At 36.5% G+C, this 144,179-nt stretch overlaps 6 protein-coding genes, 4 non-coding genes and 1 pseudogene across 13 annotated transcripts; 7 read left to right on the forward strand and 4 right to left on the reverse strand.

Moving 5' to 3' along the window:
- The window catches only part of LOC107633525 (iron-sulfur assembly protein IscA, chloroplastic-like), a 17,805-nt pseudogene extending 8,263 nt beyond the window's left edge, over positions 1-9,542 (forward strand).
- Positions 9,543-36,789: 27,247 nt separating this feature from the next.
- CHLM (magnesium-protoporphyrin IX methyltransferase) lies at positions 36,790-41,784 on the forward strand. Of its 3 annotated transcripts, none has more exons than XM_088509332.1 (3): positions 36,790-37,509; positions 37,732-38,152; positions 38,251-38,320. In XM_088509332.1, exons 1-2 carry the CDS (start codon positions 36,928-36,930, stop codon positions 38,137-38,139), a joined length of 990 nt encoding a protein of 329 aa, XP_088365458.1. In that variant the 5' UTR covers positions 36,790-36,927; the 3' UTR covers positions 38,140-38,152; positions 38,251-38,320. The 3 variants fall into 3 exon arrangements, with proteins under 3 accessions (XP_088365458.1, XP_088365459.1, XP_088365460.1); XM_088509333.1 differs by lacking the exon at positions 38,251-38,320 and adding an exon at positions 41,488-41,784 and having other exon boundaries at positions 36,811-37,509; XM_088509334.1 differs by lacking the exon at positions 38,251-38,320 and adding an exon at positions 39,891-40,316 and having other exon boundaries at positions 36,811-37,509.
- On the reverse strand, positions 39,111-43,202 carry LOC107630867 (trihelix transcription factor ASR3-like). Of its 2 annotated transcripts, none has more exons than XM_016334139.3 (3): positions 42,207-43,202; positions 40,020-40,070; positions 39,111-39,637 (listed from the first exon to the last, which is right to left on the reverse strand). In XM_016334139.3, exons 1-3 carry the CDS (start codon positions 43,174-43,176, stop codon positions 39,378-39,380), a joined length of 1,281 nt encoding a protein of 426 aa, XP_016189625.1. In that variant the 5' UTR covers positions 43,177-43,202; the 3' UTR covers positions 39,111-39,377. The 2 variants fall into 2 exon arrangements, with proteins under 2 accessions (XP_016189625.1, XP_016189623.1); XM_016334137.3 differs by having other exon boundaries at positions 40,020-40,073.
- Positions 43,203-46,277: 3,075 nt separating this feature from the next.
- On the reverse strand, positions 46,278-71,671 carry LOC107633526 (tubulin alpha-5 chain-like). Its single transcript, XM_016337141.3, has 6 exons — positions 71,383-71,671; positions 66,626-66,664; positions 63,932-63,961; positions 63,690-63,836; positions 46,551-46,804; positions 46,278-46,424 (listed from the first exon to the last, which is right to left on the reverse strand). The coding sequence occupies exons 1-6, from the start codon at positions 71,669-71,671 to the stop codon at positions 46,278-46,280; spliced, it is 906 nt and encodes a 301-aa protein (XP_016192627.2).
- A 19,676-nt stretch (positions 71,672-91,347) lies between these two features.
- LOC148572277 (uncharacterized) lies at positions 91,348-92,274 on the forward strand. The gene has a single exon (XM_088507435.1). The coding sequence runs from the start codon at positions 91,348-91,350 to the stop codon at positions 92,272-92,274; it is 927 nt and encodes a 308-aa protein (XP_088363561.1).
- Positions 92,275-92,477: 203 nt separating this feature from the next.
- LOC148572278 (uncharacterized) lies at positions 92,478-93,200 on the forward strand. The gene has a single exon (XM_088507436.1). It carries the CDS (start codon positions 92,478-92,480, stop codon positions 93,198-93,200), a length of 723 nt encoding a protein of 240 aa, XP_088363562.1.
- Positions 93,201-97,727: 4,527 nt separating this feature from the next.
- Positions 97,728-97,835, reverse strand: LOC148572279 (small nucleolar RNA R71). The gene has a single exon (XR_015908001.1). It is a non-coding gene; the product is annotated as a small nucleolar RNA R71 (small nucleolar RNA).
- An 8,535-nt stretch (positions 97,836-106,370) lies between these two features.
- On the reverse strand, positions 106,371-106,478 carry LOC148572280 (small nucleolar RNA R71). Its single transcript, XR_015908629.1, has one exon. It is a non-coding gene; the product is annotated as a small nucleolar RNA R71 (small nucleolar RNA).
- An 8,881-nt stretch (positions 106,479-115,359) lies between these two features.
- On the forward strand, positions 115,360-115,470 carry LOC148572281 (small nucleolar RNA snoR2/U65). The gene has a single exon (XR_015908977.1). It is a non-coding gene; the product is annotated as a small nucleolar RNA snoR2/U65 (small nucleolar RNA).
- Positions 115,471-127,314: 11,844 nt separating this feature from the next.
- LOC148572282 (small nucleolar RNA R71) lies at positions 127,315-127,422 on the forward strand. Its single transcript, XR_015908385.1, has one exon. It is a non-coding gene; the product is annotated as a small nucleolar RNA R71 (small nucleolar RNA).
- Positions 127,423-140,367: 12,945 nt separating this feature from the next.
- LOC107633527 (protein FAR1-RELATED SEQUENCE 5-like) lies at positions 140,368-143,608 on the forward strand. The gene is made up of 4 exons (XM_016337142.2): positions 140,368-140,685; positions 140,778-142,015; positions 142,103-142,610; positions 143,261-143,608. Exons 1-4 carry the CDS (start codon positions 140,368-140,370, stop codon positions 143,606-143,608), a joined length of 2,412 nt encoding a protein of 803 aa, XP_016192628.2.
- The last annotated feature ends 571 nt before the right edge of the window (positions 143,609-144,179 follow it).

Consider the following 144,179-nt stretch of genomic DNA (forward strand, 5'->3'; position numbering starts at 1 on the left):
GATTGGGGCACACATCTTCTAATTACCTGATCAGCACCACACCTCAATAAGTATGGGTCATCCCATATATAATATTTAGATTTGCTTTTCAGCTTGTCTCTTTGATGCTTAGTAAAATTGGGAGGAAAAGTATGGCTAACTAGATAATTAGCTACAGGTGCATACCAAGGAACTACTTCAGATAATGCTTGCAAGCTATCAAATGGAAAAGTATCATTGATAGGAGTGGAGTCATCTTTAATGTGTTCAAGGTGACTCAAGTGGTCTGTCACTGAATTCTGGTTACCACTCCTATCCTTAATTTCTAAATCAAATTCTTGCAGCAACAATATCCAACATATCAATCTTGGTTTAGACTCTTTTTTAGCTAATAAATATTTTAGAGCTGCATGGTCTGAGTATACTACTACCTTAGTACCAAGTAAATAGGCTCAGAATTTATCCAGAGCAAAAACAATAGCAAGAAGCTCTTTTTCAGTAGTAGTGTAATTAGACTGAGCAGCATCTAAGGTTTTAGATGCATAAGCAATTATGAAAGAATCCTTACCTTCGCGCTGGGCCAACGCCGCTCCTACTACATGGTTGGATGCATCACACATAATTTCAAATTGCTGGCTCCAGTTTGGTCCTCTCACAATCGGAGCTTGAGTCAGGGCAATTTTTAGCTTATCAAACGCTTTCATGCAATCTTCACTGAATTCGAACTCAATATCTTTCTGTAACAGTCTGGATAAAGGTAATGCTACCTTACTGAAGTCCTTAATGAATCTCCTGTAAAAACCTGCATGGCCAAAGAACGAACGGACTTCCCTCACGGAGGAGGGGTAAGGTAAACTAGAAATGACATCTACCTTTGCTGGATCTACAGAAATACCAGTATTAGAAACAACATGTCCTAGAACAATCCCTTGTTTTACCATAAAGTGACATTTTTCAAAATTCAATACAAGGTTTGAACTGACACATCTGTCTAATACTCTAGCTAAACTATCCAAGAAGAGGTTAAATGAATCACCATATACTCTAAAATCATCCATAAATACTTCCATACAGTTCTCAATAAGATTTGAAAAGATACTCATCATGCATCTTTGGAAAGTAGCTGGTGCATTACATAAGCCAAAAGGCATCCTTTTGTACGCATACTGGTGCACGAAATTGTGATCTCAATGGCGCCAAAAACTTGGTACGCACGATTGTAATCTCAACTCCTTTTCACAACTCCACACAACTAACCAGCAAGTGCACTGGGTCGTCCAAGTAATAAACCTTACGTGAGTAAGGGTCGATCCCACGGAGATTGTCGGCTTGAAGCAAGCTATGGTCATCTTGTAAATCTCAGTCAGGCAGATTCAAATGGTTTTGGGATTTAAGATAATTAAAATATAAATAAAATAGAAAATAAGATAAAAATACTTATGTAATTCATTGGTGAGAATTTCAGATAAGTGTATGGAGATGCTTTTCTCCTTCTGAATATCTGCTTTCCTACCGCCTTCATTCAATCATTCATACTCCTTTCCATGGCAAGCTTTATATTGGGGGATCACCATTGTCAATGGCTACCGTCTGTCCTCTCAGTGAAAATGGTCCAAATGCGCTGTCACCGCACGGCTAATCATCTGTCGGTTCTCGATCATGTTGGAATAGGATCCATTGATCCTTTTGCGTCTGTCACTATGCCCAACACTCGCGAGTTTGAAGCTCGTCACAGTCATCCCTTTCCAGATCCTACTCGGAATACCACAGACAAGGTTTAGACTTTCCGGATCTCAGGAATGGCCGCCAATAATTTTAGCCTATACCACGAAGACTCTGATCGTGAACCAAGAGGCTAAGAGATATGCATTCAAGCTTGTTTTCATGTAGAATGGAAGTGTTTGTCAGGCACGCGTTCATAAGTGAGAATGGCGATGAGTGTCACATAATCATCACATTCATCATGTTCTTGTGTGCGAATGAATATCTTAGAATGAGAATAAGCTTGAGTTGAATAGAAAAACAATAGTACTTTGTATTAATTCATGAGGAACAGCAGAGCTCCACACCTTAATCTATGGGGTGTAGAAACTCCACCGTTGAAAATATATAAGTGAAAGGTCTAGGGATGGCCGAATGGCCAGCCTCCAAATGTGTACAACAGCATAAAGGTCTAAGGACTAAGCGTCCAAAGATGTGAAATAAGTTTCTAAAAGTAGTTTTTATACTAAACTAGTAGCTAGGGTTACAGAAAATAAGTAACTAAGTGCCGATAGTGCAGAAATCCACTTCTAGGGCCCACTTGGTGTGTACTTGGGCTGAGCATTGAAGCTTTCATGTGTAGAGACTCTTCTTGGAGTTAAACGCCAGGTTGCAGCCTGTTTGTGGCGTTTAACTCTGGTTTGTAACCTATTTCTGGCGTTTAACTTCAGAATAGGGCAGGAAGTTGGCGTTTGAACGCCAGTTTGCATCGTCAAAACTCGGGCAAAGTATAGACTATTATATATTGCTGGAAAGCCCTGGATGTCTACTTTCCAACGCAATTGGGTTTTTTTAGCTCCAAAAAATTCATTTTGAGTGCAGGGAGGTCAGAATCCAACAGCATCTGCAGTCCTTTTTCAGCCTCTGAATAAGATTTTTGCTCAGGTCCCTCAATTTCAGCCAGAAAATACCTGAAATCACAGAAAAATACACAAACTCATAGTAAAGTCCAGAAATATGAATTTTGCTTGAAAAATAATAAAAACATAGTAAAAACTAACTAAATTATATTAAAAACTACCTAAAAACAATGCCAAAAAGCGTATAAATTATCCGCTCATCACATACGTTCCAAAGGGACATGTAAAAGTGGTCTTCTCCTGATCCTCAGGAGCTATATGAATTTGAAAGTAGCCTGTATAGCCGTCTAAAAAGCAATAATGGGATTTACCTGACAGGCGATCAAGCATTTGATCAATAAATGGCAAGGGGTAATGATCCTTGCGAGTAGCTTGGTTGAGACGTCTATAGTCAATGCAAACCCTCCATGAATTCTGTACTCTAGTTGTTAGGAGCTCTCCATGCTCATTCTTTACTGTTGTGACTCCAGACTTCTTGGGCACCACTTGTACTGGACTGACCCATTCACTGTCTGAGATGGGGTAAATGATATTTGCTTCAAGTAGCCTAGTTACTTCTTTCTTGACAACTTCTAAGATGGTTGGATTCAATCTTCTTTGGGGTTGACAGACAGGTTTTGATTCCTCTTCTAAATATATTCTGTGCTCACAAACTTGAGGACTGATGCCTACTATATCCGCCAAGCTCCACCCAAGTGCTTTTTTATGCTTTCTTAGTACACTAAGCAGTTGTTCCTCTTGTTGAGAAGTGAGTTCCCTTGCAATGATAACTGGAAACTTCTGATTATCCTCAAGGTAAGCATACTTGAGGTGTGGAGGAATGGGCTTCAATTCTAGTTTCTGCTCATGACTAGGTTCTGGATCCTCCGGGGCTAGTGATAATGGTAAAGTGTCTTCATTATGTTCAGAGGGTGTCCCCACACTTGGACTTTGCTCTATGTGCTTCTCTTCTAATTCTTCTCGGTAAACTTCAGCTATAGTTTCATCAATGATGTCACACTGGAAGATAGAATGATCTTTCAGAGGGTGCTTTATAGCTTCATTTAAACTGAAACTTACTGTTCTGCCATCTATCTCAAAGGAGTATGTTCCTAAGAATGCATCCATCTTGAACTTCGAGGTTTTCAGGAATGGTCTTCCAAGCAGGATTGATGATGGTCTTCCTGAGTCATTAGGGGGCATTTCCAGGATATAGAAGTCAATGGAAAATGTGATCCCTTAATGCTCACTAATACATCTTCAGCAATTCCAACTACTGTAATAATGTTTTTATCTGCTAACACAAAACAAGCTGCCGACCTTTTTAAAGGAGGGAGCCTTAGAGTATCATATATACACAATGGCATTATACTAACACACGCTCCTAAGTCACACATGCAATCAGAAAATATTACACCTCCAATGGTAACCATGCATGGACCTGGATCACTACATTTTTCAGGTATACCTCCCATTAAAGCAAATATAGAACTACCTAAAGGAATAGTTTCTAATTCATTAATTTTCTCTTTATGAATGCATAAATATTTCAGAAACTTTGCATATTTAGGTACTTGCTGAATAACATCAAAAAGGGGAACAGTTACCTCAACCTTTTTAAAAATTTCTACCATTTTGGGATCAAGTTCCATCTACTTTTTGGACTTCCTTGCAAGATGTGGGAATGGGATTGGAATGGCACCACTTGCAGCTTCTGTATCCTTTGGTGCTCCATTCCTTGGCTGAGTTAATTCTTCTTCAACCTTGTCTTGTACTTTATCTTCCTCTTCAGCATCTTCCATTTCAACATCTTATACTTCTATCACATCCTCCGCTGGGGTGTATACTATTGGGCTTGGCTCCTCTTGATTCCTCTCTGGCAGTGTGGTTCCGGACCTTAAAGTGATGGCATTGATGCCACCCTTGGGGTTAGGTAAGGGTTGAGAAGGAATTCCACTGGAGCTTAAATGTTGCTTAGTGGAAGTAGGTAATGAATCTATCCGGACGGCGAGAGCTTGTAAAGTGGCATTCAAACCATTTAGAGTAGAGTTTAGTGTAGTCTGCATGTCTTGTTGTCCTTGTGCAAGAGAACGAAGCATCTCATCATTTGATGAGGAATGGGATAAGTGATCTGAGGGACCTGTTGTTGGTTGTAAGGTTGGTTCTGATTCTGCTGTCTGTTGTTGTTATTCCACCTCTGGTTTCCATTGTTGTCTCTGCCTCCTCTGTTATAGTTGTCCCTCCAGCCATGGTTGGAGTTATCTCTCCAACTTTAGTTTGAGTTGTCTTGCCATCCTTGGTTATAGTTTCTACCTTGGTTGTAGTTGCCGCCTTGTTGATTGTATCCTTGATTCGGGCGGTCATAGAAGTTATGAGTAGCTGCCACACTGTTGTCTTCTTGTTGGAGTTGCGGGCATTCATCAGTATAATGACTATAATCAGCACATATTCCGCATACTCTTTGTGGAACTAACTTTTGGCTTTGTTGTGGTAGGGAAGGCTGAGTTTGTTGTTGATTTAACTGCATTTGCTTTAGTAGGTTGGTCATTTCACATATACTCTGTGTAAGAGTAGAGGTCTCAGTGCTAGAGGAAATTTCTGCAACAGCTTTTGAGTGGCTATTCCTGTGCCTGTGATTCCTGGTGGACTTAGCTAAGTCACTGATTAGTTGCCATGCTTCATCTGCAATCTTGTACTTTTTCAGAGAACCATTACTAGCACCATCTAGTGTAGTTTTATCCCGAGGCTTCATGCCTTGAGTGAAATAGCTGATCAACACTAGCCTGTCAATCATGTGATGGGGGCATGCGTCTAGAAGGTTCTTAAAATGCTTCCAATACTCATAAAGAGTTTCTGATTCTTCTTAAACAATGCAGGAGATCTCTTTCCTTAGTATGTCTGTAACTTCAGCTGGAAAGTATTTCTCCAAAAATTCTCTCCTGAGAGTATCCCAGTTGATAACAGTCGCTTCAGGTTGGGAGTAGTACCACTCCCTTGCCTTTCCCTCAAGAGAAAATGGGAAGGCAGTTAACAGAATAGAAGTTTCATTCGCACCCTGACGCCTAACAGTAGAACAGGCTGTTTGAAAATTCTTGAGGTGCTTGATGGGCTCCTGAGCAGATAAACCATGAAACTTGGGCATTAAGTTGATTAGTGCAGTCTTCAGCTCAAAATCTGCAGCCAGAGTTGGATGATGCACTTGATACGGCTGCATTGCAAAATATGGGGCTCCAGCTTCCTGGAGAGTAATCCTCCTAGGTTCTGCCATTCTATCTGCACGTGAATTAATTGAATCAGTAGTAAAGGAGCTTGTTTCGCTCTCAGATGGCGGTTTAGATTCGCCCTCAGATGAGACTGGTGAATCGATAACAATCACTTCACTACCCTCAGAGGCTAACCGACGTCGAGCTCGCCTAATACGTGAAATAGTTCTTTCAATTTCAAGATTAAACGCGGCTAAGCTCGGATCAGGCAGTGAACACGTCATTCAATGAAAGAAACATATAGCTCATGGTAATAAAATAAAAATAAAATATGCATATAAAAAAATATGTACACTAATTAATAATTTAGCACACAATTGCAACTCCCCGGCAACGGCGCCAAAAACTGGTGCGTGGTAGAAGTTAGGCCAATTAAGAGATTTTTAATAAGAGAACAGCGTTGCAAGTATAACTCTTAACCAGCTAAAATCTGCTTCACCAATTTAAAAAGGTGTCACAAAAATTTAGAATAAAATACTGGGAGTATGAGTCCCAGGTCGTCTCCCAACGAGTTGCAAGGAAGGGTGCTAATTTATTAATTAGGAATTTTCCGAGAGAGTTTGAGTTTGGTTGATAAGCAATTAAATAATTGTAAATTAAAGCAATAAAAACTAAGAATGATTATTAATATTCTAACTAAAAAGCCTTGACTGGGGAAATGATTAATTGGAAGTTCTATCCTTGTTGGGATCTCTTAAGTGTAGTATTAAAAAGGTTGTTGTTTTCACTTAGTTAACCCTTACTAAATAAAGGAAAGTCAAGTGATTAAGCTAACTCTTATTCGCAAATCCTAGTCCTCTCCCTTGGGAAGGTCTAGCATTAGTAAATACAGAACTAGCCAACAACTTCCAGTTAATCAGCACTTAAGCCTTCTAACTCAAGTGTCTCCTTTTAATCAACCCCCATGTCAAGTATGGAGTCTACTCCATTGACATGAATATAACGCTCATAAAAATATAAGAAGAAGACATGATAAATTGAATAAAATAAAGCTTCGAAATTTAAAAGTAAAAGTAATCCTCTTCACTAACAATTCATGTAAATAATCCAATTACCATTCTAAACAAGAATTAAGAATATGAAATAAATAAATAAATAAAAGAGTAAGTAAGGAAACAAACTAGAATAGTATCTTTAACGGAGGTAATGACTCTTCAATATCCAAAAGCAAAAGCAATGATCTGGGAATGTAAAGAGAAACTAGAGGGAGAGTAATTCCTCTCTAGATTCAGATCTAAAAACCTAAAACTATCCTAATGTGTGTATGTAAAGTCGTGTCTCTGTGTCGTGTTGAGTCTCTGCATGTTTCCTGGCTTTATTCTGTGTTTCTAGGCCGAAAACTGGGTCAAAACGCGGCCCGAAATCGCCCCCAGCATTTTCTGTTAATTCTGCAGATCACGCAGGTCATGCGTACGCGTCGTCCATGCGTCTGCGTCATTTGTGCAGATTCTAATCCACGCGTGTGCGTCGTCCACGCGCACGCGTCGCTGCAATTTTCTCCATTCCGCGCGCTCGCGTGAGCCATGCGCGCGCGTCGGTGTTCGATGGTCATCTTCTTAGTTTCTTGTGTTCCTTCCATTTTTGCAAGCTTCCTCTCCATTTCCTAAGCTATTCCTGCCCTATAAAGCTTGAAACACTTAACACACGGATCACGGTATCGAATGGTATAAAGGAGAATTAAAATACATAAATTAAAGTTTTCTAGGAAGCAAGTTTTCAATCATAAAATAATACTAGGAAGGAAAATGTAAAATCATGCAATTAGTATGAATAAGTGGGTGATGACTTGATGAAACCACTCAATTAAACACAAGATAAACCATGAAATAGTGGTTTATCAGTTGCTAACCTGACCTAGTTAAGAGGAACCAAGTGCATTCTAAGTTCTAACCCAACATATTTTTGAAAATCAAAACACGCAAATAAAGATTAAATGGCTTTTGTATGCACTAGTCTCTTTACCTTTTGTATTTCTCAAAATAAGCTTGAATCTAGGCAAAATAAAAATAAAAACACACTCAAATAACAAGGAAACTAGGTTGTGTATATATTCTGACTTAAGCTCGAACTGCCGTCTTCTTTTTTGGATGAAATTTTTTTATAGAGCTTGAAATCTCTTCTTCAATATTAGAATAATTTCCTTTTTCATCAACTAGTCGTTGCACACATCAATGCACTTAGCCGTTGGCTTTGAATGAGAATCTTTTCCTTGTTTAGTTTGATTATAATATGCAGCAATTATCTAATCACTCATGAATTTGATTCTTGGACTGTATCACTTGCTTGTTTTGATGGTGCAACATTTTTCCAAAATAGGATTGATATCATCTTAATGATATTTTCACTAATATTGCTGTTTTGCACAATTCTTGCTTGCTTGATTGGTTATCTTTAATTGATTCCTACATTGCTCATCATAATAGTTAGTTATAATAGAAAATAATCAAATATGTTTGTCATCACAAGGTAATTAATCAATACTTAACTTAACAGCTTTAATCACAGAATTGGCATCAGAGTCAGTGAATCAGAGTTGAATCCAAATAATAAAACCATAGAAATAATATGCATATAATAGATTTAGGGGATGGATAATGGACTATATGAATTATCCGATGCGTTACTTTGTGTTCCTCCAACTCACTCCTTGAATAAGCTTGAGTTTTTCTGCTGTTGTCATGTACTTTGAATTTTGTATGCAGTGGCATGTGTGTTATACCTTTTCTCGATGTCTACATGTTGTCCTAATCCAATCTTTTACTTTCATTCTCAAACCCCTTTTGAAACCTGCATCTGGGGCTGTGGCACCTGCAATATCACTTAGGGATAATGCACTGAAGCACTTGAATAAGATGAGGTCTGAGCGAAGTGAGGATTTATGTTTAAGAATAGGTGTCAAACAGGGTGGGTGCTCTGGTATGTCATACACTATGGATTTTGAGGACAAGACTAATACAAGGCCAGATGACTCCATTATTGAGTACATTGGTTTTATAATTGGTATGATTTCATCTTCTAGTTCTTATTAATGTTGTGTTTATAATCTCCTAATTGAGCTGTTTGACCAGCATAATATGATCTATGTGGGTTTAGGGTTTAGGCAATTGGTATGAATTCTTAATGAGTTAAGAATTTGTGAAAATCCTGATATATAATGCTGTTTATGGAGCAGTTTATGGCCATTTTTTTGTGCAACATGTATCGGCTAGTTGTAGTTATTTCTAATATTATTATTTTGAAGGATTGCAGCTAATTATCTGCTAGCTCTATGTTGCTCTGGTAGGCATGAATTTTAATCTTAGAATGGATTAAAATCTTGGTGTTTAACATGAACTTCTGTTTAAGCTTTGTTTGCTAGAATTTTGTCAGCTCATTTCAAACAGCAGTTAGCACTGCATTTCTTTATTTATTTACTCTTTGAACGAATGTACTTTTCATTGCTTAGAAATTAGAATATTATTACTTTCTTACTTAATGAAGATTGAAATGAACTGCATCCATACGGTTGTATATAAGTCACCACTTGACATTTTTGGCTTCTCCATCTGTATTTGCAATTTGCGATCCTAAGAGCCTACTCTTCATATTTGGCATGTAGTTGGATTATAATGATGCCTTGATTGGGGGAGATTTCTCTTTCAAGAATCCTAATGCGACACAAACTTGTGGTTGTGGCAAATCCTTCGCTGCGGAAATGTAAAATCATGTTTATAGACAACAGTTGCAATATCTGATGTTTCTTCGAAGGATACTTTAGACTATGTATACTTCTTTAACGTTGAACCACTTGAACTAGCCAATGTAATTTGTTTAGGCTATTCATAATCGCAGACACACATAATACAAAATTACAAATAGGTGAAATTTTGCCTCATGTATTAGGCTCGTGTCGCCTCTACAGGAATGTGACGTCTCAACTTACCATTTCCCATATACTTTTAGACATCGGTATACAATACATATTGAAATACAAAATATAAATTAAAAATGAGTTAAATAATACATATATTTATACATAAATATACTTATGTAGTAATTATTTTTTTGTATATATATATTTTTGCTCTTTTTTATTATGTTTCTCAACACATGTGAAAGCACTTGATTGGCCGATACACTTAATAGATTATGTTGTTCGGTAGTTGGTAATTCCGATCATCCATTTATTGTAAAAAAAAAAAAAGAAAAGAGATTTTGTGAAAAGAAAAAAAATATAAAAATTCCTTTGAGTGGTTATTGACCTTTCCAATCAAGTGATGCAAGGTAATACACATAAATTCGACAAAATATTTTTGACAACAATCATGTTAGATGCAAGTTGAAATTAGTTACTATATAAATTATATATTAGAATATAAAATATATATTAGAAATAAATTAAATAATACATATATTTATATATAAATTCATAATAACTAATTTTAGTATATGAATAACATTTTTATTTTGATCATCTATGGTATATAATATTTATTGGTGTAATATTTGTTCTTTTGAGTGATTTTTGCCCCCTTTCAATTAGAGGTTGATTGGTTTAACCTAGAAAAATAAAGTTTGAATATAAATAGGGATAGTTTTGGAAAAATGTCAAATAAACAAAAAATTAATAGAACCTTCAATTTTATGCTAGATTATTTAAATTTTGGACTGATCTTTGTTACTACTGATAGAGTCATCATACTGTCTCAAATAAAATTTGGGTTATCATCACATCCTCTTGGATATTAATATTTTCTCATAAAGTCTAATAAGGGCATAAGACATCAATAATTTATCACCAAAATCTTACAAAAACTATTTATATATAAATTATAGTAGGGAGAAGAGTTAATGCTATTATTTACACTCTTATTATATTTTTTAAATATATATATTTTTTTATTTAAGATTTATCATAGTATAATGTATAGTTAGTGGATTAGGTTAGTATAGTTGGTACAATAGAAAATTAGTGCAGTACGTGAAGGTTTAGTGGAGTTGTTAGTAATTATTGTAGTTGTAATTATCAGTATATATATTTGTATACATTTTCTTTAATCTTTGTGTCTCTAACTTGGTATCAGAACATTAGAAATATTATTTAAGAAGGAGATAAATTGTTTAATAAAAGACACAATATCAGATAAAAAATAGGAGATAAACTATATAGAATAGATGAGATAGACACATCAGCAATAACAACAATCACAGGCATGGACTTAAAATCAATTGCTTAAGGAATTTCACATTCTTAAAGCAAGAACTTGGTCAGGCTATTTATGATTTTCTAGCGTAGATTGAACGCATTTGGGATCAATTTACCTCTTATGAATCTATTTTTAATGATGCTACTAATGATGTCTCTAGATCATCAACTCTTGATAGTCTATGTCCTGTTTCTCCATCCGATATTAAAATCTCTTTATGGATCTTCTTCTTCGTCATAAAAGTCAACCGCTCGCACTGTCGGCTTCGACATCGTCATCGACGGATTCTCTCTCTCTCTCTCTCTCTCTCTCTCTCTCTCTCTCTCTCTCTCTCTCTCTCTCTCTCTCTCTCTCTCTCTCTCTCTCTCTCTCTCTCTCTCTCTTACTCCCAAACCCTACTTCTTCACTCTTGTTTCCATCTTCAGGTTTGTATGTCTCTTTAATCTTAGCCAAATTCTTCTTTTATTGTTTTGAGATTACCAGTCCCTACGTCCCCATCCAAAACCTTAACCCTAGCTACTGGAATTCGTCGTCTAAGAGCACAATCATTGCGACGACGCTAGTTAGTTCAGTCGGTGGGATGCTGGTAATGCTGAATGAGTCCCATATGTCTCTTGACTTCATGCTTTCTGGAACCTCAACAACTGGTTGACACATTATGACCTGAGATCTCAACCAGTGCCCTCTCATGTATGCATTCTCTCGATCTCTCTCTCTTTTCATGCTTCTGAATTTTTTTTATATTTTTTATTTGGGCTTTCAGCTACATTTTCTTTGTCGAGGGTTAGAGCTATTTTGCATGCTTATTTTTAATCAAGTTGAAAGTATTTTATTTTAATTGCAATAATCCTTTTGGTTTCTCTCAAAATTTGGATATTTAGGTTTAGTTTTCTGTATGCTATTTCGTGATTTTTGTATGTTGTTATTGTTGGCAGGCTTGCTGTGAATAAGAAAGAAACACTGGGTTCCAAGGGCGGCAGGAAAACCGATAGGGAAAGGTGCTAAACAACGCATTTGATTTTTGATACACTCTTCTCTTTTCACCAAATATTGTTTACCTCAAAATTTTTTACCCACACACCACGGTAATTAAATAATTCTTTGTTATCGTTCACTTTAGACTTTTCAATAATCAATATCAGTATTATTTTAAACCATTAAACTATATTTATCTTAAAAAGTTAAACTCTATTATTTTAAGTTTAAATGTGTATTGAATATTGTTATTAAGAGTTTAAAGTTGTTGTCTATAGTGGAAATTGTGGTTGTAGTTCTGTTTGTCAGTATACCCGATAATTGTTTGCATAAATTATACTGTTGTAAATTGCATAAAGTCTGCAATGAAAACTTTGATGTTAGGATGGCAAGATCAAAATTGAGGCGTGTAAAACTCGGTCAAATCATAATTAAATAAGTAATTAATTAAATGAGGGCAAAAAGGGTTGGAAAATTTAACAATCGTCATTTGACAATTGAAAGATGATATTTTGACTCAGAAGATTTTTTCGAGTTGAAAAACATAGTTTTTTTTGCATAAAAACACACATTAGTAATTTGACCGACTATAGTAGCTTAGATCTGTTTGGTACTATGCCTGAGAAAATTAATTATGAGTGAAGAAAGTTAAAAAGTTAAAATTCATAATTTAGAAGGTAAAAATATTTAAAACGTGAATTAAAAATGTTAATCTTAAAAGTTTTGGCCCAAAGTTGGGCCAAACGGGCTACATAAGTAAACCGGGCCCAAGTTGGACCCAAATCTAACATATATAAGCTCTTACTAATGGCCACTCAGCAACCAAACCTCATTCATAAGTGTTTCATGCTGAAATTGAAGAAAAGATGGAAGAAGAGAGAAAATCCTAGCCTTTGATACATTCAAACCACCATAACTTCCTCTCCAGTTCTCCGATTGTCGCACCGTTTGAGACCACACGAAGCTCATCTCATCCTCTATAATTCTATCTAAAAATATTGGTAATAATTTTGAATTATCTCACGCCATTTTCGTAGAACATGTTCAATTTAAAATTTAGTTATGGTTTTGAGAAATCTTGTGATTTTGGTTATTTAAGGATGCTCTAGTATGAGCTATTGGTGAATTTCATCAATAAATTTCGTGGGTTAAGATAAGAGATCACCAAATTCTTGTGATTTATGAAGTTTCATGAACCCTAAGTTGACGTATGTGTGAAATTATTTATATTAGAATATTGCATGATTTTGGTACACCTTGAGAACTTGAAATTAGCTTGTAGAGCTTTTGGGTGAGGCTTGAAGTGGATATTCAAAATTGGATATCATTGAGAAGTGAATTCAAGTGTTGGGTGTGAACCACCGTCGTTAAAGATACGGTTTAAGTTTCATTTAAATACCGTATAATGTAATGTGAAATCCTAAGCTAGATGCCCCTAGGAATAGGTTTGAATTGTATATTTAGTTGGAATCGATATGTGTAGTTGAGATGTTGTTGCAATTAATGATTTGGATGAGGATTGTGTAATTATGCATAGTTGATGTATTGTGGAATTCGATGAGTTAGATGGTAATAATGTATTTATAAATTATATATTGAATTGATGGATGTTGGGTCGAAGGCTGTGAATTTGGGCCAGAGACCAAAAAAAGTAAGAATGGTAAGTTGATGAATGTATTGTGTGATGATGTGTGAGTTGAATGGAATTTGGATATTGAATGTGTGGGAATTGGAATTATTGATAGAATAGTAAAAATTTAAGATTTTGAGGTGTGGAATTGATGAAATTGAGTTAAAATGTGTAATTGAAGTAGGTTTGAGTTTAGTGGACTGTGAATGTGTGAATTAGAGTGGTTTGGGTCCTTTTGTTGATATTAAAACAGTTTTGCTTTGTAAACTTTTGAAAAAGTTGGTAAATCCTGTTTTTAGTTAAAAACTTATTTTTGGCCAACTTTGGCGGGCCGTAACTCGGTCCTCGAAGTTGAAAATTGTACAAAACTATTTTTTTTTATGAAAATTCATTTCTAACGGTTCAAGAATGGTTGAAAAATGAAATTTGTGAAAAAAGTTATGAATGTTTGAAATTTGGGCTGAAAAATTAGTTTGTTTTAACATATCATCTTTTTCAAGTTTGGGTATGTCATGCGTATGCGAAACCCATTGTGCATACGTGGGAGTTGGTATCTGTCCAACACTCATCTGTACGCGACGTATGTCATGCGTACGCGAACGTACCCACTGCCTAAATTTCTCGCGTACGCGACTTTGCCAAATTTTGCACTCATGCATCCGCATGAGGTATGCATATGCATGACCACTCAGTTTTCCAAAACTTGAATTTTTTAGTTTTTAAGGATTCTTTTAGCCTTCTAAATTTTTATAAACTCCGATAAGAGTCTAGTGACGGTGTAATTAAGGATAGAGGAGTTAGGAACAAACTAAAGAGTTTTTAGTAAATTGAAAGAAGATGAACAAAATGTGAAGTGATGTATGATTAGGATTATTATGATGATGAGTGGTAATTAACTATGATGATGAATTATGATGACGAATGAGTTTGATTGAGATTAAATATGAATTGAGATGATATTGAAGAGGAGGTTGTTAATGAAATTGAGAATGATATTAATAAGGGAATTGATAATGAGATTGATTTTGATTGAGATATACATGCTTGGGTAGATGCAGTGGCATTGTTCTACTTGCTGCGGGTTATAGTTTGAGTCTTCCGGGGTAGATTCAGTGGTTTACCCTCACTTGCTCCTGGTTGAGAATGATATGTGATTTGAGAATTTATCTCAGTCCCGAATTTCCCTGGGTAGATATAGTGGGTCGACTCAACTTGCTCCAGGTTGAGATTTGAGATTCTATTGACTATTTGTCGCAAGTTGTGACCGAGAACTTTAAATCCCTGGATTCCCCTAATGAGATGAGAATTGATTAATGAATGATTATGATTACATGCATAGACTCTTGGGGATGCGTGCTTAGGGACTGTTTAAGGTTCGCTACCGGACATATCGGGTTGGCTTGATAACCGATAGATGAGACTTATCGGCTATAGAACAGGCATACATCATTTGCATATGTTTGATTTGTTTGGGTTTGCTTAATTGTAATGGTTTGCCTAATTGTATATGTTATATGATTATATACTACTTGATTTACTTGGATCTACTTGTGTATTACTTGTTTGCATTGCTTGTGCTTGCTCACTTGAGAGGCCCCTCATGCTGGTGTTGGTTGATGCTGAGGGTTGGTTCTATTCTGTTGGAGAGTTTTAAAAGTATGAGAAACATTGAGTCAGAATTGGAATCCCCTTATGATAGTTGCCAAGTTATGGATTAGAGAGAACTTAAGATGGATATGATGAGATATGGAGTTTAAGATTTCTTAGTGAGTTTCTGTTTCCTTATGCAGTATCTTTTTAGCACTTTTACCGTACTGAAAACCCATGTCAGGAGTTCTCATTCCGTATATATCTCTTCTTTTTCAAATGCAGGTTCTGGTAATCAGCAGTGAGCTCTGATTCATCTGAGAGATGGCGAAGCTTACTGGACTTCTATTTATATTTTGTTTAGAATCTCTCTGTGTTTATTTTGAAATACTTATATGTATGTATTTATTTCTTTTGGGACTTGCTTATAGAGGCCTTTATGTATATTTTGGGAGAGATAGAAAATACTGTTGTCAAACTGAATTTTATTACTCTAACCCTATCCGGCTTAAACTTCGCAGGTCACGGCTAGTAGCTATTATACTTATGTTTATATATATTCTGTCTTTATTCTATTCGTCCTTAATGTTTTATCTTTGTTTTTCGAACGTGTTTTACTTTCTTTTTCATTGATATGTGAGCATTTTCGATCGCGATTTTATTTTACTCCTTTCATACTTCTCGTTTAATACTTCCTTTCATTTATATACATATTATAAATCCACATTGAGAGTCGTACCACCTTATTATTATTGACTTATGACTCGAGCATAAGGATTTGAATATTAGAGTGTTACAAGGTGCCATACTTTTCATTGTGATTTGGACCTTGGCTGCATTGGCTTTGTTTTCTTTTTACTTTAAATTGATTTAGTAAGTAGTTTTAACCTTTTGTGTGTTGTTCTGATTCAAGTGATCCTAAAATCTTCGCAGCACATGAAAACGAGTTTCTTAAAGGAGGGAAAGGACCCAACGATAAGGTTGAGGTCATTATCAATGAGAGACATACGCTTTAGGTGAAGCTTCTCAAGCCAAGGGTAGGCATCGCGAGTGTAGAGCTGTAGGGAGACAAGTGGACACTCCAGTTAAGTGGTATTTAGAAGTAAGTTTTTATTTTTTAGAATGTTGGATTGGTAGAAATAGATGAAATTGCATTCTATTGTGTTAAATTTGTTGTATTCTTTCACTGTATTGTAGTTCTATTACTTTCTAATAATTGGATTTATTTCCTTTCACAGTTTTTTTTATGGATGGTCTATTTTTCTGAGGGTGTTTAATTCAACTATAGATAATAGGTGTCTTATTTGTTTTCTATAAGAGCAAAAACCAAACCCAATCCTTATCCATTTTTACGAAGGACAAGGTGTCCCTTGTCCAAAAAAAGGACACTTTAGTTCTCAACCTTTTTATTTTAGGACAATACGACACTTCTATTAAAAAATTCGTTAAATAATAACAAAAATTAGTTTTATGGGAGTTTTATTTGTAATTTGTGGAGGTTTTAATCTCCCACAAAGTTGTTTTCAACAATATAACCAACTATGACCACTACTACCACCACCTTCTTGATCCTCATCATTATCATTTCTACATCTAGTATTTCTAATGTGTAGCCAATGATTTATCATAATTGTTATCTCCTCTACTATCATCATCACATAAAATATCATCAACATTAATGTTATCTTATTTCATTTCTTGTTCGATGCTATTTTTTCTTTTAAAAGGTTTTCTTATTGCAGTTATTGTTTTTTTCTGCGACATCATTTCCAGCAATGGTCTTTCTCCCCTTAACCACCACCGGTGAAGAAATTTTCAAAAATAAACTTGTTAATAGTTTGTAGGAGTTTAAAACCCCCCACAAATTACAAATAAAACCCACAAAATTAATGTTTGTTACTATTTTAACAGAATTTTTAACAGAGGGATCGTATTATCCTAAAATAAAAAGGTTTAGGGTCAAAGTATTTATTTTTTTTTACAAGGGGTGTCTTGTCCTTCGTAAAAATGGATAAGGGTCGAGTTGGGTCTTACTCATTTTGATCATTCGGAATTGTATATGTGTTTGTTACTTTATGAAATGTGGCATTCATGGATGACTTATTTGATGCGGTCATTTTTATTTTTTTTATGTTACTTAAGTAGTAATTTATAATGTAATAGAATATTATGATTTCAATTGAGAGGCTTTAGCTTATAAGTTGAGGAAGTGATGTATTATATTTAATAGTTGATAATTGAGGTGTAAATATTTCATTTTATTTTTTTATATCATTTCAACTTTTGAACCAGGCACGTGTTATTTCTTCGTATGCAGGGACGGACATATGGAGGAGGGGGAGGGGGAGGGGCGACTAGAGGCCTTGACCCCTCTAGACCTTTTTAAAAAAATTAATAGTAATAAGTTATTAAGTATGATTTAATTATTTAAAAAATATATTTAATATTTAGTCTAATATAAATAAAAGTCCAAACCAGCTTAAACATTAAAAAAATCTGAAAAAGATATTATTACTAATATTTTTAATTAAATAAAAATTTTCAAATTCAATAAAATGTATTCCTTTTCTTCTTGTGACAGTCCTTCTTGATTCGTTTGGTGTTAACTCTCTCTGTTTCAACTGCTACAATTGAGAGATCCTTTCTAGCTATAAATATTGTGAAGAATAATTTAGAAATAAAATGGAAGATGAATTTCTTGCTAATTGTATTTTAATTACATTGAGAAAAAAGTTGCTAAAAAAATTGACACATATTCTATTATCGATGAATTTTATGATACGAAGAATTGACCACTTCGTTAGTAAAATGTACATACATATTTTTTGTACCTTAAAATATATTCTCTATCGGTATATTTTTATAATATATCTCACATTATATTTTTTTATATATTTTTTAATATTATATATATTATTGACCCCATGATAATATTTTTAGATCTGTCAGGGGCCTGCAACCTAGCCTATATATAGCCTGACCTGATAGAAAATAGGCCCAAGTTCAGGCTATTAAAAAAGTCTATGTTCTTTAAAAGGTCAGGTTATATATAGAGTTTTACTATACTAGTAAAAATGTAATTGGAAGGATTTGAATTTGGGTCTTCTATAATATTAAAATACCTTTATCTACTAAACCATTTGTCTCTTTAATTATATATGAGTATTTTTATTTTTTTAATATCTTTAATATTTTATGTTAGAGTATCAAAAGTCAATCAAATAAAATCATTCTAAAAACTTTTTCTCCACATTAATAAAGAAACAAACATACACATGTTCAACATATTCCCACAAAATTCTCTATTTTCTTCTCCACTCTACACGTTTTTCTACCACCCTCTTCATCTTCATCTTCTTCTTTTTCTTCTTCCTCATGTCATTATTTTTTGTTTTATTATTTTTTATATTTATTGTTATAATGTTAATTATTTTTTCATCAGTTAGGATTTTATTTTGTCAAAGATCTTTTTTTAAGTTCAATTTTTTTGTTTGTGTTGTGATATTGTTTTTACTTTTTCAAACATAAAATTTTATCAATTTTTCTCTTCATTAAAAGGTTTCTACTTTATGTCATTGATATAATGAAAGTAAAAAAAATATGAGATAGTTATCTCTTATTTTTTGTTTAGGCATTACAATACGTTTTAGAAATGGCTGGATCTGTAACTCCAAGTGATCCATTGGCCAATTCTATTTCTTTAAATGGAGAAAAAATTAATCAGTCAATGCCAAAAATAAATCCTGAAATTGCAGCATTACAAGCACCAATACAGACAACAACTATTACAAATCAATAAGTTACTGATAAAAATAGTGGTAATGAAACTGTTATTACAAAAAAGGAAGAAAATTTCACCATTTTGGGACGATTTTGATCAAGTTAAAAGTTCTAATGGTACAAAAGCTATTTGCAAGTATTACAAATCTGTGTTTTCTTTCACTGAAAAAGAGATAGTACTTTACATTTATGGAGGTATTCTAATAATTGCTTAAAAAGGAGATTGCATGTTACTGCACAAAAGAAGCAACCATTAATTTCATTTCAACCTTCTAATTCAAGTGTTAATCCCTTTGTGATACTAGGTGCAAGATATTCTCAAGAAAAGATGAGACAAATAATTACTACAGCAATTATGGTTCATGAGCATCCTTTCAGCATTGTTAAGGATGAAGTTTGGATATAAGGCTTCCAATATGCTAATTGTGAATTTCAAAAAGTTTTTCGCAAAACTGCTCGGAGTGATTGCTTAGCAATATATGAGGTAAAAGAAACGATTAAAGGTTTTGTTATAAGGTGTTAGGAAGATAAGTTTGACAACTGACATGTGGAAATCAAGCTATCAAATTGTTGAATATTTAGTTATCACATGTCACTTTATTGATGCAGGGTGGAATCTTCAAAAAAGAATTTTGAGTTTTGTTAAAGTACTTGCTCCTAAAGGTAGCATTGATGTTGTAGATGCTATTTTCAAGTGTTTGAAGACTTGGAGAATTGAAAACAAAGTCTTCTTAGTATTTGTTGACAATGCTTCCTATAACATGGTGGTAGTTTGTTTCATGTTAGGTGCTGTGCACACATTCTAAATTTGTTGGTTTGATGGACTAGGTAAAATTAAAGGTATTATACACAAAGTTCGTGAAAGTATCAAGTATGTCAATTTTAATGATTCAAGATTTAAAATATTTGTTGAGATGGCTGAGAATAAGCGTTTGAAGGGAAAAAAACTCATCATTAATTGTCCTACAAGATGGAATTCTACTTAAAACATGTTATCTGTGGCTTTGAAGTTTAAATTTGTGTTTCCTGTATAAAGGAAAAGAGAACCCCACTACAGTTACGAACCATCGTCAAGGATTGGAAAAAAGTTGAGAAGATTTATAAACTTCTAAAAGTTTTTAATTTTGCTACACATGTCATTTCTGGTAGTGAATATCCTCCTATAAATTTTGAATCTTCCTGAAGTTTAGAGAGTGAAACAAGTAATTAATAATGCTATTGAGGATAGAGAATTAGAGATTCCTTCATGAGAGAAATGGTAAACTCAATGAAAGAAAAGTTTGATAAATATTGGAGAGAGTGCAATATGGTAATGTCTCTAGTTAGTGTTTTGGATCTTATGACCCTAACCCTAACCCTAACCCTAACACTATTCCTAACCCTAACCCTACCCTAACCTTACCTTAACAATAACCCTAACCCTAACCTTAAATGTTAAACCTAACCCTAACCCTATCCCTAACCTTAAATGCTAACCCTAAACCTAACCCTAAATACTAACTGTAAGCATAACCATAACCGTAACCCTAAATGCTAACCTAACTCTAACCCTAACACTAATCCTAAACACTACCCCTAACCCTAACCCTAACCCTAACCCTAAATGCTAACCTTAACAGCTACCCTAACCTTAACACTAAACCTAACCCTAAATGCTAACCGTAACCATAACCCTAACCGTAACCCTAAATGCTAACCTAACCCTAAATACTACCCCTAATCCTAAATACTACCCCTAACCCTAACCCTAACCCAAACCCTAACCCTAACCCTAAATGATAACCCTAACCCTAACCCTAAATGATAACCCTAACCCTAACCCTAAATGCTAACCTTAACAGCTACAATAATCCTAATCCTAATCCTAACCCTAAATGCTAACCCTAACCCTAACTCTAACCCAAACGCAAACCTTAAATGCTAACTTAACCCTAACCCTAACCCTAAACACTTAGCCTAACCCTAATGATTAACCCTAACCCTAATCCTAATCCTAACCCTAAATGCTAAACCTAACCCTAACCCTAACCCTAAATACTAACCGTAACCATAACCCTGACCCTAACCCTAAATGCTAACCTAACCCTAACCTTAAACACTACCCCTAACCCTAAACTCAAACCATAACCCTAACCCTAAATGCTAACCGTAACCCAAAATGCTAACCCTAACCCTGACCATAACCCTAACCCTAAATGCTAACGTTAACCCTAACCATAACGCTAACCCTAAATGCTAACCTTAACAGCTACCAAAATCCTAACCCTAAATGCTAACGTTAACCCTAGCGCTAACCCTAAATGCTAACCTAACCCGAACCCTAACCATAAACACTACCCCTAACATTAAACCATAACCCTAACATTAACCCTAACCCTAACCTTAAAAGCTAACCCTAACTCTAACCATATCCTCAAATGCTAACCTTAACAGCAATCCTAACCCTAACCCTAACCCTAAATACTAACAGTAACTATAACCCTAACCATAACCCTAAATGCTAACCTAACCCTAATCCTAACCCTAAACAATACTCCTAACCCTAAACCCCAAATCCTAACCTAAATGCTAACCCTAACCCTAACCCTAAATGCTAATATTAATAACTACCGTAACCCTAACCCTAACCCTAAATGCTAACTCTAACCCTAACGCTAACACTAAATGCTAACCTAACCCTAATCCTAATCCTAACCTTAAACACTTCCCCTAACCCTAAACACTAACCCAAATGACTAACCCTAAACCTAACCGTAATCTTAATCCTAACACTAACCCTACCCTAAATGCTAACCGTAACTATAACCCTAACCCTAAATGCTAACCTAACCCTAACCCTAATTCTAACCCTAAACACTAACAGTAATCCTAACCCTAATCCAAACCCTAAATGCTAACTTTAATAGCTACCCTAACCCTAAATGCTAACCGTAACCATAACCCTAACCCTAACCCTAACCCTAAATGCTAACCGTAACCCTAACCCTAACCGTAAATGCTAATGCTAACACTAAATGCTAACACTAAAAGCTAAGTCTAACACTAATCCGAAACCTAAATGCTAACCCTAACCCTAACACTAAATGCTAACGCTAACACTAAATGCTAACCCTAACCCAAATCTTAACCCTAACCCTAACCCTAAAAGCTAACCCTAACCCTAACCCTAACCCTAAATACTAACCTTAACAGCTACCATAACCCTAACCCTAAATGCTAACTGTAACCATAATCCTAACCTTTACTCTAACCCTAAATGCTAACCTAACCCTAACCCTAACCATAACCCTAAAGACTACCCTTAAACCTAAACCCTAACCCTAACCCAAACCTTAAATGCTAACCTTAACCCTAACCCTAACCCTAACACTAAATGCTATCCGTAACTCTTACCCTAACCCTAACACTAACCCTAACCCTAGTCCTAACCCTAAATTCTAACCCTAACGCTAACACCAAATATGAACCCTAACACTAACACTAACCCTAACCCTAAATGCTAACCATAACCCTAACCCTAACTCTAAATACTAACCTTAACAGCTACCATAACCCTAACCCTAACCATAACCCTAAATGCTAACTCTAACACTAACTCTAACCCTAACCCTAACCCTAACCCTAAATGCTAACCTAACCCTAACCCTAATCCTAAACACTACCCCTAACCCTAATCCTAACCCTAACCCTAAATGCTAACCTTAACAGCTACCATAACCTTAACCCTAAAAGCTAACCCTAACCCTAACTCAAACTCTAACGCTAACCCTAAATGCTAGCCTAACCCTGATCCTAACCCTAAACACTACCCTTAACCCTAAACCCTAACCCTAACCCAAACCCAAATCATAACCCAAACCCTGACCCTAACCCTAACCCTAAATGCTAACCTTAACAGCTACCCTAACCTTAACCCTAAACCTAGCCCTAAATGCTAATCGTAACCATAACCATAACCGTAACCCTAAATACTAACCTAACCCTAACTCTAACACTAATCTTAAACACTACCCCTAACCCTAACCCTAACCCTAACCCTAAATGCTAACCCTAACCCTAACCCTAAATGCTAATATTAACAACTACCATAACCCTAACCCTAATCCTAACCCTAAATGCTAACCCAACCCTAACTCTAACCCTAACGCAAACACTAAATGCTAACCTAACACTAATCCTAACCCTAAACACTTAGCCTAATCCTAATGATTAACCCTAACCCTAACCCTAAATGCTAAATCTAACCCTAACCCTAACCCTAAATGCTAACTGTAACTATAACCTTAACCCAAACCCTAAATGCTAACCTAACCTTAACCCTAAACACTATCCCTAACCCTAAACCCAAACCATAACCCTAACCTTAAAAGTTTACCCTAACCCAAAATGCTAACCCTAACCCCGACCATAACTCTAACCCTAACGCTAACGCTAACCCTAAATGCTAACCTTAACAACTACCAAAACCCTAACCCAAAATGCTAACCTTAACCCTAACGTTAACCCTAAATGCTAACCTAACCCGAACCCTAACCCTAAACACTACCCCTAACATTAAACTCTAACCCTAACCCTAACCTTAACCCTAACTCTAACCCTAACCCTAAATGCTAACCCTAACCCTAACCCTATCCCCAAATGCTAACCCTAATCCTAACCCTATCCCCAAATGCTAACCTTAACAGCAACCCTAACCCTAAATGCTAACCATAACCATAACCCTAAATGCTAACCTAACCCTAATCCTAACCCTAAATAATACTCCTAACCCTAAACCCTAACCGTAACCCTAACCCTAAATGCTAACCCTAACCCTAACCCTAAACACTAACCCTAACCCTAAATATTAATCCTAACCCAAACCCTAAATGCTAATCCTAACCCTAACCCTAAATTCTAACATTAACAGCTATCGTAACCCAAACCCTAACCCTAACCCTAAATGCTAACCTTAACAGCTACCCTAACCTTAACCTTAAACCTAACCCTAAATGCTAACTGTAACCATAACCGTAACCCTAAATGCTAACCTAACCCTAACCCTAACACTAAACCTAAACACTACCCATAACCCTAACCTTAACCCTAAATACTAACCTTAACAGCTACCATAACTCTAACCCTAATCCTAACCCTAAATGCTAACCCTAACCTAACTGTAACCCTAACTCGAACCCTAAATACTAACCTAACCCTAACCCTAACCCTAAACACTTAGCCTAACCCTAATGATTAATCTTAATTCTAACCCTAACCCTAACCCTAAATGCTAAACCTAACCCTAAATGCTAACCTAACCCTAACCCTAACACTAAACCTAAACACTACCCCTAACCCTAACCTTAAATGCTAACCTTAACAGCTACCATAACTCTAACCCTAAACACTTAGCCTAACCCTAATGATCAACCCTAACTTTAACCCTAACCCTAACCATAATTCTAACACTAAATGCTAAACCTAACCCAAAATGCTAACCTTAACAGCTACCTAACCCTAACCCTAAATGCTAACCGTAACTATAACCCTAACCATAACCCTAAATGCTAACGTAACCCTAACCCTGAACACTACCCCTAACCCAAAACCCAAACCATAACCCTAACCTTAAAAGCTAACCCTAACCCCGACCATAACCCTAACCCTAAATGCTTACCTAACCCAAACCCTAATGCTAACCCTAAATGCTAACCTTAACAACTACCAAAATCCTAACCCTAAATGCTAACCTTAACCTTAAATGCTAACCTAACTCGAACCCTAACCCTAAATACTACCCCTAACATTAAACCCTAACCCTAACCCTAACTCTAAATGCTAACCCTAACCCTAACCCTATCCCCAAATGCTAATCTTAATAACAACCCTAACTCTAACCCTAACCCTAAATGCTAACCGTAACCATAACCCTAACCATAGCCCTAAATGCTAACCTAACCCTAATCCTAACCCTAAACAATACTCCTAACCCTAAACTTTAAACCCTAATCCTAACCCTAAGCCTAAATACTAATCCTAACCGTAATCCCAACTCTAACCCTAAATGCTAACATTAACAGCTACCGTAACCCTAATCCTAACTCTAACCCTAACGCTAACCCTAAATGCTAACCTAACCCTAACCCTAATGATTAACCCTAACCCTAATCCTAACCCTAACCGTAATCTTAACCCTAACCCTAACCCTAACCCTAAATGCTAACCATAACCATAACCCTAACCTTAATCCTAAATGCTAACCTAACCCTAACCCTAACCCTAACCCTAAATGCTAACCATAACCATAACCCTAACCTTAATCCTAAATGCTAACCTAACCCTAACTTTAACCCTAAATGCTAACTTTAACAGCTACCCTAACCCTAAATGTTAGCCGTAACCATAATCCTAACCCTAACCCTAAATGCTAACCTAACCCTAAACACTACCCCTAACCCTAAACCCTAACCTTAACCCTAAATGCTAACTTTAACCCTAACCCTAACCCTAACACTATTCCTAACCCTAACCCTAAATGCTAATCCTAACCCTAACCTTAACCCTAACCCTAAATGCTAACCTTAACAGCTACCATAATCCTAAACCTAACCCTAACCCAAAATGCTAACCTTAACCCTAACGCTAAACCAAAATGCTAACCTAACCCTAACCCTAACCCTAACCCTGACCCTAACCATCACCCTAACCTTAACCCTAACCCTAACCCTAAATGCTAACCCTAACATTAACTCTAACCCTAAATGCTAACCTTAATAGCTACCCTAACCCTAATTCTAACCAAAACCCTAACTCTAACCCTAACCCTAACCTTAAATTCTAACCATAATCCTAACCTTAACCCTAATCGTAATCTTAACCCTAACCCTAAATGCTAACCATAACCATAACCCTAACCCTAACCCTAAATGCTAATCTAACATTAACCTTAACCCTAAACACTAACCCTAACCCTAACCCTAAATGCTAACTTTAACAGCTACCCTAACTCTATCCCTAACCCTAAATGCTAACCATAACCATAACCCTAACCCTAACCCTAAATGCTAACCTAATCCTAACCCTAACCCTAAACACTACCCCTAACCCTAAACCCTAACCCTAACCTTAACCCTAAATGCTAACCTTAACCCTAACACTATTACTAACCTTAACCCTAAATGCTAACCATAACCCTAACCTTAACCCTAATCCTAAATGCTAACCTTAACAGCTACCATAATCCTAAACCTAACCCTAACCCAAAATGCTAACCTTAACCCTAACGCTAAACCAAAATGCTAACCTAACCCTAACCCTGACCCTAACCATCACCCTAACCTTAACCCTAACCCTAACCCTAAATGCTAACCATAACATTAACTCTAATCCTAAATGCTAACCTTAATAGCTACCCTAACCCTAATCCTAACCATAACCCTAACCCTAACCTTAAATTCTAACCATAACCATAACCCTAACCCTAAATTCTAACCTAACCCTAACCCTAACCCTAAACACTACCCCTAACCCTAAAGCCTAACACTAACTCTAACCCTAAATACTAACCCTAACCCTAACCCTAAATGCTGGTCCTAACCCTAACCTAACACTAACCTTAAATACTAACCTTAACAGTGATGTGAGAAAATCTTCGGTAAAGAATTTCTCAAAATAAGCGCGTTGTAAGTATAGATCTAAACCGATAACTAAATCTCAATCAAATTTAATTTGTTTGTCACTTAAGCAAACCCAAAAAAAATCAACCGAAGTATTTAAACCTCGAGTCGTGTCTCAAGGAATTGCAGCGAAGTGTACTTATAATTGGCTATGAAAAAGTATATTTTTGGATTTTGAAATAAGGAACAAGTAATGTAAATAATAAGGAAATAGAATAACAACTAAGAAAAGTCCTAGCAAGGATTGAGAATTGGAATTTATATCCTCATTGTCATTGTCAATTATGATGGTAATTGCAATTTACTCTCACTTAGTTAACCTCTAACAATTGAAGGTAAGTCAAGTGAGCAATTCAACTTGAATTCACAAGTCCTAATCAAATACTACAGTTAGTGAAGCTCAAGTCAACTAGCAACCTTCAATCACCAACTAACAAAAGACTTTGACAATTCAAGAGTCTCTAATTGATCAATCCAAGTTAAGAATAGAAAAATCTAATTTAAAATCCTACCAAGTATTTTATCAAACACTTGATAGACACAAAACAAAAACATAGAAAATTGACAAGACATAAGAAATTCTAAGACTACCAAAGCAAGAAAATAACAATAACAAAGCAATTGAACAATAAGAAACATGAACCATGAATTGCATTAATGAAAGTTGAGAGTAACACATGAGTTCATAAACTAAATTAGCAAAATAAAGGAACCAATAAGAGAAATAGATAGCTAAAGTACTAGAATAAGTAAGAGTAGAAGAAAGCTAAATTAAAGCAAGGTAGAATTCTGAGATTGAGAATGAACAAGACTAAAAACCCTAAAACCTAAAGAGAGGAGAGAGCCTCTCTCTCTCTCTAGAAAAACTACATCTAAACCTAATATGTGAATGTGAATGAAATGATTGAATGATTCCTCCATTCTGCTCTACTCTACAGCCTCTAATCTTCATTTTTGGGCTTAAAACTGGGTCCAAATGAGCCCAGAAATTGCCCTCAGCGAATTCTGATATCTGCAGCACGTGACGCTTTGTCACGCGTACGCATCAGCCACGTGTACGCGCCGATTTGACAATTTGCTGGACACGCGTACGCGTCATCCACGCGTGCGCGTCGCTCGCCTCCTGCGCCAGTCACGCGTACGCGTCGCTACCAGCTTCTGAATTCCTCATTTTCTTGTGTTCCTTCCACTTTTGCATGCTTCTTTTCCATTCTCTAAGCTATTCCTGCCCTAGAAAACCTGAAATCACTTAATGCACATATCACGGCATCGAATGGTAATAAGAGAGGATTTAAAATAGCAAATTTAAGGCTAAAGAAGCATGTTTTCAATCATAGCACAAAATTAGGAAGGAAAATGTAAAACATTTGAATTATATGAATAAGTGTGAGAATAGTTGGTAAAATCCACTGAATTAAGCACAAGATAAACCCTAAAAATGGGGTTTATCAAACAGCTACCAAAACCCTAACCCTAACCCTAACCCTAAATGCTAACCCTAACCCTGACTCTAACCTTAATGCTAACCCTAAATGCTAACCTAACTGATGACTTGCATCATCTATCTCTTTCTCTTATCTAAAAAGACCATAAAAAGACCATAATCTCATTCAATCAATGCAATTTCATGAAGAAAATGGTGAATATTATGGTACATTGCTTAGAAATGAGTTTGTGCTGAATTTCAGGTGAAAAGAGCAACAAAAAGGGGAGGAAACAATAAGAAGAAGTTGGGCGTGTGAAGCTGGGCGTCCCACTTAAAACAAACGTCATAAGATAGTATGGGCGTGACACGCCAGCACCAGAGCGTGGCACACCAGTTGACAATTCCAGAAGAGGATTCTTGAAGGTTTAACAAGGGCGTGGCACGCCAGGGCCAAGCGTGGCACGCCAACTATATTTTCCAGAGAAGCATTCTTGGAGCTTTAACAATGACGTGGCACGCCAAGGCCAGGCATGGCACGCCAACTATATTTTTCAGAGAGAAAGTTTGAAGATCACAAAGGGGGCGTGGCACGCCAAGCTAGGCATGGCACACCAACCCCTTCATACACTATGGGCGTGCCACTTGAACTTGAAGGCGTGGCACACTAGTTCACAATTCTAGAAGGGGGACTTGAAAGCTCAACACTGGGCGTGCCACTTGATATCGAAAGCGTGGCACGCCAACCTCACCCATGACTTGGGCGTGCCACTTGGGTAATAGGCGTGGCACGCCAAGCTTGAAGAAGCTCACACCACCAAGGGCGTGCCACTTGGACTCAATGGCATGGCACGCCAATACACTTAACCAGAGGAGCATGAAGGAAGTACTAATGCTGGGCATGCCACTTGATGTCGAAGGCGTGGCACGCCAACTCAAGCAACCAGGGGAGAAGAAGACTAGGTGTGCCACTTGAGAGTTAAGGCATGGCACGCCAGGACAAGATAACTATGGGCGTGCCACTTAAATGCTGGGCGTGACACGCCTCTCACTTCTCATTCATTCACTATCAAAGGGCGTGGCACGCCACCAACTGGGCGTGGCATGCCAGTGTTGTTTTCTAGAGGGGAAGATTGAAGCATTACCAAGGGCGTGGCACGCCAGTATTACCTTCCAGAGAGGATGGATGGAGTGCACACTATGGGCGTGGCACGCCAGACCTGGGCATGCCATGCTGGTTCAAGGTTCCAGAGAAGAGGATCAAGAGGGAAGAGCCTGGGCGTGCCACTTGAACTCGAAGGCGTGGCACGCGAGGCTAACTAAGCAAGAAGAGACCCTGGGCGTGCGACTTGGGCTCGAAGGCGTGGCACGTCAAGGTAGTTAATGAACAAGGCGTGCTACTTGAAGAGGCAGGTGTGGCACGCCAAGCCAAGCAGAGTAGCTAGGTGTGGCATGCCACTCAAACGCCAGCACACGTCAGACACATGCTTTATTTCATGAGTTTTTCCTTTTCCCTCTTGTTGTAGTTTTATTTTCTCTTTTGTATTTTCTTAATTCTAGTACTGAAAAGGAAGTTAGTTAGTAGGTAGAGATTGAATACTTAGCTTTAGTTTTACTTTTCATCTTCTCCATCTCTTGTACTTTTCTCTAAGCTATGAGTAGCTAAACTCCCTCTCATTGAGAGAGGGAGCTCTATTATACTTGATGGATTGATGATAGTGAATTTATTCTTCTCTTCATCTTCTCTTTGATTTGCTAGAAGGAATTTCGTTCTTAATGCTAGTGTTCAATCATCTTGGGAAAGAGGTTGAATGCAAAATGGGTTTCATGGAAACCTTGGAAAAGAAAACATGAAACCATGCTTGAAATCTCTTCTCACAATTGAGTAGATCTGGGTTTTGGGATAGGATATGGTGATATGAAATCTACCCACTATTTGGATTTATGAAGATGTGTGGTATAATCAGGGACCAAGCAAATCTCTCTTTATGAGCAATTAGACCAAGGAATTGGCTGATTATCAAGATTTGAGAGATTGAATCACCAAGGGATTGGGGTTCAATCAATCATGATTGCCAAGAGGTCAATGAGTTGCATGATTGAAGATGAGATGAGTTGAATTTACTCCAAAGAGAACAACATCTCCTAATCCCAATGAATTCTCCCATTCTTATCTTCCACATTCTTTATAGCTTTCTTTAAATTCTATTATTCCCCATTCCCATTTACAATTCAGCCATTTATGTTTCAGTTCTTTACATTCTTGCCATTTACTTTTCTGCACTTTATTGCTTTCTTTTACTTTTGAGTCATTTACATTTCTGTTATTTAATTTTCTGCATCCAATACTCTTTTTATTGATTAGCTTAACTAAATTCATTCATCAACTAAAATTGCTCAATCAATTAATTTCTGTGGATTCGACCCCACTCCACTGTGGGTTATTACTTGACGATAATTTGGTGTGCTTGCCAAAGAACGGATTCATTTTATAAGGGGAGTGAATTCCGGCCATCAAGTTTTATGGCGCCGTTGCCGAGGATTGATTTTGAATTGACAATGATTAAGTTGATGAGTATTTAGATTAAGTATTTTTTTTGTTAGTTCCGTTACTTTCATTCTTCATATTTTTCCTTTTCTTTCTTCATTTCGTTTAGTTTTTACCTGTTCATTGTTTGTATGCTAAACTCTAACAAGAAGCACACTAACTGTTTGATACTTTGCATCACTTAATTTTTTACTTACCCACCCTTCTTCCATAAGGGTGCTAATCTCTTGTTTAGATTTTATTTTTTTTGTGTATGACAGGGAGAAGAAGAGTTGAAATCTCCTACGATTTTGAACTAAAGAGAACATTCTTAAGATTGAAAAGAAAAGCGGTGGCCAGAGGCAAAAGAGTGGTTAGTGAAGAAGAAGAAGAAGAAGATGATCTAACTCAAACTATGGAAGGAGAAGCACACAACCACCATGAAGGAGTTGTTGGCAACCATGCTTCACAAAAAAGGAGAGTGCTAGGCTCTTACATAAATCTCAATCCTGGGAATTATGGGAGTAGCATTTTGAGGCCCAACATACATGCCAACAATTTTGAGCTCAAACTACAGCTAATCACTCTTGTTCAGAATAATTGTTCCTTTGGAGGAAATGCTCAAGAAGACCCTAACCAACACCTAACCACATTCCTGAGGATTTGTGACACTATGAAGTCAAATGGTGTTCATCCGAACACTTACAAACTACTCTTGTTTTCTTTTTCTCTTAAGGATAAAGCATCAAAGTGGCTGGAATCATTTTCTAAGGAGAGCTTGACCACTTGAAAAGATGTGGTGAATAAGTTCTTAGAAAGGTTCTACCCTCCACAAAGAATCAATAGGCTGATAGTTGAGGTGCAAACCTTCAGACAACAAGATGGGGAGACTCTCTGGCTAGGTGATCGGTTCTTGATTAATCCGGTTGAACCAATCGGTTCGGTTCAATTTTTAGAATAATGATATTAATATACTAATTACAAATATGATTATATTAATATATGATCTAATATGTTCTCTAATTAAAAAAATTATCTCTTTTTTGTAACCTTATATGTCTATTATTAATATATTAATTGTGATGGGCACGTTGTAATTATATATATATAAACATATTTTTCTGTGTTATACATATATACACAGATAGGGCAATTCGTTATAGGCTATTTAGTATATATACAAATTAGGGTATATAACCTATTACTTAATAATAGTTTATATATTAATAATTTATATAGTTAGTAATAATAGAATAAAATATTATTTAGGTTATATATAAATATATAAATATAGTATTAACTTAATAGCGTATAATATTAGTATAGGTTATATAGTTATATATTAATATATAGGTTATGTTATATACCCTAATATATATTCCTATAGGTAATTAGTTAGGGTATTAACTATATAGTTAATATATTTATAGATTATATATAAATAACTTAATTACCTATATATGATAACTAATGATATATCTATTATTACCCTATATAATTATGTTATATACCTTAATATATTAGTTACCTAATATATACCCTAATAATATAATATTACCTATAACTATATAGGGCAAAATACTAAAATAAATCAAGGAGAAGAAATTTTTACGCAAATCCGTTAAACCAAAAATTATTTCATGATTAAACCAATGTATGTTTATATGTAGTTCGAATCAACTAAATTCGAATTTGATCTACACATAATTTGAATCATGTTGTTTCGAATTATACACAAAACTCACACACACTAATTCAAATCAACCTGATTTGAATTATACACATACAATAATTCGAATCAGATTGATTCGAATTACACCTCATTTATTAAAAAAAATTAATAATTTATTAAAAAATTTATTTAAAAAAATAATAATTTAAAATTAAAAAAATATATATTTTATTTCATGCATTAAAAAAATCTAACAAAATATTTAATTACGAGACTTCTTTAAAATATTAACGAGCTATCAATTCGAATTCCATACAATACTCTTTTGTCCATTTTTAATAGCTCATGAATATTTTTTAATAAATTTTTTTAAATTATATGGTGAGATATTACATGATTCGAATTACGCATGGGAAGTTCAATCACTCTGATTCGAATTATATGGTGAGCAATTCGAATTCTATACAATACTCTCCTGCCCATTCTTGATAGCTCATGAATATTTTTTAATAAATTTATTTTAATCATACCACAAAAAATATTTTATTCTATGCAAAATAATTTAAAAATGGCTTAAAAGATGTTAGGAGTACTATAAAAATTTGTAATGACTTAGGACATTAAAGAAATACTACAAACTTTTATAGTACTCATAACATTTTTAAGCCATTTTTTAAAATTATTTTGTATAGAATAAAATATATTTTTTAATTGTTTTGGATGGAATAAAATATTTTCTTTAATTTCTAAATTATTATTGACTATGTAGAGTATTTTATTTAAAATTTGTGTACATGCATGTATTTACCTAAGTCATTAGAACATTACAAATTTTTATAGTACTCCTAACATTTTTTTAATCAATTTTTAAAATTATTTTGCATAGAATAAAATATTTTTTTGTGGTATAGTTAAAATAAATTTATTAAAAAATATTCACGAGCTATCAAGAATGGGTAGAAGAGTATTGTATAGAATTCGAATTGCTCACCATATAATTCGAATCAGAGTGATTGAACATCCCCATGCGTAATTCGAATCATGTAATATCTCACCATATAATTTAAAAAAATTTATTAAAAAATATTCATGAGCTATTAAAAATGGACAAAAGAGTATTGTATGGAATTTGAATTGATAACTCATTAATATTTTAAAGAAGTCTCGTAATTAAATATTTTGTTAGCTTTTTTTAATATATGAAATAAAATATATATTTTTTTAATTTTAAATTATTACTTTTTTTAATAAATGAGGGTGTAATTCGAATCAACCTGATTAGAATTATTGTATGTGTGTAATTCGAATTAGATTGATTCGAATTAGTGTGTGTGAGTTTTGTGTATAATTCGAAGCAACATTATTCGAATTATGTGTAGATCAAGTTCGAATCTAGTTAATTCGAACTATATATAAACATGCATTGATTGATTCATGAACTAAATTTTGGTTTGGCGGATTTGCATAAAAATTTCTTCTCCTTAGCTTATTTTAGTGTTTTGCCCTTAGTTATATATTAGTATATATTACTTAACTATTAATAGGTTATATATTACCCTAATATTAGTCATAGGTTATATATTATATAATTATATAGGTTAATGATATACCAATATTATCTATATATTTTGATAAATAATTAATAAATATAACTTAATAACCTATATTAATTAGGCAATTAGGTTATATTAATATATTTAACTAATATGTATATATTATAATAATTTAACTAATTAATTTAGATAATACACTAATATATATCTTATATAAATAGGATATAATATATTATGGTTAATATATAACATTACCTATATTATTAGAGTATAACTTAGTTATATAGTCCTATTATTAAGGTTATTTATTAACCCTAATATAATAAACTTATAGGGTAATACTATTTTTATTATATTAGGGTAATACTAATATATTTTTATTATATTGTTATAATTATTAGTATAAATATATTATCTTATACATAGGGTAAAATACAATGTAACCCTATTTGTATATAATATATATTATTTAGTAACCGTATTTTTTAATATTATAAATTAACCGTAGATATTAGGGATGTTCAAAATCGATTCAAATCGATCAAAATCAATCAACCGAACTAAATAAACCGATAACCGAATAAATCGATAACTGAAAAAATAAAAAAATTGAAATTTTGCAGTTTTTTGTTCGGTTCGATTCGATTTTTGATTTTCGATTTTAATTCCAAAAACTTGAACCAAACCAAACCGAACCAATAAACTTAACTACTCATAAGTTAATTTACAAAACTATCCCCACTTCTACACTTTACCTACCTAAACCCTAATCCACTCACACACACTCACTCACTCTGAAGAAGAAGCGCCACACACTCCTATCTAACTATCTCACTCACGCACACAAACTGCTCTCTCACTCACTCAGTGTCAGTCACCACTCTCCTCTCTCTCAGTCACAGATTTACAGTCATTCACTCTTTGCTGCCGTCGCCGTCCAGCAAAGGGCAGAACCTGTCGTTTTTATCTCGTCGTCCGTCGAAGCCTCACGACATCCATCAGCGTCGTCTAGCAGCGGCGTCGTTCTCAGTGTGGTCGCTCTCGGCAGCTGCGTGCGTTAGGCTCCGTCATCTTCAGCCTCTCCACCGTTGTTCATGGCCCTCTGCCAGCCGCCATACTTCGTCGTTCTCAGTCTCTGCGCATCCATGGTTGCAATGGAGTCTCAGGTATCACTTGTTCATTCTTTGTTCTGATTTCTTGTTTATTATGATTTTTAAAATTTTCAAGCCTAAGGATTTTTATTTATTTAATTCTATTTGTAAATTGTGTTTACTTGCTGAAACTTGCAAATTCTTTGTTCTGATTCCTTAGGATTTTTTTTAGGTTTGTTTGTGAATTTTGTTTTATTTGCTAGAATTCGTTGTTATGGTTCTGATTTTTAAAACAATACAAAAATTGAGACACGAACCCTGTTATCCTACTTTGAAGATTGAGATTAAAATAAGTTAATGAATGATATTTCAAACAAGTTTCTGTACATGTTATAAGTTAGAAATTTTTTTGATTTCCATTTTGAAGGTTAGTTAGGCCAAGAGGGTAATGATTATCCAATATAATTTAGTTTCATTGTCTAGTGATCACATATCTCTAGCCTATGTTGGATTTTAACTTAAATAAATATAACTCAGTTTCATTGTTTGGTATTCATTTTTTAGTTATAACTCAGTTTCTGATTTCAGGTTCTTTGCTTGCTAAACAATGTTTTGCTATCGTCCTAGCATCTTTCCTTCTCTTAGGGTTTTTAATTTCTTCTTAATTCTGTTTTTAAATCCTTTTTAATTGTCATAATTTGTTGTTATGATTCTGATTTTTAAATTCTGTTTTAAAAATTTTCAAGTCTTAGGGTTTTTTTTAATTCTATTTATTTCTCACAATTTGTTGTCATAATTCTATTTTTAATCTATCATTTGTTACTTGCTGATTTTTGTTAGGATTATTTGCTGATGGCTCTGATTGTTTAATTTCATTGTTTTTGTTTTTGTTAATTATAATCTGATTATTTGTTAGGATTATTTGTTGATAGCTCTGATTGTTTAATTTCATTGTTTTTGTTCTTGTTGATTTTAATCTGATTCTTTTAATTTGGTTGTTTTATCTTTTTGGTGGGTTGAATTTTTAAGCTTCTGTTGGCGACACGAAGATGAAGGGGTTGTGATCCTTAGAGTAATGAAAAATTGGGAATATATGATATACATAATTTGGAGGATTGGGCAAAAGAAAAATATAATGGTGCAAATCTATACTTACACAATGCCAATGTTTCCTTTAATTTGTTGAACTTTGAACTATCTTAGTTATTCTATTGTAATATTGCAGACTATTTTTAGCTATTTTGCTACACTCTCATCCCTCAACTCGCTCATTTTCATGATTAATTGAACTTGATTTTTACTAGATAAGTTCCACTAATTTGTCGTGAATGTTGCAGCCTTCATAGCAATTTTACTATTTTTTTATACTTCAGTCTTGGCTCTAACATTTCTTGCAGTTTTAAGCTTTTTTTTTTTCTGAAATTAATTGAAAACCGAACAAATCGAACCAAATCAAACCAAACCGATTTCAATAGGTTTGGTTTGGTTTGGATGGTCTCAATAAAAAATCGAACCAAACTGAACCGCAGTTAAATTAATTAATTAGATCGGGTGACTTTTCTCTAAAAAATCGAACCAAACCGCACCGCGACCATCCCTAATTCATACACTCTAGTTTGTTTAAAAAGACAAATGAATTCATAGAGATCTAATTCAGTTAATCACGTTCACGTGTATTCCCTATTTCTTTTTATTCTGGGCCGCGTTAGGCCCATATAAAACTAACACAAAAGTAGAAAAGCCAACCCAACAACAAAGGTTTTTGAAAAAAACCAACAACTTTTCTGAAAGAATGAGACTAGAGACCAGCTCAAAACAAAGGGTTTTTGAAAAGTGGGACCCACGAGAATCCGAAAAAATGACACAGACGCTCGAACGCTATCTTATCCTGGATATCACTACAACCAGTCAAACCACCAACTTCCTTCACTTCACAGTTCACACTGACCGGCCGGTTATAGAAACCAGAATATCTAAAACCCAAAAAATTATAAAGAAAAGAGAATATGGCGTTCTCAGCGTCGTTCTGGTCTTCGCTAATTCCTCCAAACAGAGGATTTTGTTTTGCTAGAGCACCTCCCGCCAATCAAAAACCGACGACCAAACAGCATCCACTCACAACTGCATTTGCCATTGACCCGCTCTCGACTGCAACCGCGGCCGAAGTAACCGGTGCAATTGACGGGACGACGATCGCCGTGATCGGCGGGGGATCGGTGGCTGCGCTGGCGGCTGTGCTGTCGCTTTCGGACCCTGAGAGGCGGCGGAAGGAGCAGGCGGAGGTGGTTGGAGGGGGCGACAAGGAGGTTGTGAGGGAATACTTCAACAACACGGGATTCCAGAGGTGGAAGAAGATCTACGGTGACACGGAAGACGTGAACCGGGTTCAGTTGGACATAAGGTTGGGGCACTCGAAGACGGTGGAGAGCACGCTTATGATGTTGAAGGACGAAGGGTCGCTGGAAGGTGTGACGGTGTGTGACGCCGGTTGCGGCACCGGTTCCCTTGCGATTCCGCTGGCCAAGGAGGGTGCCATTGTTTCCGCCAGCGATATCTCCGCTGCTATGGTTGCTGAAGCTGAGAAACAGGTCACTACCACATTTCTCCTTTTCTTGCTATAGGATTTAATCATAATAATGTAGTTTAGCAAAACCATTAGCAGTAGATTACTAACTAATTTTATCTACACTGTTAGTTAGCTAACCGAATCAGGTACTACGACATGCAGACATAACTGATTTTTATAGAATATGACATCAATTATCAGTTATCAACACCGGCATTAAGTAAGAGATAACTTCCATTTGCAGGCAAAAGAACAACTTGGATCAAGTGAAGATAGTGTATCCCCTGCAGCTGCGATGCCGAAATTTGTGGTGAAAGATTTGGAAAGCTTAGATGGCAAGTATGACACGGTGGTGTGCCTGGATGTTTTGATTCACTATCCGCAAAATAAGGCAGACGGCATGATTGCTCACCTTGCATCATTGGCCAGCAACCGGTTGATTCTGAGTTTTGCTCCAAAGACATTCTATTATGATCTGCTAAAGAGGATTGGAGAGTTGTTCCCCGGACCTTCAAAGGCAACAAGGGCATATCTTCATTCGGAGGCAGATGTAGAGAGGGCATTGCAAAAGGTTGGCTGGAAGATAAGGAAGAGAGGCTTAATCACCACTCAGTTTTACTTTGCTAAGCTTGTCGAGGCTGTTCCTATGTAGTGATCCTTGGAAGGTGAGTTTTCGATGACATAATCTATTTTTGTTTAGAGGGAATTCCTTATGTAAATTGTAAGGCCTTTTTCTTTTTAACTTTTTTTTTTCTTTTTTCAGTGCCATTGTATGCTTTGAACAGCTCTCTGCATATAATTCGATTATACAATATATTTTTTCTTTTTTCTCAGTAGTGTAGATGATGCTGAAATGTTTCTCTATTTTATTTTTATTTTAAAAAAAAATAATCAATTGAATTTCAATTTTGAAACTAAGCCTGAGTTGATCCACTGGATCTTCCTTTGTGTAATAATGTTAACTTGCTCCAACCTTTGTTGAGGACTTAGCTTCCTTTATAATCAGTATGTGCATCATGTATCCTCTATTGTTCAAGTTTTCTCTTGCTTTAGCTTCACTTTTAGGTTTTAGCTTAGTTCCCTACTCATTTATGTGTCACCGTGTTACGTACCAAGTTTATTAGAAATTAGGGACCTAATTGTAATTGAATGAATACGGGCTAAGGTGGGTTTTGTAACTAACTTGCCTAGCTGGAAAGTGAGTGAGAGAGAGAGGGAGCATTCTGTTATGAGAGAGAGGTGGGAACTATAAAGGGCTGTGGGAAGTAGTGAGAGGGCATAAAAATAGAGAGAAATAATAGGATTAGGCACTAGGAGAGAATCAGGTCTCGCAAATACCTGATGCTTTTGTCACTCAGTCCTTTTACTGCATAATACAAGCAAATACTGGGAAATTGGATGATATCTCATTGATATCACTGCATCTCCTTTGCCCTTCTACTATGTTTCATTTTTCTACCTAATCTAGATGCCAGGTTCTTACACACCGTGAGCTTATTGTAATGAATACATGAGTATAGACAAAAACTGTTGGGAAAAAAAATAGAAAAGAAAAGTTTTACAGGTTGCTGGATATAGCTTGACTGTAAAGGAACTTAAGGGACGTTATAAACAACAAAGTGATTAATGTAAAATGGTAATTTCTTAGATCCTTCTGGTTCTGTGCAACTGTTGCTGACTGGGTCAGAGTAAGAGGATTATTAGCACATATTCAATACTTATTAGCTATTCTTCCTAAATACTTGCAGGAATTAGAGAGGGGGAGGGGGGGGAGAGGGAGAGAGAGAGATGTTAACAAATGATAAGAAAAGTTGTTTCCACCCAAAAATAAAAAAGGTATCATGAGAAGGAAATGCTAAGAGTTATGTTCCTTCTTAAATCTGAATATAGTCACAGCTTGTCAGCAATTTTTGATAGAGCATCTGTGAGCTTGCCAAGGGCTGCAAGCAAGCTATCTGTTTGCTCCTTCTGATGTTCTCTGGCCAACTGGTAATTCATATTCTGAGCCCCAAGATGTGCTTTCAGCATGTTATTGTTCCTTCTTAGTACTCTGACAATGTTGTTGTTGAAATTTGTGGTGTGTTCACTATTACCTGGTGATAATCTCCTCTTCTTGTGCCCCTCCTGTGACACACCTTCTCTTTGAAAGCCTGAACCAACAAAGTAGGTGAGAGTCGATCCATGGACAAATATATCAGACTAAATCCCCAAGTGGTTTCTGAGATTCACATCATGTACCGATTTGGTATCTGAGGTTCCAATTGCACTATAGCATCTAAAATGGTTTTCTCATTATATCAAAACGATATCGCATCTGCTTTCCAAAGGGAAACACGTCATTCTACAAATGTCCGGCGTGGCATTGGAGGGCTTTGCCTCACTCTGTTTGCTAAGTCATTGCAGGAAAGGGGTTGATAACAGTGCAATTGGGATCTCAAGAACTAAATCGATGCATGGTGTGGATCACAGGAACCACTTTGGGAATTTAGTCGATATAACAACTATTGGCACTAGTAAGTTCAATCACTTTACCTGGTGGATGGTCGTAGTTCCCTTTGCAAGATGTTGGTGTTGGTTGTTTCTCTGCTATTGAGTGTGGAGAAATTAGTTTTGGTCAATAAGAGATAGGTAATCTGCGTAAGCTTTGGGCAAAAACAACTAGAATAAGGGCAATTGCCCATCAAGCAGACATAATCCCGCCAACTGATGTTTTTAAAAATAATAATATATACTCCATCATGTCCTTTTTTTATTGGAATTGAAAATTATAATTTTTTAAGTTAAATGCATACGTTTATTTTTTTTGGTGACTGAATGCATAAGTTTATGTACATGAAAAATGTTATTTATATTTAAGCTTTAGACATCTCTTTATACATTTAGTTAAAATTTCCAGCTACATTAATGTTAGAGTAAAGTGATAAATAAATTTTTGAGGATTTACACCTTGGACATATTAGTCCTTAAAGAAATAAAAGGTACCAATGAAGTCATTTTCGATATCAGATATGGACACATTATTTTCAAATTAGTTCTTATGATCAGGATAAAAGGTCTCAATTTAAACATAATTTATCCATGTCTGCTATTGTAAAGAATTTTATTGGTATTTTTTTAGGGATTAATTTATCCGAAGTATAATTTTTCAAGTCTTTATTCGTCACTTTACTCTTAATATTAATATTAATATATAGGAATAAGTATTGTTTTGGTTCCTAATGTTGAGGGTCAGAATCGAAACTGTCCCCAACATAATTTTTTATTTAGAATCATCCTTAACGTTTTTTTCGTATTAAAATCGTCCTTTTTAATAAAATTTTTTATTTTATTACTAAATTATCTCTATTAATAAAAAATTATAAAATTAAAAAAAAAAAAAGAAAACACGCGAGGGGGCAGGGGAGAAGGGAAAAGGGGAAGGGCGCGGGGGAGTGGGGGAAGGAAAAGGGGAAAGGGAGAGGGGGAAGGGGAAGGGGGCAGGGGGGACGGCGCCGGCGAAGGGGAGCTTTCTGCTTCTGCTTGAGCTTCTGCTTGAGCTTCAGCTTCTGCTTTTGTGATTCCTGCGTCGCGAGCAATCACCGCGAAGGGGAGCCCGATGCGAGGAGGGCGGCGCACGAAGGAGAGAGAGGGATCTGAGGCTGAGCTGGGTTCCTACCACCGTCGATCTGCGCAGCCGCCGTCGCTTCGTCGCCCATGAGCTACCGGTGGTTCTACTTCGGCTTCTGCATCTGCTTCTTCTTGCTTCGGCTTCTGCTCCTTGCTTTGGCCTCTGCTTTCTGCTTTTGCTTGAGCTTCTGCTTGAGTTTCTGCTTCTGCTTCTTGTGCTTCTGTGACTGCTTCTGCTTCTACTTTTAATTCTAATTTTGATTTGTTGTTTCTGATTTTATTGTTGTGTGTTGATTTGGTTGTTGAATTTGTGTTAATTTGTTGATTTGTTGAATTTCCGATTCCTTGATTTGTTAAATATGTGTTGATTTCATTGATATTGTTATTCTTGGAGGTGCTGGTGCTGGTGCTGGTGCTGGGGCTGGTGGTGGTGGAGGTGGAGGTAAAGGTGTAGGTGGCGGCGGATATTTTTGTCCGGAAAAAGTTAAAAAGACGATTTTAATACGAAAAAAAAACGTTAAGGATGATTCTAAATAAAAAATTATGTTGGGGACGATTTCGATTCTGACCCTCAACGTTAGGGACTAAAACAATACATATTCCTAATATATAATGTATTAACGGGTTTGATAATGTATGAGACATTCTTTCAAATTTGCGGTAAGAAGAATGCTAGAGGGTTAGCCAGCAATACTTACAAGTGTAGGCTAAAAGTATATTATAATGGTAGAGGGTCAATAGAATTTATTATTTTTGGTCAATAGTTAGCCAACAATGTTTAAAAATATAGGCTAAAAGTATGTTGTTAGATTACTAAATTTTTGAATTTAACTGATGGCTAGAAGTGCTGGCTAAAAACATTAGGTTGACATTTGAACTTTTCTCTTGCACAAATTTTTTTTGTTTTAAATAACATAATAAGCAGCATGGTTAAAAATAAGAATTTTTGGAAATCAAAGATACTAAGACAGAAGGCCCTAAAGTTCTAATACAAGATAAACAAAACACTAAAAACAGTGAGACAGTACAACATGCATATATAGGTAACGTCGTAATGATGCAAGTGATGTAACTAAAATGGAGGTAGAGAATCCATTGGAACAGAGAGGATACCTGAAGTAGGCAATTTGGGTAACGGTATCTTCTGTGTACTCCCCATCACCATCATCATATTCATCACCGTTTCCTTAGCACCTGCAACAGTAGGTGTTTTCAACAGCATTAGACTACTGTTATTCACCTTCCCTGTCTCTGTCGTAGAATTAGTGTTGTTCTCCTCTTCAGTGCTCCAACCCATCTCACTGTCCACAATGGTCTCATCATCCTCCATATCGTCGTCCTCATCAACCTCGTCATGATTCTGGCGATGAGGTTGATTGCGACTGCGATGATGATCCTTCTTGCTTGCCGTCACCACACCTTCTCCTTCCCCCCGATCACCACCACCACCACTAATATTTTCTTGTTTTGGTGGGCCCTTAATAAGCGTCAATGGATACGCGGCTGCAGTGCATACCCCTCCATCAAGAACATTGTAGACTACAGAATCAAAGAACCCCGGCAACTTGTTCTCCTTTCTCTTATCATTCCTCATCATCCAAAACGATTCATTCTCATCCTTCACATTTGTTTCCCACTTCTTGATCTTCCTGAAATCAGTGAGAAGGTTCCCCCATCTTTTTCGACACTGAACAGCGCCTCTCTTAACACCTCGTTGCTGGCACAACGATGAAACCATATCCCACTTTGGATCCGTCTGAAGAACAACAAACCCAGGTGGCGATTGGTACCTGTTAATCTGTTCCCCACTCTCGACAAGTTTCTTGGACTCTATGAGAACAAGGGACTCTTGTCTTGTCCATCTTGGATGTCTTGTCGCTTTGGCTCTTGTTTCGCCTTTGGCTACGGTTTCTGTTGCTGTCGTTGGTTGTTTTGCGACGGTTACTAGTGGAACATGTTCACTACCACCACCGGAAGAACCTACGCTGATGTTGATATTCTTCTCTGAATTTGATTCCATGGCGTTTATTATGATCACGCGCACACGAGTGTTTTTTGTGGATTGAGATAAGATACAAACCATTCATATAGAAATTAGAAAATGTTCTTTTGCTTAGTAGGCAAATGAAAATTTCTCAAGGAGGATTTCATATTATTTCGTGTAGGCAACATTTTTTTCCAAAAATGGATCACAATTTTTGTGTCCCATTTTTGTGTTTTTTCCTTCTTCTGTTGGTAAAAAAGAAATTACATTCCATTAAATGATCATGAAATTATGTATATATATATATATATATATATATATATATATATATATATATATATATAGCAACAAGTATATAAAAGATATACTAAAATTAGTCAATAATATAAAATATATATTAAAATATAAATTAAAAATAAATTAAATTATACTTATATTTACACATATACTTTGCATTTTTTATAAAACAAATAAAAGGATAGTTGACTCTAGTCATTTATTTGGACACTTAATAATTAGCGTGATCTTCTTCCAACTAAGGATCTATTTATAAGGAACCAAAAGCAGTCAAAAAACAAATTGGGGGAAGTCAATAGTGTCCTAGTTGTGAATGGGAATGTTACTCAACAAATTAAAAGAAATAACTGGAATGCACCACAGAAGGAAAAGAAATAAAGACTGTGGTTGAATGGAATTTATTACTCTCTGAAGATTTACAAATACATAATATTATTTGATAAAAAAAATTTGAAACATGACTTTCTAGCATTTCTTAAGAGCCGATATATATGTACTCCTAATTTTCTTCTTAGTTCCTACTAAAATAAATGTATCTTTTGGAAAAAAAAAAAGTCATCTTAAGTAATGCCTCATAGTGTGTTTGGATGAGATAATTAAAGAAGGAAAAAATAATTTTTAGAGATTATTTAAAATTTTTAAACAAAATAATGTTTTGGATACTATTTTAGAAAAAAATTTGAAAATTCAAGAGATTTTAATGAAAGATTTTAGCTATATAAAATGAGAAATTTTATTTTTCTCAAAAGAAAAAGAATTTCAATTTTCTCCTCTCTTTATCTCACTTTAAACTATATTTATATGCATTAATTAACACTTGAAATTAACAAAATAATAAAATCAACTATATATTTCATGAATAAAGGTAATTAACTTTCTTTTTTAAATAAAATATTTTAATAGGGTTAACCACTATAAACGCTCCCAAATTATTCAGACGCTGACAAAAATACCTCCGAATTTTATTATCGACAAAAATGCCTTCAAATAATTTTAAAACACAACAAAAATACCCAACAGTAAATATATATTTTCAAAAATGCCTTAGAGATTGAATTTTCATGTAATTTTTTGCAAGCATGATTATAAAAATGAGACATTATTATTCTTAAAATTTGGTAATTTTTTGTTAAGTATATATTTTTTTTATATTTTTTTTGTTAACAACCAATAATACTTTTAAAAAATCACAAAAAAAATATATACTTAACAAAAAATCACCAAATTTTAAGAATAATAATATCTCATTTTTCTAATCATGTTTACAAAAAATCACATCAAAATTCAATCTCTAATATATTTTTTGAGAAATACATATTTAATGTTTGTTTTTTTGCAAGATTATCTAACATTAAATATGTATTTCTCAAAAAATACATTAGAGATTGAATTTTGATACAATTTTTTGCGATGATTAGAAAAATGAGATATTATTATCCTTAAATTTTGGTGATTTTTCGTTAAGTATATAATTTTTTTTGTTAACAACCCATAATACTTTTAAAAAATCACAAAACAATATATACTTAGTAAAAAATTACCAAATTTTAAGAATAATAATATCTCAGTTTTTTAATAATGCTTACAAAAAAATTACATCAAAATTCAATCTCTAAGGTATTTTTTGAAAATATATATTTACTGTTAGACATTTTATTGCGTTTTTAAATTATTTAAGGGCATTTTTGTCGATAATAAAATTCTGGTGTATTTTTGTTAGCGTTTGAATAATTCGGGGACATTTTTTGTGGTTAACCCATTTTAATAATACAACTAATATAATTTTTTCAACTATATAAAAAATTTTAAACTTAAAAATAGTTTGATTACAGTATTTGAATTCTTTTATATTTAAAATACACTGAAATTTAAGAATATTCATCCAAACATACTCTCAAGCAAAGTACAAAGGAATTAATCGCAGATTTTCAAAACTTATCAGGAAAATATTTTAAAACATTTATTGATAAGATAACATAACATAAAAACACTTAAAAATTATGGCAGAAATCTTAAAAATAAAAGTTTAGTAGCAGTTAAATGACGCTCGCAAGTCCTTATGGTAGAATTGAAGACATATCAGAGACATATCTCAAGTAAAAAGGCTGAAATTTTAAAAAGAATCGATCATTGGAAATCGATTTTTTGTTATTCAATAAATAATTAATTTAATCAAAAGTATACTAAAAAAAATAATAATGTCACTCTTAAATTAATAAGTCATTCTTTTTTAATTATATTTGTTTATCTTCTAAAGCTATTCTTAATCTTCCTTATTTGTCATATTGATATTTTCTTTCTTTTTTTGTCATATATATCCATAAAATTTATGAATAATTAAAAAAAAAAATATATAATTAGAAAAATGGCATTATCATCAATTAATTAGGAGTGAATTATCATCTCCCAAAAATGATTTGTTAGGAACAATAATTAAGATTTCCTCGTAATGGACTCGATCAGTAATAATGTTTATTTTTCATTGCAAATGGTCAATGGAAAAAAAAAAAATACAATTTCTCATACATATGTGGTCTTTTATTCTATACAAACAACAAAAGCGACATACAATCGAGTTAAACTTTAAAGTGGTCCTTCAAGTTATATTTGAATTTTATAGTGGTTCCTCATATTAATAATTTCCATATTCATCCTTAAAGTTGTACTATGAGGCCTAGAATTGTCCTTCAAACAATTTCTGTCAATAAAACGCCATCAAAAAATTGATGTAGACAGGTTTCCAACACGCTGGCAAGCCTAAACGACGTAATATTTGGTTTGGTGCCTAAATTTTGTCAGACGACGTCATTTCATTTGCGTAAGTATATTAACCCTTCCCTAATTCAACATTTTCTCTTTCTCCCAAAACACAAACAGAGACCTTTTCTTTTCCATGTTACTCTTTAATGACTTTGTTCTGAGATATCAAGGGCACTCCTACAAATATCATAGATGGTTTCATTGTCTAAGAGTACAGCAATATCAGTGTGCTTAAGGAAAGCATGACTGGAAAGAACACTGTTGTATGGCTCTATAACAGCCGTCCAAACCTGAAATCAGAAATTAGAAAGGAGAAAAATAACACTGTTAATTTCAGGTAAAGCAAACCCTAAAGTAGCGATTAGGGAATAGAACATGTGAGGTAAATTCTTGAACAATAAATCTTTAAGTTATACCTGACGAGAAGGACAGATGGTGAAGTCGAGCTTGGACTTCTTGCCGCACTCAAGGATGAAGGAAACGAGATCGGAGCCAGTATCGCAACCGATGGTGTTGAAAATGAGGAAGCCCTGGAGGTTGGTACAATTGTTGGCGAGCTTGCGAACGTGATCAAGGCAGAGGTCGACGATCTCTTTGCTGACGATGTAGTATCCCTTGGCGAAGTTTTTTGTGGCGTCCTCCTTGCCAGAGATAAGCTCCTCAAGGTGAATTGATATAAAAAACATCATGAGAGATCGAGAGAGAAACCGAGAGCGAGTGAGGTGGAGAAACATAGGGGGAAAAATACTAATTCCAATAAACATGACAAAGATCCTAAGGTTTGCAATAAAGAAGAGTATCAATGATTGGAGCTTGATTCTTTCTCCATCTTCATCGACAATTTGCCAGAAGATATATCAAAAAGAGAATTGTTTCATATGTTCAAATGGACAGGTAGACTCATCGACATATATCTGTCCCGAAAGAACAAAAACGGATATATCTATCTGTTTGCATTTATGCGATACACTACAAAAGGAGGAGCTTTGAAAGCTGTTGCAAATATGAATAGTATGATGTTGAGAGGCAAAAGACTGTTTGTTAGAGAAGCGAAGTATAGAAGGAGAGCGGTGATTTGGAATACAACGGACAAAGAAGTGAAGGTCATCACCAGAGAGAATGCCAGAGGAAACAACTCACAGATAAGGAGTGTGAAGAGAACAGAAGAGAAAGGGGTGAAACAGCTGTCTAGTACTCCCACCAAAGATCCAAATAATAATGGATGGACAAAGAAGGTAGAAGTACCGATAGTCAATGAGAATGTTGCCTGGTTACAGAGAAGTATCGTCGGGGGGACGAAGCGGGCAATCGATTTTACTGCCTTCAAGCAAAAGATTCATAACGAATGGCCAGGTGTAACGCAAGTAAGGGAGCTGGGAGCATATAAAGCTTTGATAACGTTCGACTCTTTGCTTAGTGCTGAGGAAGCTTACACCTTTAGAATGAACGACTTATTAAAGATGTTTTATATGGTATGGAGATGGGACGAGACGGAGAGGAGTGAGTCTAGAAGAGTTTGGTTGGATTGCTATGGAGTTCCATTACACGCATGGTCCAGAGACACTTTTCGTAAAATTGGAGAGCAATGGGGAGAGGTAGTAGTGTATGATAAGCTAACAGAATCATGCAATTCGTTTAGTGTGGGTCGGGTACTGATTGATACGTGTGTCTTTGATATGATTAACGAATGGATACACGTTACAATAGGTGCAAGTGGATTTGACATCCTTGTATGAGAAGTGGGGGGGAGAGGTATATCGGGAAGAATTCTTTCGAGAGAGTAAGCAAGAGACAGGGGACAGGAATAAAGTCGATGGAGGAGAGTTGCAGTGCGAAGAACATGGTGGCATATTGAATAAGTGCGACGAACGGCTAGAGGCTGCTTGGGACCAGGCGGCAGTTCTGGTGACGGTGGACAATAGAATGGCTGAATAAGAAAATGATAGATTGGTAAATTCATGTGTAAATTTGAATGAATGGAATCATAAGAATTCAAATCTTTATTCTGGAAACGGAATTTACGCGACATTAAAGGAGGGGGAAGATTCTCAGGGATCATCTCATATTAATGATGAGGTGGATTCTGAGGAAACAATATCTCATAATTATTATGGATGTAATGGAAACTAAGCCTGTGATGGCACAAGGAATGGGTATGGGCTGGCAGCTACCAAGCCCATTATGGAGAGTAAAGGAAACAGACTGAAAGGGAAGAGTTGGGCAAAAACGGGTATCCCAAACCGGGTAGGTGCTGACCCGGTACCCATCATGACCCAGAATGAGAGACAGCAGCTAGGTCACGCTTCACTCCTCACTGCACGTCCTAGGTTGAGTCCAGCAGCGCCTGGCATGAGGCAAAGTTGGGAAGTCGGCCACGGACCGACCACGTCTCTGGCGGGGAAGTATGCTACCTTGTTAACTCGGCAAGGAGGGATACAGATCAGAGCTGTGACGACGGCAGAGTCTGAACGGGTGACGGACACAGGGGCTGTTTCGCGATTCGATAGGGAAGAGGGCCGTGGGCAGAAGCTCGCACCGGTGGAGACCGCATGGGAGGAGGCGGCGGAGATGCTTGCAGGAAGGAAGCTAGCGATGGGGAAGTCAAGAACAACGTGGGAAAAGAACGGATATGCAGGAAGGGAAGGGGCATAAACACAGAACCGAGCCAAGAACGACCAGGGCTCAGTAACTCGGTAGGGAGACTGCGGCTTCTTGGAGATGAGAGCCATGGCAATATCAACGGGAATTTTACAAGCCAAAATGCATCAGAGGATGAGTAGCAGCTAGGTGGTGATACAGGTGTGGGATTGGAGGAGGTGGAGATCGTGACAGAGGCCTTGGCTCAGGTAAACGGCAGCACACAAGAAAAAGAGCGTGATCACTGTACACAATCAGGTATGGAGCTGGGGGCTGACTTGGAGGGTGATACTGACATTCATAGTGAAGAACAAAGGCCGAGCTGGGAAGAGGAAATGGCTGAAAATAAAGAGGCTTGGAAGCTAGCTGTAGAATCAGGTGCTCAGTGCAGTGATGAGGAGGATATTATGGCTATTTTGCAGGAGCAGAATGAAGCGATGGCTTTGAAGCGACGACAGGCAAAGCAAAAAGAAAAAGTTCGAAGAAGCAGGCCAAAAATTCGAAAACAGGTGTGTAATAATTTTCTAAAATGATTATCAGTTCATGGAATATTAGGGGGTTGGGAGGTACTGCAAAGGTTGGTATGCTGAAGAATTTTAAAAGTAAATTTAGGCTGGATATGATGGGTTTGGTAGAAACAAAGAAGGAACTTGTGACTAATTTTGATGTAGCTCGTATCTGGGGTAGAGATAGAGCTTGTTGGGAGTTTGTAAGTTCAATTGGGGCTTCTGGAGGGTTATTGTTAATATGGAATGAGGTGGGTTTTAAATTGACTAATTGTTATAAATGGGATAAATGGCTGTGTATAGAAGGGGTTGTGGTAAAAGATAATTTTCATTGTGTTGTTTGTTTGGTGTACGGACCGCATGAAAGAACTGAGAAAGCCTCCATCTGGGAAGAGTTGAGTTATATTGCAGGGTTGTGTCAGGTACCATTCTATTTTTTGGGAGACTTTAATGAAATTGTACATATGGAAGAAAGAAAAGGAGCGACTAGATTATCAGCGTCTGCGGAAGATTTTAGAGCGTGGATAAATGATATGGAATTGATTGATTTGGTGCTAAATGATCGAAAGTATACATGGTTTAGAGGACACTCGTGCAGCCGTACGACAGGTGTCTAGTTTCTGTGGAGTGGCTTGATGTTTACCCAGAATTGCATTTAAGGGGAGGCCCTAGAGGGTTATCAGATCACTGCCCCTTGATTATGGAAGACAGCAGAAAATTTGATGGCCCAAGACCCTTCCGCAGCTTAGACTCTTGGTTCACGCATGAAGGTTTTCTGAGAATGGTGAAGGAAGAGTGGAGGGAATTAGGTGATGTACATTTCTTAGAGAAGATGAAAGCACTGACAACACCACTACGTAGATGGCATAAGCAGCATTTTGGGGATATGACTGAGAAGATAAAGAGGTTGGAGGAAGAAATAAAGAAGGTAGATGATATGGTTAGTAGTGGAAGCTATGATGGTACAACGGAAGCAAGGAGGAGGGCGTTAGTGAGGTGCTGTGAAAAGTGGTATGAAAGGTAGGAAGTCTACTGGAAGCAAATGTCTAGATCCTGGCATGCAAATGAGATGGATAGAAACACAAGGTACTTCCATAATATAACATCAGCAAGAAGGAGGAATAATGGGATTGAGTCTTTGGTAATTCAAGGGAGGCTGGTGAGGAATCAAGCAAGAATTAAGGTTGCCATTCGGGACTTTTATAAACGCCTGTACCACCAGGAGGATTCTCTAAGTGTGAGCTTTAGGGATGGATTAGTTAATCGGCTAGAGAGGGATGAAGCTGAAGCCCTAGAGGTCTTACCATCAGTGGAGGAAGTGAAGGAGGCAGTTTGGGATTGTGAATCTTCTAAGGCTCCAGGGAGTGACGGGTACAATATGAACTTTATAAAAAGGTGTTGGAATGAAATTGGAATGGAGTTCACTGTAGCTGTGAAGACCTTTTTTGAGACAGCAACATTACTAGAGGATTCTAATGTCACATTGGTAGCGTTGGCTCCGAAATTCATTGGAGCTAAAGAGATAAAGGATCTCAGACCTATAAGCATGGTTGGTTGTGTCTATAAAATCATTTCTAAACTGTTAACACAAAGAATGAGGAGTGTAATACCCGGGTTAGTTGGGGAATCACAGAGTGCCTTTTTGAAGGGGAGGAAGATACATGACGGAGCCTTAATTGCATGTGAAACTGTGCAATGGTTGAAATTGAAAAAAAAGGCATCAGCAATTATCAAACTGGACTTTCAGAAAGCCTATGATAGAGTTAAATGGTCTTTTATTGATACAGTGTTAGAGAAGATGGGCTTCAGTAGAACATGGAGGTCATGGATTAGGGAGTGTGTCAGAACGGCCTCTATCTCTATTCTGGTTAATGGGTCTCCGTCAAAACCATTCAAAATGGAGAGGGGGCTTTGATGAGCGGATAATTTATACGCTTTTTGGCATTATTTTTACATAGTTTTTAGTACGATTTAGTTAGTTTTTAATATAATTTTATTAGTTTTTAAATAAAAATCACATTTCTGGACTTTACTAGGAGTTTGTGTGTTTTTCTGTGATTTCAGGTAATTTCTGGCTGAAATTGAGGGACTTGAGCAAAAATCTGATTTAAAGGCTGAAGAAGGACTGCAGATGCTGTTGGATTCTGACCTCCCTGCACTCGAAGTGGATTTTCTGGAGCTACAGAAACCCAATTGGCGCACTCTCAATTAAGTTGGAAAGTAGACATCTAGGGCTTTCCAGTAATATATAATAGTCCATACTTTGCCTGAGTTTTGACGACGCAAACTGGCGTTCAAACGCCAACTCCCTGCCCTATTCTGGAGTTAAACGCCAAAAACAGGTTGCAAATCAGAGTTGAATGCCAGAAACAAGCTACAACCTGGCGTTTAACTCCAAAAAGAGTCTCTACACATGAAAGCTCAATCCTCAGCCCAAGCACACACCAAGTGGGTCCGGAAGTGGATTTCTACATCATTTACTTATCTTATGTAACACTAGCTACTAGTTTAGTATAAAAACTACTTTAGTGATTTATTTTACAACTTTTGATCATCCTTGATCAGGGATCGGTCTTTTTCCCTATTTTCGAATTCATATGCCATTTGGGGAGGCTGGCCATTCGGCCATGCCTAGACCTTGGTCTTATGTATTTTCAACGGTAGAGTTTCTACACACCATAGATTAAGGTGTGGAGCTCTGCTGTTCCTCATGAATTAATGCAAAGTACTATTATTTTTCTATTCAACTCAAGCCTATTTCTTCTCTAAGATATTCATTCTCACACAAGAACATGATGAATGTGATGATTATGTGACGCTCATCACCATTCTCACTTATGAACGCGTGCCTGACAAACACGTCTGTTCTACATGAAAGCAAGCTTGAATGCATATCTCTTAGCCTCTTGATTTACGATCAGAGTCTTTGTGGTATAGGCTAGAATTATTGGCGGCCATTCTTGAGATCCGGAAAGTCTAAACCTTGTCTGTGGTATTCCGAGTAGGATCTGGGAAGGGATGGCTGTGACGAGCTTCAAACTCGCGAGTGCTGGGCGTAGTGACAGACACAAAAGGATCACTGGATCCTATTCCAGCATGATCGAGAACCGACAGATGATTAGCCGTGCGGTGACAGCGCATTTGGACCATTTTCACTGAGAGGACGGGATGTAGCCATTGACAACGGTGATGCCCAACATACAGCTTGCCATGGAAAAGAGTATGAATGATTGGATGAAGACAGTAGGAAAGCAGAGGTTCAGAAGGAACAAAAGCATCTCCATACGCTTATTTGAAATTCTCACCAATGAATTGCATAAGTATCTCTATCCCATTTTATATTTTAATTATATTTTAACTATCAATTCACCATAACCATTTGAATCCACCTGACTGAGATTTGCAAGATGATCATAGCTTGCTTCAAGCCGACAATCTCCGCGGGATCGACCCTTACTCACGTAAGGTTTATTACTTGGACGACCCAGTGCACTTGCTGGTTAGTTGTGCGAAGTTGTGAAAAAGAACTAAGATTATGAACGTGCGCATTAAGTTTTTGGCGCCGTTACCAAGGAATGAACAATCACGATTTCATGCACCAAGTTTTTGGCGCCATTGTCGGGGATTGTTCGAGTTTGGACAACTGACGGTTCATCTTGTTGCTCAGATTAGGTAATTTTATTTTAATTTTAAGCTTTTTGTTTTTATTATTTTTATTTTCAAAAAATTTTCAAAAAAATAAATAAATAAATAAATTATCCTATAGCTTCAGAATTTTTAAGAATGAATTCTAGAGTTTCATGGTGATATGCTGAATCCTGGCTGGCTGTTAAGCCATGTCTAATCCTTTAGACCGAGGTTTCAACTATCATTAGAAGAGCTTCTTTTTCTTTCTCAGCAATTTAGCTTTTGTATGTAATGATCTGCTAAAGCTTGGCTGGCCATTGGCCATGTCTAGTGTTTTGGACCGGAGCTTTTACTGAAAGCTTGGCTGGCTAGTAAGCCATGTCTAATTCCTGGACCGGAGTTTTAGACTAACATTGCATGATTCTTGGAATTCTCATTAGAAATTTTGAAATTCTTATTTTTCTTTTTTCAATTAATTTTCAAAAAATCCAAAAAAATTTTATAAAATCATAAAAACCAAAAATAATTTTGTGTTTATTGTTTGAGTCTAGTGTCAAATTTTAAGTTTGGTGTCAATTGCATCTTTTTAATTTCTTAAAAAATTTCGAAAACTCATGCATAATGTTCTTCATGATCTTCAAGTTGTTCTTGATGATCTTCTTTGTTTGATCTTTACATTTTCTTATTTTGTGTCTTTTCTTGTTTTTCATATGCATTTTCAATTTGTTAGTGTCTAAACATTGAAAATTTCTAAGTTTGGTGTCTTGCATGTTTTTCTTTTCTTAAAAATTTGCAAAAATAAGTTCTTGATGTTCATCTTGATCTTCAAAGTGTTCTTGGTGTTCATCTTGACATTCAAAATGTTCTTGCATATTTATTTTGTTTTGATTCATAATTTTCATGTTTTGAGTCTTTTTGTTATTTTTCTCTTTCTTCATTAAAAATTCAAAAATAAAAAAATTATCTTTCCCTTATTCTTCTCATAAATTTCGAATATTTGAGTTGACTTTTTCAAAAAATTTTCAAAATTTAGTTGTTTCTTATGAGTCAAATCAAATTTTCAATTTAAAAATTCTATCTTTTTCAAATCTTTTTTTTTAAATAAAATATTTTTCATTTTTTCTTTCATATTTTCGAAAATTCAAATTGATTTTCAAAAATCTTTTTCTTATTTTATTCCATATTTTTCAAAATCTTTACTAACAATTAATGTGATTGATTCAAAAATTTTTTGAGTTTGTTACTTGCCTATTAAGAAAGGTTCAATCTTTAAATTTTAGAATCATATCTTTTAGTTTCTTGTTAGTCAAGTAATCAACTTCAATTTTCAAAATTAAATCTTTTTAAATTTCTTTTTCAAATCTTTTTTCAAAATGATTTTCAATCACATCTTTTTCAAAATCAATTTCAAAATCTTCTCTAACTTCATATCTTTTCAAAATTGATTTTTAAATATTTTTCAATTAACCACTTGACTTTTTGGTTGTTTTGCTATTTTTTATCTTTTTCAAAACTACCTAACTAATTTTCTCTCTCTAATTTTCGAAAACTTCTCCCCACTTTTTCAAAATTCATTTTAATTAACTAATTGTTTTAAATTTTAATTTTAATTTTATTTTCCTTCTTAATTTTTGAATTCTAACTAAGAATTAAAATAAAAATAAAAATATTTTTTCTTTTATTTTTTTTTAAAATTCGAAATTCTCTCCCTCTCTGTGTTCGAATTTTTCTCTTCTCATCCTTCTACTCTTCTCTTCTTCTACTCGCATAAAGGAATCTCTATACTGTGACATAGAGGATTTTTCTTATTTTCTGTTCTCTTCTTTTTCATTTGAGTAGGAACATGGATAAGAACATTCTTGTTGAAGCTGACCCTGAACCTGAAAGGACTCTGAAGAGGAAGCTAAGGGAAGCTAAAGCACAACTCTCTGGAGAGGACCTGACAGAAATTTTCGAAAAAGAAGGAGACATGGCCGAACCTAATAACAATGGTGGAGATGCAAGGAAGATGCTTGGTGACTTTATTGCACCTTCTTCTAACTTCTATGGAAGAAGCATCTCAATTCCTGCAATTGGAGCAAACAATTTTGAGCTTAAGCCTCAATTGGTTTCTCTAATGCAGCAGAATTGCAAGTTTTATGGACTTCCAATGGAAGATCCTCATCAGTTTTTAGCTGAATTCTTGCAAATCTGTAACACTGTCAAGACCAATGGAGTTAATCCCGAGGTCTACAGGCTTATGCTTTTCCCTTTTGCTATAAGAGACAGAGCTAGAACATGGTTGGATTCACAACCTAAGGATAGCCTAAACTCTTGGGATAAGCTGGTCAGTGTTTTCCTGGCCAAATTCTTTCCACCTCAAAAGATAAGCAAGCTTAGAGTGGAAATCCAAACCTTCAGACAGAAGGAAGGAGAGTCCCTCTATGAAGCTTGGGAAAGATATAAGCAACTGATCAAAAGGTGTCCTACTGACATGCTTTCAGAATGGAGCATCATAAGTATATTCTATGATGGTCTGTCTGAGTTGTCAAAAATGTCATTGGACCATTCTGCAGGAGGATCTCTTCACGTGAAAATCCCTACAGAAGCTCAGGAACTCATTGAAATGGTTGTAAATAACCAGTTCATGTACACCTCTGAGAGGAATCCTGTGAACAATGGGACGCCTCAGAAGAAGGGAGTTCTTGAAATGGATACTCTGAATGCCATATTAGCTCAGAACAAAATATTGACTCAGCAAGTCAATATGATTTCTCAGAGTCTGAATGGATTGCAAGCTGCATCCAACAGTACTAAAGAGGCATCTTCTGAAGAAGAAGCTTATGATCCTGAGAACCTTGCAATAGCAGAGGTGAATTACATGGGAGAACCCTATGAAAACACCTATAATCTTTCATGGAGAAATCATCCTAATCTCTCATGGAAGGATCAACAGAAGCCTCAACAAGGCTTCAATAATAATGGTGGAAGAAATAGGTTTAGCAATAGCAAGCATTTTCCATCATCTTCTCAGCAACAGACAGAGAATTCTGAATAGAGCCATTTTGGCCTGGCAACCATAGTCTCTGATTTATCCAAAACCACACTAAGTTTCATGAACAAAACAAGGTCCTCCATTAGAAATTTGGAGGCACAGGTGGGTCAGCTGAGTAAGAAGATTACTGAAACTCCTCCCAGTACTCTCCCAAGCAATAGAGAAAAAAAATTCCAAGAGAGAGTGCAAGGCCATAACCTTACTTGGTGTGGCCGAATGCCTAGAGGAGGAGGAGGACGTGAATCCCAGTGAGAAAGACCTCTTGGGACGTCCTCTGGACAGAAAGAAGTTCCCTTTTGAGGAACCAAAGGAATCTAAGGCTCATGCAGAGACCCTAAAGATTCCATTGGACCTTATTCTGCCATTCATGAGCTCTGATGAATACTCTTCCTCTGAAGAGGATGAAGATACCATTGCAGAGCAAGTTGCTAAGTATCTAGGAGCAATCATAAAGTTGAATTCCAGTTTATTTGGTAATGAGACTTGAGAGGATGAACCCCCCTTGCTCACCAATGAACTGAGTGCACTAATGAGGCAGACATTGCCTCAGAAGAAACCGGATCCCGGAAAGTTCTTCATACCTTGTACCATAGGCACCATGACCTTTAAAAAAGCTCTGTGTGACCTTGGGTCAGGGATAAAACTCATGCCACTCTCTGTAATGGAGAAACTGGGAATCTTTGAGGTACAAGCTGCAAGAATCTCATTAGAGATGGCAGATAAATCAATGAAACAGGCTTATGGACTAGTAGAGGACGTGTTAGTAAAGGTTGAAGGCCTTTACATCCCTGCTGATTTCATAATCCTAGACATTGGGAAGGATGAGGATGAATCAATCATCCTTGGCAGACCCTTCCTAGCCACAGCAAAAGCTGTGATTGATGTTGACAGAGGAGAGTTGGTCCTTCAGTTGAATGAAGGCTACCTTGTATTTAAGACTCAAGGTTCTCCTTCACTAACCATGGAGAGGAAGCATGAAAAGCTTCTCTCAATAGAGAGTAAAAAAAAACCCCCACATTCAAACTCTAAGTTTGGTGTTGAGAAGCCACAACCAAACTCTAAGTTTGGTGTTAAGAGGCCCCAACATTGCTCTGATTTTCTATGAGGCTCCATGAGAGCTCACTTTCAAGCTATTAACATTAAAGAAGCGCTTGTTGGGAGGAAACCCAATATTATTTAATTATATCTATTTATTTTCCATTGCTATTTTATGTTTTCTTTAGGTTGATGATCATGTGAAGTCACAAAAACTACTGAAAAATTAAAAACAGAATGAAAAACAGCATTAAAAATAGCTCACCATGGAGGAAGAGCTTACTGGCGTTTAAACGCCAGTAAGAAGCATCAAACTGGCGTTTAACGCCAGGAAGAAGCATCAAGCTGGCGTTAAACGCCAGAAACAAGCACCAGACTGGTGTTTAACGCCAGAACAGAGCATGGAATTGGTGTTTAATGCCAAGAATGGGAGAAAAGCTGGCGTTAAACGCCAGAAACAAGCAGCAAGCTGGCGTTTAACGCCAGACATGCATTCTAAGGGCGTTTTGCACGCCTACTTGGAGCAGGGATGCTAAGTCCTTGACCCCTCAGGATCTGTGGACCCCACAGGATCCCCACCTACCCCACCTCTTCTTATCTCCTCTTCACACCTTCTCATAACACTCTTCCCCAAATACCCTTCACCAATCACCTTATTACCTCTTCCCCAAATATCCTTCACCAATCACCTTCTTACCTCTTCCCCATAAACCCCACCTACCTCCAAATTCAAATTCCTTTCCCTCCCAAACCCAACCCTAATGGCCGAAACCTAACCTCCCCCCACCCCTATATAAACCCCTTAACACTACTCCATTTTCACACATCACAACCACTACTTCTCCCCCTTGGCCGAATACACTCTCTCACTCCATCTCCTCCATTTTCTTCTTCTTCTACTACTTTATTTCTTCTTTTGCTCGAGGACGAGCAAACCTTTTAAGTTTGGTGTGGTAAAAGCATTGCTTTTTGTTTTTCCATAACCATCAATGGCACCTAAGGCCAGAGAAACCTCAAGAAAGAGGAAAGGGAAGGCAATTGCTTCCACCTCTGAGTCATGGGAGATGGAGAGATTCATCTCAAAGGTCCATCAAGACCACTTCTATGAAGTTCTGGCCAAGAAGAAGGTGATCCCTGAGGTCCCTTTTAAGCTCAAAAAGAGCGAGTATCTAGAGATCCGACAAGAGATTAGAAGAAGAGGATGGGAAGTTCTCTCTAATCCTATTAGACAAGTCAGAATCTTAATGGTTCAAGAGTTCTATACAAATGCATGGATCACTAGGAACCATGATCAAAGTATGAACCCAAACCCAAAGAACTGGCTTACAATGATTCGGGGAAAATACTTAGATTTTAGTCCGGAAAATGTAAGGTTGGCGTTCAACTTGCCAATGATGCAAGAAAATGCATGCCCCTACACTAGAAGGGTCAACTTTGATCAAAGGTTGGACCAAGTCCTCATGGACATATGTGTGGAAGGAGCTCAATGGAAAGTTGACTCAAGAGGTAAGCCGGTTCAATTGAGAAGACCGGACCTTAAGCCTGTAGCTAGAGGATGGTTGGAGTTCATCCAACGCTCAATTATTTCTACTAGCATCCGGTCTGAAGTTACTGTAGACCGGGCCATCATGATCCATAGTATCATGATTGGGGAGGAAATGGAAGTTCATGAGATTATACCTCAAGAACTCTACAAGGTGGCTGACAAGTCCTCCACTTTGGCAAGGTTAGCATTTCCTCACCTCATTTGCCACCTTTGCAATTTGGCTGGAATTGACATAAAGGGAGACATCCTCATTGATGAGGACAAGCCCATTACCAAGAAAAGGATAGAGCAAACAAGAGATCATGGACCTCAACAAGAGCATGAGGAAATTCCTCACTATAAAATCTCTGAGATGCCTCAAGGGATGCACTTCCCTCCATAAAACTATTGGGAGCAAATCAACACCTTCCTAGGAGAATTAAGTTCCAACATGGGACAACTAAGGATGGAACACCAAGAGCACTTCATCATTCTCCATGAGATTAGAGAAGATCAAAGATCTATGAGGGAGGAGCAACAAAGACAAGGAAGAGACATAGAGGAGCTCAAGAGCACCATTGGTTCTTCAAGAAGAGGAAGACGCCACCCTCACTAAGGTGGACCCGTTCCTTAATCTCCTTGTTCTTATTTTCCTGTTTTTCGGTTCTTGAGCCTTATGTTTTATTTATGTTTGTGTCTTTACTATATGATCATTAGTGTTTAAGTGTCTATGTCTTAAAGCTATGAATGTCCTATGAATCCATCACCTCTCTTAAATGAAAAATGCTTTTAATCACAAAAGAACAAGAAGTACATGATTTCGAATTCATCCTTGAAACTAGTTTAATTATTTTGACGTGGTGAAAATACTTTTTGTTTTCTGAATGAATGCTTGAACAGTGCATATGTCTTTTGAATATGTTGTTTATGAATGTTAAAATTGTTGGCTCTTGAAAGAATAATGAAAAAGGAGAAATGTTATTTGATGATCTGAAAAATCATAAAAATGATTCTTGAAGCAAGAAAAAGCAGTGAATAGAGAAAAGCTTGCGAAAAAAAAAGAAGGCAAAAAAAAAAGAAAGAAAAAGAAAAAGAAGCAAGCAGAAAAAGCCAATAGCCCTTAAAACCAAAAGGCAAGGGTAAAAGGGATCCAAGGCTTTGAGCATCAGTGGATAGGAGGGCCCAAAGGAATAAAATCCTGGCCTAAGCGGCTAAACCAAGCTGTCCCTAACCATGTGCTTGTGGCGTGAAGGTGTCAAGTGAAAAGCTTGAGACTGAGCGGTTAAAGTCGAGGTCCAAAGAAAAAACAGAATGTGCTTAAGAATCCTGGACACCTCTAATTGGGGACTTTAGCAAAGCTGAGTCACAATCTGAAAAGGTTCACCCAATTATGTGTCTGTGGCATTTATGTATCTGGTGGTAATACTGGAAAACAAAGTGCTTAGGGCCACGGCCAAGACTCATAAAGTAGTTGTGTTCAAGAATCAACATACTAAACTAGGAGAATCAATAACACTATCTAAATTCTGAGTTCCTATAGATGCCAATCATTCTGAACTTCAAAGGATGAGGTGAGATGCCAAAACTGTTCAGAGGCAAAAAGCTACTAGTCCCGGTCATTTAATTGGAGCTAAGTTTCATTGATATTTTGGGATTTATAGTATATTCTCTTCTTTTTATCCTATTTGATTTTCAGTTGCTTGGGGACAAGCAACAATTTAAGTTTGGTGTTGTGATGAGCGGATAATTTATACGCTTTTTGGCATTGTTTTTACATAGTTTTTAGTATGATTTAGTTAGTTTTTAATATAATTTTATTAGTTTTTAAATAAAAATCACATTTCTGGACTTTACTAGGAGTTTTTGTGTTTTTCTGTGATTTCAGGTAATTTCTGGCTGAAATTGAGGGACTTGAGCAAAAATCTGATTCAGAGGCTGAAGAAGGACTGCAGATGCTGTTGGATTCTGACCTCCCTGCACTCGAAGTGGATTTTTTGGAGCTACAGAAACCCAATTGGCGCGCTCTCAATTGTGTTGGAAAGTAGACATCCAGGGCTTTCCAGTAATACATAATAGTTCATACTTTGCCCGAGTTTTGACGACGCAAACTGGCGTTCAAATGCCAACTCCCTGCCTTATTCTGGAGTTAAACGCTAGAAACAGGTTGCAAATCAGAGTTAAACGCCAGAAACAAGCTACAACCTGGAGTTTAACTCCAAAAAGATTCTTTACACATGAAAGCTCAATTCTCAGCCCAAGCACACACCAAGTGGGTCTGGAAGTGGATTTCTACATCATTTACTTATCTTATGTAACCCTAGCTACTAGTTTAGTATAAAAACTACTTTAGTGATTTATTTTACATCTTTTGATCATCCTTGATCAGGGATCGGTCTTTTTCCCTATTTTCGAATTCATATGCCATTTGGGGAGGCTGGCCATTCGGCCATGCTTAGACCTTGTTCTTATGTATTTTCAATGGTAGAGTTTCTACACACCATAGATTAAGGTGTGGAGCTCTGCTGTTCCTCATGAATTAATGCAAAGTACTATTGTTTTTCTATTCAACTCAAGTCTATTTCTTCTCTAAGATATTCATTCGCACACAAGAACATGATGAATGTGATGATTATGTGACGCTCATCACCATTCTCACTTATGAACGCGTGCCTGACAAACACGTCCGTTCTATATGAAAGCAAGCTTGAATGCATATCTCTTAGCCTTCTGATTTATGATCAGAGTCTTTGTGGTATAGGCTAGAATTATTGGCAGCCATTCTTGAGATCCGGAAAGTCTAAACATTGTCTGTGGTATTCCGAGTAGGATCTGAGAAGGGATGGCTGTGACAAACTTCAAACTCGCGAGTGCTGAGCGTAGTGACAGATGCAAAAGGATCACTGGATCCTATTCCAGCATGATCGAGAACCGACAGATGATTAGCCGTGCGGTGACAGCGCATTTGGACCATTTTCACTGAGAGGACGGGATGTAGCCATTGACAACGGTGATGCCCAACATACAGCTTGCCATGGAAAGGAGTATGAATGATTGGATGAAGACAATAGGAAATAAGAGGTTCAGAAGGAACAAAAGCATCTCCATACGCTTATCTGAAATTCTCACCAATGAATTGTATAAGTATCTCTATCCCATTTTATATTTTAATAATATTTTAACTATCAATTCACAATAACCATTTGAATCTGCCTGACTGAGATTTGCAAGATGACCATAGCTTGCTTCAAGCTGACAATCTCCGTGGGATCGACCCTTACTCACGTAAGGTTTATTACTTGAACGACCCAGTGTACTTGCTGGTTAGTTGTGTGAAGTTGTGAAAAAGAACTAAGATTATGAACGTGCGTATTAAGTTTTTGGCGTCGTTACCAAGGAATGAACAATCACGATTTTGTGCACCAGGCTTCGTCAAGGCGATCCGTTATCACCGTTTCTGTTTGTTTTGGTGGTAGATATGCTTAACAGGATGATCGGGAAGGCGGTAAGGAATGGTCGAATCTCTCCACTTCTAGTTGGTCGGGATAATATAGAATTATCGCACTTACAATTTTCTGATGACACTATATTATTCTGCCCGTCGGATGAGGAGACAGTCAGAAACTATAAGAGGATGTTGAGGTGTTTTGAAATGATGTCTGGGTTGAGCATTAACTTTGAGAAGTCCAACTTGATACTCGTAAATTGCAGTCAGGAGTGGGTTAGACGGATGTGTTAGCTACTGGGTTGTCAGGAGGCGGCTCTACCGGTGAGGTATCTTGGCATTAACCTAGGAGCAAATCCGAGATTGGTAAAAATGTGGAAGCCGATTTTAGACAAGGTGGAAGAGAAGCTCAGTTTGTGGAAAGCAAAGGTCCTTAGTAAGGCTGGGAAGCTAGTACTCATAAAGTCGGTTATTAATAGCTTGCCGATTTATTACCTGAGCTTGTATAAGATGCCAAAAGGGGTGGCACGTAAAATCATCTCATTGCGGAGGAGATTCTTCTGGGGGAAGGATGATGGGCGACCAGGCATGGCTCTTGTAAAGTGGGAGATGATTTAGGCACTAAAGAAGCTAGGAGGTTTGGGTGTGGGTGATGCGGTAGTCCGTAATGCTGCTCCTGTAATAACTTGAACCCAAATCACCTATTGTCAACCCAGGTATTACCTGAAAGAGGTGGCCCATGGAGAGACATATGTCAAGTGCAAATAAAGGAGCAACATGTAAGGCAGAAGATGATTGATGGCCTTGCTATAGAAGTATGGGATGGTAGATCCACCAGATTTTGGGAGGATACGTGGCTCCAAGTGGAAAGCTGAAAGACTCTTATCTGAGACTCTTCTTGATTTCAAACCAAAAAAGGATTAGTGATTGGGGACTACAGGTTCTGGGATGGGATAGAGTGGGTTTCGCACTTCCAATGGAGGAGGAAATTACGCCAATGGAAAACATATATACTAGACCAGATGCTGCAAGTATTGCAATCTATTAAATTGATAGAGGAAGGGCAAGATAGAGTGGTATAAAAATTTGGCAAAGAAGGTGTTTATTCTACTAACTCATTTGTGCAGGTATTGCAGGAAGAGTCTTTGGATGAGGAGCTCCTGAGGTACAGATTCACAAAGGACATTTGGAAAGGCCTAGCTCCGCCTCGAGTGGAGTTGTTACTTGGTTTGTGTTGGTAGGCCGAGTAAATACAAAGGATCGACTAATTAGACTGGGACTGCTACAACAAAATGATACTTTGTGCGTGTTGTGTAACAAAGAAGCAGAAAATATTCAACACTTATTTATTACTTGTGAGTACTCTTGGCAGGTGTGGTGTGCTTGGATTTTAGAGTTTGGACAGACGTGGACTGTACCTGGTACCTTGAAAGAACACTTTGACAGCTGGAGGTCCATGCCATTGAGAAAAGAGTTGCGCAGGTGTTGGCTAATTGGTTTCTACTCAACTATATGGAACATTTGGTTACGACGGAATGATGTCATCTTTCAGAGAAAGACAACAGGAGTTGTAGATTGTGTGGCTCAAACTTTTTCATGTGCTAAGGAGTGGTGTTGTAAATAGCTCATGTTGTTGATGGCTATGCCGGAGATGACATATGAGTTATCTTATTTTACTCTTGTTCGCTCCACTTGAGTGTTGAGCTCTCTATTAAAAAAAAAAAAAAAAGATAAGCTCCTCTAGGTGGAAGAGCTGGCAGTAGGTGCCGGCTCTGACCTCGTCGATGACGGTTGGCTCTAGATCGACAAAGACATCATGAGGAATGTGCTTGTCGGATCTTGTCTCACTGAAGAAAGTGTTGAGTGTATCGTGCACCACTCCAAAGGAAGTGTCACCGGCAGTTACAAAAATCAGATCAAAGAATTGATGAATCGAAAAGTGAAATTGGAATTGAAACTGAAATTGAAACCTAGTTAGCTTGTTAGTTACCTAGGCATCATACCATCAGGCTTGATGCCATTGATAGAGGAAGGTTTCGTTATTGTCGTTATTCTTTCTCCTAGTGAAGAACAGCTAAGAAGAGAAAGTTTGAAGCAAATCTGGGGATTAGGATTTTTAAAATTGGTACAGAGACTAAATTGCCATAGAAAAATTTTGTCCTCCACATCAGTTAGCTGTTATTTTGCCAATGTGTCAGAAATGAATCTACATCTGTTTTTCGATAATGCTGATTGATGGAAATTGCTTGAAGGACGACTTTAAGTCCCTGAGTGCAAAGAATGAATATGAGTAATTATTAATTTGAAGGATCATTACTAGATTCGAATGTAATTTTAGGGACTACTTTAAGACTTATCTCATATATAGTCATATAGATAAATGAAATATGAATGTTGACATGGATATATGAGACAATGCAAGTCATGGGTCATGTAAATACATTTATTTTAATTTTTGGTAAGACAAAAAATACGAAGTATTTTAAAATAAATTATAATAATATTTTAATATTCTATTAATATTAAAATACAAAGTAATGTTTTTAAGTATTTTTAATGTCTTTTTTAATCAAATAAAATATTTAAATAATTTTTTTGTTTTAATAAATAATATTATATATTATTTCTAAATTCATTTCAAGAATATAAGTTAAGAAAATAAAATTGAATATGTTAATGTTTTGTCGATTTTTAGCTAGGGGGCAATGGGGCGGGTAGGGGCGGGTTTTTGCTCTATCCGACCCCGCCCCGCCATACAGCAACCCCATAGAACCCGCCCCGCTTCTACCTGCGGATAGTAAAATGTTGAACCCTAATCCGCCTCTGTGGGTACCCGCCCTGCCCCTACCCGCCTCTATAATTATTAAAATCCAATAAATAAAATTAAATTTCAAAATTTATATAACCATCATCACATACATAACATAAATTAAAGTAAAAATTTAAATATGTTACAATATTATTAATCATTTACTAATTATTTTACATATATTATACATATTATATATTAAATATATATATTATATATATACCAGAGCGGGTATTACCTAAACCCGACCCCGCCCCGCCCCTCCCAAGAATCCGCTCCGCTAAAAACCCGCCCTGGTGCGGGGCGGGTAATTACCCGCCCCGAGCGGGTAGGGGCGTGGTGGGTACCCGCGGGTTCGGGTGGTATTGCCATCCCTATTTTTAGAAAATTCGATTCTAATGGTCTGGGAGCGAAACCTACTCCTCTTTTGCAAGTACCAGTTTTATTTGTATCAAAATCTATGCCTTTGACAATGACGAAGAAGAAAGAACCAAACTTTACAGAAATTTGAAATGAACAATAAAACTTAAATAGCTTGAATAAAAGGGAAATCAAATTATAGAAAGAAAAAGTGTTTGGAAAAATAAATGGAAAATTAAAAGGTAAATACTGAAAAGGGTAAAAGTTGCTTAATTTAAAAAAAAAGAAAGGACATTGCAAGGAAGATAAATTGCATGAAAAGAAAGTTGCAGGGAATTTAAATGAAAAATAAAGACATGGAAGGAACCCTTCAAAGAAAAAGACTCTTGACTGACTCAGAAAGTCGCTGGGGATGTGTCCACCTTAAAATCGAACTGGGTCTCAAATTTGAAAACCAAGTGAAAGCATTTTTTGTTAATGAAGTAGGAAAATACTTCATTCTCAGATTTTCATTATTTGCCAAATCTCCTAATTCGACCATATAGCGAGCTATATGCTCGACACTTGGCTCTCCAGCCTCTCCTGCAAATTTTGTAATTATTTTGGGATTTTCTTACACCCATTGGCACTTTTGTCATTTGCACTGCAGAAGGAAAAGTAGAAACAAAATATGGTCGATGCACGAGATCCATGTTGATACCCATTCCATTGAGAACATACTCGACAATCCTTGTCACCTAGTAATGATATCCACGCTGTGTGTGAAGTCTATTCAAAACTTCACCAGTATTTTGATCTCGTCGAACGAGATAAGGGATATTTTCTTCCCTTTCAGGATTGTTAAATACATTCTCCTCATTATATCCTATGTTCTCCTAGTCTACTACCAAATCTTGGGGAATAGGCTGTCCCTGATCATAATCGACAATTCGGACAATTCTCTCGACTTGTTTAACCAGTCGATCATATTTTGACTAATTGTCAGCCAGGATAGGATTCAAAATAGTAGTCATCCGCTGAGTCAACAGGTTGACTAAATCATGATGACTTTCATCAATATATTGTCGAAATTCAACCATCAATCCTGAAATATTCGATGAAGATCCCACTTGATAATGACTAACGTCAAGATATTAAAAAGAAGGTTAGTTAGAAACCGTACCTGGCACATTTCCATATCTGACTGGAAATGTGTAACTGCTCATAGGAGGCGTACAGCCAGGAGGAAGGCCAAATGGAGGCCAACTTGCAGTTATTTGTGGTTGATTCTGCACTAGGGTGATCCTAGGGCGTGGATTTTACCCACTACCATCAATACTTGCATTAATAACTGCAATATTCTCCCCAGAATTATACTCTGCATGTGGAATCAAATTTGCAGAAATTTGTGTAGTAGTTATTGGGGCATTATTACTTATTTCTGCATTGCCATTTGAAACTTTGTAAGACATGGTAATTATTCTACCACTTGTTAATCACATGCACCAAATATCAACACTGCATGCACAATGCAATAGTTGAAAACAATAAATTTTGATACAATTAAATTTTAAAACTGTCCCACTGGGCGTGCCAATTTATTTTGTCGATTTTTAGCAAATCAATGGTGGTTCGATTCTAATGGTCTGGGAGCAAAACATACTCCTCTTTTGCGGGTACCAGTTTTATTTGCATCAAAATCTATGTCTTTGACAATGACAAAGAAGAAAGAACCAAGCTTTGCAGAAATTCAAAATGAATAATAAAACTTAAATGGCTTGAATAAAAGCGAAATCAAATTGTAGAAAGAAAAAGTGTTTGGAAAAATAAATGGCAAATTAAAAGGTAAAGACAAGAAAGGGTAAAAGTTGCTGAATTTAAAGGAAAGGAAAGGACATTGTAAGAAAGATAAATTGCATGAAAAGAAAGTTGCATGAAATTTAAATGAAAAATAAAGACATGGAATGAACCCTTCAAATGTGAGTGAGTGTGAGTGTTTTCTCTGAAAAGATTCCAACCTTTGTTCCTTCGAGCTTTCACCCATTTATAGAAGTCCTTGATAAACCGCATTTTTAGGGTTTATCTTGTGCTTAATTTAGTAGATTTTATCCACTATTCTCACACTTATTCATATAAATTGCATGTTTTACATTTTCCTTCCTAATTTTGTGCTATGATTGAAAACATGCTTCTTTGGCCTTAAATTTGCTATTTTTTATACTCTCTTATTACCATTCGATGCCGCAATAAGTTTGCTGAGTGTTTTCAGGGTTTATATGGTAGGAATGGCTTAGAGGATGGAGATGAAGCATGCAAAAGTGGAAGGAACACAAGAAATTGAAGTTTTGAGAAGTTGGCAGCGACGCGTATGCGTGGACGACGCGTACGCGTGAATGGCGCAGGAGACAAACGAGGCGTACACGTGTATGACACGTACGCGTGACAGAGCGTCACATGCTGCAGATAGCAGAAAACGCTGGGGGCAATTTCTGGGCTTCTTTTGGACCCAGTTTCAGGCCCAAAAATCCAGATTAGAGGCTGCAGAGTGGAGCTGGATGGAGAATCAATCATTCACACTTTCATTCATAATTTTAGGTTTTAAATGTAGTTTTCTAGAGAGAGATACTCTCTCCTCTCTCTAGGTTTTAGGTTTTTAGGTTTAGTTGTTCTCAATTTCAGAATTCTACTTTGCTTTAGTTTAGCTTTCTTCTACTCTTACTTATTCTAGTACCTTAGTTATCTATTTCTCCTATTGGTTCCTTTATTTTGCTAATTTAGTTTATGAACTCATGTGTTACTCTTAATTTTCATTAATGCAATTCATGGTTCATATTTCTTATTGTTTCTTTTTTCATTTGTTGTTATTGATTCCTTACAATTGGTTGTTTAGATTTTACCTTCTCTTATTACTTTTCTATGTTTTTACTTTGTGCCTTCCAAGTGTTTGATGAAATGTTTGGTAGGATTTTAAATTAGATTTTTAGTATTCTTAGCTTAGATTGAGTAATTTGGAGACTCTTGAATTGTCAAAGTCTTTTGTTGATTGGTGATTGAAAGTTACTAGTTGGCTTGAGTTTCACTAACTCTAGTCTTTGATTAGGACTTGTGAACTCAAGTTAAATTGCTCACTTGACTTACCTTCAATTGTTAGAGGTTAACTAAGTGAGAGCAATTTGCAATTACCATCACAATTGGCAATGACAATGAGGATAGGAATTCCGATTCTCAACCCTTGCTAAGAGTTTTATTAGTTTAGTTTATTTTCTTGCCATTTCACATTCTCATTTATTATTACAAAAACTCCAAAAATATACTTTTTCATAACCAATTATAAGTACACTTCCCTGCAATTCCTTGAGAGACGACCCGAGGTTTAAATACTTCGGTTGATTTTTATTAGGTTTGCTTAAGTGACAAACAAATTAAATTTGATTGAGGTTTAATTGTCGGTTTAGATCTATACTTACAACGTGATTAATTAATTAAATTAATTTTCTTAACCGTTCCCGCTCTTTGAGTCTGTAACTTCCGCCAACTATCTTCACTTAGTAACTTTCTTCGATTGCTTCACTCTCTCTCGATGAGTCCTAATCGATCAGAATCCTCTTCTTCATTGATTGACCATCTTCAAGGAATCCAATACAGTTATTCTCCACTTTGAAGCTCACAACTTGTTTATCTTTCGACTAACAAATTGTACTGCCAACCTCTTCTTTGACATAGTTGACCTTCTTCGAGTCTGCCTCTTCGATTTCCACACTTAAGTCAATCGACTAATAGAGAGTACATAACGGAGTACCTAATTGGCTCCAATCCAAAGTTAATTGTAACATATATTTGGAGGTTGATCGAAATATTATTTTGGCACTTGGCAATGATCGAAGTCTAAACTTGTCGAACATTGACTTGTCAAAGAATTCAATAACATCTTGATCGAAAATATTATTTTTCGATATAACAAATGGCTCCTAAGTATTTAATTTTTCGACTAGAAAGAAGAAAGTATAAATACTTACTATTATTTAATATTTTCGATGGCGATACCAGTCATTTCTTCATCTTCTTCCTCAAAATTTTTCTCGACATAGTTAATCCATTTTTAGGAATGGAGTTTCAGCTGCTTTACCTTGATCAGTCGAAGTAGAAGGAACATGATGCAACTATCGACCACTTTGGTTATCACTAATTCGACCTTGAAAATTGGAATTTCTAGCATGGTCTCGACCAAAATAACCATATCGAGCCTGTTGTTATTGCTATTATCTCATTTTTGGATCAGCAAACTCTTGCCAATTCTTTATCCATCCAACCCCAATAGTCAGGATCGACAAAACTAAGATGAATAATTGTCATGTGGACTTTGAGAGGATGGAGCCTCTGGGCATCTTGCCTCTTTGTCTAGCTTGCTCTTCTTTGTCGAAATTGGTTTTCGATGGCTTGATTAATTTGAAACTGCCCCAAATAATTATTTGATCAATTTCATATCTTGTACAAATTTTCACAAATATTTTCACGTAGTACATGACAAAATATTAGTGAAGTATCATGCCATTCTTGAAGAGTCAAAGAATTTTTTTTTCAATTTATCGAAGAAACATTATCTTTGATATAAGAAATGCCCCCAAATATTTATTTTCGACCTCTTGAGGCAAAATGGATGTTTGTCGAACTATTAGATCTTCGACATTTTGTTGAATATTTTCAACCATATTTATTTTCGATACCTCATCGAATTTTTTTATGACAACATATTACCCAAATCATGGTAATTTTCCTTTTCCTTCTTGGTTAATTGTGGTAAGAGAGTTGTCATATTTGATGATTCGAAAATATCATAATTAAGAAATTTTTTTTTTAAATTTTCAACTTCACAATTTTCAAAGTGAACAGAGAAGCTTTTTCTTTTCTAAAATTTGATCAACTTTATAGAGTTTCAAAGTTGAATAAAGATTTGTTCTCTTTTCCACAGTTATATCTAACAACTACCAATAACCGCTTCTCAAGAACTTCTTTTTACAGACATACTTGTACATACCTTAATAGAGTACGCAACTCCTTCCAAAGTGTTCCAATATGCACCTGTAACTTGATAAAGTTTGAATTTGTCGAAAATTGGCTTGTCGAAAAATTCAACAATAACTTGTCGAAAATATTATTTTTGATGATTTTTTTTGCTAGATGGACAAAAGCAAAAATACTTATCATCATTGAATATTGTTTTCGACAAACTCATATTCAACCATTTCTCTTTCTTTCTTCTTTTCTTCTTTTATCTTTTCAACTTGTCGAACTCTCTCAGCCAAATAGGCTAAATCAGGAATATGCATATTGAGTAATTTTTGACGCATATACAAGCCAAGACCTTTGATGGCTATTTTGACGTTCTCGCTTTCAGGGACCGACACATAACATCGATTTCGAGTATTTTTTAATCGAATTATATAGTCATCTATCGATTCTCCATCATCTCGTTCTATTGCAAGCAAATCTGTCAACGAGACATTCAATTTTGCCCTATAAAATTGAGCATAAAAAGCATTTTCCAATTGTGCCCACTTTAAAATCGAACTGGGTCTCAAATTTGAAAACCAAGTGAAAGCATTTTTTGTTAATGAAGTAGAAAAAATCCATTCTCAAGTTTTCATTATTTGCCAAATCTCCTAATTCGACCATATAGCAAGCTATATGCTCGACAGTTGACTCTCCAGCTTCTCCTGCAAATTTTGTAATTATTTTGAAATTATTTACACCCATTGGCACTTCTGTCATTTGCACTGCAGAAGAAAAAGCAGAAACAAAATATGGTCGATGAATTAGATTCACGTTGATACCCATTCCATTGAGAACATCCTCGAAAATCCTTGTCACTTAGTAATGATATCCACGTTGTGTGTGAAGTCTATTCAAAACTTCACCAGCATTTTGATCTCGTCAAACGAGAAAAAGGGTTATTTTCTTCCCTTTCAGGATTGTTAAATACATTCTCCTCATTATATCCTATGTTCTCCTGGTCTACTACCAAATCTTGGGGAATAGGTTGTCCCTCATCATAATCAACAATTCAGGCAATTCTCTCGACTTGTTTAACCAGTCGATCATATTTTGACTCATTGTCAGCCAGGATAGGATTCAAAATAGTAGTCATCTGCTGAGTCAACATATTGACTAAATCATGATGATTTTCATCAATATATTGTCGAAATTCAACCATCAATCCTGAAATATTCGACGAAGATCCCATTTGATAATGACTAACGTCAGGATATGAAAAAGAAAGTTGGTTAGAAACCGTACCTGACACATTTCCATATCTGACTGAAAATGTGTAATTGCTCATCGAAGGCGTACAGCCAGGAGGAAGGCCAAATGAAGGCCAACTTGTAGTTATTTGCGGTTGATTCTGCACTGGGGTGATCCTAGGGCGTGGATTTTGTCCACTACCATCAACACTTGCATTAATAACTGCAATATTCTCCTCAGAATTATACTCTGCATGTGGAATCAAATTTACAGAAATTTGTGTAGCAATTATTGGGGCATTATTACTTATTTCTGCATTTTCATTTAAAACTTTGTCAGACATGGTAATTATTCTACCACTTGTTAATCGCATGCACCAAATATCAACACTGCATGCATAATACAATAGTTGAAAACAACAAATTTTGATACAATTAAATTTTAAAACTGTCCCACTGGTCGTGCCAATTTGTTTTGTCAATTTTTAGCAAATCAATGGTGGTTCGATTCTAATGGTCTGGGAGCGAAACCTACTCCTCTTTTGCGGGCACTAGTTTTATTTGCATCAAAATCTATGCCTTTGACAATGACGAAGAAGAAAGAACTAAACTTTGCAGAAATTTGAAATGAGCAATAAAACTTAAATGGCTTGAATAAAAGGAAAATCAAATTATAGAAAGAAAAAGTGTTTGGAAAAATAAATGGAAAATTAAAAGGTAAAGACTAAAAAGGGTAAAAGTTGCTGAATTTAAAGGAAAGGAAAAGACATTGCAAGGAAGATAAATTGCATGAAAAGAAAGTTGCAGAAAATTTAAATGAAAAATAAAGACATGGAAGGAACCCTTCAAATGTGAGTGAGTGTGAGCGTTTTCTCTGAAAAGATTCCAACCTTTGTTCCTTCGAGCTTTCACTCATTTATAGAAGTCCTTGACCAATCAAATTCAAATATAAACGGTTCCCGCTCTTTGAGTTTGTAGCTTCCGCCAACTATCTTCACTTAGTAACTTTCTTTGATTGCTTCACTCTCTCTCGATGAGTCCTAATCGATCAGAATCCTCTTCTTCATTGATTGACTATCTTCAAGGAATCCAATACCGTTATTCTCGACTTCAAAGTTCACAACTTGTTTATCTTTTTCAACTAACAAATTACATTGCTGACCTCTTCTTCAACATAGTTGACCTCCGTCAAGTCTGCCGCTTCGATTTCCACACTTAAGTCAATCGACTAATAGAGAGTACATAATAGAGTACCTAATTGACTCCAATCCAAAGTTAATTGTAACATGTATTTGGAGGTTGATCGAAATATTATTTTGGTACTTGGTAATGATCGAAGTCTTAACTCTTCGAACATTGACTTGTCAAAGAATTCAATAACATCTTGATCGAAAATATTATTTTTCGATATAACAGTTAACACATTATCTATTTAGATATATCTAAGCATGTTTGTAAAAAAATTTTTACTTTTTATAAAGACAGTCAAATACAAAAGACACACTTATCGAATGAAAAATAATATATTTGACGTAGAGACGCATCAACTCAACAAAGTCTGGGAATGATCCTCTCAATTTTTTTTTACAATTGAGGGAGTAAAGTGTGGTCTCTCATCATTAATTTTATAAGTTGGACCAAGAATAAATATGAGAGAAAAAACAACGAAAGATAAAAGATCACACTTTAGTACTTTACACTCTCAATTTTTTTAACAATTGAGAGGATCCATTCCCACAAAGTATGAATACTTTATAGAACACGACAAAGAGTATGCCACATATTTGATAGTATGAAATTAAGTTATTTTTCTTTATTATTATTACAATTTCGATGTATTAAATATATAAAAAATTAAAAAATTATTTTATTATTAAAATTTACTTTTAAAAAAATAGCTAAATTCTTTATTTATTTATGAATACACAATTATTTATATCTAAAAATTTAAAATACTAATAAATTTATTCATAAATAAATAAAAAATATACTTATAAAAAATTTAAAAAAAATATTTCAACTAATAAAAATTTAAATATTGACAAATTTACGTATAAATAAAATGTAACATCCAATACTTTATCATATTGAGATTATATTTCGTAAATACAAAACTAATTTTATCTTTTTGTTCAACATTTTAAACTTTTATTTCATATTGATTTACTCATTATTATTATTATTATTATTATTATTATTATTATTATTATTATTATTATTATTATTTCTCCATCACAGCCACCTTGTGCTCCGTCCCTTTTCTTTGGAAATTAAAGTTACTACTAGAGTCTAAACCACATTAACAAACACATAAACATATACACACACAACATATATTATAATTACTTGTCATTAAACTAAATTAAAATTTTTATTTTTCATAATAATAGAAATTAATTAATAAACATTTTAAATTTTAGATATTCTATTCTCCTCCATAGAATAAAAAATCCTTACATAACATTATTTATAACCAATCATTTATAATTTTTTTTTTCTATTATATTTCTCTCTTCTTTTAAATAACTGTGATGTATATAAGAATTTGCCTTTAATTGTTTAATTTGGGTTTTACTGCGTCATAGGAATTTTGTTGGGAGCTGCATGCATAAATACATTGACAAATTGACATCTATACGCTTCTGCATTTGTGTGGTCACTGGTTAGCAAGGATCCACATCTTTGCGTAAAGTGAGATAAATGAAACAATGAAAAAAAGCTAATAATTACTTAACTCAATATAGATTTTAAATAATCTTATCATACATTAACGAATCGAACAAAACAAGACATGATTAACTCCTTTATTCGAACAAATAAAAATAAAAAATATTATTTATAGATTAAAATTAATTATTATAATCAACTATTAATGTATTTATATCTATATTATTTAAGGTTTAATTATTCTGCAGATTCCTATAATTTTACCGAATTTTCAATTAGATCCTTATATTTTTTTTCTTTTCAATTGGCTCTCTATACATTATTCTTTTTTTTCAATTTAATCTCTGTTAACGTTAAACGTCCAAAAAATGTTAGTGAATTATAAAATTATTTGTATACTGTAAGATCCTACATCGGTTGGGGAGGAGAATGAAGCATGCCTTATAAGAGTGTGGATACCTCTCTCTAGTATGATGCGTTTTGACGAGTGAGTGTGGGGGCTTCGGCTATCATCCCTATTGTCAAAGGCAAAACCGTGAGGCCTTGTGTGCCAAAACGGATAATATCGTGCTAGCGGGTGATCTGGGCTATTACATATACCCATAGGGACCTAATTGAAAAGAAAAAAAATATATAAGGACCTAATTGAAAATTCAGTAAAACTATAAATATTCAATAAAAAATATTCCTAATAATCCCTATTCAATGATTCTACAGCATGAAAAATATTCTCATAATCCCTTTTATTTTGTCACTATCATTCTTTTGCTTATTTATATACAAATTGTACTAAAAATATCTTTTCTTTTTTTATTTTTAAAATACCTTATCTTGAGAACATAAAAAAAAAAGAAATGGATCAAATAAAACATAAATAGTAGTAATAAATATATATAAAATTCAGTTTTTATTATTCAATTATTCATTATCATCATGTAATATTTTACATTTGGCTTAATATAAAAGAAAGAAATGCAACTCCAAGACCATCTCTAGCTAAGTTTGGTATAGGCTTGACAATTATACGATCTAGCTCTGACATCAATATATTTTTGAGTACTAGAACATGAAAATTCAACCGAATCTAGCATATAATAAAAGGCTTAGTTCAAAAAGAATTCATATTTAGATATTATTCAACCAATCGGCAGCACTCCCAACCCTTGACATGCCAGATGATTCCTTCTTAGTCTCGTCCACCTTAAAATTTGTACCACACATCTGACCAGAACTGTCAACTCTTGGGACAGGCTTCACCTCATTAAGTAGATACTCAAAATTGCTCAAACCTCCTGATGTTGTAAAAAGGAATCCTAAACAAGCAGCAATACAAGTTAGTTTTTGTCGCATGATGTATAATTTGAAATAATAAGAGGACTATGAAATGGGAAAGATATTGCAAAGTAAACTATATAAAAACAAAGGTGGGTAAGGAAAAAGAAAATATCTATGTACCTACATTTTCCATTCCTAGGTTACCAACTCTTAATTCCTTTCTTCCTCGAGTAACGATATTGATATAGCATTCTGAAAGTATTCCTAAACATCCTTCTAAATGCTAAATGAAATAAGAAGTATATAATTTCAATGTTCTGAAAACTTTAAAAGCCAATAGGTTCTTTTATCATTTAGTTAAGATGCTTAAAAAGAACCATTAGAAGGATAAATCATTTCTCTTCTTCCCCTTAATTTACTTTTCACGAACATATCTTTGAAATGTGAATTCTCACAAAAAATGCTCAGCACAGCAGGTACAAAACAGTCACCGATTTTTCATATAAACTAAGACCATCAACTATTAGACTAAGACCATCAACTATTCCAGAAAAAGCATTTTCTACATCAATTCTAGCTTTATTACCATTTCAACAGCTCTTTCCTTTGCTTTATGAAGCTCCAAAACTAAACCCAATGCAAGAATAAAAAATTTTACATATTTGATATCTTGTCCTTGATTCAAAATATCAGCACCACTTTTTTATTTGTCTTATTTATTTATTTACTTTTTATGAAAGAAGAATACATTAAATAAAGAGAAGAATAATACAAGCAGTAACACACATTGTTCATTGCTACAAAGGTTTTGCCTATTTCCTACTCCACAAAACCAGCAAACATGGTTAAGAAAAACTAATTGAAGCTTACATAGCAGACCCAATAAAGGGATCAATGAGTAATCCACTAATCTTAGCTCAAATTGGGGGCACAAAGCATCACATAACATGATATGAAATAAGATATTAAGGCATGAAGTAACAAAAAAGATTTGTCATGAGAAGCTTCACGTCTTCAATGGTTAGTGTTACTTCAAGATTTGTCATAAAATATCTGAAAATAAAAAATAACTTTTTAAAATCGCTTAGTCTTTTATGATGCTCACTCCATCGAAGAAATAGCAATTCCAATCTTTTTTCTTCTGTCTTAGCAGCCACACGTTGTTGCAGAGCTAATCCAGGAAATAAGACGGAGTTGAACAGCGGCGATTCAAGGCGAGGCGCGGTGAGACAAGGCGAGGCAAGGTGATGCAATGGGCAAGGCGGACGAGCAGAGCAGAGCACCCGTGGACCTGTAGACGACGCAAACGGATGACGACCACCCAACGACGGACAAGGACGATGCCACAGAAGACGACAGCAGAGTGCGACGGAGGAGAAACTCAATTCGGATCTTAAGAAACTAACTTAGGGTTGGTTAGGGTTTTTTAATTTGGAGACAAAATGCAAAAGGTACTATTGGTATTTTAAAAAAAATGGAGGAGATTTTAATTAATTATTTTAATTTAATTATAAGAATATTTAGTTTTTTAATAGAATATTCTGTTATTTTAAACAGATTTGTGATGGTAGGGACTGAATTAAAAAAAAATTGTATAAGGACTCAATTAAAAAAAAAAGTATAAGAACCTAATTGAAAGTTTGATGAAACTATAGGGACCTGCAGAGTAATTAAACCATTATTTAATTTATTTTTAATATATATTTAACATAATTATTATCTTTATACAATATTTAAGATAAAGATACATATTAAAATTATTGAACTTATTTTATAAAATACATATATAATTTAATTTTTAATATATTTATTATAATAAAAATTTATTATTTATAAATTTAATATATAAAATTTGAAACACATGTTAATTAAATTCTATTATTTATAATAAAAAATGTAAATGAACATGGGCAGATAAATTTAGGACAATTTACGAAAATATAACTTTCTACAAAATTATGTAAAACGCGGGAGGGATCCAACGCTTTCCAAATACACATAAACCGCTGATGGATCCCGCAGTTTACGTTAATGCTGAATTTGGCCAGAAACCGGGTAAAGGTTCCACAATTTCTTTGTTAACGGGAAATAAGCATAAACCGTGAAAGGGTCCAGCGGTTTATGATTGCACCAAGTTCTACTATATGAGGCATTGAAGCATTATGAATAATGCATTGACATGCTTCGCCTTTTGCTACTCAAAATCTGACCCATGAGCACACTAAATGATCTATACAATACTATTAATAAGCTTCTGCTATCGCACAAACTATTATACAAACAATATATGATGGAAGTGATTTTGAATTAGTTTTACAGGACTTTACTATTTGCTTTAAGATTTTCTGACGTTGTTTGAACAGTAAGATGCATTACCAGGAATAACATCAAACTTTAGAAACTGTGTAGATGGTTGTGGTGATCTTTTAAATAAAGCTTTTGAGGAGGCTTTATGATCTTTGGAAGGGCTCCATGATATCGGTGGCATAGAATTTGATGATCCGAGAATGTTTGGACCATTAAATGGTCCAATAACAAAATAAGTTTTTTTAAATTTTTTAATAATTGCTAAATAATTTTTATTTAATTTTAACTACAATTTAATCCTTTATATATTATTTACACATAAAATTTATCCTTTATTTTATAAATTATTTAATTATATATTATTTAATTATTATACAATTGATTGAATATCACATGTTTCTTCAAAATATTTAATTATATATTATTTAATTATTACACAATTGATTAAATATCGCATGCTTCTTCAAAATTCAATCGATTGATGTTATTCCTAATAAAGCATCTTACCATTCAAAGGATGTCAGAAAAGCCTTAAACCAGGTAGCAAAGTCCTGTAAAACTAATTTAAAATCATCTACATCATATATTGTTTGTATAATGGTTTGTGCTATAGTAGAAGCTTATTAATAGTATTGTATAAATTATTTGGTGTGCTTATGGGTCAGATTTTGAGTAGCAAAAGGCGAAGCATGTCAATGCATTATTCATAATGCTTCAATGCCTCATATAGTAGAATTTGGTGCAAGTATAAACCGCTAGATCCTTTCCACGGTTTATGTTTATTTTCTGTTAACAAAAAAATCGTGGAACCCCTATAGGGATGACAATACCACCCAAATTCGCGGGTACCCACCCCGCCTCTACCCGCTTGTAGCGGGTAATTATCCACCCCGCACCGGGGCAGATTTTTAGCGGGACGAGTTCTTAGGAGGGGCAGGACGGGGTCGGCTTTAGGTAATACCAGCCCTACTATATATATAATATATATAATTTTAATATATAATATGTATAATATATGTAAAATAATTAGTAAATGATTAATAATATTGTATCATATTTAAATTTTTACTTTAATTTATGTTATATATGTGATGATGGTTATATAAATTTTAAAATTTAATTTTATTCATTGGATTTTAATAATTATAGGGGCGGGTAGGGGCGGGGCGGGTACCCGCAGGGGCGGATTAGGGTTCAACGTTTTACTACCCGCGGGTAGAAGAGGGGCGGGTTCTATGTGGATTGTTGTACGGCGGGGCGGGGTCGGGTAGAGCAAAAACCTGCCCCTACCCGCCCCGTTGCCACCCCTAAACCCCTACCACGATTTCTGGCCAAATTCAGCATCAACGTAAACCGCAGGACCCATTAGTAGTTTATGTGTATTTCGAAACCGTAGGATCCCTCTCGCGATTTTTACATAATTTAATATAAAGTTGTATTTTCATATTTAAACTGTAAGAATTGTATTTCAATAATTTTAGAACCTAAATATTTTATTTTCGTAAATTGTCCATAAATTTATTTAACAAAAGGTTCAGAATGCGACATCCTCACTTTCATGTTTCAATTTTGTTCCTTTGATAAACAAATCAAATAATTGCGACAAAAATATCATCAGAAATTATTAATCTTGATCAATAATTAATTAATAATATTTAAAATATATACTAAAAATATATTATTAAATTATTAAATAAAAATTAAATTAATAATTAAAAATATTAATAAAAAATAATAAATTTTATTAACCTTTTAATATTTTTCTAATCCCAATATATAAACGAATATCAAATTCAGTTATTAGTATTAAAGGACTAATAGCTAAAAGTTAAGGATGAGAATTTGTTAAGAATTTATTACAGAAAATTAATTAGATTAATATCTTTAGGAGTTTGTTATAAGAAGTTAGTTAGATTAGTATCTTTCTCATCAAGTGTAATTAATATCTCTTCTCTGAATTATGTAAAAGTAAAATGAATAAATCACAAATCACAAATTACAAACAAAAATATACTATCAAGAGTTTTTGTGCTTGTTTAGACGTTATTAAATTGATAAAAAATATTTTTTTTAATGAAATTTTTTTATTTTTTAGTGTTTAATAAATTTTTAATAATAAAAATAAAAGTACTAGAAAAATAAAAAAATATTTTTTTAAGAAGCTACAATTTATATCTTTTTTTAAAAGATCTATTTTTATTTAAAAAAATATATTTTTTACATAATAAATGAACAAAAAAGTACTTTTATCTTATTTTACCCAAATATAATTGATAGATAAAAATATCTTTTTATATGAGATATCCAAACATATAAAATTACTTTTACTTTTGCAAAAGATCTTTTAAAAAAATATCATTTAAAAAAAAATCTTTTTCGAAAATGACGCTCAAACGCACTTTGTCTAAGAGACTTCTTGATCCTTTCTTCTTCTTTTTCTTTTTACTTCAAGTGATTCTTTTGCATTCTTTCAACCTATTCTAGTGATTCTTGCAAAACCTTTCTTCTTTACAATTATGACTTTGATCCTATGAGGGTTCACAATCAACAAAACCCTTTTAATTCCTATTGTTGAGAAGCTTGATGAACATAACTTCATCACATAGAAGCATGATGCATGTCTTACAATACATATTTTAGGCATGGAAAAACACATTGATGGAAATAACACTCCACTACGTTTTGAACTAGTAACAACAGCAAAATCAAATTCTTCCACCACAGAGATTCCTGCAACAACAACTCTTCAAGAAATCACTGCCTATAAGGAATAGAGAAAAGATTATCTTGCTTTGACAACTTGGTTATTGGCATCTATCAGCTCCAATTTCAAGAATAAAGTGGTTCAATGCACAAAATTTTGTGAAGTCTAGAATGTTATCATCAATTACTCGTCAACTACTTCAAAACTCAAGTACAAAGTCTTAAATTTCAACTCAAATTTGTCAAGAAAACTAGACCTGTCTTAGATTACCTCAACAAAATAAAAAAGTTTATTGATTCTCTTCTTGCAGTTGGCTATCAATTACACGATGATGATCATATCCAGGCCATAATAGATGGCCTCCTAGAGGAATATAGTGGTTACATCAAGATTAGGATCTTTCTCAGAATGTGAAGTAGAATATTTTCTTCGAGCATATGAAGATACGCTTTCAATTAGTGTCATTTTTTCTTCTAATCCAGTCAACAATATCCTTATAACATAAATTCAATTTTAACTCTTTTTCCACAATATCTACTTCTTCCAACAAGAATAGCACCCATCTCCTTTATTTCTCTCACTTACAGCATTATCCATGAAACATATTATGTCACCATTATTATTTGTCAAGTATCCTCCAATAACAAATTTATTTTAGGTTGATACACTGCATATTGTCACTATATCCATTTTTTATTAGTTGTCTCCTCTTCACCAGGTGCTATTATATTTTTAACTTTTTTCTCTTTAACACTTCAATTCATTACTAAAGATTTAACTTGCTCCCACCTATTATTCCATGTATTGATTCTATCTTCAAAAATTATTTGATTTTTATGTTTTTCACACAACCCATATAATAGCAAAAAAATAAGTTATCCATTTCTTTCATTTTTTTCTATATCCTGACACATCTAACTCTCAAACTATATTTTTACCTCCTCACTATCCACGCAATATATATTCTCCCACATCACAGCTAACCACCACAATTTTGTCACATATTTGCATTGCAAAAATAAATGGTTTATCGTCTCAATTTCGTCACTACATAGAATGCACACTTCTTCCCTTTGTCTTATGATGTGTCTTTTGAGTAGGACATCTTTTATATTTAACCTCTCTCTCATTACGAACCATACAAGCATTTTCAATTTTGGAGGAACCAGGCCACACTATATATCATCAAACACGTGCTTCATTGTTGATAAACTATATGCTTTTTCTGTGGCTATACTGGTAAACGACTTTGTAGAGTATCTCCCATTCGTACTATATGATCATGCCAAATTTTTTCTGTAACCTTCACAAAAAAACGCACTATTCAACATATTTTGTTACTTTATAACTTGTGTTTTCTCTCTCTCTCAAAGAAATTTTTCCGTCATTGGAGGTTTTAGATCCAGTCGGAGTCAATCCACACACCACATTCACTAATGTAACTCTCCTTCATGCTGGACACTGTAAATAGTCTTGGGAACTTCTCTTCTAAAGTTTTATTGTTCACCCACATATTCTTTCAGAATTTTATTTTTTGTCCATCTCCAACACACATTTTTCACCCTTCCTTGGAAATATTTTTTATTGCATTTTTATTTGCAATGCCAACAATGTCATTCCACAAACCATTAGACCTCTTGCACTCATGCTCACCCACAAATATATTTTCGTCCATATCATAGCACGAACTAATCACCCTCTTTTACAATGTATCATTATCGTCTGAAAATCTCCACCACCATTTAAAAAGTATTGTAGCATTCTTCATTGTCATGTCACCCATTCCCATCCCTCCATGCTCCTTTGACTTCTGTATAATACTCCACTTTATGGTTGGTATAACTTTTTTGTCTATATTGTTTCTCCAAAAGAACTTATATTGCAGTGAGATAATCTTCTTCTCCACCTCTTTTGGAATATTGAACAGTCCAAAAAATACATTGGTAGACTATTAATGATAGACTTTATTATTACCAATCCTCTTGTCTTTGTTAGTAAGCTGGCTTTTCATGAATTCACTTTCTTTTCAATCTTGCCAGTCAGCGACTTTCACGTACTTACTCTTCTTGGATTTGCCTCTAGCAAAATGCCAAGATACGATATGGAAAAAATACCCGCATTGCATCTCATTGCAATCTTCAAATTATTTATCACCTGTTCATCACAATTTATTAGAATGATTGTTGACTTCTCAAAGTTTATCTCTAGGCCCAACATTATACCAAATCACATTAAAATTCTTCTGTAGTTCCTCACAACCTCTAGTTTAGACGGACAAAAAGGAATTTTGTCGTCCGTAAATTGAAGGTGCAATAACAACACTTTTTTTCCCAATTCCAATCCTTCTACCATATGCGCACCTAGAGCATAGTCAATTAACCTATATGCACATCCGCAACCAACATAAATAGAACAGGTGATATAGAATCACCTTGCCTTAAACCTCTTTCCATTTTAAATGGCCTTATCAGGGAGCCATTGATTAAAATTGACATTTTTGTTGACTCTAGTAAGCTTTGAATCTAACTATGCCACACCTTTTCAAACCCTTTTCTTTCTAATATGTGGTAAAGAAAACTCCACCTAACTGAGTTATATGCCTTTCTGAAGTCAAGTTTGATAACCACCCCTAATATTTTTGCTTTCTTCAGCCACACTACCGTCTCACATGCAGTCAACACACCATCCAAAATTTGGCAACTCTAGACAAACATTGTCTAATTATCACCTACTAGGATGAGAGGCCCAATCTTATAGTCATCATTTTTTATATAACCTTATATATGCTTCCAACTATACTGATAGGGCATAGATCCTTGACCTCTCTTGCACCACCCGGCTTGACAACCAACACTACCCAAGTCGTGTTAACCTCTCAGCATTTTTCATTCAATAAAAAATCTTTTTACTATATCTATGAACTCCACTCCAATAGTGTCCCACACCTTCTTCACGAATCTTAAATTGTACCCATTTGGTTCCGAAGGTCTTGTTGATTCACATGATTGAACTACTGCCCTTATTTCATCATCCGAGAGTATCGCTTCATTGCTTTGTGATTGATCTCCTTAATTTTAGGCATTATCCCATCCCGAATTCCAATACCAGACATCACTTTCGAAAAATATAACTCTTTAAAGTATCTTCTCGCTACTTGTTTTATTTTGCATGACTCCCTAATCATCCTTCCTCTCACATGCACCTCATTTATCTAACTTTTTTGTATACATATCATTTTTTTATTTATCTAACCTTTTTATTACTTTATTATATATATTTCTTATAACATATCTTATAGCAATAGATTTATTGTTCCACTTTTATTCAAAAACAATATCTCTGTAATTTTTTTTGATCCAAAAGAGAGTACTTGCGTATCATGCATGTTAAAATTATAATTTATTGACTATGATGAACGGACACTGATACGGACACGGGACACGACACGACACGGAATACGCCAACACGCGAATTTTAAAATCTTACATGACACGGGGACACGTATACATATAAAGTATTTTTTAGTTAAATCGTAATGATATTTTGATATTTTATTGATATTAAAATATAAATTAAAATTTTTAATTATTTTTAGAGTAGACTACCATTTGTACCCACGAAAGTTAAAAACGCTAACATATCTATCCATAGAAAAAAGAAATTACCATTTATACCCATAAAACATGAGTTTCACACAACAAAAATATCCAAACACTAAAAAATTATCTAAAAACCCCAAAATACCCTTATCATTACCACTGCTACCATCATCCCCCATCTCTCTCTTCACATCACATGAACACTCTCTGATCTAACCTCCATTTTTCTGCCACAAACCACCTCTGCCACAAACCACCTCATTGCCACTCCTTCATCACCATAAACTTCACCTTTGGAGGAATCAAAATCAACCCAGAGAGGAATTTGAAATGGATGACGATGGGTGAGAGTCAAAATTGGATCTTGGTTTCAGTTGAATCTGAAGCTGTTTGAGGAAACAAAACATTGAAAAGGGTGTCATGGAGAAAGCTAATAGAAATAGGGCGAAAAAGAACACAGATCCAAGGTGAGAAGAGAGTGAGGAGAGAGGATCAAATCTGAACAATCAAACACAGAAGCCTCATGTATTTGGATTCACTTTTTCTGGGAGAAAAGAAAAATGGTGAAAGAGACAGAAAGAGAGAGAGAGAGCTCACCGCGATTTTGGTTCGCAAAGGGGACCGCGGTGGCGGCGGCTGGCGTGGTGGCCCGTCAGGGGCACTGGTTCGGTGATGAGGAGAAGGTAGCCCCGGTAGGTGAGGGTGGTCGGCGGTGAAAAGAGGAGAAGGGAGCACTGCGGCTCTAGGGTTGCTAGCGGCGGCGAAGCAGGGGAGGAGTGGGTGCGAAGGTCCTCTAGTCGGCAAGACCGAGACAGGGAAGGAGAGAAGGAGGGGTGGTCACTGACAAAGGTCTCTGACGCGGTAGGCTCTGGTTTGAGGCCGATGGTGATGGTGGCGAGGAGAAGCTAGCGCGGTGCTCTTGGGCTGGCGGAGGTCCGCGACGTTGCTAGCGGAGAAGGGTGAACGATGATGAGGAGGGTGAGACAGTGGTTTGTGGTTGATGCTGGGATTGGGTGGCTGTGAACATTGAGAGAGAGAGGAGGGAGGATGAGGAGGGTGAGACGGTGGTTTGTGGTTGATGCTGGGATTGGGTGGCTGTGAACATGAGAGAGAGAGAGAGAGAGGAGGGAGGAAGGAAATGATAGTGTCGAAAGAAGGGTAATTTAGGGATTTTAGATAATTTTTTAGGGTTTGGATAATTTTGCATATAAAAACAATTTTTTATAGGTACAAATGGTAATTTCTTTTTTCTATGGGTAGATATATCAGCGTTTTCAACTTTCGTGGGTACAGATGGTAGTTTACTCTTATTTTTAATGTTTTATTTTAATTATATAAAATATTTAAAATATTTTTTATTTTAATAAATAATAATATATACTATATCTAAATTTATTTTAAGAATATAGGTTAAGAATAAGACTGGATACGTTGACACGTGATGGTATTTAGGTGTGTCCAGACGTGTCCGAAAAAGAATTTTTTCTTTTTTATTAAGACACGGTTGGACACAGCAGACACGCGTGTCGAACGAGTGTCGGTGAGTGTCGTGTCCAAAATGTATCCGACACAGACACGGCAACTCAACGAAGTGTCCGTGCTTCATAGTTTATTGATAAAGCATTGCTATATGAATATCTCCTTTTGTTATTTTTTTTAATTATAATTGTATAAGCTAATTAATTAATCAATTACAAAGTCTCACAAGATTATTAAAATATAAACTTTTAAAATTTTATTGAACCAAAATCAAATTTTTCTTTATAGAAATTAAAACAAAAAATAGATAGTCTATAAAAAACAAATACTGATTTAGGTCTTTATTTTAATATTATGCTTTTAAAATATAATTAACTATCATTATCATCTTAAAAAATAAAATAATACCCTTTCATAAGGAAATAAAGTAGTAGTACTATTTTGCTGAATAATTAGAACATAATTCAAAAAACACTGATTAAATCATCACTCTAGCTTGGTCGAAAATTATAGTACTACTACGATCTATTGGCTTGTAAATAAAATAATTCCTGCTAGCACATAAATTGTCCTTCCAAGACAAAACTTTTTTCCAAATATATATATTACGCTCACCTCCCTGCTCCATCCAGAGATATGCACCAATTAAATAAGATCAGATGAGATTCAATATTGTGGATAAACGTCTAATATATTTTTCTTAAATTATTAGCACAGGATATACTACTTTTTAAAAACAAGTTGAAAACTTGAACTCCATGTTTGTTTTAAATTTTTAATGGAAAAACGCCAAAAGAGGAAGGTAAGAAGAAACCCAGGAAGATCTCTTTTTCCATGAAAGGAGGAAGAAATGCAAGATTACGTTAAATGGCTTTGGTTTAATTTTTATTTTCATTTCAAGCCATAGATGGATTCCGAAATTTTTAATATTCAGGGATCGAATTTCAAACAAAATTTTGTATTTTTTTTATTATATATTTTTATTATATTAAAATAATTTAGATATAATATATATTTTTTATAAAAAATTTAAAATGCATCATGTGATTATCAAAATATAACAATATAAGTCATTATTAATATTTTATATAATAATATAATGTTAAATATGTTAATATTTTAATATTTTTAAAAAACAAATGATTTTTTTAAAAAGAGATATAAAGATGAGTATATAAAAATTAATTTAAAAAGTATTAAAAATTGAGTTATAATATTAAATTGGTTCAATAAAAAAATTAAAACATAAATATAAAAAAAATACATATTTTATGGTGATTGAGTGGTTATTATGGGGTTAAGTACTGTTTTCATCCCTAAGGTTTGGGGTGAAAATCAAATTTGTCCCCGACCCTTTTTTTGTTATTAAAATCATCCTCAACGTAACAAAACGTTAAAATATCATGCTTTTGTCCATAATTAATATTTTTTGAATAATTTTACCCTTAAACAAAAAGAAAAAATAATAAAAATAAAATAAACCACCCCACCCGACCCCCTTCCCTTACCCCACCCCTCCCACCTAAAACGAACAAAAAAAAAAAAGAAGTACTCGAAGTGCACCTTCATGAGCAATGTCTTTGATGAGCGGATAATTTATACGCTTTTTGGCATTGTTTTTAGTATGTTTTCAATATGATTTAGTTAGTTTTTATTATATTTTTATTAGTTTTTAATTAAAAATTACATTTCTGGACTTTACTATGAGTTTGTGTGTTTTTCTGTGATTTCAGGTATTTTCTGGCTGAAATTGAGGGACTTGAGTAAAAATCAGATTCAGAAGCTGACAAAGGACTGCAGATGCTGTTGGATTTTGACCTCCTTGCACTCAAAGTGGATTTTCTAGAGCTACAGAACTCCAAATGGCGCGCTCTCAATTGCGTTGGAAAGTAGATATCCAGGGCTTTCCAGAAATATATAATAGTCCATACTTTGCTTGAGTTTAAATGACGCAAACTGGCATTGAACGCCAGCTCTCTGTCCAATTCTGGAGTCAAACGCCAGAAACAGGTTGCAAAGCAGAGTTAAACGCTAGAATATGTGCCATTTTGGGCGTTTAACTCCAAGGAAGACCTCTTCACGTAAAAGCTTCAAGCTCAGCCCAAGCACACACCAAAGTGGGCCCCGAAAGTGGATTTCTGCATCATTTACTATTTTCAGTAAACCTAGTAACTAGTTTAGTATAAATAGAACTTTTTACTATTGTATTTACATCTTTGGATTATTCTTAGTTCATCTTTGGACGTCTAGTTCTTAGATCATGGGGGCTGGCATCTCGGCCATGCCTAGACCTTGTTCTTATGTATTTTCAACGGTAGAGTTTCTACACACCATAGATTAAGGTGTGGAGCTCTGCTGTTCCTCATGAATTAATGCAAAGTACTACTATTTTTCTATTCAATTCAACTTATTCCGCTTCTAAGATATTCATTCGCACTTCAACATGAATATGATGATCGTGACACTCATCATCATTCCCTACGAACGCGTGCCTGACAACCAATTCTGTTCTACATTAGATTGAATGAGTATCTCTGAGATTCTTTAATCAGAGTTTTCGTGGTATAAGTTAGAACCCATGGATGGCCATTCTTGAGATCCGGAAAGTCTAAACCTTGTCTGTGGTATTCCGAGTAGGATCTGGGAAGGGATGGCTGTGATGAGCTTCAAACTCGCGAGTGCTGGCATAGTGACAGACGCAAAAGGATGGTGAATCCTATTCCAGTATGATCGAGAACCTCCAGATGATTAACCATGCAGTGACAGCGCATCAGACCATTTTCACAGAGAGGACAGGATGTAGCCATTGACAACGGTGATGCCTAACATACAACTTGCCATAGAAAGGAGTAGGACTGATTGGATGAAGACAGTAGGAAAGCAGAGGTTCAGGAGGAACGAAAGAATCTCTATACGCTTATCTAAAATTCTCACCAATGAATTACATATGTACCTCTATCTTTATTTTACGTTTTATTTATCTTTTTATTATTAAATATCCATAACCATTTGAATCTGCCTGACTGAGATTTACAAGGTGACCATAGCTTGCTTCAAGCCGACAATCTCCGTGGGATCGACCCTTTCTCACGTAAGGTTTATTACTTGGACGACCTAGTGCACTTGCTGGTTAGTTGTGCGGAGTTGTGAAGAAAGTGCTGAGATTATGAACGCGCATACCAAGTTGAGCGCCATTGTTAGAGATCACAATTTCGTGCACCAGCCTTCAAGGTCTTCAACTACTCTACCGATCTTGTTGGGAATGGGCTTTCCCTTGATGGCTTCTTGGTTTACAAGCGAATGCGCCATCTGGGTGTCACTCCAGATAAGTACCCATTCTCGTGTGTGATCAGAGCCTGTGTGGAGGATTTAGAGGTTAAGAAGATTCATGGATTGTTGTTGAAGTTTGGATTCGAGTTGGATGTGTTTGTGGGGAGTGCTCTGGTTAATACTTATATGAAATTTGGGTTGGTGATGGATGCACATGAGGTGTTTGAGGAATTGCCTGTTAGAGATTTGGTACTTTGGAACTCAATGCTCAATGGGTATGTATTTGGCGGTGACTTCGAATATGTTCCCAAATATGTTGTATTGGATGAACCTACCGCCGTGGCTCAGCGTCGCCGGAATATTCTCCACACCCGTGGGCACTGCCGGCTGCTGGTGCTGCTGTTGATGGTCTAATTCCATGTGACAAAAGAATGTTAAACAATAGAGTGAGGAGGTTAAGGGAGAAAGATGATGATGAAGGGTATTTGAGTTGCTGTTGCCATTGTTGGTGTTGTTTGGATGAAGGGGTGGTGTTGTAATGGGTTCAGATTAAAGAATAGTGTGGTAGTGGTGAAGACTAATGGGGATTAGTGGTGAGGATAGAAAGAATTTTTTTTTTGTTTAGGGCAAAATTGTCCAAAAAATGTCATTTATGGACAAAATGATGATTTTATAACGTCTTGTAACGTTGAGGATGATTTTAATAACAAAAAAAGGTCGGAGACGAATTTGATTTTCACCCAAACCTTAAGGACGAAAACAGTACTCAACCCTTATTATGGTATTTAAAAGTATTTGTCTAACTTATTAAAAAATTAAAAATTATATTTAATTTAAAAATATAAAAATAAATAATTATTAAATATTTAAAATTGTCATAAGAAAATAAAGGTGATTACTACGGTACGATGATAAATTCATACGTAGCGATATGTTTAAAATATGGACAAGTAGTAACAAGCTATGTGGAATTTAGTTTCCACGTTAGCATTTAATTTTTTATTTTTTAAATATATATTATATCACCACTTTTACTAAAATACCATTTTAATTAAATAAAAATAAAAAATATTTATTTATTTAATTTTATAAAAAGACTTAAATACCCTTTTTTGTATATATTGGACAAAAATTACTCTTTTAGATTAATTAAATTTTTAATTTTAAAATTTAAATAATCTAAAAAACAAAAGCAAAAATACATTTAACAAAATCATTTGTCTCTTCATAAACCCTAATCAATTATTCATACCAAAAAAATTAAATAAATTTAAAAAGTATTAAACAAAATCACTTTGTTCTTTGTTTACTGGGTTCTCACACAACCCTCATCTCTAATTGTTCATAAAAAAAAAATCATCTGAAAAATTGAGAAAAAAATAAAAGAACAGAGCTTCATGTCTTCATCTTCTTGGGTATTTCACCAGCACACTCTCAACGAGCTTCTCTCTCATTCCCAATTCTGAGACTCAAACTCTCTCCTCTCTTACTGCCACTACAGTCTCTCTCGGTCTCACTAGAGTCTCTACTCGTTCACATAGTCACACTCACCGGCATCTCGTTGCTCCTCTCCTATCGTTGCCGGCGTTTCAACATCTCGCGGCCTTCCCTGGGCTCCTCCTCGCCGGTGACAGAAGCACTCGTCGGATTGTCGTCGCTCGTCATCTTTTGGTTTCAAGCACTCGCCGTCGCGAGTCGTCGTGGATCGTGGACCGTCGTAGGGTCGTCACTTGCTTTGTCGCTCGTCCTCTTCTGGGGTCGGGTCCTCTTCGTCACCCAGTCGCCCTTGGTAAGTCCATGCATCATCACTTCCCCTATACTCCCTGTACCTTCCCGATATCCTCGGCCAAATATTCCAATATCCTCGGCCAACAAACTATAAAACCGAGAATAAGTCCACCAATTCAAATCATGCTGATATCCTCGCATAACAGAAATTCAGAATCCCAATCCTAATAACAAACAAACCCGAGCATTACTCGAATATCCACTTATTTAAAATGACGAATATAACTCGTCAAGGCAGGAAAAAAGGAGGAAAAGAGCGAGTAATCGGCAATTCATAAGAAATATCCGATCATCATCCCCATACTTTACTTTTTCTCAGTTTTATTTCTTAACGTTTTGCTTTTAAGTTTCTTATTCCGATAACTAACTTGGGCGTCGGAGTCCTTTTTGTAGGGTCCACGCCGAGGTCACCAGTTCACAGGAGCAAGCTTCAGAGTCCTCCCTCAGCTGTGTCGCCGACCATATCTCGAAAGCATACTCTGGACAGAACAATTGGCGCCCACTATGGGGCACGAATTTTCTCACTTTCAAGTTTAACCCCATACACCCTGTGCTCTCTTCTTCTTTTTAAGGAACTGAAGCATGACGGATCAGTCGGGCACCCACCAACACGCTGGTCCCGATCTCGTAGTAGCAAACACAGTGCTGCTCGCAGAAAATCAGCGACTGGCCGAGTTATTAGCCACCTTGCAGAACAAAGGTGAAAGGAAAAACGTCAACATGGAAGTGAACACCGACCAACAAGATGAGCACCAGTCAGATTCTAATGCCAAGACCGAGGAGAAAACCTCGAAGACAGGGAGACGCCGAGCTAATCCTTTCTCGGAAGAAATCATGAGCTTTAAGATGCCTCGAAATTTCACGCTTCCTATAACGCTGGTACCCTATAAAGGGATCAGAGACCCTAAGATTCATGTTCGAATTTGAGTCCATGATGTTCCTCAATAGTGACTCCGATCCCATATTATGTCGTTCATTTCCTACTTTTTTAGATGGTGCTGCGCTTTTATGGTTTTCCAATTTGCCTGCAGGTTCGATAACGAGCTTCGATGATTTCTCCAAACTGTTTATCAATCAGTTCGTAGCCTCCAAGATTTACGTACAGGACTCGGACTACCTCACCACTATTAAACAAGGACCGCACGAGAGCCTAAAAGACTATATGACCCGCTTCACAACGGCAGCCATGGAAATTCCCGACCTCAACCCCGAAGTCCAACTGCACGCCATCAAAAGTGGTTTACGACCAGGAAAATTCCAAGAAGCCATAGCAGTGGCGAAGCCAAAGACGCTGGAGGAATTTCGAGAAAAGGCAACCGGACAGATTGAAATAGAAGAGTTACGTGAAACTTGGCGGAGCGAAAGGCAGCCAAACAGAAGGGATGAGGACAAACCGGTCGCCAAGGACACCAAGAAGCCTTTCAGGCTGACGCCAAAGTACGATTCGTACACGAGGTTCAACGCTAGAAGAGAAGACATCATCAAGGAGATACTACATAACAAACTAATAAAGCCACCGAATAGGGCCGGCTCATATCAAGATCAACGCTATGTGGACAAGTCCAAGCGTTGCGCCTTTCATCAGAAGTTCGTCCATACAACTGATGAATGTGTGGTCACAAAAGACCTCTTGGAAAGATTGGCAAGACAGGGGCACCTGGACAAATACATCAGTAGCAAAACAAGGACGATTTCAGACGACTCTAACGATCGACGACAAGACCGACCGCCTCACACCTCGGACAAAGCCAGAACCCAACCCCCACCAACCAGGGGATCATCAATTGCATCTCTGGAGGGTTTGCCAGTGGTGGACAAACAAGCTCGGCACGAAAGCGCCGATACAAGGACATGTTAACACTCCAGCGGACAGCCGATGTATTGACTGTCAAACCAAGAACACCTAGCATATCTTTCAAACCATCAGATTGCCAAACAAACTCTAATAATCTGGATGACCCAGTGGTAATTTCTATCCAAGCAGGGGACCTCCTGGTAAAGAAAGCCCTTCTCGACCCTAGAAGCAGCGCGGACGTCCTTTTCTATTCAACCTTCAAAAAGATGAAACTCAGCGAACAAACCTTGCTACCATCCTCAGGAGAACTAATCGGGTTCTCAGGGGAGCGAGTGTCAATCCTCGGCAGCATCTGGCTTAAAACAACCTTAGGAGAACATCCCATGAGCAGAATGAAGGACGTACAGTTCCTCGTCGTCGATTGCATTAGCCCATACAACATCATTCTGGGCAGACCTTTTCTAAATTCCTTTGGTGCCATTGTCTCCACGATCCATTTGTGTGTCAAATTTCAGGTACAAGAGGACCAGATAGCCACAATACATTCCGACCACATTGAAGCTCGGAAATGTTATAATGAGAGCTTGAAAATCAAAGCAGACATCCGACAAGGAACACGGCTGGCCCAAGGGACATACAACGTTGCCAACATCTCGGGTACTGCCGAACTCGATCCAAGAGGAGATCTCCAGGACAAACCAACACCAATCGACGACTTCGAAAAGGTACAATTAGATGACAATGTTAACCACGATACTTATATCAGCTCTTCTCTCCTTTCAGGAACAAAACAGAAGATAACAACCTTACTACGGCAGAATGCCGACCTTTTTGCCTGGACACCGACAGACATGCCCGGTATAGACCAAGGCCTCATATGCCACAAATTACAAATTGACCTAAGAGCACGGCCCGTTTCCCAAAAGAAGCGCAACATGGGAGACGAGAAGCGCAAAGCATGTCTCGAGGAAACACAAAAACTCCTCTGAACAGGATTTATAGAAGAACTCTGATTCACAACTTGGCTATCAAACGTGGTTATGGTAAGAAAAGCCTCAGGTAAGTGGCGAATGTGTGTTGATTTCACTAACTTGAATAAAGCATGCCCCAAGGATGCCTATCCACTCCCATGCATAAACAAACTGGTAGATAATGCATCAGGATATAACGTTTTAAGCTTCTTAGACGCATATTCTAGTTATAATCAGATACTAATGCATCCAAAAGATAAAGATAAGACAGCTTTCATAACTGAATATGGAAATTACTGTTATACTGTTATGCCTTTTGGACTTAAGAATGCAGGGGCTATGATGAGCGGATAATTTATACGCTTTTTGGCATTATTTTTAGTATGTTTTTAGTAGGATCTAGCTACTTTTAGGGATGTTTTCATTAGTTTTTATGTTAAATCACATTTCTAGACTTTACTATGAGTTTGTGTGTTTTTCTGTGATTTCAGGTATTTTCTGACTGAAATTGAGGGACTCGAGCAAAAATCAGATTCAGAGGTTGAAGAAGGACTGCTGATGCTGTTGGATTCTGACCTCCCTGCACTCAAAGTGGATTTTCTGGAGCTACAGAAGTCGAAATGGCGCGCTTCCAATTGCGTTGGAAAGTAGACATCCAGGGCTTTCCAGCAATGTATAATAGTCCATACTTTGGCCAATTTTAGACGATGCAAACTGGCGTTCAACGCCAGCTCTCTACCCAAATCTGGCGTCCAACGCCAGAAAAGGATCCAAAACCAGAGTTGAACGCCAGAAATGGATCAAAACCTGGCGTTCAACTCCACAAATGGCCTCTGCACGTGGAAAGTTAAAGCTCAGCCCAAGCACACACCAAGTGGGCCCCGGAAGTGGATTTATGCATCAATTACTTACTTCTATAAACCCTAGTAGCTAGTTTATTATAAATAGGACCTTTTACTATTGTATTAGGTATCTTTGATCAGTTGTATGCTATCTTAGATCACGTTTGAGGGCTGGCCTCTTGGCCATGCCTGGACTTTCACTTATGTATTTTTAACGGTAGAGTTTCTACACTCCATAGATTAAGGTGTAGAGCTCTGCTGTTCCTCAAAGATTAATGCAAAGTACTACTGTTTTCTATTCAATTCATCTTGTTTCGCTTCTAAGATATTCATTCGTACTTCAATCTGAATGTGATGAACGTGACAATCATCATCATTCCCTATGAACGCGTGCCTGACAACCACTTCCGTTCTACCTTAGACTGAATGAGTATCTCTTAGATCTCCTAACCAGAATCTTCGTGGTGTAAGCTAGAATGATGGCGGCATTCAAGAGAATCCGGAAGGTCTAAACCTTGTCTGTGGTATTCCGAGTAGGATTCAATGAATGAATGACTGTGATGAGCTCCAAACTCACGATTGCGGGGCGTTAGTGACAGACGCAAAAGGATAGTAAATCCTATTCCAGCATGATCGGGAACCGACAGATGAATAGCCGTGCCGTGACAGGGTGCGTTGACCATTTTCACTGAGAGGATAAGATGAAGCCATTGACAAGGGTGATGCCTCCAGACGATTATCCGTGCCGTGACAGGGCATTTGGATCATTTTCCCGAGAGAAGACCGAAAGTAGCCATTGACAATGGTGATGTATCACATAAAGCCAGCCATGGAAAGGAGTAAGATTGATTGGATGAAGATAGCAGGAAAGCAGAGGTTCAGAGGAACGAAAGCATCTCTATTCACTTATCTGAAATTCTCACCAGTGATTTACATAAGTATTTCTATCCCTATCTTATTAATTACTTTCGAAAACTCCATTAGTATTTTATATCCGCCTGACTGAGATTTACAAGGTGACCATAGCTTGCTTCATACCGACAATCTCCGTGGGATTCGACCCTTACTCATGTAAGGTATTACTTGGACGACCCAGTGCACTTGTTGGTTAGTTATGCGAAGTTGTGAAGATATGTTTAGACCATGGTCCTGCGCATCCGTTTTTGGTGCCATTGCCAGGGAATCAATTTCGAACAACAATTCACAACCTGAGTAGCAATTTCGCATACCAAGTTTTTGGCGCCGTTGTCGGGGATTGTTCGAGTTTGGACAACTGACGGTTCATCCTGTTGCTCAGATTAGGTAATTTTCTTTTTGTTTTGTTTTCAAAAACTTTTCAAAAATCTTTCAAAAATTTTTTCTTTTGTTTTCGAAAAAAAAAATTTTATTCAAAATTTTTAAAGAATGAATTCTAGTGTTTCATGAAGCATGTGAAGCCTGGCTGGCTGTAAAGCCATGTCTAAATTCATTTGGACTGAGGCTTGCAATTTGTTATCAAGAGCAAGCTAGTTGTTGCTAATCCACCTGCTGCTGTTCCTGATTTACATGCTGAAGCTTGGCTGGCCATTGGCCATGTCTAGTGTTTTAGACCGGAGCTTTCATTGAAAGCTTGGCTGGCTAGTGAGCCATGTCTAATTCCTGGACTGAAGCTTTAGACTAAGAATGCAAGATTCCTGGAATTCATGTTAAAAATTTTGGAATCCTTATTTTTTCTTTTTCATATAATTTTCGAAAAAAAAATCCAAAAAATATAGAAAATCATAAAAATCAAAAATAATTTTTGTGTTTCTTGTTTGAGTCATGAGTCATGTTATAAGTTTGGTGTCATTTGCATGTGCATCTTGTATTTTTCGAAAATTTCCATGTATTCATAGTGTTCTTCATGATCTTCAAGTTGTTCTTGGTAAGTCTTCTTGTTTGATCTTTGCATTTGCATGTTTTGTGTCTTTTCTTGTTTTTCATATGCATTGTTGAATTCTTAGTGTCTAAGCATTAAAGAATTCTAAGTTTGGTGTCTTGCATGTTTTCCTTGCATTAAAAATTTTTCAAAAATATGTTCTTGATGTTCATCTTGACATTCATAGTGTTCTTGGTGTTCATCTTGACATTCATAGCATTCTTGCATGCATCACATGTTTTGATCTAAAATTCTCATGCATTGCGTCATTTTTCTTGTTTTTCTCTCTCATAAAAAAATTCAAAAATAAAAAAAATATCTTTCCCTTTTTCTCTCATCAAATTCGAAAATTTGAGTTGACTTTTTCAAAAATTTTTAAAATCAAATTGTTTCTCATGAGTCAAATCAAATTTTCAATTTGAAAATCTTATCTTTTTCAAAATCTTTTTCAAAAATCAAATCTTTTTCAAAAAATCAAGTCTTTTTCAAATTTCTTAGTTATTTTCGAAAATTCCAACAATATTTTCCAAAAACATTTTTCTTATTTTTGTATCAAATTTTCGAAAATAACAATAACAATTAATGTTTTGATTCAAAAATTTCAAGTTTGTTACTTACTTGTTAAGAAAGATTCAAACTTTGAGTTCTAGAATCATATCTTGTGATTTCTTGTGAATCAAGTCATTAATTGTGATTTTAAAAATCAAATCTTTTTCAAAACTAATTTCAATCATATCTTATCAAAAATATATTCTCATCTTATCTTTTTCAAAAATCTAATTTCAAAATATCTTCTCCAACTTCCTAACTTCTTATCTTTTCAAAATTTGTTTCAACTAACTAACTAACTTTTTGTTTGTTTCTTAACTTTTTCAAAACTATCTAACTAACTCTCTCTCTCTCTCTCTAATTTTCGAAAATATCTTTCCTCTTTTTCAAAAATTTCTTTTTTATTAACTAATTATTTTTATTTTTGATTTTAAAATTTTTCGAAAAAAATACTAACCTTTTTCAAAAAACTATTTTCGAAAATCACTAACTCTTTTTCAAAAAATTATTTTCGAAAATTCTCCCTCTCCCATCTTATTCTATTTATTTATTCATTTACTAACATCTCATCTCACATCTCTGTCCTCCTCACAGTTGTGTTTCTTTCTTTACATCACATTCTTTGTCTCCCTCTTTTCTTCCACTCACAAAGGGATCCCTATACTGTGGTATAAAGGATCCATATTATTATTATTATTTTTTCTGTGCCCTCTTCTTTGTCATATGAGCAGGAGCAAGGACAAGAACATTCTTGTTGAAGCAGATCCAGAACCTGAAAGGATTCTGAAGAGAAAATTAAGAGAAGCTAAATTACAACAATCCAGAGATAACCTTTCAGAAATTTTCGAACAGGAAGAGGAGATGGCAGCCGAAAATAATAATAATGCAAGGAGGATGCTTGGTGACTTTACTGCACCTAATTCCAATTTACATGGAAGAAGCATCTCCATTCCTGCCATTGGAGCAAACAACTTTGAGCTGAAACCTCAATTAGTTTCTCTGATGCAGCAGAACTGCAAGTTTCATGGACTTCCATCTGAAGATCCTTTTCAGTTCTTAACTGAATTCTTGCAGATATGTGATACTGTTAAGACTAATGGAGTAGATCCTGAAGTCTACAAGCACATGCTTTTCCCTTTTGCTGTAAGAGACAGAGCTAGAATATGGTTGGACTCTCAACCTAAAGATAGCCTGAACTCTTGGGATAAGCTGGTCACGGCTTTCTTAGCCAAGTTCTTTCCTCCTCAAAAGCTGAGCAAGCTTAGAGTGGATGTTCAAACTTTCAAACAGAAAAAAGGTGAATCCCTCTATGAAGCTTGGGAAAGATACAAACAGTTGACCAAAAAGTGTCCTTCTGACATGCTTTCAGAATGGACCATCCTGGATATATTCTATGATGGTTTATCTGAGCTATCAAAGATGTCACTGGACACTTCTGCAGGTGGATCCATTCACCTAAAGAAAACGCCTGCAGAAGCTCAAGAACTCATTGACATGGTTGCTAATAACCAGTTCATGTACACTTCTTAGAGGAATCCTGTGAGTAATGGGACGCCTATGAAGAAGGGAGTTCTTGAAGTTGATACTCTGAATGCCATATTGGCTCAGAATAAAATATTGACTCAGCAAGTCAATATGATTTCTCAGAGTCTGAATGGAATGCAAGCTGCATCCAACAGTACTCAAGAGGCTTCTTATGAAGAAGAAGCTTATGATCCTGAGAACCCTGCAATAGCAGAGGTGAATTACTTAGGTGAACCTTATGGAAACACCTATAACTCATCATGGAGAAATCATCCAAATTTCTCATGGAAGGATCAAAAGCCTCAACAAGGCTTTAATAATGGTGGAAGAAACAGGTTTAACAATAATAAACCTTTTCCATCATCCACTCAGCAACAGACAGAGAACTCTGAACAAAATACTTCTAATTTAGCAAACTTAGTCTCTGATCTATCTAAGGCCACTGTAAGTTTCATGAATGAAACAAGGTCTTCCATTAGAAATTTGGAAGCACAAGTGGGTCAGCTGAGTAAAAGGATCACTGAAATCCCTCCTAGTACTCTCCCAAGCAATACAGAAGAGAATCCAAAAGGAGAGTGCAAGGCCATTGACATAAGCATCATGGCCGAACCCAAAAAAAGGAGAGGAGGACGTGAATCCCAAGGAGGAAGACCTCCTGGGACGTCCAGTGATCAATAAGGAGCTTCCCTCTGAGGAACCAAAGGACTCTGAGGCTCATCTAGAGACCATAGAGATTTCATTATACCTCCTTATGCCCTTCATGAGCTCTGATGAGTATTCCTCTTCTGAAGAGAATGAGGATGTTACTGAAGAGCAAACTGCCAAGTTTCTTGGTACAATCATGAAGCTGAATGCCAAATTATTTGGTATTGAGACTTGGGAAGATGAACCTCCCTTGTTCACCAATGAACTAAGTGATCTGGATCAACTGACATTACCTCAGAAGAGACAGGATCCTGGAAAGTTCATAATACCCTGTACCATAGGCACCATGATCTTTAAGGCTCTGTGTGACCTTGGTTCAGGAATAAACCTCATGCCCCTCTCTGTAATAGAGAAATTGGGAATCTATGGGGTGCAAGCTGCTAAAATCTCATTAGAGATGGCAGACAATCCAAGAAAACAGGCTTATGGACAAGTAGAGGACGTGTTAGTAAAGGTTGAAGGCCTTTACATCCCTGCTGATTTCATAGTTCTGGATACTGGAAAGGAAGAGGATGAATCCATCATCCTAGGAAGACCTTTCCTAGCCACAGCAAGAGCTGTGATTGATGTGGACAGAGGAGAATTGATCCTTCAATTAAATAAGGACAACCTTGTGTTTACAACTCAAGGATCTCTCTCTGCATCCATGGAGAGGAAGCAGAAAAAGCTTCTCTCAAAGCAGAGTCAAACAAAGCCCCCACAGTCAAACTCTAAGTTTGGTGTTGGAGAGTCTCAACAAAGCTCTGCACATCTGTGAGGCTCCATGAGAGCCCACTGTCAAGCTACTGACATTAAAAAAGCGCTTGTTGGGAGGCAACCCAATTTTTATCTAACTATATTTTTCTTAGTTATATGTCTTTATAGGTTCATGATCATGTGGAGTCACAAAATAAATATAAAAATTGAAAACGGAATCAAAAACAGCAGAAGAAAAATCACACCCTGGAGGAAGCATCTGCCTGGCGTTCAACGCTAGAACAGAGCATGGTTCTGGCGCTGAACGCCCAAAATGGGCAGCATCCTGGCGCTGAACGCCCAGAACAAGCATGGTTCTGGCGTTCAACGCCAGAAATGGCAACAAATGGGCGTTGAACACCCAAAATGGGCACCAACCTGGCGCTGAACGCCCAGAGTTGTGTGCAAGGGCATTTTACTTGCCTAATTTGGTGCAAGGTTGTAAATCCTTGAACACCTCATGATCTGTGGACCCCACAGGATCATCTCAGGATCTGTGGACCCCACAGGATCATCTCAGGATCTGTGGATCCCACAGGATCCCCACCTACTTCCTCATCTCTCTTTCCATTCATGATCATCCCTTCTGTTTTCCATTTACCACTCACATCCATACACCCACTACCTTCAAAATTCAACATCTCTCTCCCACCCAATCCCACCCATATGGCCGAATAAACACATCCATCCATCTCCTCCATATCTTCTTCTTCTTCTTCTTCTATTCTTTCTTCTTTTGCTCGAGGGCGAGCAACATTCTAAGTTTGGTGTGGTAAAAGCATAGCTTTTTTGTTTTTTCCATAACCATTGATGGCACCTAAGGCCAGGGAAACCTCTAGAAAGAGGAAAGAGAAGACAAAAACTTCCATCAAGGGTCTATAGCTCAGTGGTAGAACATTTGACTGCAAATCAAGAGATCCCTGAGATACCTCAGGGGAGACATTTTCTTCCACACAATTATTGGAAGCAACTAAGGGTGGAACATCAAGAGCACTCCATCATCCTTCATGAAATTAGAGAAGATCAAAAAGCAATGAGGGAGGAGCAACAAAGACAAGGAAGAGACATACAAGAGCTCAAGGACATCATTGGTTCCTCAAGAAGGAAACGCCACCATCACTAAGGTGGATTCATTCCTTGTTCTTATTTCTTCTGTTTTTCGTTTTCTATGTTATGTGCTTATCTATGTTTGTGTCTTCATTACATGATCATTAGTAGTTAGTAACTATGTCTTAAAGTTATGAATGTCCTATGAATCCATTACCTCTCTTAAATGAAAAAAATGTTTTAATTCAAAAGAACAAGAAGTACATGAGTTTTAAATTTATCCTTGAACTTAGCTTAATTATATTGATGTGGTGACAATGCTTCTTGTTTTCTGAATGAATGCTTGAACAGTGCATATGTCTTTTGAAGTTGTTGTTTAAGAATGTTAAATATGTTGGCTCCTGAAAGAATGATGACTAGGAGACATGTTATTTGATAATCTAAAAAATCACAAAAAATGATTCTTGAAGCAAGAAAAAGCAGCAAAGAACAAAGCTTGCAGAAAAAAAAATAGGCGAAAAAAATAAAAAATAAAATAATAATAGAAAGAAAAAGAAAAAGCAAGCAGAAAAAGCCAAAAGCTCTTAAAACCAAGAGGCAAGAGCAAAAAGCCAATAACCCTTAAAACCAAAAGGCAAGGGCAAATAAAAAGGATCCCAAGGCTTTGAGCATCAGTGGATAGGAGGGCCTACAAGAATAAAATTCTGGCCTAAGCGGCTAAACCAAGCTGTCCCTAACCATGTGCTTGTGGCGTGTAGGTGTCAAGTGAAAACTTGAGACTGAACGGTTAAAGTCAAGGTCCAAAGCAAAAAAAGAGTGTGCTTAAGAACCCTGGACACCTCTAATTGGGGACTTTAGCAAAGCTGAGTCACAATCTGAAAAGGTTCACCCAATTATGTGTCTGTGGCATTTATGTATCCGGTGGTAATACTGGAAAACAAAGTGCTTAGGGCCACGACCAAGACTCATAAAGAAGCTGTGTTCAAAAATCATCATACTGAACTAGGAGAGTCAATAACACTATCTGAACTCTGAGTTCCTATAGATGCCAATCATTCTGAACCTCAATGGATAAAGTGAGATGCCAAAACTATTCAAGAGGCAAAAAGCTATAAGTCCCGCTCATATAATTGAAGCTATGTTTCATTGATAGTTTGGAATTTATAGTATATTCTCTTCTTTTTATCCTGTTTGATTTTCAGTTGTTTGGGGACAAGCAACAATTTAAGTTTGGTGTTGTGATGAGCGGATAATTTATACGCTTTTTGGCATTGTTTTTAGTATGTTTTTAGTAGGATCTAGCTACTTTTAGGGATGTTTTCATTAGTTTTTATGTTAAATTCACATTTCTGGACTTTACTATGAGTTTGTGTGTTTTTCTGTGATTTCAGGTATTTTCTGACTGAAATTGAGGGACTCGAGCAAAAATCAGATTCAAAGGTTGAAGAAGGACTGCTGATGCTGTTGGATTCTAACCTCCCTGCACTCAAAGTGGATTTTCTGGAGCTACAGAACTCGAAATGGCGCGCTTTTAATTGCGTTAGAAATTAGACATCCAGGGCTTTCCAGTAATGTATAATAGTCCATACTTTGGCCAAGTTTAGACGACGCAAACTGGCGTTCAACGCCAGCTCTCTGCTCAAATCTGGCGTCCAGCGCCAGAAAAGGATCCAAAACCAGAGTTGAACGCCAGAAATGGATCAAAACCTGGCGTTCAACTCCACAAATGGCCTCTGCACGTGGAAAGTTAAAGCTCAGCCCAAGCACACACCAAGTGGGCCCCGAAAGTGGATTTATGCATCAATTACTTACTTCTGTAAACTCTAGTAGCTAGTTTATTATAAATAGGACCTTTTACTATTGTATTAGGTATCTTTGATCAGTTGTATGCTATCTTAGATCACGTTTGAGGGCTGGCCTCTTGGCCATGCCTGGACTTTCACTTATGTATTTTTAACGGTAGAGTTTCTACACTCCATAGATTAAGGTGTGGAGCTCTGCTGTTCCTCAAAGATTAATGCAAAGTACTACTGTTTTCTATTCAATTCATCTTGTTTCGCTTCTAAGATATTCATTCGTACTTCAATCTGAATGTGATGAACGTGACAATCATCATCATTCCCTATGAACGCGTGCCTGACAACCACTTCCGTTCTACCTTAGACTGAATGAGTATCTCTTAGATCTCCTAACCAGAATCTTCGTGGTGTAAGCTAGAATGATGGCGGCATTCAAGAGAATCTGGAAGGTCTAAACCTTGTCTGTGGTATTCTGAGTAGGATTCAATGAATGAATGACTGTGATGAGCTCCAAACTCGCGATTGCGGGGCGTTAGTGACAGACGCAAAAGGATAGTAAATCCTATTCCAGCATGATCGAGAACCGACAGATGAATAGCCGTGCCGTGACAGGGTGCGTTGACCATTTTCACTGAGAGGATAAGATGAAGCCATTGACAAGGGTGATGCCTCCAGACGATTAGCCGTGCCGTGACAGGGCATTTGGATCATTTTCCCGAGAGAAGACCGAAAGTAGCCATTGACAATGGTGATGTATCACATAAAGCCAGCCATGGAAAGGAGTAAGACTGATTGGATGAAGATAGCAGGAAAGCAGAGGTTCAGAGGAACGAAAGCATCTCTATTCACTTATCTGAAATTCTCACCAGTGATTTACATAAGTATTTCTATCCCTATCTTATTAATTACTTTCGAAAACTCCATTAGTATTTTATATCCGCCTGACTGAGATTTACAAGGTGACCATAGCTTGCTTCATACCGACAATCTCCGTGGGATTCGACCCTTACTCATGTAAGATATTACTTGGACAACCCAGTGCACTTGTTGGTTAGTTATGCGAAGTTGTGAAGATATGTTTAGACCATGGTCCTGTGCATCCGTTTTTGGTGCCATTGCCAGGGAATCAATTTCGAACAACAATTCACAACCTGAGTAGCAATTTCGCATACCAGGCGACCTACCAACGCCTCATGGACAAGGTCTTCAACAAACAAATAGGGAGAAATTTGGAAGTATACGTCGACGACATGGTCGTCAAGACTCAACAAGAACACACCCATGATGCCGACCTACAAGAAGTGTTCGGTCAGTTAAGGAAACATAACATGCGACTTAACCCGGAGAAGTATGCCTTCGGGGTTAAAGGAGGAAAGTTCCTGAGCTTCATGTTGACATCAAGAGGCATTGAGGCCAATCCCGAAAAATTTGAAGCAATCATTAACATGAGAAGTCCCCGAACAATAAAGGAAGTCCAGAGACTAAATGGAAGGCTAGCCGCACTATCTCGATTTATACCAAGTGTATCAACACACTCTCAGCATTTTTTCAACATACTAAAAAGGCAAACAAAGTTCAACTGGAACACGGAGTGTGAAGCAGCTTTCCAGAAGTTGAAATCCATAATCTCGTCACCGCCGATCTTACAGAAGCCGAACTTAGAAAAACCAATATTACTATACTTATCGGTATCCTCAAAGGCTATCAGTTCAGTACTCGTCACGGAGATGCAAGATAAATAGGAGCCAGTCTACTTCGTCAGTAAAACATTACAGAATGCCGAACTCAGATATCCACCAATGGAGAAGCTAGCATATGCAGTAATACTTACGGCAAGAAGATTAAGGCACTACTTCCAAAGCAGTAAGGTTATCGTTAAAACAAATCAGCCTCTGCGACAGATCCTCACTCGACCCAAGGTCTCAAGAAGACTCACCAAATGGTCAATAGAATTATCCAAATTTGACATAACATACGAGCCGAGGAGGACAATAAGGGCACAATTCTTAGCAGATTTTCTAGCCGAATTAACAGACCAAGCAGATCACGAACACACTTGGGAGCTCTATGTAGATGGAGCTTCAAACTCAGAAGGATCAGGAGCAGGCGTATATCTAACAGACAAATCCGACCTCCAAGCGGGACAGTCAATCAGGTTCTCATTCCAAACAAGCAACAATTAAGCCGAGTATGAAGCTCTACTCGCCGGACTTCGACTTGCACAGTCTTTAAACATAACACACCTACAGGTATACTGTGACTCGCAACTGGTGGTACAACAGGTAACCGGGAATTTTCAGGTAAAGGACCAATTGTTAGAAAAATATCACGCACTGGTAAGAGAACTCATACCTCAGTTTACTTCAATACAAATCACACATATAGCTCGGGAACAAAACACCCGAGCAGATGCTTTATCAAAACTAGCAACAACTAGGAAATGTATGCATGATTCTGTTATATCTCAGCTAACCCTCGCTGAACCGAGCTTTAGCAAAAGAATATTCTCTATATCATAGGAACAAGACTGGAGGGCAACATACAAACAATACCTACAAACTGGAACCATACCAACAACTATCACAGACCAAAGAGCATTCAAAAGGTGAGCAGCATCCTTCACACTGATAGGAATAAAACTATACAAACGAGGTTTCTCCCAACCATTACTAAGATGTCTAAACACGGATGAAGCTAAGATCGCCATGGACGAGGCCCATGAAGGAGTATGCGGTAACCACATTGGAGGAATAAGCCTGGCATCTAAGGTTGCCAGAGCAGGTTATTATTGGCCAACAATGAAGAGCGATTGTATCAAAAAGGTAAGGAGATGCGACAGCTGCCAAAAACACGCACCACTAATACATAGCCCGGCCGAGAATCTACATACCTCGGAGGTAAGCTGGCCATTTTATAAATGGGGGCTTGATATTCTCGGCCCTTTCCCCAAAGCTCCCAGGCAGGTAAAGTATTTACTTGTAGCAATTGACTATTTTTCGAAATGGATGGAAGCAACGCCTTTAGCAAAAATAGGGGCTGAAAAGGTCCGAGCTTTTCTCTGGAAAAACATTATTTGTTGTTTTGGTATACCACATGCTATTATAACTGACAATGGTCGGCAGTTTACCGATCAAAACCTGGCAGAATTTTTGCAGGGTTTCAAAATTAAGCATCACTTTTCATCAGTAGAACACCCACAAACAAACGGACTCGCCGAGGCAGCTAACAAAGTAATTCTCATCGCACTTAAGAAAAAGCTCAGCGAAGCCAAAGGAGAATGGGCGGAGTTAATCCCAGAAATACTGTGGAGTTACAATACAACAAAACAAACAACCACCAACGAGACCCCTTACCGACTTGTCTATGGTGCCGACGCAATGATCCCAGTCGAGATCGCCCTAACATCAGGAAGAACAACACAAACATCGGCACCAAACAATGATAACATCAGACAAGCAGAATTGGATACAATAGAGGAAGACAGATACAAAGCTGAGATAAGGCACAAAGCAATGCAAAGCATAATAAAAAGAAAATACAACAAGATGGTCAAACCCAGGTCCTTCACCAAAGAAGACCTCGTCTTAAGACGAACGGAAGAAGCACGGAAACCACAAACACATGGAAAGCTCGCACCAACATGGGAAGGCCCTTACCGAGTAATACAAATACTCGGCAAGGGAGCATATAAACTTCAAACGTTACAAGGAAATGACATCCCTGGAATATGGAATGTATCATCTCTTAGATCTTACTTATCATCTCTTTTTCTTACTTATCAATCCCTGCCATTGGAGCAAACAATTTTGGGCTTAAACCTCAACTAGTTTCTCTGATGCAACAAAACTGCAAGTTTCATGGACTTCCATCTGAAGATCCTTTTCAGTTTTTAACTGAATTCTTTCATATCTGTGATACTATTAAGACCAATGGGGTTGATCCCGAGGTCTAAAGGCTCATGCTTTTCCCGTTTCCTGTAAGAGACAGAGCTAGAATATAGTTGGATTCTCAACCTAAAGATAGCCTGAACTCTTGGGATAAGCTGGTCATGGCTTTCTTAGCCAAGTTCTTTCCTCCTCAAAAGCTTAGCAAACTTAGAGTGGATGTTCAAACCTTCAGACCAAAAGAAGGTGAATGCCTCTATGAAGCTTGGGAGAGATACAAGCAACTGACCAAAAAGTGTCCTTCTAACATGCTTTCAGAATGGACCATCATGTATATATTCTATGATGGTCTGTCTGAGTTATCAAAGATGTCATTGGACCATTCTGCAGGTGGATCCATTCACCTAAAGAAAATGCCTGCAGAAGCTCAAGAACTCATTGACATGGTTGCTAACAACCAGTTTATATACACTTCTGAGAGGAATCCTGTAAGTAATAGGACACCTCAGAGGAAGGGAGTTCTTGAAATTGATGCTCTGAATGCCATATTGGCTCAGAACAAAATATTGACTCAGTAAGTCAATATGATTCCTCAAAGTCTGAATGGAATGCAAGCTGCATCCAACAGTACTCAAGATGTATCTTCTGAAGAAGAAGCTTATGATCCTGAGAACCCTGCAATAGCAGAGGTGAATTACATGGGTGAACCCTATGGAAATACCTATAATCCCTCATGGAGAAATCATCCAAATTTTTTATTGAAGGATCAACAAAAGCCTCAACAAGGCTTTAATAATGGTGGAAGAAACAGGTTTAACAATAGTAAACTTTTTCCATCATCCACTCAGCAACAGATAGAGAATTCTGAGCAGAATCCATCTAGCTTAGCAAAAATAGTCTCTGATCTATCTAAGGCCACTTTAAGTTTTATGAATGAAACAAGGTCCTCCATTAGAAAATTGTAGGCACAAGTAGGCCAGTTGAGTAAAAAGGTCACTGAAATTCCTCCTAGTACTCTCCCAAGCAATACAGAAGAAAATCCAAAGAGAGAGTGCAAGGCCATTGATATAACCAAAATGGCCGAACCCACAAGAGAGGAGGATGACGTGAATCCTAGTGAGGAAGACCTCCTGGGATGTTCAGTGGACAATAAGGAGTTCCCCTTAGAGGAACCAAAGGAATCTGAGGCTCATATAGAGACCATAGAGATTCCAATGAACCTCCTTCTGCCCTTCATGAGCTCTGATGAGTATTCTTCTTCTGAAGAGAATGAAGACGTTACTGAAGAGCAAGTTGCTAAGTACCTTGGTGCAATCATAAAGTTTAATGCCAAATTATTTGGTAATGAGACTTGGGAAGATGAACCTCCCTTGCTCACTAATGAACTGAATGCATTGGATAGGCAGAAATTACCTCAAAAGAAGTAAGATCCTGGTAAATTCTTAATACCCTGTAACATAGGCACCATGACCTTTGAGAAGGCTCTGTGCGACTTGGGGTCAGGAATAAACTTAATGCCACTCTCTGTAATGGAGAAACTTGGGATCTTTGAGGTACAGGCTGCCAATTTCTCATTAGAGATGGCACACAAATCTATAAAAATGGCTTATGGACAAGTAGAGGACGTGTTAGTAAAGGTTGAGGGCCATTACATCCCTGCTGATTTTATAATCCTAGACACTGGGAAGGATGAGGATGAATCCATCATCCTTAGAAGACCCTTCCTAGCCACAGCAAATGCTGTGATTGATGTGGACAGAGGAGAGTTGGTCCTTCAACTGAATGAAGACTACCTTGTGTTCAAGACTCAAGGTTCTCCTTCTGTAACCATGGAAAGGAAGCATGAAAAGCTTCTCTCACTGCAGAGTCAACCAAAGCCCCCACAATCAAACTCTAAGTTTAGTGTTGGGAGGCCACAACCAAACTCTAAGTTTGGTGTTGGGAGGTCTCAACAATGCTCTGAACATCTGTGAGGCTCCATGAGAGCTCACTGTCAAGCTATTGACATTAAAGAAGCGCTTGTTGGGAGGCAACCCAATATATTTAATTATAACTATATTATTTTCATGTTTATTTTGTGTTTCTTTAGGTTGATGATCATGTGGAGTCACAAAAATTATAAAAAAATAAAAATAAAAAAACAGAATGAAAAATAGCTCACCCTGGAGGAAGAGCTTACTGGCATTTAAACGCCAGTAAGGCTAGCAGAATGGGCGTTAAACGCCCAATCTGGCACCATTCTGGGCGTTCAACGCCAGAAATGGGCACCAGACTGGTGTTTACCGCCAGAACAGAGCATGAAACTGGCGTTAAACGCCAGAAACAAGCAGCAGTCTGGCGTTTAAACGCCAGGATTGCACTCTGAGGAAGGCTGGCGTTAAACGCCAGAAACAAGCTATATTTGGGCGTTTAACGCCAGAACTAAGCATGGAAGTGGCGTTAAACACCAGGATTGCATGCTTAGGGCGTTTTACACACCTAAAAGGTGCAGCGATGTGAAATCCTTGACACCTCAGGATCTGTGGACCCTACAGGATCCCCACCTACCTCAACTCACCTTCTCCCTCTTCTTCACACAATCCAATAATCCTCCTCCCCAAACACTCTTCACCAATCAACTCAACCACTCTTTTCCATTATCCTTTCATCAATCACCTCCACCACACTTTCCTATAAACCCCACCTACCTCCAAATTCAAAATTACTTCCCCACCCAAACCCACCCTAAATGACCGAACCCTAACCCCTCTCCCTCCACTATATAAACCCCCTCATTCCTTCTTCATTTTCACACAACACTACCCTCTCTTCTCCCCTTGGCCAAAATACACCATCTCTCCCTCTCCTCCATCTCTTCTTCTTCTCCTTCTTTCTCTCTTCTTTTGCTCGAGGACGAGCAACATTCTAAGTTTGGTGTGGTAAAAAGCATAGCTTTTTGTTTTTTCTATAACCATCAATGGCACCTAAGGCTAGAGAATCCTCAAGACAGAGGAAAGGGAAGTCAATTGCTTCCACCTCTGAGTCATGAAAGATGGAGAGATTCATCTCAAAAGTCCATCAAGACCACTTATATGAAGTTGTGGCCAAGAAGAAAGTGATCCCCGAGGTTCCTTTCAAACTCAAGAAGAATGAGTATCTGGAGATCCGACTTGAAATCCAAAGAAGAGGTTAGGAAGTCCTCACTAACCCCATTCAACAAGTCAGAATCCTAATGGTTCAAGAGTTCTATGCAAACGCATGGATCACTAGGAACCATGATCAAAGTGTGAACCCGAATCCAAAACATTGGCTTACCATGGTTCGGGGGAACTACTTAGATTTCAGTTCGGAAAATGTAAGGCTGGCGTTCAACTTGCCAATGATGGAAGAGAACGCACGCCCCTACACAAGAAGGGTCAACTTTGATCAAAGGTTAGACCAAGTCCTCATGGACATATGTGTGGAAGGAGCTCAATGGAAGATTGACTCAAAAGGCAAACCGGTTCAACTGAGGAGACTGGACCTTAAGCCTGTAGCTAGAGGATGGTTGGAGTTCATTCAACACTCAATTATTCCCACTAGTAACCAGTCTGAAGTTACTGTAGACCGGGCCATCATGATCCATAGTATCATGATTGGGGAGGAAGTGAAGGTTCATGAGATTATACCTCAAGAACTCTACAAGGTGGCTGATAAGTCCTCCACTTTGGCAAGGTTAGCCTTTCCTCACCTCATTTGCCATCTATGCAATTCGGCTGGGATTGACATAGAGGAAGATATTCTCATTGATGAGGACAAGCTTATCACTAAGAAAAGGATAGAGCAAACAAGAGATCACAGATCTCAAGAGACGCATGAGGAAGCTCATCATCAGGAAATCCCTGAGATGCCTCAGATGCACTTGCCTCCACGGAATTTTTGGGAGCAAATCAACACCTCCCTAGGAGAATTAAGTTCCAACATGGGACAACTAAGGATGAAGCACTAAGAGCACTCCATCATCCTCCATGAAATTAGAGAAGATCAAAGAGCTATGAGGGAGGAACAACAAAGGCAAGGAAGAGACATAGAGGAGCTCAAAAGCACCATTGGTTCTTCAAGAAGAGGAAGACGCCACCCTCACTAAGGTGGACCCGTTCCTTAATCTCCTTGTTCTTATTTTCCTGTTTTTCATTTACTATGCTTTATGTTTGTGTCTTATTTCATGATCATTAGTATTTAAGTGCCTATGTCTTAAAGTTATGAATGTCCTATGAATCCATCACCTCTCTTAAAGAAAAACTGTTTTAATTACAAAAGAACAAGAAGTACATGGTTTCGAATTCATCCTTGAAACTAGTTTAATTATTTTGATGTGGTGACAATACTTTTTGTTTTCTGAATGAATGCTTGAACAGTGCATATGTCTTTTGAATTTGATGTTTAAGAATGTTAAATATGTTGGCTCTTGAAGAATAAGGAAAAAGGAGAAATGTTGTTTGATGATCTGAAAAATCATAAAAATGATTCTTGAAGCAAGAAAAAGCAGTGAATACAAAAGCTTGCAGAAAAAAAATATGCGAAAAAAAAGAAAAAGAAAGAAAAAGAAAAGCAAGCAGAAAAAGCCAGTAGCCCTTAAAACCAAAAGGCAAGGGTAATAAAAAGGATCCAAGGCTTTGAGCATCAGTGGATAGGAGGGCCTAAAGGAATAAAATCCTGGCCTAAGCGGCTAAACCAAGCTGTCCCTAACCATGTGCTTGTGGCGTGTAGGTGTCAAGTGAAAACTTGAGACTGAGAGGTTAAAGTCGAGGCCCAAAGCAAAAATAAGAGTGTGCTTAAGAACCCTAGACACCTCTAATTAGGGACTTTAGCAAAGCTGAGTCACAATCTTAAAAGGTTCACCCAGTTATATGTCTGTGGCATTTATGTATCCGGTGGTAATACTGGAAAACAAAGTGCTTAGGGCCACGGCCAAGACTCATAAAGTAGCTGTGTTCAAGAATCAACATACTGAACTAAGAGAATCAATAACACTATCTGAACTCTGAGTTCCTATAGATGCCAATCATTCTGAACTTCAATGAATAAAGTGAGATGCCAAAACTATTCAAGAGGCAAAAAGCTACTAGTCCCGCTCATCTGATTGGAGCTAAGTTTCATTGATATTTTGGAATTTATAGTATATTCTCTTCTTTTTATCCTATTTGATTTTCAGTTGCTTAGGGACAAGCAACAATTTAAGTTTGGTGTTGTGATGAGCGGATAATTTATACGCTTTTTGGCATTGTTTTTACATAGTTTTTAGTATGATTTAGTTAGTTTTTAATATATTTTTATTAATTTTTAAATAAAATTCACAATTCTGGAGTTTACTATGAGTTTGTGTGTTTTTCTGTGATTTCAGGTATTTTCTGGCTGAAATTGAGGGACCTGAGCAAAAATCAGATTCAGAGGCTGACAAAGGACTGCAGATGCTATTGGATTATGACCTTTCTGCACTCAAAATGGATTTTCTGGAGCTACAGAACTCCAAATAGCGCGCTCTCAATTGCGTTGGAAAGTAGATTTCTGGGCCCCGGAAGTAGATTTCTGCATCATTTACTATTTTCTGTAAACCTAGTAACTAGTTTAGTATAAATAGAACTTTTTACTATTGTATTTACATCTTTGGATTGTCTTTTGATCCTTTGATCACGTTTTGGAAGCTGGCCTCTCGGCCATGCCTAGACCTTGTTCTTATGTATTTTCAACGGTAGAGTTTCTACACACCATAGATTAAGGTGTGGAGCTCTGCTGTTCCTCATGAATTAATACAAAGTACTATTGTTTTTCTATTCAATTCAAGCTTATTCTGATTCTAAGATATTCATTCGCACCTCAATATGAATGTGATGATCGTGACACTCATCATCATTCCCTATGAACGCGTGCCTGACAACCACTTCCGTTCTACTTTAGATTGAATGAGTATCTCTGAGATTCCTTCATCAGAGTCTTCGTGGTATAAGTTAGAATCCATGGACGGCCATTCCTGAGATCCGGAAAGTCTAAACCTTGTCTGTGGTATTCCGAGTAGGATCTGGGAAGGGATGGCTGTGACGAGCTTCAAACTCGCGAGTGCTAGGCGTAGTGACAGACGCAAAAGGATAGTAAATCCTATTCCAGTATGATCGAGAACCGACAGATGATTAGCCATGCAATGACAGCGCATTGGACCATTTTCACTGAGAGGACAGGATGTAGCCATTGACAACGGTGATGCCTAACATACAGCTTGCCATAGAAAGGAGTAGGACTGATTAGATGGAGATAGCAGGAAAGCAGAGGTTCAGGAGGAACGAAAGCATCTCTATACGCTTATCTGAAATTCTCACCAATGAATTACATAAGTATCTCTATCTTTATTTTACGTTTTGTTTATCTTTTAATTATTAAATCTCCATAACCATTTGAATCTGCCTGACTGAGATTTACAAGGTGACCATAGCTTGCTTCAAGCCGACAATCTCCGTGGGATCGACCCTTACTCACGTAAGGTTTATTACTTGGACGACCCAGTGCACTTGCTGGTTAGTTGTGCGGAATTGTGACAAAGAGCTAATATTATGAACGTGCGTATTGAGTTTTTAGCGCCGTTACCGAGGAAAGAACCGTCACGATTTCTGCGCACCACATGCAACCCCTATTTTTCCAGCATCATGAATCGTCTTCACATCAGCATCAACCTGCGCAAACTCATCAACCACTGCCATGAATGGAAAAGAAGCTGATCATATAGAATTACTCGGCCCATCACGATAACCATGAAGGACAAGCTGACTCTGGTAGGCAGACTCAATCACCTCCGCGGTAAAGACAACATTATCCTCTTTCACTCCAGTTAGGTCCACCACCTTCGTAGTCCCCCTACCTCTTTTCCTTTTAAGAGGAATCTCTTGACCAACAGAACCCCCACCCTCCTTTGCCACATTTGTTGAAGATCCCTCCTTTTCTTTCTTCTTAGCCTTCGAAATGAAAGCCTTCAAATTAGCAGTGGTTAAAGTCGAAGCCTTTTCACCTAGCAAAAACAACCAACAAAATCAATAACTTTCGAAAACATTAAGCACAACAACAAATCCACATAAAGTATACCTAGATATTCCTCTAAAGCCTCCCTATCACCCTCAAGCCTTAGCAATGTCGGTATAGATAAAAGCTCAGAAGATGACATAGCAGACATAAAAAAACCAATAATATAATCTTCACTCTTAACCCTATCCTCGCACTCTAAAACTTGCCGAGGCTCAGCAGACCAGAAAACAGGGAACCTCTCTTCCATCAGGGCATCAAGAAAAAAAGGGTAACACTCCTCACAAATCTGAACCTTCACAAAAAACTCCTTGAAATCCTTAAAAGAAGACTTGTAAAGGCTGAAGATAGCTCGCCCCAGATGACTACTCAAGTTCACCCAGCCACCCTTCCAAACACCTTTCGCTTGAAATAACGAAAAGAAAACTCCAAGGGAAGGATAACAACACAGATGCTCCATAAGACACTCAAAAGCACGAACGAAAGCCCACGAATTTGGGTGAAGTTGCGTCGGAGCATAGTTCAACAAAGACAAAACCCCACACTAAAAATCAGTAAAGGGAAAGCGAACACCCAACTCAATCAACATACATGTGTACACATAGAAATAAGTCCAGTCATCTCTCTTCTCGCAAACTCCATCACTCTTCTCGCACGGTAAGAACCTAACCCTCAAACTGTCCCTACCTCTGACCCACCTCGCACTATTCAACTACATCAACATATCAGAACTACTAAACACCAAAATCCACGATTTCACGTCACTATCAACCCAACCATAAGGGTCATTTTCATCTACAACAACCCCCTTCTTACCCATGCAAACCAAGAAGAAACAGCAGCAAAATGACAAAGAAAACGGAAAAGTTACCTTTTTTACTCATCATGCCACTCATAAACAAAATCCAAACTTGTAGAAGCCTAACGGATGAGGGGACAGGGAGTTACTTCGGCACATTACCCCACGAAGCCCCCTCCACTTCCCATTAACTACACATGGCGTCACCCCACTTCCCGCCATAAAAAAACATTCCATATAAAGCCCAATTTACAAAGCCCAAAAACAAATAAACTTGGCAAGAGGAACACGTTGAACTTGGGGGCTTCCTAAGGCAACGAATCCACGACAACTAAAAGCTCCAACATCAATAGGCCGAGGATATAAAAAAGCTCAACATGTTCCTCATGCCGAGCTTGGGGGCTGTGTACCTTCCCGATATCCTCGGCCAAATATTCCAATATCCTCGGCCAACAAACTATAAAACCGAGAATAAGTCCACCAATTCAAATCATGTCGATATCCTCGCATAATAGAAATTCAGAATCCCAATCCTAATAACAAACAAACCCGAGCATTACTCGAATATCCACTTATTTAAACTGATGAATATAACTCGTCAAGGCAGGAAAAAAGGAGGAAAAGAGCGAGTAATTGGCAATTCATAAGAAATATCCGATCATCATCCCCACACTTTACTTTTTCTCAGTTTTATTTCTTAACGTTTTGCTTTTAAGTTTCTTATTCCGATAACTAACTTGGGCGTCGGAGTCCTTTTTGCAGGGTCCACGCCGAGGTCACCAGTTCATAGGAGCAAGCTTCCGAGTCCTCCCTTAGCTGTGTCGCCGACCATATCTCGGAAGCATACTCTGGACAGAACACTCCCTTTTCCAGATTTCCTTCTCCCTGTATTTTGAGATGATGTTGAATTGGTAATCAATTAATTTGTTAGCGATTGAATCTTGAATTTGTTGCTGTCTTGCTGAATAATCACCGAGTTTAATTTTTTTTTGTCTTTGCTAAAAATCATCAGAGTTGAATTTGTTACTGATTATCATCGAACCTTGAATTTGTTGCTGGCTTGCTCAAACACCTCCTATTATGTTTTCTATGCACTACTTGTGTATGTTACAGTTTTCATATGATCGGGCTTACAATTTGTTGTTGTCTTGCTCAAACACCCCCTATTATATTTATCTCTACAATTTTCATATTGTACATTGCTTCATGATTTCAGTTTGTTTTTGCATGATATACTTCAACCGATAGCTTGTTTCCCCTGAATGAATTAAAATAAAAAACTATAAACTGAACATGTACCCCATTCGGGTATTTGGATCAAATAAAAGCAAACAAGCTAAACCCCCAACTGACAAAAGGAAAATATAGCCAGTCTTATGATTGGACCAAGAGCAAGAATGTTCATTTGTTTCACATTTTGATAGGAACCTGGGGGTCTTAATACACTGTGATCTGTGGAGCTGTTTTATGTGATTACATTCTATTTTATGTAATCCTTTTACCAAAAAAAGGAAAAAGAATCTGTATCCCTCAACCATTTCTTAATGGATGCAGCGCTTTGAGATAGTTAATGGTGTCACTGAAGTTGAAGGAATAGCAGAGGAGAAAACTACAGGTGCTGAAGCGGACGAAGGTACTAATTACAAGATCACACATTTTCCTTAAATAGCATTTCAATTCATTCACTGATAACATTTTGATTTGGTTTTGTAGAAAAAGGAGTACCTGCTTTTTGGCTCAATGCAATGAAAAACAATGAAGTGTTAGCTGAAGAGGTTAGTTGATTCTATCAATAGTAACTCCTTTTTTTTTAATATTTATTTTATATCTTGCAACCAAGTCTTAGTGTTAGCTTAAGAGGTTAGTTGGTTCTATTCAATAGTAACTCCTTTTTTCTTTTAAATGTTTATTTTATGTCTTGCAACCAAGCTAATTTTAAGTCTTTGTGAAATAGATTTCAGAGCATGATGAAGGTGCTCTCAAGTTTCTCAAAGATATCAAGTGGAGCAGGATAGACAACCCAAAAGGATTCAAGCTTGAGTTTTATTTCGATACTAATCTTGATTTCACAAACACTATTTTGACAAAAGCATATCACATGATTGATGAGGATGAGCCAATATTGGAAAAAGCAATTGGGTGAAGACCCCTTCAATGGAAATAATCAAATCCATCTCAGGCATCAAGGTTATTCCTCTTTTAGGCCTTCATTTACTTTATAGCAAAGTGTGTACTAAAATTTTTTGTTAATGAATAATTTGTAAAGCCACATTGATCATATATAACCACAATTAGTTATTTGGAAAGTGTATTTTTGTGGCTTTCTCTTTACATCTCAAACTCAATTTTTTTTAAATATATATATATTTTTTGGAAGTTCGATGTTTGAGTTCTTTTTTAAAGTCAAACCATTATAAAAAATATGATAACTTTTATAGGAGGGAAGATTAGGCCCTGGTTAGGTCATTTGTTTTTTGCAATCCTGGTTGTCTCTCTTTATCATGATTTTCCTTTCCACCTGCTAACAGTATATAGGTTCTCACAATCTGTGATTACTTTTAAGATCTGGTATTCACCTTCAATCCAAAAGATAAGATGTGACTTGTTACTTTTGTAGGTTCAAGTCCGTGAAAGAAACCACCAACCCGTTGATGAGGTCACGGTATGTGAATACACAAACTTATCTAGTTGCTTATGAATATTCCATCCTCTTTTGAAAACTAGGAGATTATTCAATTGATGAATTGGAATGTGGTTGCAGGTGGCAGTGACTTTGGTGGAGCTGTCGGTTGATGGTTGATGGGAAGCAGAAGCTGATGAATTAAAAAATTATTAAAATTGATACGTTGCAAGTATAGTTCTTAATTCACCGAAAATCTACCTATCAATTTAGAAATGTGTCACAAAGAGTTTAAATCAAAATTACTGGGAGTTTTAAGTCCCAGATCATCTCCCAACGAGTTGCAGAGAAGGGTGCTATCTTATTAATCAGAGGTTCGAAGAAATTGAGGTAAGTAAATTGGAATGTAAACTGAGGGAAATTAAATGATATGAATAAAAGCCTTGACTGGGAATTGATTAGTTAGAATCTCTATCATTGATGGAGTGATTTTTAAGATTGATTTATAATTAACGGTTACTCTGTTTAGTTATCCTTTACTAGGTAAGGGAAAGTCAAACAAGTTGGATTACTAGATCCGTTCACGAGTTACAACCCACTTAGTTCAAAGGGATTGACGTTGGTGACAGGATAGCAATTCAACAATTAACCCAATTACAAATTTTCTTTCAATCCTTCCAACTCAAGAGTTCCTTTTCAATCAATTCCCCATCAAGTAATGAAACTACTCACGCATTGTAAATAATAAATCCATAACACATAAAAGGGAATTAAAAGAAGACATGATTATTGGAATTGAAATTGAATTAAAAAGAAATAATCCTTGCATTAATTAATCATAAAAGTATCTGAATGACAAAATTGAACATAACAAAGAACATGGAAGAATAGAACCAAGTTAAGAGAATAAACTAGAATGATGAAGTCTTGATGAGGAAATAACTCTTCTCAATGTTCCAATGCTAAGGCCAATTGAAAATTAAAATTCTAAAATCTAGAGAGAAAAAAAAACCTAAGAGAGTGAAAAACTATATCTAAAACTACTGAATGAATGTGTATGTTGTTTCTGCATATTCTCTGACTCTAGTCTGCTGTTCCGAGCCGAAAATTGGGCCGAAATAAGGTCCAAAATTGCCCCCAGCAAATTCTGCAGATTATGCAGATCGCACATGTCACGCGATCGCGTCATCCATGCGGACGCGTCGCTTGCGCTTTTTCCTCTCCACGCGTTCGCGTCGTCCACGCTACCGCGTCGCTTGCGCTTTCCAATCCGTGCGGCCGCGCAAGCCATGCGGCCGCGTCACTGCGATTTGCGCTCCTTCGCGCGGTCGCGTGAGCCATGCGACCGCGTCACTTCTCGCTGGTTATCTCCTCAAATTCTTGTGTTCTTTCCATTTTTGCTAGCTTCCTCTCCAATCTCCATCTCATTCATGCCCTATAAAACCTGAAACACTTGACACATAGATCACGGCATCGAATGGAATAAAGGAGAATTAAAATTAAATAATTAGAGTCTCTAGGAAGCAATTTTCAAACATGTACTAAATTTAGGAAGGAAATCTAAATGCATGCTAAATTGATGAATAAGTGGGTAAGGATCATGACAAAACCACATAATTAAACACAATATAAACTATAAAATAGTGGTTTATCAACCTCCCCACACTTAAACATTAGCATGTCCTCATGCTAAATTGAAGGAGACAAGGAAATAAGTATGAACATGTAGAAACTCATGAAATGCAATGCAATCCTACATATATAAATAAATGCAACTATATAATTATTGTCCACTTGCTCAAAAGTAAATAAGCCCTTCAAAACAATTACAAATCAAATTTCACTAATTCTATCATTATACAATAAAACCGATAAAAGTGCAAGAAGATAGCTTATGAAAGCAGGAAACATGAAAATTCAAGCATTGAACCCTCACTGATAATGTATGTACGCTCTTATCTCTAGTGTATAGGGTAATCACTCTATTCTTCTCTAGTCATGTTTTCTAACTTTTGCTTTTCTCCTAACCAATCAACAACAGTTAATATACCAATGCAAACATCATGAGGTCTTTTCAGGGTTGTAATGGGGCCAAGGTGCAGGTAAGGGTATACATATGGCTAAGTGAGCTTTATAAATTGAATCTTTAATTAACCTAAGCTCTCACCTAATATACATATATTCTATATACTTTTAAATTCATGCCTAGCTACCCATAATTCCCTTTTTCAACCCATACTCATGTTTCAACTTTGTATTTTAATTCTATCATATGTGCTTGATCTTTGAATTCTGAATTTAACATTGGAGTAATTTTGTCCCCTTATTTATTTGTTTATCATCTCTCTTTTTTTTTTTGAATTGAAATAAATAAAGCGTATCAACGCACATAGATTTTTGATTCTTATAGTTTCACATGAATAGGTATCCAAATTCCCTTTAAATTTTCATGACACATCCCCTTAACAACTTTTGTTCCCACAATTTCCCATACTTAACTAGCACACACAATTCTATCTTAAGCTAACCAAAGATTCAATTTGGGATATGCAATTGTTTTTCAGCTTAAGGTTAGTAATGTGGTAAAATATAGAACAAATGGGGTTTTAAAGGCTCAAAGTGGTTAACAAGGGTAATTGAAAAGGGTAGGCTTGATTTGGATAAGTGAGTTTAAACAAATAATGGCCTCAATCATGTGCAAGCATGTAAATATAATAAATATTGGACATATAAGATAAAACAAAATATAGATTACAATCATAGAGAAGTAAACACACAAGAATAAAATAATTATGGTTAAATAATGTAACCATACATAAAGGCTCAAATCTTTCACAGGTTGTGTGTTCTTTAGCTCCAACATCATGTTCCAAATATAACTCAAGCATATTTATAAAAAAAAATTTGAAAAATTAGTGAAATTTTTTTCCAAAGATAGATTTTTAAAAGAACTTATTGTCTTTTCAATCAAGTAGAACATGCATGCAACTATTCTAACCTATGCAATTTATTCTATTCTATAAAGGGAAGAAAATCTAACTAAAATATTCTAATTATTGGTGTATAGAGAAGAGAAATTACCTCCGAAAGTCAGGTACTGACCAACCTCCCCATACTTAGGGCTTTGCACCGTCCTCGGTGCCATCTGTCAGGAACAAGGGTGGGCTGGTGGCAGTATCTCCACAGTCAGGACCATCATGGCTCCCGGTGCTGGTAAAAGAAGTGGAGTCCGGAGTGTCTGAGTCCTTGAATTTGCCCATGATCAGCTCCTTGAGGTATGTGAATCGGCGCTTGTTACGGCGCTCTCTCATCTTAGCTTTCTGTTCATGCCGATCCAACTTTTCAAGTATCTGCTGGAGCAATTTTTCAGTTGTAGATGCTTGTGGTGTTGAAGAAGGAATATCTTCAACTGGCTCAGTAGGCTGGCTTGTAGTGGCTGCTGAAAGTCTGAGGTATTTCCCGTTAGGGATATATTGATCATCCCGTGGAAGCATGGCTTTGGTGTCCCCAGCTCTGTAGGAGACCCCGGCTGCTGAAACAAGATCTGAGACCAGGGCGGAAAAAGGTAGGTTGCCCGCGATTTGTACATGCTCCATAGCATTACGGATGTGTCTTGAGAGATTCAGAGGTTGGTCTGTAAGGATGCACCATAGTAGAATAGCCATGTCTGCAGTGAAGGAGGACTCATGAGTGCTCGGAAAGACGTAATGGGACATGATCTGTGCCCATACGCGAGCCTCCAAGGTAAGTGCGGAAGCCAAGATTCCCTTAGGGCGGGTACGGTGGTATCCGTAGATCCAACGGCTGCCAGGTAATGCAATGACTCCGAGAACGGAGTTCCAGTCAAATTGGTATCTCTGGCGCTGAAGGGTGGCTTCTTGAAAAGCGTCCATTCTTGCTGAAAAAGGGGGAAGACTCAGAGCTTGCTAGATGGCCTCTTCTGTAATGGGCACTTGCTTCTGCCGGACATAAATAGACTGCAGGGTCGGTATGTAGAAGTTGGAGTAGAACTCAACTACCCAAGAGAGATTGACCTGCCTCGGCTGTCTCTGTAAGAAACCCCATTGTCTTCGTTCAATTTGTGGCTCAACAAAGGTGGCAATATTGGACGGGAGGATTAGAAGGTATTCATTGTTATATTTCCTTTCTGCTAGGATAGGGAACATCTGCTCACAGTAGCGATTCGGAAATCGCGTAGCGTCCCTTGCTGGAAAGGCTTTCTCCTTTTCGGCAACCTTTATTATCCTCTTAACTCTTTTTGTTGAGGTCTTGAATGTGGTTGAAGAAGGCTCTACCACTAATGCTCTTTTAGTTCCTCTTCTTGCTGGTTGTTTGGAAGTAGCTTTCTCTTTTCCTTTCTTGGTGGCCATCCTGAAAGAAGGGAAGAGAAAGAAATTTAAGTGCAAAGAGATAGAGCAGGGAAGAGGGTAGTGTAAGTGATAATCAATGCACAATAAGGATAAATGGCAGTAACACATGGTCCGGATTACATGTGAAAGGCTCATCAATGGAAATATAGCAAGTGCATGTAGGACAATGGAATGCAAGAGATTTATTGGCATGCAGGCAAAGGCATGAGTAGCATATATCAAACATTCAATGTCCAATTTAGATTACCATTTGTAACAAACTAGCCATCACGTTTGTATTGACAATTAAATTTAATTAATAAAATATAAAAGGGAATTTGTGAAAAGCAAGCATTGCATATTAGAGTAAAATAATGTGAAGAAGTGTATAATGCCATATGGGCTTTTTCATAAACACATAGCATGCATGTAGAATAAGCTCTTGAAAGTATGAATTTGAACATGCAAGCAATCCCTTAAAAAGTAATATATATGATTGTCAAACAAATTTATAACAAACCATAAGCACATAAAGATAAATAATGACTCACATAAATAGATAACATCAAGTAAAAAGGAAAAGAAAAGAAAAGAAAATAAGAACAATGAAGAAAAGATAAGAAGATAACATATGAAAATAAGAAGAATAGTAGAAAAGTGAGAAAGAAGAAAAGAAAAACCTTGTTAATGGGGGTGAGAAAGATAGAGAATGAAAGGTGAGATAGAAAGGGGAAGGGAGAAAGAAGAAAGAAGGAGGGAAAAGAAAAATTAGGATTTAGAGGAAAGAAAGATAAGATAATTTGGCAACTGAGGTTGAGATGTGCGGCGCATGCGACGCGGCCGCGGAAGGCACACGTTCGCGTGGTTGCGCTCCAGGTAAGGTGACGCGATCGCGTCGGTCATGCGGTCGCGTGACCTATGTTGCGCTGCTGGCGCGAGTGCAGCCTCGCTCCAGCACAACTCTCTGTTCGATTCATTTTAATTGCCAAAATTGGGTGACGCGATCGCGTGGGTCACGCGATCGCATGAGTGTGCATTATAAAATGGGTGACGCGGTCGCGTGACAAGGATTGTGCTTCCAGCACCAATCCAGCATCACTCTCGCACAGAATGCGACTGTGCACCCTTTTACGTCGAAAACTCAGGGCACGCGGCCGCGTGGGAGGCCATGATTTCCATGCGACGCGGTCGCGTCAGCGACGTGGTCGCGTGGGGTAATTTGTGCCATTGGCACGACTCCAGCGCTGCTCCTGCATAACTTGCTGTTCATTTTTTTTTCTTTACTCCCCCTGCCGCGCGGACGCGTTGCTGGTGCGATCGTGTCGCACGGTGAAATTTTTTTTTAAAAAAAAGAAATATAAGGACATGTAGGTGTAAAAGCATGAAAGTATTAATAAAGAGAAGAGTTATTGAAGAAGAAGAAAAAAAACTAAAAGTGAAGAAAAGAACGATCATACCGCGGTGGGTTGTCTCCCACCAAGAACTTTGCTTTAACGTCCGTAAGTTGGACGCTCCACTAGCTCAATCTGCTGCTATGTGGGGATCTTCCAAGTGGAGGATCTCAAGCTCCTTGCTTTTCTGCACCTTCTCACTATGGTACAGCTTTAGGCGGTGTCCATTAACTTTAATAAGTTCAGAGCTTGAAGGATGGCTTAGGTGATAAACTCCGTACGGTTCAGCCTTCTCTACTCTGTATGGACCTTCTCATTTTGATCTTAACTTACCGGGCATTAGCCTTAGTCGAGATTTGTAAAGGAGGACGAAATCTCCAGGTTGAAATTCTTTCTTCTTGATGTTTTGATCATGCACAGCTTTCATCTTTTCCTTGGAAATTCTGGAATTCTCATAAGCTTCTAGGCGAAGGTTCTCCAGTTCCTGCAGTTGCAACTTTCTTTCAGCTCCGGCCTTCTCAATTTCCATGTTGCACTCTTTAACTGCCCAGAAGGCTCTGTGTTCGATTTCAACTGGGAGATGGCAAGCTTTTCCATAAACTAAGCGAAAGGGACTCATCCCAATGGGTGTCTTGTATGCTGTTCTATATGGCCACAGTGCATCTTGTAGCCTGGTGCTCCAGTCTTTTCTATGAGGCTTCACTATCTTTTGCAAGATACGCTTAATTTCTCTGTTCGACACCTCGGCTTGCCCATTAGTTTGGGGATGGTAAGCTGTTGCAACTTTATGGATTATCCCATGCTTCTTCATCAATCCTGTTAGTCTCCTGTTACAAAAATGGGTGCCTTGATCGCTCACGATCGCTCGTGGTGATCCAAAACGGCATATAATGTGGTTTCTCACAAAGGAAACAACAGTGTTAGCATCGTCAGTGCGGGTAGGAATTGCTTCCACCCATTTGGAAACATAATCCACAGCTAACAATATATAAAAATATCCATTAGAATTTGGAAATGGACCTATGAAGTCAATGCCCCATACATCAAAAATTTCATAGAAAAGCATATAGTGTTGAGGCATCTCATCCCTCCTGGATATATTACCAAAATTCTGGCATGGGATACAAGATTTGTAAAACTCAGCAACGTCTCTAAAAAGAGTAGGCCACCAGAATCCACAGTCTAAAATCTTTCTAGCTGTTCGTTGAGAGCCAAAATGTCCTCCACTCTCAGATGAGTGACAGGCCTCTAAAATGGACTGAAATTCTGATTGAGGCACATAACGTCTAATTATCTGGTCAGCGCCACATCTCCATAAATATGGGTCATCCCATATATAATATTTAGACTCACTTTTCAGCTTGTCTCTTTGATGTTTAGAAAAATGTGGAGGAAATGTGCGGCTAACTAAATAATTAGCAACAGGTGCATACCAAGGAACTACCTCAGATACTGCTTGTAGGTTATCAAAAGGAAAATTATCATCTATAGGAGTAGAATCATCCTTAATATGTTCGAGGCGACTCAAGTGGTCTGCTACTAAATTCTGATTACCACTCCTATCCTTTATTTCTAAATTAAATTCTTGTAGCAGTAGTATCCAACGTATAAGTCTAGGTTTGGACTCCTTTTTAGCTAATAGATACTTTAGAGCTACATGGTCCGAATACACTACTACTTTGGTACCAAGTAAATAGGCCCGGAATTTATCCAGAGCAAAAACAATAGCAAGAAGTTCTTTCTCAGTAGTAGTATAATTGGACTGGGCAGTGTCTAAAGTCTTAGACGCATAGGCAATAACAAAAGGATCCTTACCTTCACGCTGAGCCAGCGCTGCTCCTACTGCATGGTTGGAAGCATCGCACATGATTTCAAACGGCTGGCTCCAGTCGGGTCCTCTCACAATTGGGGCTTGAGTTAGAGCAGTCTTCAGCTTATCAAATGCTTGTTTGCAATCCTCACTGAACTCGAACTCAATGTCCTTTTGTAGTAATCTGGATAAGGGAAGTGCCACCTTACTAAAGTCCTTAATAAATCTCCTGTAGAAACCTGCATGGCCAAGGAACGAACGGACTTCCCTCACAGACGAGGGGTAAGGTAAACTAGAAATAACATTCACTTTTGCTGGGTCCACAGAAATACCATTATTAGATACCACATGTCCTAATACAATCCCTTGTTTTACCATAAAGTGGCATTTTTCGAAATTCAGTACAAGGTTTGTATTAATACATCTATCTAATACTCTAGATAATCCATCTAAGCAAAGGGTAAAAGAATCACCATAAACGCTGAAATCGTCCATAAAAACTTCCATACAGTCCTCAGTAAGATCAGAGAAAAGACTCATCATGCACCTTTGGAAAGTAGCTGGTGCATTGCACAAGCCAAAGGGCATTCTCTTATAAGCGTAAGTCCCAAAAGGACATGTAAAAGTAGTCTTTTCCTGATCCTCAGGAGCTATATGAATCTGGAAATAACCTGTGTAACCATCTAGAAAGCAATAATGTGATTTACCTGACAGGCGATCCAGCATTTGATCAATGAATGGAAGTGGGTAGTGATCCTTACGGGTAGCTTGGTTGAGACGCCTGTAATCAATGCAGACTCTCCAAGCATTCTGAACTCTAGTTGCTATGAACTCTCCATGCTCATTCTTCACGGTAGTGACTCCGGACTTCTTAGGCACCACTTGTACTGGGCTTACCCATTCACTGTCTGAAATGGGATATATGATACCGGCCTCCAATAGTCTGGTCACCTCCTTTTTGACAACTTCCAAGATGGTGGGATTCAATCTCCTTTGGGGTTGACGGACAGGTCTTGCTCCCTCTTCCAAAAATATTCTGTGCTCACATACTTGAGGGTTGATTCCCACTATGTCTGCCAAACTCCACCCAATTGCCTTCTTATGCTTCCTTAGCACATCAAGTAACTGCTCTTCTTGTTGAGAAGTCAGTTCTCTTGCAATAATAACCGGAAGCTTCTGCTCATCCTCGAGATAAGCATATTTGAGATGTGGAGGGAGAGGTTTCAATTCTAACTTTTGATCATGGGCAGGCTCTGGATTATCTGGGGCTTGTTAAAATGGCGAAGTGTTCTCATTGTCAGTTAAGAGGGTCCCCACACTTGGACCTTATCCAGTGTGCCTCTCTTCAAACTCTTCTTTTTGAACTTCAGCCACACTTTCGTCTATGACATCACACCGGAAGATAGAACAATCTTCTGGGGGGTTGTCAATGACTCCATTCAGACTGAAGATCACTATGCGGCCATCTATTTCAAAGGAGTATGTTCCTGAAAAAGCATCCAATTTGAATTTTGATGTTTTCAGGAATGGTCTTCCAAGTAGGATTGATGATGGCTTATCTGAATCATTATGGGGAATCTCCAAGATATAAAAATCAGTGGGAAATGTGAGCCCTTTAATGTTCACCAAAACATCTTCAGCAACTCCAGCCACTGTAATAATGCTTTTATCTGCTAACACAAAACGAGCTGCCGACCTTTTTAAAGGAGGGAGCCTCAAAACATCATATATGGACAAAGGCATTATACTGACACATGCTCCTAAATCACACATGCAATCATAAATTACTACACTACCAATACTACAACTAACTATGCAAGGACCTGGATCACTACATTTTTCAGGTAATCCTCCCATTAAAGCAGATATAGAACTACCTAAAGGAATAGTTTCTAATTCATTAATCTTGTCTTTATGGATACATAAGTCTTTTAGAAACTTTGCATATTTAGGTACCTGCTGAATAACATCAAAAAGGGGGACAGTTACCTCGACTTTTTTGAATATCTCTACCATTTTAGGATCAGGTTCCAGCTGCTTCCTGGGCTTCCTTGCAAGCTGTGGAAATGGAAAGGGAATAGTGGTTTCCGTGGTGCCTGCGCCTTTTGGTGCTTCTTCTTGTGGTTGAGCTATCTCTTCTTCAGCTATGTCCTGTATATCCTCTTCCTCTTCAACATCTTCAATTTCCACTACCTCTTCAGCTGAGGCGTATTCTGGTGAGCTTGGTTCCTCCTGATTCTTCTCCTGCAGTGTAGTTCCAGACCTCAGGGTGATGGCATTAATGCCTCCCTTTGGATTGGGTAATGGTTGAGAGGGGATTCCAGTGGTGCTTGAAGGTTGGTTACTGGAATTTTGTGCTGAACCAAGCTGTGTCATAAAAGCTTGCAGAGTAGAGTGAGACCATTCAGACTAGCATTAATACTGTTCACGATGGTACTTTCCATGGCCAATTGTCTTTTCTCAAAAGCTTGTAATAAATCTTCATTAGAAGATACAGAAGAATGAGGAAATTGAGAGGTTTGCTGCTGATTGTTCGGTGGTCCTTGGTTTTGCCTCAGGTGAGGTGCTCGGTAAAGTTGATTTTGCTGCCTGTTGTTATTATTATTCCACCTCTGATTTCCCTGATTATCTCTGCCTCCCCTGTTATTGTTGTCCCTCCAATTCTGGTTTGAATTGTCCTGCCATCCATGGTTATTATTTCCACTTTGATTGTACCCTTGGTTGGGGCGGTCATAGAAGTTGTGAGTGGATGCCACCATGTTGTCTTCTTGTTGGAGCTGCGGGCATTCATCAGTGTAATGGCTGTAATCAGCACAAATTCCGCAAATTCTTTGTGGGACTAGTTGTTGGTTTTGCTGCGGTTGAGTTTGCTGAGCTTGTTGATTCAACTGCATTTGCTTCAGCAGGTTGGTCATCCCACAGATGCTTTGAGTTAGAGCAGCAGTCTCTCTGCCAGAAGATACTTCTACAACGGCTTTTGAACGGCCTTGCTTCTGTCTGTGGTTCCGAGTAGATTCAGCTAAATCACTGATCAATTGCCAAGCTTCATCAGTGGTCTTGTACTTCTTCATAGACCCATTGCTGGCACTTTCCAATGTGGTCTTATCTTGGGGCCTCATACCTTGTGTGATATAGCTGAGTAGCACGATCTTGTCAATCATGTGGTGGGGGCATGCTTCCAAAAGATTATTGAAGCGCTCCCAGTATTCAAAGAGAGTCTCATTGTCATCCTGAACAATTGTAGAGATATCCTTCCTCAGTTTATCAGTAACTTCAGATGGAAAGAATTTCTCCAGAAACTCCTTTCTGAGTGTATCCCAGTTGGATACATTTGCTATAGGTTGAGTGTAGTACCACTCTCTTGCTTTTCCCTCAAGAGAGAACGGAAAAGCTTTCAGCAGAATTGAAGTTTCATCAGTGCCATCACGCTTGACAGTAGAACAGGCTGCCTGGAAATCTCTCAAGTGCTTGATAGGCTCTTGAGCAGGTAGGCCATGAAACTTGGGCATCAAATTTAACAGTGCGGTCTTTATTTCAAAATCCGTAGCTACTGCTGGATGATGCGCTTGAAATGGTTGCATTGTAAAATCAGGAGCTCCTTCCTCCTGAATGGTAACTCTTCTAGCTGCCATGTTTTCTGCACGTAAAACAACCGAATCAGTAGAACGGAGGCTGGTTTCTTCCTCAGATTCACTTTCAGATCCGCCCTCAGAGCGGGCTAACCTACGCTGTTCTCGCCTTATTCGTGAAATTGTTCTTTCAATTTCAGGATCGAATATTAGCAAGCGCGAATCAGAAAGTGAACGTGTCATTTGACGGAAGAAACATGCAGCTCATAGTAGCAAAATTAGATAAAATGCAAATAAATAAATTCTAATTAATAAAATTAGCACTCTATTGCAACTTCCCCGGCAACGGCGCCAAAAATTGATGGAAAGCAGAAGCTGATGAATTAAAAAATTATTAAAATTGATACGTTGCAAGTATAGTTCTTAATTCACCGAAAATTTGCCTATCAATTTAGAAATGTGTCACAAAGAGTTTAAATCAAAATTACTGGGAGTTTTAAGTCCCAGATCGTCTCCCAACGAGTTGCAGAGAAGGGTGCTATCTTATTAATCAGAGGTTCGAAGAAATTGAGGTAAGTAAATTGGAATGTAAACTGAGGGAAATTAAATGATATGAATAAAAGCCTTGACTGGGAATTGATTAGTTAGAATCTCTATCATTGATGGAGTGATTTTTAAGATTGATTTATAATTAACGGTTACTCTGTTTAGTTATCCTTTACTAGGTAAGGCAAAGTCAAACAGGTTGGATTACTAGATCCGTTCACGAGTTACAACCCACTTAGTTCAAAGGGATTGACGTTGGTGACAGGATAGCAATTCAACAATTAACCCAATTACAAATTTTCTTTCAATCCTTCCAACTCAAGAGTTCCTTTTCAATCAATTCCCCATCAAGTAATGAAACTACTCACGCATTGTAAATAATAAATCCATAACACATAAAAGGGAATTAAAAGAAGACATGATTATCGGAATTAAAATTGAATTAAAAAGAAATAATCCTTGCATTAATTAATCATAAAAGTATCTGAATGACAAAATTGAACATAACAAAGAACATGGAAGAATAGAACTAAGTTAAGAGAACAAACTAGAATGATGAAGTCTTGATGAGGAAATAACTCTTCTCAATGTTCCAATGCTAAGGCCAATTGAAAATTAAAATTCTAAAAACTAGAGAGAAAAAAAAAACCTAAGAGAGTGAAAAACTAGATCTAAAACTACTGAATGAATGTGTATGTTGTTTCTGCATATTCTCTGACTCTAGTCTGCTGTTCCGGACCAAAAACTGGGCCAAAATAAGGTCCAAAATCGCCCCCAACGAATTCTGCAGATTATGCAGATCGCACATGTCACGCGATCGCGTCATCCATGCAGACGCGTCGCTTGCGCTTTCTAATCTGCGCGGCCGCGTCATTGCGATTTGCGCTCCTTCGCGCGGTTGCGTGAGCCATGCGACCGCATCACTTCTCGCTGGTTAGCTCCTCAAATTCTTGTGTTCCTTCCATTTTTGCTAGCTTCCTCTCCAATCTCCATCTCATTCATGCCCTATAAAGCCTGAAACACTTGACACACAGATCACAGCATCGAATGGAATAAAGGAGAATTAAAATTAAATAATTAGAGTCTCTAGGAAGCAATTTTCAAACATGTACTAAATTTAGGAAGGAAATCTAAATGCATGCTAAATTGATGAATAAGTGGGTAAGGATCATGACAAAACCACACAATTAAACACAATATAAACTATAAAATAGTGGTTTATCAATGGTTCTATTATGGGTACTGTTGAAATTAAGCTTACTGAAGAAGGAGTAGGAGGCCTCGGTTCTATTATGGGAGAGGAACAATAACTATGACCTGGCTTTACTTACATTTTATTATTGTTAAGACATTGACCAATTTGCATTCGATGTTGTGTGTTTACTTTATTTAATTAAAAACAAGAAGTAAACAAAGTTGAACAAAAAGAAAAGACTTGCAATTTCCTTAATTATAAACCTTCCCTTAAAGCACATAATAGTTAGCAAATAACAGGGCATTTTTCTTGCTTTTACTTTGACACACTAATCCTTTTCCACTGTCTCTCTTTTTCTCTTTACTTCCCCCCTCCTCCCCTCTTGCGATTCCACATATATGATGTAGCTATCTGTGTCATTACAGGTTTTCCCTAATCACATGAAACTACAGATTAATGGAGAGATTGTTGGAGAAAAACCGTTGTCATCAAATAAGGAACCCAGTTCAAATGATTTGAGGAAAATAGTTTTGGCAAATATTGGTGGAGATGGAAATATTTCACACGGTTATATGTACAATTTTCAAGTTTTCCCTTCTATTTCATCTATTAAAGATCACCATATGAAGGTGATTGGGTAATTATAATTTTGTTCCTTGAAATGGCACTATAATTTTCTTGATTACTGATATGGACAGTTATTGTTACCTTTCTGTTTATAACTAACTAACTGTTGTGTGTGAAACCAACCATGTAGCATGAAAGAGTATGAAGAGAGGGTAGTATCACTGGCCTTGAGTCGCCCAAAGCTTCAAGCTCTCACTAATAAGCTTAAGTCTGTTCGCATGACTTGCCCTTTATTTGACACAGCTCGCTGGGTGAGTTTAATACTCCCTCTCCTTTGCCTCAAATTATAAATGTATCAAATTCTTTTTTGTGACAGATAGTTTTAGATAGTATGTAGTTTATAAGATGCATTGTTCTGAATTTTGTGGGTGAGGAATCTTGAAAGAGGATATCTTAAAATGTGGAATCTACATTGCTCTGGTCAACGTCCCCAACATTTCAAGGTCACCGAAAATGATCTTGAATATCCTTATGACAGATATATATATATATATAGGTGTTAGACAAGAATGTATATAAGAAAATCAAGAAAAAGTAGACCGATCTTGTACTTGATATGTTGATGAATCTGAGTGTAATTCTGTTATAGCAATCACGAACATATCTATTTTGCTAGAAATCATGGATGAGTAATTTATTGTGTTTTGGCTTCACAATGCTCTTGATTAATTAACTAGAACATTAACAAGATATACAAAAAAAGAAAAAAGGGGGGGACTAATAACTTTTCACTAAAACTCAAATGAACCAAAAGTTGAATCAAATACAACAAATTTGTTATTTATTATCATATATGAATTGCCAGAGCCAAAGCAATATATCGTACAAATAGAATGAAATGATGGTGCTTCACTTTATCAAATTAGTTATTATCGTATTAGAACTGTTTTTCAAGGTAGTTAATTACTTTTTTATCCACTTGAAAAGCTTTAGTCAAAACTTCAGGAGAAATAGGTGGAGTGGATCTAAAAACAGCATTTGCAACTGTGATAACACCTGGATTCTGACTGCTAAGACCAGAAATAACAACAGCGTTGCCATAACCGGAGAGATTCTAACCAACACCAAAGTCCAGTTTCCCCCATAACATGAAACCAGTGCTTGGGGACTTCTAGAAGGGACAAATGCCTTAATCGAAAATTCACAATTTTCACTTGAACCAATCCCATGGAGGCAACCTGATGCAAGCCAAGATCCTGATTTACAAGTTCCCAAGGGTAGTGAGACTTTGACAACAGCTTCAAAATCCTCCCACTCTGTATATGGTGAAATTGAGAAAAGGATTGCAGATCTTCAGTTTAAAAATTCAGGAAAGGATCTCAGAGCCCTTAAGCAGATTCTGGAAGCAATGCAGAGATACAAAGATTCACTAGATATTACAAGAGAATAGGAAACAAATTACCCTTCTGACAGAGGTCTAAGTGAAAGCTCGGAACTACAGACACCAAGACAACCCCAATAACCACTTTCTCTGGTCAACTCTATCCTCATCATATCTGCTACTAAGTCTAGCACAAGAGAAATGATTGGCTTTCCTGGCATCAAGCTCCTGAATACATCTCTGTGAGCTGTAAACTCTGAAAATACTATATCCTCTTCATAGCTGCCAAAGATAATTTAACATAAATAAAAATAGCTAAATAAATCAACAACACCGTTAACAAATAAAATTCTAATTGAGTTTACTTACTTATCCATCAAATGATCACCATACAAGTATGCTGCAATTGCAAGTTCAGTTTCGTCCAAACTCATTGAAGCTGTTGGTCTAAAACAGACTTGCACCCACTAAATATATAAAGAAAAATTGTTATTAGTGAAATAATAATAATAATAATAATAATAATAATAATAATAATAATAATAATAATAATAATAATAATAATAAATTACTTATTACTTAGTACTCACACTAGGTAGCTCTAATCCATGAATATTGATTGGAGCAAGTGAATCTGTTCTCCTTTTTTTAGCAATGGACAGATCTGTCTTGGCCTTCTCAATACAGCATAGCAACAATGGATTATTCGATGCACTACTTTGTTGGTTAAGAGTCTTAGAATTGGAACCAAAGACCTTAAACACCTTAGAGGGAGAGCTGACATTATTTTCCAATCGTTGAACAAGAGATTGGACTATTTGGGTCAATTGCTCAACAGAATTAGCTAATGAGTCTAAAGTCACTCTATCCTTCAATGATGGATTGGGTTCACTGTAACATTAGAACATTGCATGCAGGGTCATAAACGCATAACATTAAATACCAGTAAAGATAAACAAATAATAGATATTAGAAATAGAGAATATTCAGCAGATCATGCATTGCAAAAATCAGGTTAAGACTATACCTTACAATCTACATAGTCAACTTATGGTCAAAAAACAAAAATTACAGAGTCAAAATTCTTCAACTTGACCCCAAAAATTTTTTACAAAATAATTAAAAAAACTACAGTTACTCTCAAATTATGCCCCCACCACCACTAAGCCCCAAACTATAGTAACACAGTTCGTCATCATCAGAATAAGCTTATGCACCAAAGCTAACCGATCAAACACAAAAACAACTTCAAAAAGGGGAAGAAAAAAAGGAGTAAATTTTGAGTCAACTATATACTTAAAAATAATAAAAACAGAGAAATTTTGTCTTTTTACTATTCCTTAAAAAAAGAAAAAAGGTGAAGGTACATGAGAACTAAGGAAAAATTAATAAAAGAAGAAAGAAAGTACCTTTTGTTGAAAAAGAAGAATAAAGAGAGAATATTGTTGTCGTGCTAGAAGGTTTTCTTAGATTAGGAATGTTATTAAGAGCAGTGCTTGTTGTTTGAATGAAGAAGAAAGAGTTCGTGTTGAACACGGAAGATTGAAGGGAAGAGAAGTGAAGTGAAGTGAAGAGAAAGAGTTTCCGTAAAAGCAGAGAAATTTCATCCTTATACTCTTCTACTTCCTCCTCTATCGCCGGAAAAGTAGAGAGCGAAGGAAATCAGCAGCGAGAGAAAGTTTTCCTGGAAAATCAGTGAGAAAAAGGGAACGAAAAAGAAAAGAAAAAGAGAAGAAAGAAAATTTAGCAGTGAGCAGTGAGCATTGGAAGCATCTTTTTTTTTCTTTTAAAAGAATCAACATAATTTCTATTAACAAATTATACAAGACCATTCAGAATAAATTTATAATACAAGAAAGAAAAAAAATAGTACATACTTGTTCAGAATTTCAGTTGGTTCTTGACAAATCTTCATGTTAGGAATAGAATTTGCCTCAACAGAAGTAGCTCAATTATTTCTTCGCGTTTTTACCATTGTAATTAGCTTGTAGTGTTATGTGTTTGAGAATAAAAATACATAACAATGATAAAAGAGAGTTGTTATTATATATCAATTTACGGTAAATCTATATTAAATGCAAATTCATTCTAATTATTGACAATCTAATTAGTTTATAATCAACATAAATCAATTCAATTATATTATTTATAAGTAAATCATATATTCCGTCAAAATCAATATTACAAATTTAAATGCTAGTATTACGTAGAGTTATAAGTTAAAATAAGCTAAAATGATAATATCTATTTTAAATTATATTTTAATTAACAAAATAAATTTTCAGTAACTTAAAAATATTACATATTTATTGTCACGTTGAATAATAAATTTAAATAATAATATCTATTATAAATAATTTCGACATAAAAATAATAAATTTACAACAATATATAATTTTGAAAATATTATATATCTATTATTAAATATTACGTATTTATTATCACATAGAATAATAACGTTAAGATTAGCATGTTTTGATAATGTTATGATCTTTTAAAAAAATAAATATTTATTAATAAATATTATGTATTAAAATCTTTTCACATTATATTATCATGTACATTATAATATCAATTAAAAATAATAAATTTGAATAATAATATCTATTTTAAACAATTTGTAAATAATTATAATTTCTACTTTAAATAGTAAATCTTTTTAAATTACAATCATAGATACACATTCTTTATAATTATATTATATGATATATATATAAAATAATAAAATCTTTTTGAAAGATATTTTTCAATAATAAATAATAAACAAACAAAATTTTATTCTATATGTAAAAACACTCCTCAGCATATCATTAGCAAATTATATTCACATTATAATTCTAATTGTGTTACATATATGCTTGAGTGTTTGATATGGGTAAGCGAGAATCATCCGGATCACCTCAACGTAGCGAGAACAAGAGAGACACAAGAGATGTTAGCATTAATGCTATAGATAACCAACTCTTACATTATTCGTACTTGAACCATATACCTCATAAACCCCAATTTTTGTATTTATGTACCCCGGTCTTTATACTGCTGCAGTATATTCTAACCAATATCCGACAACCATGCATCCATCACTATACAACATATTCCCACCATCATTTATTGTAGGTCCAACTGTCATAAATTTTCAGCCTCCTACTCTCTTATATCCTTGTCAATCTACTAATCCAAGAGATACAGATGAAATTTTTAAACTGCTAAAATCTCCACAACACCATCAGTCTGACTCTGGTACAAATAAAAAGGCATCAAAACAGACAAGTGTACGCGATAAGAAGATATCTACAGCCAAGAGAAGAATTGTCTAGAATTCACATTTGTCTGAAAATAAGGTTGGTGTGAAGGCTGCCTCCATTAAAGAAAACTTTTCAAAAAATAAAAAAACTCCACCAGGGACCTCACACAAATCTCTAACTGAGGAGCAAAAGGCACTCTTAAAAAAGAGTACACCAAGTGGATATTCTATTAGCATGCCTACCCTAAACCAGAAAAAGATCGAGCACAATAAACAGAGAATTGAATGGCCATCTGTAAGTTTTCATATCACAAGCATGAATCCTCTACGGTTACATAACTTAGTGATCTTACCAATTTTTTTTTTTTTTTTTGCAGTGGATCCCGATTTTATTTAAGCCTCCTGCATACATGGATTTGGATGACTTAGATATTAAAATAGCAACGTATGTGTTTGCACCAAATAAAAAAAGGTTAAATCTCTCATTATCTATCTACTAAAAATTTTAAAAATAGTTCAATATTAATGTGATTCGTATTTGTAGGGATGAGGTATTGGCGACAACAAACAAATTTAGCGGAACTCGTGACAATTTCAAGTCATTAATTCCCAAGGAGTGGCTATATGGGGATGTAAGTGCATAATTAAACTGCTATTTATAGCATACTTTAATTCCTAATATATTTATTATTTACCACATAGGTGTTGGATTTGGTGGCTACTATGCTAACCATGCAGGAGAAAGAAATAGGATGTCAAACACACTGGTATTTGCCAGCTGTGTTTTCGGTACGCAATATCTTTTTCAGGCTTGTTACCGTTTTTATTTATTTTATCTTATTACTTAATTGGTGTCACTGACTTAGCTCCTAACTATTAAATTCAACAATTCATACTGCAATATGATACCAAAATTGAAGTTCTGTTGAAATATTATCAAAAAGAATTTATGGAAAAAGTTGACGAAGGTCTAAAAAAGGTATATGATTTATTGTATTTTTAATTTTTTTTATTATTTAATGGAATTTATCTTTATGAACTGATCTATACCTTTTTTAAAAAAAAAATTGAATATAGTAATATTCTAATACGTGAAAGTTGGTACTAGATTTTTTTACCTGTCAACGAGAACAACACACATTGGTATCTGGTTGTTTTTGATTTGTGCAATCATCAAACAATTCTATTAGACTCCCTACCGATTGCTACAGATAAAGAGCAAAAGAGATCGAGTATAGTAAAGCTGGTAAATTAACTTTCTCCATTTTCATTTTTATGACATTTTTTTTAGGTTTCAAATATTGTCCTTTATTTAATTTTTTTCCTATATAAATAGACAAAATATCTAGAAGATATGCTCAAGTATGACTCGTTCTATAAATACAACACTCCGTTCAGACCAAGGATACTTGATTTTGCATTTGTGGATATGCTAGAAACAGGAGAACAAGCTCCTCACTCGTAAGGAATATGTGTATTTGTGTTTTTCTCTTTTAAATTTTTATCTGCATAAGCTAACCGCGTCTTATTTAACACAGTAATGATTGTAGGGTATGGGTGGCAACTTGGATGACAAACTACAGGAAGACATATAGTTATACAATAAATGTAATTTTTTTTGCTAAAAAAAATAGTACTTCAATTGCTAATGTATATGGTTTTGTTGGTAACCTGAAATATTTATATTTTTCAGATTAATGATGGTACAAGGATGTGACTTGCATTGGATTTGATTCTAAGGGCCCACAACTTGATGCTGCGTAATGTCATTGAATCTGCTACCAGAAATTACAATAAGTATAAACAAAAGGAGTCAAACAAAAATTAAATAATCGTAATTGTCATGTAGTCATGTTTAGATTATATTAACTACTAAGACTTGTTAGTTTCATCTCGTTTACTTAAAAAATTATTATGCACTATATTTTTTATGAACTCTTGTTGAAAATTAATGTTTCTATTTTTCGTTCGATTTTAGTTGAATTTAGGTGAAGCTTAATTTTCACTCTAGCATTTTGATTCCTTGAACCACTTCTGTGTTGTAAGCTTAATTAAAAATTTGATACTAAAATATATTAGGCAGTTTAAAATAAAACATGAGAGAATGGTTATAATCTATCTTCTGAAAATCGGTTCGGACCGGCCGGTTGAATCGGTTGAACTACAAACCGCTACAAAAAAAACTCGGACAAATGTTAAAACCCCCAATTTGAAAAACCGCAATTGAACAGTCGAACTGGCCAAGAATTGGTCGGTCGAACCAAACCGTCACCTGGCCGGATTTTTGGAATAAGGGAAAATGCAAAGTTCTGAAAATGGTCCGAACCGACTGGTCGAACCGGTCAAATTGTGAACCGAGGGGAAAAGTGGTTTGGACCAAGATTCTAAAAACCAGTTCGAACCGGTCGGTCGAACCATGAACCGGTATAAAAAATGAATCGGTCATATATCAAAACCGATAGATTCAGGAACCATCGTTGGACCGTCGAACCGGTCGAGAACCGGTCACTCGAACCGAACCGGGACCCGACCGGTTTTCTAAAATTTACTCAAAACGGTGCCGTTGGTTAGACGAACCCTAACCAGTGACCAAAACGCGCAGCACCTTCTTGGCCTCTCCTCTCTCACAGTCTCACTCAGCCACTCTCCTCCTCCTCTCATCGAGCTACTCCTCACTCATTCACTTCCCTCTCTCTGGCCTCTGAACGAACACACTGAAGAACGCAGAGAAGACAGAAGAGAACTCGAACGCAGCTTGGAGGAAGCACCGAAGCAGCCATCTCTCGTCGTCGTTCCTCAACGTCCAGCCACTACCGCTGCTACAGCTTTGGCGCAACGTCGCCTTTGTTCGCCGCGCATCCGTCTCCTTTTTTGCCAAGCTTTTGCATCTGTTTTTTGGCCAACCCTTGTTCGAGCTGCTTAGCCCTCTGTTCAGTCCTCTACGCCGCGTGTTCGAGCCTCTGTTCAGCCACCGTTCTGCCGCCTTTCAGCCACCATTCCGCCATTGTCTGCTTCCATTCAGCCATCTCTGTCGCAATTTGAAGCTCCTCGCTTTCCATGTCTGTTTGAATTTCAGAACTGCTCCATCCTAGGGTGATTTTTTTTCCTTCTTCTTGTTCTTTCTTGTATTAATTATTCAGTTATTGTTTTTTTTATTGTTGTTTTCATGGTTAGTATGTTTTGTAGTTCTTATTTTGTTGTTAGTTTGCTGTAGTTTAAAATGTTAATTGTTCTTGTTATTTTGATTTTCAGTTTTAATTGATCTTATTAACTTGTTAATTTGATAAATTATTGTTTTGGTGTTGTTCTCTACCTTTTGATTGTAATATTGTGTTTTGCTATGGTTAATTTAATAAATTGTTCATTGAGTGGAAGATGAAAACTTGCTGTATTTGCCAGTTGTGTTATTTTCGATATTGCTGCCTTGAAATGTTGTAAGGCCTTTGTTAATTTCTCTTTGGCTTAATTAAATATATCATCCCGTGCTTTTATATATTTCATTAAATTCATTTTATTGGCTAACTTTATATTCATTTTTTTCTTCTAATGGGTAGTTCTCTATGGAAAGATTATACAGTGGAATAGTTCATGGTGTTAAACATGTGCATTTTATATAGCTTCATATGGAAGTATAGTCATTGTTGTCTTAGTCAACACATGGTTCAATGATTAACAGAACGATGTATTTTATTCAATTTGCTTCCAGAGTTGGCGTGTTTGGAGAGTTTTGACATTTCTTGCAGTAAAGTCGCTAATTTTGGCATCAGCTTTCTAGAAGGTACTTTCCGTTTCCTTGTATTATTGTGGTGTTTCAGAATAATCAGGATTTTTTATTTTATAGGTTCAACCTAGCAGTTTCATCTTCTTCCATAGATTTTTCTTTGTTTTCTGTTTTTATGTGAATATATGGTTATAATTCTGAATGCAGCTATCAACCAATCAGTTTGTCTTTTTCGGGGAAAAATTTCAGTTATATATTCAATCTTCCTTGTGCTTCATTTCTTTGATGTAGACTTCAGTTGTATAAATCATTCTTGGAAAAGTCTCTTTGTTTTTCCATTTGTCCTTGTAATTTCTGAAGTTGATATTGTTTATGTTAGTCAGTAGACATGTTGCAGTGTGAACTATAAACAGTACCCATATACAATACTAGCATCTCAGCTTGCCAGTTTAAACATAATTCTTGAGTTTCAGTACTTCATAATTATCTATGCTTCATTAATTTTCGATGATGTCCTGGTTCATTTCAGGGTTGCAAAAGCTTTCCTTACTAAACTTGGAAGGGTGCCTTGTAACAGCTGCATGCTTGGATTCTCTTGCATGTTTAATTGCTTGATATACTTTTATACTTATTATGTTGCTGATCTAGAAAATTGGTCGCTTTATTATATTCCCTAGAAATAATACAACTATACAACTACTAAACCTATAAACCAGCAAACATATTTAAGGATATCCTTCAGTGGTGCCATTGTGAGAATGATTGAATTCTTGTCTTCTCTATATGGAAAATTTAATTTGTACAGTTTGTAGCGTTGAAGTTCAACAAAAGCAAGAAAAAGTTGCCATAAACAAGAATAAGAAGAGAAAAAGATGATACTTTTATTTGCAAAATAAATAACTTGAGTGGTTTATACACTCTGCTGTACAAATGTTATCCTCAATTATCAATACAACCTAAGATATTATCATATTGCAAGCTCAAAATTGCTTCACCAAAATTAATAATGAATGAAAGAATGATTAGAGAGAACTCAATAAAGGCAACCTCAAGCAGAAAGATCATTCTAACATTACAATGCACCCTTGAATTCTTCCAATTTGCCCTCGAACTGTAGGAAGATCAAAGAGTTCTAGCAGCAGTCCCACTGCTTCCCTCCTCTCTTCTGCATCTCTTGTTAGAGACTTCACCACTGGTGATAAAAACTCGGTTTCTGCCATCTTCTCCTGCACAGTAATATTACATAAGATAACTAAGTAATTAACAACAACAAATACAGTCAATTTCACAAGAAATGTTGTCTTATTTTCAGAATTCTACCTTTGTCTCATCTTTGCCCGAAGCCATATTTTGTAACAATTGAATGATGTTAAGCTTCTCTTTTCCATAATCATATTCATAGAAAACTAGATTTTTTGGAGGAAAAAAGAAAAGAAACGAATAATCAGTTACACAAGTAGTAAACCGTAACTGGGAAACACATGATAAAAGAATTAACTTTATAAGAAACTAATGGGAAATTGAGAGCAAAAAAGGGAAAATCAATCACACATTAGTCTCTAAAATTTGAACTATTAGTCTCTAAAATTTGAGTTAGGTAATTTAATATTTTTAATGATAATGTTTAGGATAAAATAAATTTTTATGATACATATGTAAAATTTTAAAGTTAAAAAATAAAAGATTTTATTTATTATAATTATGTTTATTATGAATTTTTTATTTATAAATTATTTTATTTTAAAATATTTTATAAAATTTTAAAGAATTTAAAAAAATAAATTATTCTTCGTTATAAACATGTTTATTATAATTTTTTTAAGTTTTAAAAACTGTTTTAACATTTTTATGCACTACTAGCTCTTAGGTTTCATAGAATTTGATTGAGCAATAATTTTAGTAAAAAAAAAGTTTAGTTCATTATGCCTATTCCATTCTCCTAGCATTTAGTTAGGACCTAACATGTTAAAATTTTAAGTTCAGTCATGGAGAATGATGGCAAAGAGTCGTATAAGGATTGTGATCAATCTGAGAATTTAAGTGTTGAGTATGAGTGCAGTTCCAATGAAAGTGATGATATGGTGGATGTAACTATAGATGAATCAGAGGTAGATATAATTAATGTTGATGGTTTTGAAAAGTTGATAACTGATTTGACCATCGAAGACATATGGGGACTGGTGTTTGATACAGAATCTCAAGTTTGTGAATTTTATGCCAAATATGCCAAGTGCTATGGATTTGTGTCCCGAAAAGACTTGAAGACGGTGGATGCTAATGGCAACATTAATACAAGACAGTTGGTTTGCAATAAAGCAGGAGAAAGACATTGAAAGCACCTTAAAAGGGACAATCGGCAAAGGGAGCATAGGGCAATTACTTGTGTCAACTGCAGGGCGAGATTCGGTTCATTCGTCACTATAGAACGGGTAAATGGAAAGTCAGTATCTTTGAGAGTGAACACAATCATCTACTGTGTCCACCTAAGTACAGACATCTTATTGCCACGAATCGTGGGCTTGATGAGGCCGATAAAACACAAGCAGGCAGCTTGCGAGCATGTGGTGTTAAAACTTGCCACATAATGGGTTACATGGTTTCCCAAAAAGGTGGATATGATAAAGTGGGTTTTATCAGCAAAGACTTACATAACCACATTAGTAAGACTAGGCATGGCAAAGTGAAAGACGGTGATGCATTTGCTGCGTTGACCTATCTGTTTTCTAAGGCAGACAGTGACCCGTTATTTCTAGGAAAGTTCACCTTGAAGGATGGTAGGTTGGATAATTTGGTGTGGGCTGATGGAGAAAGCGTTGTTGATTACGAATGTTTTGGCGATGTACTGGCTTTTGACACCACTTACAAGAAAAATGTATACAACAAGCCCTTAGTCATATTTTCAGGGACCAACCACCATGGCCAGACAACTATCTTTGGATGCGCTCTGCTCTCAAATGAAAGGTCCGAAACTTTCAAGTGGGCACTGAAGGAATTTTCAGAAATCATGTCAGAAAAACTATCCGGAGGTGTTGTGACAGACGGAGACCGTGCTATGAGAGAGGCTATCTTAGAAATATTTCCTGGTATACCACACCGCCTTTGTGCATGGCATCTCCAATGTAATGCGGTACAGAATATAAAAAACAAGCATTTTTGGGATGATTTTAGTGTATTATTGTATGGACAATTTACCGTACAAATATTTGAACATAGATGGAACGAGATCATATCCAAATACGGACTTGCCGAGAATGAATGGGTCCAGGGCATTTATAATGACAGAATGAAGTGGGATACCGCATATTTAAGGGAGCACTTCTTTGGCCACATAAGAACTACATCACAGTGTGAGGGAATTTATTCATTATTGAAGAACTATGTTGACAGTAAAACCAGTCTCCTTGAATTCATGCATAAATTTAGTGAAGTACTAAGGCATTACCGAAACAACCATCTTACTGCTGACTTTGAAACCTTTTATAAGTTTCCTGTTTTGACTACGTGCTTGGAAAGTTTTGAGAAACAAGCTGCTGAACTTTATACTAAAAATATTTTCAAACTTGTGAAAGATGAGATAGAAGCAGCAGGTGCTTTAAATGTGACTGAATGCCCAAACAGTAGAGACATTGTTGAGTACAGCACGAGTGAGTATTTTAATCAGCAATAGGAATTTAAAGTATCTTACAATAAAGACAAGGACCTGTTTGCATGTGAGTGCAGGCTATTTGAGACTCGTGGACTACCGTGCTCCCACATCTTTGGGGTCTTAAAGCATCGCAATGCAAAATGTGTCCCTACATCTCTTATCCTGAAAAGATGGACAAGAGATGCAAAGAGTGATTTTATATGCTCAATTGGCGAGCAAGACACCACTGATGATATAGCGCCCACACTTAGACGCGGTGCAATGGCATCTATTTGTTGGAAGCTTTGTGATATTTCTTCCAAAAATTCAGCAGACTATAGGGAAATCTCAGGTGAGTTACTTAAGCTAATTTCGAAGGTGCAAAATAAAGGTGATGCACAAGCGAGGCTTTCCCCCACGTCAGCGCTAATAGGTGATCCAGCTGCTGTAAAGTCAAAAGGGGCTCCAAGAAAGGTTCCAAAAGGCCACAAGAGGCGAAGATGTTCACATTGTAAGTCAGGCAGGCATTTTGTTAGGACATGTCCATTACTCGCCAAGGAGGACTCCCCCACTGAATACTCAAATGCTGAAGATGAACCAATGGTATTAATATAATGCCTTGCTTAAGGATATACTTTATGCTTACCTATTATTTTAGTGTCTTTCGCAGAACTATTAAATAATCCTATATTTTGAGCACTTTTTAAAATTTTTTTTAGCAGGTTGAAGAATGTGATGCCAATAAATAGACTCCCTCTCAGAACACAAAATCAGTAGAAAATACACCCGTGCACAATAAAAATAATTTTAAAGTAAGCACTTGTCCATGTTATACCATCTATCAAATTTATTGTCATTTCAATTCAAATTTGCAACATATTATTCTCGTAGTGCGTATATTATTTCTTATTATTCTGTTACAAAAAATTAAAGGGTTGTGGAAGCAAGAAGTCTGTATCTAAATTGACAGAAACACCGAAGATTAGAGCAAATGGCAAAAAAAGTTGACAGAAGGTAACATTATGCATATCTAATAATTTATATTAGATAATTCAAGAAGGAAAATTAAAGTCTTAAGTTGAATTTAAATTATATTAATCCAATACACATAAGTGCAACTGAGAGTTTAAGGGCGAGTGAGGCCAACACTTTGAGAAAATTCTTACTCGACTCTAGCTTGTCTGACTAGTTTCTTTATTTATTTTTTTTAAATTCTGTATCGTAATTATTTAAAAATTATGATTTATGTTTAGACCGAAGAAATTAGTCTAAGTCAAGAGACATTAAAAGATAAGACCAACACATCAGGAATAGAAGTGATCGAAGTTCCAGTTGCAGCCACAACCAAGATACCAGGATTGCCACAATATCCTATGCATCATTTTCCAGTGGTCCTTCCTTATCAACCTTATGGTGGAGTCCTCCCTATTCCTTTTCATCCTGTTCCAAATGGCATGGCGTACTTCAACCAATATCCTTCTACTGCCAGAATTACATCATATCCTCAGTTTTCGCATGTCTCGTCGTATTCTAGTGGACCCAGTGATAGCAATACATGGGCTGGACTTTTGAATGATGTCATCAACAATAAAAAGCCATAGAGTTATAATCTATATATTATATTTTTAATTTATGCATGTTAAAGTTGCTGATTATATATTATATTTTTAATTTTTGTTACCCCTTGTCTGTTTAGTAATGACAGAATGTGCAGATATTGGCATCCACAATGAATGATTATTAGTTCACCAGTCTGTGTTCACTTTTTAAGTTTTGTTTTAAGATAATATTTTTCTGTTGAAAGTTTGTAATGTGCCATGGTGTTTGAGGTTAGTAAGTTAATCAATTTTACACCTATATTCTCCAAATTACAAAGAAGTATTTTTGTTCCCCTACTTAGTAGTTTTCCTCCATAAGAAGATTTTTCAAAGATGTATTTCAATATTTGTTATTTCTCTCATCCATTTGCATGGCAATGGTGTCTGGCAGTTGTGAAGGTTGATCCAATAATGAGTCCTATTGCTGAGGGCGAGACCAATAATCAATCTGCTTGTAATAAGATTTGGGGCTCTAAAGATTCTGAAAAAGGCCTCCATGAAGAATCTACTCCAGTTGCAAATAATTCTCATTCAAATATTGAGAAGCTCCAAAATCTTTTATTAGATTCAAAGG

Source organism: Arachis ipaensis, chromosome B3 (assembly GCF_059453495.1).
Source record: "Arachis ipaensis isolate K30076 ecotype BB chromosome B3, ASM5945349v1, whole genome shotgun sequence".
NCBI lineage: Eukaryota > Viridiplantae > Streptophyta > Magnoliopsida > Fabales > Fabaceae > Arachis > Arachis ipaensis.

Bases quoted from the DNA above. Each gene is read 5' to 3' on its own strand.
- LOC148572278 (XM_088507436.1), top strand. From the start codon at position 92,478: ATGAAACTCAGCGAACAAACCTTGCTACCATCCTCAGGAGAACTAATC.
- CHLM (XM_088509332.1), top strand. From the start codon at position 36,928: ATGGCGTTCTCAGCGTCGTTCTGGTCTTCGCTAATTCCTCCAAACAGA. The intron at 37,510-37,731 runs GTCACTACCACA...TTCCATTTGCAG, and splicing joins TTGCTGAAGCTGAGAAACAG to GCAAAAGAACAACTTGGATC.
- LOC107630867 (XM_016334137.3), bottom strand. From the start codon at position 43,176: ATGGTTTGTATCTTATCTCAATCCACAAAAAACACTCGTGTGCGCGTG. The intron at 40,074-42,206 runs GTATCCTCTCTG...CACACTCAATAG, and splicing joins ACCCAAATTGCCTACTTCAG to CAGAGAAACAACCAACACCA. The intron at 39,638-40,019 runs GTAAAGTGATTG...TTGTTGGTTCAG, and splicing joins GAACTACGACCATCCACCAG to GCTTTCAAAGAGAAGGTGTG.
- LOC107633527 (XM_016337142.2), top strand. From the start codon at position 140,368: ATGGAGAATGATGGCAAAGAGTCGTATAAGGATTGTGATCAATCTGAG. The intron at 142,016-142,102 runs GTACAGCACGAG...ATGTGAGTGCAG, and splicing joins AACAGTAGAGACATTGTTGA to GCTATTTGAGACTCGTGGAC. The intron at 142,611-143,260 runs GTATTAATATAA...ATTTATGTTTAG, and splicing joins ATGCTGAAGATGAACCAATG to ACCGAAGAAATTAGTCTAAG.
- LOC107633526 (XM_016337141.3), bottom strand. From the start codon at position 71,671: ATGTCTGACAAAGTTTTAAATGAAAATGCAGAAATAAGTAATAATGCC. The intron at 63,837-63,931 runs GGTAACTAACAA...TTGTAACTGCCG, and splicing joins GCCTGATGGTATGATGCCTA to GTGACACTTCCTTTGGAGTG. The intron at 46,805-63,689 runs TCCACCTAGAGG...TTTTTATATCAA, and splicing joins CGGCACCTACTGCCAGCTCT to TTCACCTTGAGGAGCTTATC.
- LOC148572277 (XM_088507435.1), top strand. From the start codon at position 91,348: ATGATGTTCCTCAATAGTGACTCCGATCCCATATTATGTCGTTCATTT.